This window comes from Leuresthes tenuis, unplaced genomic scaffold (assembly GCF_036924035.1).
Source record: "Leuresthes tenuis unplaced genomic scaffold, fLeuTen1.0.hap1 SCAF_20, whole genome shotgun sequence".
NCBI lineage: Eukaryota > Metazoa > Chordata > Actinopteri > Atheriniformes > Atherinopsidae > Leuresthes > Leuresthes tenuis.
Genome location: NW_027325374.1, coordinates 2,100,003 through 2,231,534, shown reverse-complemented (window position 1 = coordinate 2,231,534; position 131,532 = coordinate 2,100,003). Strand labels below are relative to the sequence as shown.

Below are 131,532 nucleotides of genomic sequence, written 5' to 3'. Positions count from 1 at the left end.
AGAGTTTGCTGCTGATAGTTTTGTGCAACATGGCAGGATATTTATCAGATTTTGACGACGTGAACGATGACTTTGAGTAAGATGGACGTTCTTACCGGAGTGAATAAACTGTGCTGCAGCGGCTGGACGACCGGAGTTCTCCTTTAAGTCAGCAGCCAACGAACAGCTTTGGGTTAGACACCGATCATGCTGAAGGTCTGGAAAACATTCTTGTTACAACGCCACCATATCCTCATATCCACCCAAAGAATATCTGTCTGCACAAACAAACGCCACCTGGTCACGAATTGCAGAGGCTCTCAAGGAGCTGGTTTTATTATTTGAAGAACTTTTTCAAAATCAGGCCATTTCTAAACAATCTTAAAGTCTAAATCAGCTACAATTACTTCAAAGTTGAGCTGCAGGAGAGCTAAACTTTCAAAGTTCACGTTAAGGCTCTGATCCTTTTGTGAGGCTTCTCATCAGAGGACCTTTCAGAAAGAACATCTGACCTCCAGTAATTTTCTCTCAGCTGTTCCAGGAAGCAGACGACAGACTATGATGATGCTTCTTTCAGTCATGTAGCTCCAAACCACTGGAAGGGTTTTCCAGAGGAGCGGAAAAAACTCCCCAACCAAACCAATTATTCAGTCTGGCTGTTATATAATCCTAATTTCATGTTTTTCCCACTTTTAGTCTAACTTAATTACTTTAACACTGTATTTGTCATTTTTAAGTAACATCACATAATAATCAATTCCTCTTTTGTTTGTACTTCACTTATTAATTTTAGTTCACCTCGATTCAAGCAGCAAACTGCTGTCTGCTGTAGGAAAATGTTGAATTACAACACTTCCAACCACACATATCTTTACTGGCTTTGTTTAACAGGTGCTCAGTAAATAAAATTAGATGTATTTATTATCTGGGTTTCTGATATAACCTGCAGAATTTGCCAATTCGCTTTAACCTTGCAAGACAGCGGCTGCTTCTGCTCTTAAACTGCATATTCGGTAGTTTTGTGATGACTTAATGGTTTCCCCGTCCACCATCTGCATCCTTTTGTCCACATGTGTTGTAACTGTATTGTACTCATTGATCCGCTCTCAGTCAGTGCAGAAGAACAACAACTGATTTTTCCAGTAAGAGAAAGGTCAACGCAGAGGCTGAAAACTTGCTGTGTCTGTTTTGAGTGAACCCACTGAGACCGATGATGTTTTCCTCAAAGCTATTTCTAAGAGAGTTCAAACTGTACTGTTTAATCTTGTGTTTTCTGTGTGTGGGGACCACAGGAAAGCTACTAAGCCATAGTAGTCCGTCATAGATGTAATAAGTGGATGGACAGCTCTTCTGTTGCTTCGTGTCACGCTTGGCGAGGCCACCTGAGCAGGATTTCTGGAAGCTGTGGGCGGAGCCTGGACTGCTCCTGCCACCACACCTGTTCCCCATCAACACACCTTAGAGCTGCAGGAGCAACCAGTCTTTGCCAGATTGTCTCACACACTTTGTGATAAATAGGCTGACTCCAGTGTTTTTATTGCAAGTTACTTCCTGATGATTATTGACTCCTGGAACCCTCTAGCCCCGTGTTTCATGCACAGGCTGGACTCTACCAGATGAAATGTCCAGTCTTTGTCAGCCCTGATTGTCGACATTGTCCCACAAAGATGGGAAAGAAAGCCTCAAGTTTCACCTTTAGAATCACAGACTTTTCATTTAATAGCTCCATCGATTCCCTTTTCAACTTCAAAAGACCACAGATTCACTTTTATTCAGTGATATTATTCATTCTAAAAGATTTCCAGAGCAAAATGAAATGATTTCATCAGCAAAAACAGCAGCATGCCTTTACAATAAGTAACATTCTAATCATCAATAATGAAACGACAGAATCCAGACGAGGCTGTTTCATAAACAATCAATTGTTCTGAGCTGCTCTCAGTGACGGGAGTTTCTGTGACATCATATGTGACATCATGTGATTATTATGTCACATTTTACATTCCAGGAAACAGATGGATCAATGATGCTGCAGGCAACAGAGTTGGGGGGGGGGGGGGGGGGGGGCTGTAACTTCTCTTCAAGCTTGTTTCAGTTCATTCAGACCCCTGAAACGCTGCTTTGCAACATGTCAGAAACTGTAATAAACATGAAGCTCCGCCCCCCTTTGTTCTTTGTGTAGCTTCTAAAACACAGATTTTACACAAAGTTAAAATAAAAAAGATGTCAGGTCATCTATATTCACAGTTGTGTTGTATGTGATTGCTGCTACTTGTGCTTGTTTTTGTTTGTTTGTTTTTTCTCTGCTTGTCTGCTTTCAGGTGCTCCTGGTGGCTCTAAGGCTGGATTCCCCTCAGAGGCCATGGATTGTTGTCTGTTTTTTACAGCTGGTTGTCTGGTTTTTGTTTCTATTTTTGTTCTGTTTCCTCTTCTTCTTTCCTCTTCTTCTTTCCTTGTCCCCCGGTCCGGTTCAGTTCTATTACATGTTAAATATTGTCAACAGAAATAAATAAATGGCCATGGCTTTACATTTATAAAACTTCCCTTGGCAAAGCAAATCTGTTTGGCATCAAAGGTATTCAGACTACAATTCTGCTGCCATAATGCTGAACAGGACAAGGGGAAATAAAATAAAATAAAATAAAATAAAATAAAATAAAATAAAATAAAATAAAATAAAATAAAATAAAATAAAATAAAATAAAATAAAATAAAATAAAATAAAATAAAATAAAAAAGATGTTTGAATTTAACTGAATAAATAAATAACGGACAAGCAGTGCAAAGATCTTCCCCATTTTCCTGTAATCTGTTTTATGGATGAAAACACAAAATGAAGCGTATCAAAGCTAAACCGCATCTCTGAACCTCTCCTCTGAGCACAGAAATATTTCCTTTTTGCCTCAGCAAAACAGGACAGTCTCAGCTTTAAAGTGTTGTTTCGTTATCAAAAGCAACAACTCCGTCTTTCTGAGGGAGCGCAAAGTTAAAAATGTGATCAGCAATCCAGAACGCACCGTATGTTTTCATAAAAAACACCTGTTCACCTGAGAGGGGCCCAGCCACAGACCTCAGCCAGGTTTAAGCATAAAAACAGGATCAGGACGAACGTTTGAAGCAAACTTTTCAAATGTTTCTTTCATAGAAAATGTAAATCTGTTAAGCTAAATTAAATTAAATGGAATTAAATTGAAAAACACTTCTTTATCCCAAAAGAACATATTCTAATTTATTTTTGTTTAATGAACAGCTCAGCCTCTAAAGGCCACTCATGAGTCTTTCAAACCTTCAGCCTGAATTCATAAACACCCTGTCAGATGAGTCAAGACTTCTCTAGAAACTCTGAACTTCAGGGTGGATCAGCTGCTGCTGCTGCACCCCATCAGAGTTTTCATCCATCTTTCTGTCTCTCTGTTTGTTTGTGCTGCTGTTGCCTCCCTTATCACCATGGAGACATAGCAGAAAGGATCTGCATTGATGATGTATAGAGCCTCAAAATAAGAGGAAGCTTGTTCACTGTGTTTTTCTTTTAAAGCATTAAAGGCTTTAATGTTACTTAAGGGAGGTCCAAGGGGATTTGAGGGGATTTTCATGCTTTATTTGGTTCCACCGATACTTTGGGAGGTTCCAGAGGTCATTGAATGGTTGTTCAGTGGAGTGGTAAGATTGCCACCTTTCATGTGGGTGACTTGGGTTCAAATCTGACACCCTTGCATGAAAGGTACTACCTCCAGTAAGGATCCTTAGGCAAGACCCCCTTACCCTACCTGTAAGTCACTTTGGATAAAAGCGTCTGCCAAAATTCTGCAGAGTTTCATGGAGTCTGGTGGGCTCCAGTGGCCCTTTAGGCAGTGCAAAGTGTTTGGTTATCACATGAACTGGGATATTATTCAGGGGTCTTTACAAAGGTTAGAGAAAAGCTTTTTTTTTTATGGTTTAACTTGTCTTTTAGGGGATTAAAGTGGCCTCGGGCGTGTTCACAGATCTGATTGGGTGAACTGAGTGCCTGAACTGGATCCTTTTAAGAGTTTAGGCAATCTCTGGACAGGCTCCTGTGGATGTGGGTGTTTCTTGTCACTCTTTAATGTCATTATTGAGAAAAATCCCAGAGAAAAACAACATTCCTACAGAGTTCTACTGGTGGCCAGACAGCATTGGGGGCCTTTTAGGAACAGAGTGCTTCCACTGATTATAGAAGGGGTTTCATGGGCCCTAACAAGGCTTAAAATCTGTTTTAAGTGTGTATACTTTATTTACAGAAAGAGTGACTGAACTGGATCATTGATTGAGTTTTAGAACATTTCTACAGGTGTTTCTGGCTACCGAAGAAGTTAAAGAGACTTTTAGCAAGTTCAGCTAATTCTTCAAGGGTTTTTTTGTGGGCCCTGTAATTTAATAAGAGGGTTATGATGGAAGCATCCCTAAACTAGGATCATTTTAGGTGTTTGCGTGATCTCTGAAGGACTTTCAGGGTGAAAGACGCCACAGCAGAAGCTTTGAACAAGATCCCCTGATGCTTGACTGGGTTTCAGCGATTCCTGAAGGGGTTTTCAGAGGCCCTTGAATTCAATCAGTGGGTCTTTGATGAAGGATTCAATTCAGAGTCAAGTGGATCTGATCTACCTTATTGAACTTTTGACAAAACTTAATTTCAGTAGGTCTTCAGGTTGTTCTGTAGATCATTGAGGAGGTTTCAGGGGTCCCTGAGGAGTCGAAGTGATCATTTTAAGAGCTCCAATAATCTGCCGCCATTAAAAGGTTTTAGATTGGCTTTAGGAAAAGTTCACATGAATATATAAATCAATTGTTGAAAAGGTCGTCATACAATAAATACTCAAAGCCACTTACATTATATCAAAGATGAATATGTGGAAACAGCCAATAAAAGGGTTTAAAAAATGCCACAAATTACAAAACAGTTAAGCTGTGCACATCTCCGGCTTGGTCCATTACTGTTGATGAGAAAGCATCGTTTACTAGCATCTGGTGCTAGCTTACAGCTAACTGCTAACTCACAGCTTTAAGTTCTATGAAGACATTATCTTGAAAAGATGATCAACAATATGAGGATCTATTTAGCAGCTGCAGACCTTGCCAACAGTGTATGTGGTGTAATATATTCACATCCTGATTTAGCTGTTATATAATGATAAATGTACTGGGTAAACAAACATAATGGAATGTTTCTTCTCCCGCTGGGACAGTTGGACGTTTCACTTCCTGATACATGATGCTGTGCCGTGACAGTTTTCTATGCTAATATTTCAGCCAAGTTATATATTTCTACTCTTTTTCAATTGATTTGAATTCATAGGAAATACTAAAAAGCATCAAGGAAGTTTCACAAAAGAAGGTCTCATCGATGTTGCCACAAAGGTTAAAAATGAAGGTTTTTCACTAATCTTGAAGACTTTAATCTAATTCTTTATATTGAGTCATGCACATGAACTGAGCCAGGGTGAACAAAACCAGAACAAATTAGACAAATGAACAAAAGTCTCTGTGGAAACGTCCTATGCCTGCCTGGCTCTCCTGGCTCCAGCTTCGACTGGACAGCCAATCATTCCCGTTTATGATGTGAAGCCTGTTGGAGGCCTTTCAAACACTCTGCTCTGCTTTTCCCAGAAACACAAAGCGTGAGAGTGTGTGACAGATCAATGTAATTCCAGTCAAGTTGAATCAGTCAACAATAATGTTGTGATTCATGCAGATGCTTGTCCAAGGAACAGAGAACCAAAAAGACAAAAGAAGGCACAACAAAGTCGAAGCTGGCATCGGTTTACATACAGCTGTCAGGCCTTTGGCTTTGTATAAATGTTTGTTTCTGAGATGACTCACATCTCCTACCATCCATCCTCACAGTCCGGTGAAGTCCTCAATCATAGCTGCTCTGTAACATTTAGTTTCCATCAACTGCATCATGTTTGTAGTTACATATTTTAGCTGTTAGTAAGTGAAAGCATCACACAAACTTTGATGGTGATTTGTGGAGACCAAAACAATGACAAACATGATGTATCACAATCAGACCGTCAAGTCCAATCAACCTTAAATGGAGCAAAATGAAGACCAGTGGTTTCAGAATATGGATTCTTGGTAGAAAACATCCTTTGATCACTTGCTTCTCTTTTGGAAAGGATCTTACCCTTGCTGCTACTTCTGCTATGCTAAGAAAAAGCTCAACATTTCAATCACCTGCTTGCAATAACCGGTAAGACAGCGAGTAAGCTGACAAAATGTGATGCCGTGCTACTGAAAGTTGTGTCTGTTATGTATTCACCTCATTTCAAACTGAACCCCATCACATTACTTTAGTGTAATGCATTTGCATCAAGGCATCATTAGCAGGCTTGTGCAGAACTTAATCTTTTTTAATCTGAATCAGGTGTGTTGAAGCGGGGAAATATCTAAAACCTGCAGGATAGCGGCCCTCAAGGACCGACTTTGGACAGTCAGGTGATCAATCAGGCAATTTACTTCAGCTTGAGACTTTTGGTTGTCCACATGTGTGCACACCATGAAAACATGCTAACAGAACCAGCTAAAGGAGAGCTGTTTAAATAGATCCCTACAAGCCCTAAACTAGGCCCTAAATGATGATCCTTCTAATAGAAACTCTTACATACAAGATTATAATTTGCGCTTATATCTCAGATGAATTGTGTCACATGCACCAACCTCTTGCTGCTACACAGTTGTCAGAGTGGGGAGGCTAAGGCTACAACAGTTAAAGGGAAGATGTGTTGTCATGACACTGTTGTTATATGAAAAAAAAAAGAAAAGAAAAAATGACAGTAGCTCTTTTTTGCCAGAGAAAAGCACTGTGTTGACACAGGCTAGCTGTTCCATCAGGTAAGCTAAGGAAAATTAAGCTAATTAGCCACTAGCTTTGGCTGCATTTACCAAATGAGAGAAAAAGTAGGCATATTTTTCAAAATGTTAAACTTCTCTTGCCCCGAGTTGTAAAAGACAAAGAATTTGTCAAACTGTCAAATAAACACATTTCAGAAAACACGAAACTCAGAAAAAGCTGTTCTTTAAAATAAGCTAAGCTAAGCTAAATCAAGCTAACGAGCTGCTGGTCTTGGCTTTGTTCACCTAATGAGTGTAAAAAGTAGGTATATTTTTCAAAGTGCTAAACTTCTCTTGCCCTGAGTTGTAAAAGGCAAGAGCATTTCAGAAAATAAATACCAAAATATTAAATTTTTGAATGCACAGAAAAGACAACATTTCATAAACACATTATCCAAAAAGTGTTTTGTCTTGCAGCAGGTGATGAGACATGCCACATTAGCAGGCATTATGTTAGTACCTTTTACGGAAAGGTGTCCCCGAAAATGTCCCCGATTTTGACACTGAATGGGGGAAAATGCGCGCAAACTCAAAGTAACACCAGTTATTACCGTCGCCATTCAACGCATCGCCAGAGACGACGTCATATGACGTACAGACGCAGCAGCGTCACCAACAACAATCTAGAGGCGGCAAAAAGGAAAGAAAAGGAGACCAGCGGCCGCGATAAATGGTATGTTGTGTATGAACTTATTTATTTTGTGTGAACTGGCAGTAGACTTGGTATGATTGTTTTTCTGAATTGAAGACCTAACATAACGTTATAAAAGTCAGTGAACGTTAACATTATGACACTGTTTTCATATCCGTCATCAGTGAAGCTATAAGGTTAACATTAGCATGGATGCGGATGAGTTGGTTTAAGCAGTTCTGCTGCTGAAATTTATGTGGAGGAGAAAAACTAACTTTGGTTAGGACTTTGAGCTTTGTAATTTTGTCTTCTTTGGTATTTTACATTCATAAAAGAAGCGAGGGGAAAGTAAAAAGCACATGTCAGTCGTTTGGGTTTCGGTCACAGGTTATGATGACGCGCGAAAGCGGCGCGAGTTCAGATGGAGGGCGTAAAAATTACAATCTATGGAGGACGCCTTTGCAGAGAGTCCCTATTGTACGGATTTAGAGCCAGTTTCGAGACAAAGATACAAGCAATTAATAAACAAATATGTTGCACGCGACCTGTATCTCAGGAAGATGAGTGACTTTTCGACAGAGCCTAAAGATTTGCCGACAAACGAGGCTGTTGACATCACAAACTATCTGGTCCTGCAGACATCCTAATACTCCAAACAGCAGATGAAAGTATATAAAAGTATGGAGGCATATATTTTTTGTCCGTGGGTGGGTCCACAACTTCGGTACCAAACGGCTCCACGATGATTATCGTTTGGTCTTCGCCAGGATGAGTGTTTGTTCTTATGTGTTAAGATGCTAGCAGCTAGTAGCTAGCTAGCAATAATGTCAACAAACATGGAACACATCATTTTTTCCCTCCTTGTCCTGTCCAGCAGTGTGGCAGCAGAATTGTAATCTGAATACCGGTCATGCCAAACACATTTGTTTTGCCAAGGAAAGCTACATGTAACACATTAGCCTGATAGTCCCTTATGTTTTCAAGGTAAACTCTGAGGATTCTGCTTCAGATCCGGGCTCTCAGCTCTCTGATTAGAGATCCAACATAGCCTCTGCACATTCCCACCGTCTTTGTTGGTTTTCCTTGAGCTTCATTCTCTGTTCTCGTTGAAGAAATTACTCTGATTTAGGCTAGTTTTTTGGTAACCGAGGTTGACCGTCGGAGCCCAGTCTACCGACTCAAAGTCACCCTGAGCGCTAGAGCAGCCTAAAAAGTCCCAATAAAGTCCAATATTAGACTGCCGGTAACTTCATAATCATTAAGAAGTAAATGAGCATTTAACGAAAAACTAATTCTAAATAAACACAGCCACAAAAACCAAGTTAGCAAGCTAACATACCTCTGAAGTGGTCGCTGCGGACGGCATTAGCATTAGTCTCTGCTCCTCCCGTAGGTTTAAAATCCACTTTTTACAGCATTGTTCTGTGGGCTTTTTACATTTCTCACCTTTGTGAATGACTATCTTCGATATTTATAATAATACTAATAATAATTTCCTTTTCTCCACATAGAACAGGCAATTTTTCAGATCCTCAGCTCACTTCCTGCCCTCCATCTGAATCTTCTGCTCACATGCAGCAATGTGACGTCACGTGAAAGAAATCTATTAAAGCTCCAGCATGCAGTCATCTAAACCAGAGCTATAGAATATATGCTATAGGACATAGCTCTGATCTAAACATTAACCAGGCTCTTGCACACTGTGCGTTTGTTTTCTACACCTCACCCTTGGCCTTCACAGACAAACCAACATCCAAACTTTATCTGGAAGAGCGTTCTCAGGGATTTTCTAAAAAGTAATTGTCGGGCCAAACTGAGCAGAGTAACTGAATCCGAGGTGTCTCGTTCCAAAAGAGCTATTACAGATGCTGCTTCGTGGTTTTGGATCGAACTGAAGTGAACATCAGCTCCATTAAGCCTTAAATAGATTTGCTCTCAGAACAATTTAAGCATCATTTGAGGAAGCTACAGCTACTCTTATACCAAAGCTTGGATTTGCTACAGAACAGGAACACATTTAATCAGGAGTGTTTGGCTTATAGTGCAGGAAATAAAACCAAGGATCGTTGTGGTGTAATACCAGTTGATGTCAGGAGGTGGCAGCAGGACACACGAACTCTACCTAATGTCCTCTTTGCTCATTTAATCGTAGTTATCAGAACAACTGCTCCTCTGCCCGGGATCTGCAGCACATAACTGTTTCATTTGATTGATGAGGGATCTGTGTTCGTGACACTGAAACAAAATGAGATTACATGTTTTAAGCCTTCTTTCTAAAATTATACGCTGCTATACCTGCTGGAAACGTCTTGTTATGGTGTGTTTCAGAGCTGAATGGAGTTATTCACTCATTCTGTAGCCCTCTTTGTTACATTAGACCTAAATAGCATCTATTTATGCACTCACCTTAAAATGCAGTTTATTTAAAGCATCATTGCTTAATCTCACAGTGCAGCTCACTGTTTACAGCTCCAGACTCCTCCTCCAGATTACAGGAAATACCCCCCCCCCCCCCCCCCCCCCCCAACATTCCCATTAGCTTCAGACTTTAAGGTCCCTGATTTGAATTAAGGACCCTAACCGTTGGTGATGAAGCTGCAGCAGCCACTGAAATGTCATCCATGCTCTGTAGCTGTAGCAAAATGTCCTGTTGAAGTGAAACAAGCATCTTGTCAGGTCTCACAGAGGCTCTTAGGTTTTTTGTACCTTCTCTTGTCACTTCCTGTTTTATTTTGAAATTAGCAGCTCCTCTGGTTTCAGATAACTTGCCTTTCCTCCCGTGTGTCTCATCGTCTTCCCTGATTCCCAAAGTGTTTCCACCTGTTCCCCTTGGTTCCTCAGGTGTATTTAGTCTGCGTCTCGTTGCCAGTGTGTTGAATTCTCTTTCGAGCGTTCTTCCTCCAAAGTGACCAAAGATCTTGTTTATTAATGATTTCCTCCTTGAGATGATTTTCTGTTGTAAGTTTTGCCATAGATTTAGTCAAGTGAAGTTTTCTTTGTCTTGTCATTTATTCAGTAGTATCTCCGGTAAAGGAGTGTCTTTGCTTTATAATTATAACTTTCATAGCAACTCCATTAGAAGGAGTCTCTTTCTGTTTATTGATTTGTTAAATTTCTATAGATCCTCCGACGGTTCGGATAAGTTTATTTGTAAGATTTATAAAACCTTTTGTTTTTTCCTCCTAGCGGGGAGAGAACTTTCTTTTGATAAGTTTTATAGTCTCACTCTTCTCCCCATAGGTATCGAGGAGAGTTAGGAATTTATAATCTATTACTTTGCTCTTCAGGTGACTATCATTATGAATAAATTCTGATTATTGATTCTACCCTGCATCTGAGTCCAGTGCTTTCACGGATCGTGACACATCTTCACTCTGAAGACCTTTGTTCTGCATCAGTGCCACAGCAGGGTTTCTTCTCGTTGTCTAGCTTCATCTGTTCTGAAATCTCTTCATATTTCCTCTTCCAACATGTATTTATTGTCACTCCGTTTGTTTTCACCATATTTGTTGATCTTCTGAAAAAAAATGGCCGTCAGCAGTTTACAGGGTGACCATTAATGCCACTAAAGTCCCTTCTTTAGAGAAGAGGGAAAAAGCACGACTAGAATAAAGAGCTCAGTAAGTGATGAAGCCTTTTAGGTGTCGGTTACAACATTTGCTTCTTCTGCTGACAGGCTGCCAGGACATTAAGGAGGCCAAGCTGACACCAGAGCACCCTCCTCTGGATCCCAAGGCAAGCTGCTTCTATCGTCCTCCTCAGCTGTCAGGTCCAGTTAAAGCACATATGTCAAACTCTGGTCCTGGAGGGCCGCTGTCCTGCAGGTTTTAGATGTTTCCCTGCTTCAACACACCTGATTCAGATTAAATGGATCTCTTAGAAAGATTGTTAAGTTCTGCAGCAGGCTGCTGATGATGCATTGATCTGATTCAGGTGTGTTGAAGCAGTGAAGCATCTAAAACCTGCAGGACAGCGGCCCTCCAGGACCGGAGTCTGACATCCCTGAGTTAAAGCCTCCATAACCTTCCTGCTTGATGACTGTAATTATCTGGATGTGGGTTTAAATCAGTCTGATTCCTGCAGTTGGTTCAGGAAGCTGCCGCTCGTCTGCGATCAGGAAAGAAAAGATCGAATCCCTCCTGAATATCACCTCCTTCCACTGGCTCCCGCTTCACCAGAGGAGTGATTTAAAGCTTTGTTCTCTTTTAAATGCCTTCATGGACAGGCTCCAACTTACTTATTTGACACCCAGCTTGAGATCTGTGGCCAGCCAACCAGCCGCTCTGTGATGTGCCCAGAACCAGAACCAGAACCAGGCTGAAAACACACCTGGAGCTTAAATAATAACTAAACCCATCTCTGGCCTCAGCCTTTTATCTGACCAGCAGATGCATTATTTTATTCTGTGACGCACCTTTATAATTGTTTTTAAATGTCCTGCTTTAATAAAGGTGACTTGACTTTAGCGTTAAACACATTTTTCTGTGGAGCTCATGTCTGTTAATGCCTTACAGACCTGATGTAACAGCACCAAGTGCATGTTAATATATCTAATGAACTGTTTCCCTGCTGTTGCAGGCAAAGACTGAGGCTGGAGGTAAAAAAGGCTCGTGTTCAGATTCTATTCACTATATTTTAATAAATAGAGCACATGGTCTAAGAATCACAAACACACGAAAAAGGATCCAAACATCGTATTTTTCTCAACTCTTTAGAAAGATAAATGCAGGCACTTTACCCAGCTTATGTGTCACAGGGAACAACATGGGTGAGGAGGGCTGTGTGCATGCACTCATGCACACGTGTTTATAAAAGTCAGTAAACAACATATATGTGTAGTTTTTCCATTACTGCAAAGAATCTTATTAAAGCAAAAAAGCAAAAAAGAAACGAGATAAAAATACCCACAAATACCCACGAACCAGGAGGCCAAAGGAGGCACGAGCAGATCTGTGAGGTGTCCTCACATCCTGTAACTAAAACATTCACATACATCAGCAGAAGATGGTGAAGGGAACAGTGAGATGAACGTAGAGGGGGGGGGGGGAGCTGTGGAACAGCTGGGTCCACAGCAGAGATGCTGCTGGGAGTCGCTCTGAACCGCTGCGAGCACTGAGGTCCGATTCCCTGCAGTTTGCACCATGAGGAGAGACTCTGGGAGTCGTCTTAGGACAGGACACCCAGCAGCAGGGAGGGTTAGCGACTCAGGGAGGGTTAACCACTCAGGGGGGGTGCTGTGGATGCAGTCTGAGCTAATCTGAAAATGCATCGACTCGGAATATTATTGCTCCAGAGAAAAGAAACTTTGCTTTTTCCTCAGGGTCCAAAGTTTCCATCAGTGGTCTTCTGTCTGAAGTCATCATTACAGCAAACAGTTTCACATTTTTAATTTAATCAGATCTGTATTCTGCACATAAATGTGTTCATTTCTTTCTCATCTATACAGACTGCCTGAGCTCCACTGTCAGGATTTGAGTAAAAACGAACTCTCCTGGAACAAAGTGATGTTTCTCTCTTTTTGAGTTGAAATCAATCTGCTGCCTGCCAGCATTCTTGTTCCTGACATTTCTTCAGCTCCTTTTCTGCTCTGAGGCCACATTAAAGTCTCCTCCTGTCTCATATGAAAGGAAACCATCAAAATATATCTCTATAGAAGCTTTAATATCATTCGCAGAGCCGTGAGGATGTTCTTCTGTCCTACAATAAGAAATCGTTAGTATTTATCCCCAATAATTCTACTCCAATACTCTTTTTCACATTAATTACTGAGTTCCCCTCCCATGATGCATCATCAGCACTAACCTGAAGCTGCCAACAGAAAGAATCCAAATCATGCTGGACTCTGCAGCCAAAACATGTTGTGATGATTTGAAACTGTTGACCGACTGCGTGAAGCTTTTTCTCCACAAATGATTCTGCTGACTGCGGCTCTTTTAAGTCACTTTGTGTTCCTAAAACCCAGAAACGAATACCTAAGAGACAACTAATCAGTTCCTTTTCCCTTTCCCTGTTCTCTGATGTTTTAGGCTTTTGTTGAAGGGTGAAAAGTTGCTGAAATGCAGAGAATCTACACCTCAGTGCTCTGCAGAAGAAACAGTAGCAGCTCTTCAGCAGAAAGTCTGTAATATACTTCGGGATTGTCTTAAAACAAACAGAGACTCTGGATTAGTCAGGCTCTCTGCAGATGTCTGACACGTCCAGCTTCAGAAAACCAGCAACATTTGGCCTGCAGACACCTGAACTTTGGTTGGTTTTGGACATGAATCACAGCATCAGCCTTCCACGGTGCGACGGTGGAGTTCCAGGCACTGCTGAAGCGTGTCAGAACCGACTCTGTAACGCTGCTTTTTCTTTGTTTGTCCGGAGTAATGCACCGTGACAAATAATCAGGAAGACAAAGTGAAGGAAGAAAGTGTTTGTGCACTCGTACACGGAAAAAACTGGTCCCAGGAAGTGAATCAGGAGGGTTATCTGGGCTGTTGGAGGTTTTCTAAGCTCGGAGGAGGCGGAGCATGTGCAGAGGTGTGGCTGCATGTTTGTGTCGATGCTGTAAAGCGTCACATCAGAGTGATCTGCACTTTAGACTTCTGAGAGGGGCGGCCGCTCAGCTCCTCGCTGCCACTGCAGTGTCTCAGCGGGGAGCCCTCCTCCATCACTTTGAGGACTGCACCGGCTCCTGCAGCGACAGGCGGGAGCGCGCTGCGGGGAGCGGCATCATCACCGTCTGAACGCCGCTCAGCCTCCACGGGAGGAGCCCAAGGAAGTTGTCCTGGTGGTGCGTGTCCAGTGTGAGGCTGAGCACCCGCTGAGGAGGACTCTGGCTGCTGTAGCTCCGAGTCGAGGGGGTAGTAGAAGATGGAGGATGGTGCTGAGGAGGGAGAGTCGGAGTCACTACGCTCCTGGAGACACAGAGAAGAAGAAGAGCGAGTAAGATGAAGGAGGCTGGAAATGATGAATGAAGCAGTGATGGATGGATGGATGGATGGATGGATGGATGGATAGAAGGAAGGAAGGAAGGAAGGATTCATGGATGATGGATGCTAGATGGATGGATAGAAGGAAGGAAGGATTCATGGATGATGGATGCTAGATTGATGGATGGATGGATGCTGGATGGATGATGGATGGATGTTGGATGGATGGATGGATAGAAGGAAGGAAGGAAGGATTCATGGATGATGGATGCTAGATGGATGGATGTTGGGTGGATGGATGCTAGATTGATGGATGGATGGATGGATGTTGGATGGATGGATAGAAGGAAGGAAGGAAGGATTCATGGATGATGGATGCTAGATTGATGGATGGATGGATGGATGGATAGAAGGAAGGAAGGAAGGATTCATGGATGATGGATGCTAGATTGATGGATGGATGGATGCTGGATAGATGGATGGATGGATGGAAGGATGATGGATGGATGGAAGGATGATGGATGGATGGATGGATGTTGGATGGATGGAAGGATGATGGATGGATGGAAGGAAAGGAAGAGAGGGTTAAAAGTAAAGAGAAAAATAAATTTCTATTCAAAAAGGAACATCTCAAATCCAAATCTTTCCTGACTTTGTTCACCAGCAAACTCACTCTGAATCCTATGAAACTGAACTAATCAGCAGCTTTACTCTGGCAGAAAGGCGTGAGACGGACAGTCAAAGAGCAGATGAGATGTTTAGCTGTCAGCTCCAGAGGAAACAAACCCCAAAACAGACTCAGTCTGTGATCAAACAGCATGCAGGAAGCACAAAGAAACAGCAGAGCTGAAGCTGTCAGTTCACCAGCTGATCTACGTTCCCTCCTTCACCGGAGGAACGGAACTGAAACAATAAGACTGGATGCAACGAGGGCGGCACCAGGAGCTCCGTCTGATTTGGATGTTTCCAGGACACACCGGGCTTTATAGGAGGAGCTTTATATATCTGCTCTGGGAAGGATCAGGAGGTGGAACACCAGAGGTTCATCCAACATGACCTCAGATGAGACCAAAGTTCAGACACTTTTATCCAGACAGGCAGATCTGCCTAAGGACCCCTACTGGAGATAGTAGTACCTTTCATCACCAGGGGATTTGAACCCAGGTCTCCCACATGGAAGGTGGCAATCATACCACTACACTATCCAGCCCGTTTTATCACAGAAATCCTTATTTTCCATTTTACAGGAAATAAAACGGAACATTTCACAACACCTGAGACAAAAAGCTGGTGTTTTCTGTACTAAATCCTTTGGTCATAAATCAGAAACCTAAGTGCTGTTGCTGTGTGGGTATTGATCTTTAACCTTTAACAGGTTAAGCCACTGGCCCGGGTACAGTGGGTCCAATTCTTCATCATCATCTAATGAATGACTGTAAAATATTTGACTGATGTTTGCTGGTGATCAAGAATCAACTTCAGTGCTGAACTCTGACGTGGGATTTGATTTGAGAGCCTTTCTGTGCTAACAAAGGCAAATGTTAAGAAGGTTAAAGCCAGTTTACGTCACATTAGTTGGGATTAAAGCCCCAAGAAGAACACGGAGGCAACATGAAACGGACTGAAGAAAAGAAAAGCAGTGACACACAAACTGAAACAGACATTTTCAGGAAGGTGCAAACAGAGCTGCAAAGTTGTGGAGCTGCTGCTCCTGTTTCTCCTCATTGCTCAAGGTCAGTCAGAGGTCAAACTGTGCCTTTTAAGCCCTCTCTTTCCCTTGATGTGTTTGTTTTTGTAGATTTAAACCCTGAAGTCTCTTTATTCACAGTGAAAGCAGCTCCTCCTGCACTCATCTCAGCTTCAGCATCCTGCCAGAGATCCAGAGAGCAGCTGCTGGGCGTTTGGCCGATCGGGTCGAGGCTTTTAAAGAGAAAGGAGCTAAAACTAAGTGTCTGATGACAGCAAAGCTCAGCATGAGAAGAAGCACATGCTTCATGAAGAATAAAGAGTGGAAATCCAGTCAAATATAGAATTATGAACCTGTAAATGAGCTCTAACCTGAGCTCCTTAAAGCACTTTAAAAAGAAAGTTTAAGTCTGTTTTTGGGGCACTTTCCTGGTTGTTATCCTGTAGCTTGGGCCTTATTCTCTGTGTTCTGCTTAAGCCATCAGGCACATGTAGGAATTTATCTCATCATTTCAGCTGGATTACTTCCTGTTTCACTTTCTCTTTGCAGCCTCTCTCTGTTCCCAGCAGGCAGCACAGCTCCTTTGTTTAACTAATTAATGTTAGTTTGATCACTTTGAGACTTTCTGCATCAGCAGAGCTCAGCAGAGATGAGTTTCTCCTGCCTTCTGCACCAGCTGCTCGTCTTTGTTCTGCTGAATCAACGAGGAGCTTCGTGTTCACGTCCACAGTGGTGGAAATAACTTTGCAGCTCTTTTGCACCAGATCATAAACTGCAGAGAAAGCAGGTCACACTGAAACGAAACGCTGTGGATTTTCATGCAGTTCAGAGCGACACGTACGAACAAGTGATGCTGCAGCTGCCAGGGAGCAGGACAGGATGAGGCAGCGGTTACTAAGGAAGCTGAGAGGCAGCGGGGCTTGGTGATTGGACGATGAGCAGCAGTGGGAGGGACGGGAAGAAGGCTCATTTGGGGAAGGTTAGTGTGTCACTGTCACACCTCACTCTCTGTAAAGCAGACACAACCACAAACAAACAGAAAGACAACATGAAAGAGGGTTAGCAGAAAGAAAGAGAAAGGGCCCAGCGTTATTCTGCTTTTGGGACGTCCAGCTGGGAGTCAGGAAGGCTGTAAACAAATCGCTCGGGCTTGGAAGAGGAAACGCAGACGCAGGAGGTCCAGAGATGAGTGGAGCTGGGAAATCAGGGTTAATCTGAACTGATCTGACAGAGCAGGGAGTTATGGCTGCAAATAGTTTACTCCTACATCACTGCAGACACCCTGAACTCACCACATGTCACCTTTTGCCTCTTCAGCTTCATTTAATCTGTTAATAAACATCCATTTTAACATTTTGCACAACACACTCCAAAAAAAAGTGAACCTTTCCCCACTTTGTTTCCTTCTGCCAACACTTAAAGCCGCTCTGACTCTGAGGAAACCAGGTGATGCAGAGTTCCAGCTGTTATTTTGTCCCATTCTGCCTGCAAACAGGTCTTAAGATGTGGTGGAATCGGGTCACGGTGGCCGAGAGGTTAAGGCGTTGGACTCGAAATCCAATGGGGTTTCCCCTCACAGGTTCGAATCCTGTTCGTGACGACGCTCTTTTAGACCTCCCACAGCAGTCTGACCCCAGATCAGAAGGCTGCGTGTTCAAATCCCGTCGGGGTCAATCCTTCGTGGCTCACGTACAGTGGGTCGTCCAATAACCGGAAGGTTGGCGGTTCGATTCCCACTCTGAATTGACAGCTGGAGGGATGGCATCTGTCTCAATGAGAGTGTGACCCGGTGCTGACCTGGACGGGTCACATGTGGAGGAGAAATTTCATGTTAACATTCGTGTGAACATGACAATAAAGTCATCTTAATGTTAAAGGTCAGGACTGCAGGCAGCCGGTCCTGACCTTTAACCTGCAGCATCCCATAAAGTCAGTGACTCTTTTCCCACTTTGTTTCCTTCTGCCAACACTTAAAGCCGCTCTGACTCTGAGGAAACCAGGTGATGCAGAGTTCCAGCTGTTATTTTGTCCCATTCCTCCTTAAACAGGTCTTAAGATGTGGTGGAATCAGGTCACGGTGGCCGAGAGGTTAAGGCGTTGGATTCGAAATCCAATGGGGTTTCCCCGCACAGGTTCGAATCCTGTTCGTGACGAAGCTCTTTTAGACCTCACGGTGCGTCTGACCCCAGATCAGAAGGTTGCGTGTTCAAATCCCGTCAATCCTTCGAGGCGGCTGTGGCTCAGTTACAGTGGGTCGTCCAATAACCAGAAGGTTGGTGGTTCGATTCCCACTCTCAATTGACAGCTGGAGGGATGGCATCTGTCTCAATGAGAGTGTGACCTGGACGGGTCACATGTGGAGGAGAAATTTCATGTGAATTTCATCTTAACATGACAATAAAGTCATCTTAATGTTAAAGGTCAGGACTGCAGGCAGCCTTCTTCTTAAGGTGTGCAGCAGGGCGGGGGGGTGGTTGTTTCTCTGCTGGGGACAGGTCAGGACTGCAGGCAGCCAGTCCAGCACCCGTACCTCTTCTTCCTCAGCCAGGCCTTTGGACTGTGGCAGAATGTGGTTTTCCATGGTCTGCTTGAACAATGCTGGGACGTCCCAGGAAAAGATGTGGCCTTGAAGGCAGCATATGTTGCTGTAAAATCTCAGTGAGCTTTTCTGCATTAATGCTGCCGTCACAGAAGTGGAAATGAGCTTTGCCCCCTGATCCAACCCCATACCATCACAGAGCCTGGCTGCAGGGACTGGCTGCTGACAGCAGGCTGGATGCTGCTTTTGCTCTTTGCTCCATTTCTTCCAGCAAAGATGTGGAATACTGATGGGTCTGACCACAGCACACGTTTCCACCGTGTGACGGTCCATCCCAGACGCCTCCGAGCCCAGAGAAGTGGACGAGGTTAACATCAGGCTTCTTTCCTGCACAGTAAAGCTTGGGAATGGAACTCTGTATTGTGGTGCTGGACAAAGGTTTCCACAGTAATCCCTTGTCCAGGTGCTTCTATCAGCTGCTGATGAATGACGGTTCTTGATGCAGCGTCTGAGGGGTCAGAGGTCACGGGGTCCAGCTTAGGCTTGCTCCCTCGTCCTTTACACTGAAACTCCTCCAGATTCCCTGAATGCTTTAATGATATTCTGCTCTGTAGAGGCAGAAATATGCAGATCCCTTCCAGTCTTTCTCTGAGGAACATTGTTTTAAACACATTTTTTCTTTTTTTAACCGTATTATTTGCCCTAAATTTCCTTTTCCCCAACATTTTTGAAATGTGTTGCAGGCCTGAAATGTAAAAATGGATGTATCTCAGCAACTAAAGTGAAGATGACGAGACAAACCATCTTTGGTTCGTTCTCTCTCCTTTATATTGGACCTTTTTTTCTGATTTAAGGTTGTAAAAACAATGCTGTGGAATAAAATACCATTTCTGAGCTAAGTTTCCACTAATTAGAAACAATCAGGATGCGAGACGCCTCTTACTGGAGGTGGAGAGTGTCCTGACCGCTGAGGTTTTGTTAGTTTTGCGGTGAAAACTCTACAAACTGCAGCTGAACTCTGCAGCATTCACTCTGCTTTTGTTCCATCAGCTGAAGCTACGGAGCACTTGGGTGGAGCCAGAAAAAAGCCGGAGTGTGTGGGGTGAATGCTGGGCTGGGGGAGGCTGCGGTGGATGGAAGGGTTGGGGGGGGTTAAAGGGACACGGGGTCACATACATGCTGCATTCACCGCTGCAGAATGGCGTATACCTCTGTATACACGGGCTGGACAGACGCCTGGCCTGACGGATCTGAAAACGATAGTTTACAGCAGTTACAGTGAGGAGAAGAGCTTCTTTCCACCTTAAAGTGACTCATCAGCTCCGGCTGCCTGTTCCACACAAACGCCGAGAAGCTCTACGTCTTTCAAAATGTCCCAAACGAAAAGCTGGAGGGTAAAACTACGGCTTTTTAAATCAAACACGGGCTGAAAATGTTTGTGGTGGAAAGAAACTCTTCAAACTTAGAGTACAGAGACAGAAAAGAAGAAATATTACAGGCTGTGTGTGTGTGTGCATGTGTGCGTGTGCATGAGAAGGAGACAGTTTACATCCAAATCACACATTAACAGCTGTTATCACAGGTGAAAATGTGATTATATGTGTGGGATCTGCTCTTCCAGGATTTAAACTTGATGCTGCAGTCACGTCTTACTGCCACAAGGGGGCGCCGGTTCCCTGGATTAGACATCAGTCCGCTTCTTTTGAGAGTCGAAGCAGCAGAAACACTCTGCGGTGGGACCTCACAGACCAGCAGGAGGCAGATCATGAATCCAAAGGGAAAGCTTCTCACAGTAAAACAGTGTGTGTGGATGTTCTCATCAGGACAGATGTGTGTTTCAGTGTTTTAATGTCAGCTGTTAAAGGCTTTCCCACAGGACAAAAGACCCCACTAACACCTGGCTTTCGTCTGCAAAGGGAAGGACTGTAATCAGACTTAAATCCTTTGTAAAACGCCTCCTCGTTAGTGTTTAAAGCAGCTAGCTCTGCTGCATCTTACCTCCCTGCAAGCTTCAGAGCAGGATTTACAACCCTTAATGGCTGAAAGATCCAATGGTTCCCTATTATAAGAACCCAGGTCTACTTTTTGCTCCAGGACGTGAATGTGAGCCCGAGCCTTTGGCTTTGAGACCTTCGGACCCGGCTTCCTGCTTGAATACAGCACACAGGCAACTTCTCTGCTTTCTGAACCTCAAAGAGCTTATTTTTAGCTTGTTTCCATGTTTAAATCGGACTTTTCTGTGCTTTCATCCCACAGATGGAGTTTATTTCATCTTTAATCTATATTCTTTGTGTTGCACTTCTGCTTAAAAAGTGCTGTAAAATAAATCTCTACATGAATCCCAAAGCTTATTCAGTGTTTTTCTTCCAACAGAACAGCCCCAGATGGTTTGAAGCTGATGCACACCTTCAGGACCGTCACTTACCGTGTTGGCTGAGCGTCCCGGACCACGCTGAGCAACTATTGCCCCCGAGATGGCCTTGATCCAGCTGTGCATGTCCTCTGGACTGTCAGCCTGACAGAGGGAGACAGAGGTGAACATGTGTGTTATGGATCCTGTAATGTGGGGACTTTAAGGAGCTAACAGAGGGCAGTTTCTAACTTTATATCAGCAGCTATCGTGTTTGCTCAGCAGTTTTCCTTCCTGGTTAGGCTAAAAAATGACAGACTGAGAGTAAATCCTCCATTTTTATCAGCTGCCCAGGTCCAGTCTGCAGGTGTTGGATTGTGACTCATCGCCTCTGACAGTGGAAGCTGAAATAAACTCAAAAGGTGAGACTCTGACTGTGTTTCCAGACTTTAGAGAGTGGCACGGCTTTAATAATCAGAAACTAAACCATTTTATTCTGATCATGTGATCAGCCGCATGCTGGATCTATCAGAACGAGGCAGCTGTGAGACTTCTGATGTTTTTAGGGGTTTTTGATGTTTCTCTTGGTGTTGAAATGGATTCTAATGGAAACGTGCTGAAAGATCCCGTTACCTCGGTTACTCGTTCAGCCGCTTTGCATTACTAAAGATAAGAAAGATCAGACCATACCTGACCCAACATGCCCCCCAGCTCCTGCTGCAGGCCATGGTTCATCTCCCACCTTCACTACTGCAACGCTCTCCTAACTGGTCTCCTAACTGGTTTCCTAACTGGTCTCCTAACTGGTTTCCTAACTGGTTTCCTAACTGGTCTCCTAACTGGTCTCCTAACTGGTTTCCTAACTGGTTTCCTAACTGGTTTCCTAACTGGTCTCCTAACTGGTCTCCTAACTGGTTTCCTAACTGGTCTCCTAACTGGTTTCCTAACTGGTTTCCTAACTGGTCTCCTAACTGGTTTCCTAACTGGTCTCCTAACTGGTTTCCTAACTGGTTTCCTAACTGGTCTCCTAACTGGTCTCCTAACTGGTTTCCTAACTGGTCTCCTAACTGGTTTCCTAACTGGTTTCCTAACTGGTTTCCTAACTGGTCTCCTAACTGGTCTCCTAACTGGTTTCCTAACTGGTTTCCTAACTGGTTTCCTAACTGGTCTCCTAACTGGTCTCCTAACTGGTTTCCTAACTGGTCTCCTAACTGGTTTCCTAACTGGTTTCCTAACTGGTCTCCTAACTGGTTTCCTAACTGGTCTCCTAACTGGTTTCCTAACTGGTTTCCTAACTGGTCTCCTAACTGGTCTCCTAACTGGTTTCCTAACTGGTTTCCTAACTGGTTTCCTAACTGGTCTCCTAACTGGTCTCCTAACTGGTTTCCTAACTGGTCTCCTAACTGGTTTCCTAACTGGTTTCCTAACTGGTCTCCTAACTGGTTTCCTAACTGGTCTCCTAACTGGTTTCCTAACTGGTTTCCTAACTGGTCTCCTAACTGGTCTCCTAACTGGTTTCCTAACTGGTCTCCTAACTGGTTTCCTAACTGGTTTCCTAACTGGTTTCCTAACTGGTCTCCTAACTGGTCTCCTAACTGGTTTCCTAACTGGTTTCCTAACTGGTTTCCTAACTGGTCTCCTAACTGGTCTCCTAACTGGTTTCCTAACTGGTCTCCTAACTGGTTTCCTAACTGGTTTCCTAACTGGTCTCCTAACTGGTTTCCTAACTGGTCTCCTAACTGGTTTCCTAACTGGTTTCCTAACTGGTCTCCTAACTGGTCTCCTAACTGGTTTCCTAACTGGTCTCCTAACTGGTTTCCTAAATGGTCTCCTAACTGGTCTCCTAACTGCTCTCCTAACTGGTTTCCTAACTGTTCTCCTAACTGGTCTCCTAACTGGTTTCCTAACTGCTCTCCTAACTGCTCTCCTAACTGGTTTCCTAACTGGTTTCCTAACTGGTTTCCTAACTGCTCTCCTAACTGGTCTCCTAACTGGTCTCCTGACTGCTCTCCTAACTGCTCTCCTAACTGGTCTCCTAACTGGTCTCCTGACTGCTCTCCTAACTGGTCTCCTAACTGGTCTCCTAACTGGTCTCCTGACTGCTCTCCTAACTGGTCTCCTAACTGGTTTCCTAACTGGTTTCCTAACTGCTCTCCTAACTGGTCTCCTAACTGGTTTCCTAACTGGTCCCCCCCTCTGTTCATTGAACTCCTCTGGCTGCCCTTAGCCGCCCGCATCAGGTTCAAGTCCCTGATGTTAGCTACAAAGAGCTTAATGGAACGGCTCCATCTACTTGAATGCTCTTGCAAAGGCTTCTGTCCCAACTGGGTCCCTCCGTTGGTCCCAGGATTGTCGTCTAGCAGCTCCTACACCACGCCTAAGACAATCCAAACTCTTTATCTTTCTGCACTTCCTTCTATGCCTGCACCCTATCTCTACTCTGTCCCCTCTGACAGAGTCGGACTCCTGGGTTCCTTCTATGTAGCTTATTGTTAGCTTTTTATAAAGATGTTATATCTTCATTTGTAAGTCTCTTTGGATAAAAGCGTCTGATAAATACAGAAACATGATGGTTCGTGTACTTCTGTTCAGTTTATCTTTATTCTCTCAGTCTGATGCTGCAGCACCTCCTGTGTGTAATGGCTGCAGTTTGAGATCAAAACAGTCCAACTCATGTGCTTCACCTGTATGTAGAAGGTTCTGGAGCTGGTGACCATCTCAAACAGGTTGTCCCTCATCATCAGCTCACTGCAGAAGAGGAAAAACAGCAGATTTTACCTCCCTGCCCTGAAGGGGCCGAGCAGCAGCTCGGGCACAGCTTCCCCTGCTGACTCACCTCTGCTTGCACTCCTGCACTTTGTGGATCTCCTTCAGCGGGATGACCCGAAGTGCCTCCCGTTCCTGAGAAAAGCAGGAGGACAGAGTTATGCTCCTGTGTGTGATGGAGCCTGTAAAACCTTTCCTTTGCTTTAACACAACAGAAATGAATCAAATTCAAACCCAAAAGTCAGCAGCATTAGTCCCAATCGAGTGAAGGATCTCACATTTAAAAGCTAATTCAACACCTCCAGCTTCTGGCTGCTTCTCTGGCTTCTTTAAGTTTGGAGAAGTTACTGCTGCTTCATTTCATCACTCAGATTACCGGCTGCTTCCCACTTTTAGCTCTATTTGCAAAGGCCTGAATGCATAGCCAGAGGGCGCCCGTGCACGTGCACGTGCACACGCTCTGGGTGTGTCTGAGCATGTGCTCAGACAGGCTTTGGTGGGGACATTTTTCAGTAATCTGTCCACAGGTGGATCATATCAGGAGGAATTCAGGACACATGCCGCTGCATGTAGAGACGAGCTCTCCTGTTTTTTTCTGCTGCTTTAACCAGAACTCTACGGGGGGGGGGGGGGGGGGGGGGGGGGGGGGGGGGCTGAACAGATTTACTGTTAACGTCTTCATTTATTTGTGATTTGAGCCATAAATGACCCGTTCTCACCAGGTCAGATTTGTAGTAGCCGACAGCGTTTTCATCCAGCATGAAGTACCTCCTCTTCCAGGTCTTCATCTGAGGAAAGGGAGGAAAGCATCACCTCTGACATGAGGAGACACGCTGTGTGTGGACAGAAACATGATGCAACTGTGTGCGTTTGAGTGTGTGAGGCCTCACCACAGCTCCCTGTTTAACGCAGTATCCGGCCTTGATAAAGGACTGGTCCTGAGCTCCTCTGGACAGGTAGTAGGGCAGCTGGTTCTGAGTCCGCTTTCCACGCTCAGACCCATTCTGCCCGTCTCCCTGCTCCTAAAACACAGTGAAGATTGCATCCATGAACACGTGAAGTGCTTCATTAGACTAAACACAGAGAAGAGAACATCTGGATTCATCAAACTGCTGTCAGACGCAGTTTTTCCTGATTCATCTCCCAGTAAAAATCCAGTTTTTCGTCTTTAATTCTGTGGATGAGGACTTCTGCTCGAATGTTCCACGTCCAACATGAGAGGAAGTAATCTGGAATACTTGCATGTGCTTTAAGGACAGATTAAAAGAGAAGAAAAAGCAGGAGCACGCTGGAGAGGACCGTGGAAGCAAAGTGTTAACTTCATGCTTCATCTAAAGATGTGAAACTACAGCTGGATTCAGTTTATTTAGAGCAGGGAGGTCAAACTCCGGTCCTGGAGGGCCGCTATCCTGCAGGTTTTAGATGTTTCCCTGCTTCAAAGCACCAGATTCAGATCAATGCATCATTAGCAGAACTTGTGCAGAACTTAACAATCTTTCCAAGAGATCCATTCAATCTGAATCAGGTGAAGCAGAGAAACATCTAAAACCTGCAGGACAGCGGCCCTCCAGGACCGGACTTTGACATATGTGGTTTAGAGGCATCATGGCGTCCAATCACAGGTCTGCTGCTTTGTGAAATCAACCCGAAAACAGCTGAGTTTGGACACTAAAGAAACTATAAAGCACTGAAATGAACCACCAAATGCTTTGGACTGAAGTAAAAGCACCTAACAAGGCTGCAGCGTGTCATTCCTTCACATGAATAACAACCTGACTTGGCTGAGCTGTGCACAGCGTGCCGTCGGGTCCTGACCCTTCAGGTTTTTAAAGCAGCAGAAAGGAACCGGGGTCATCTGTGGGCGGGGCCTAATTAGCATATCCATAGAGTCTACAGCGGAGTCGAATCGTACCCTTTTTAAAGCGCTTTTTAGAGTTTTTTAGAGGCTCAATAATGTCTGTAACTGGACTTTAAAACCTGAAATGATCCCACAAGGTTCCTTATTCATGTGTTGAGTACATGTTTGATTCCTCCTCACTATTTCAGTCAATAATCATTGAATTTTGTGTTTAATTTCTCCTGATGAAGTCTAAAAAAAACTATCCAAATGGATTCAGTGGAAGTGGAGAAACCTGGAAAATAATGTAGCCTGGAGCGCCAAAAAGCAACAAGGAGCAAGCTGCTAAGGTGTTGAACACAGCGACCTACGATAGAAGCTGGATTTTTCAGCCTTTTTAGACCTTCAGGTGATAAAAAGCAAACCAGCCGCCACTCGTCTGCGGTGCTGAGTCACATGGTGGCTGCATACCAGCAGACAGGACCGGACCTGCGGAGCTGCTGCCGTTAAACATCACATGTGAGAGAGTTACCTGCGTAGCTGTGATGATGGGGACTCCACCAATAATCTCAGTTCTGTAAGAGACCTGTTTCATGGCACCGAGGACGTCCTGCGGGGTCTCTGCGTGGGCAGTCTGTCCTTCTCCAGGCTTCGGCACCTGAAACACAACGAGAGAGAGTCGGACCTGCTCCAGAACACCTCAATCTGTCCCGCTTTCAGCTTTCAGTCAAAAGGAAGCTATGAGCTCATCTGGGCTGCTGATCAGGAACAAAGCTTATCCTGCCGGTCCATCAGAGGATAGACTTTAAGGTTCTGATGCCGGTCCATCAGAGGATAGACTTTAAAGTTCTGATGCTGGTCCATCAGAGGATAGACTTTAAAGTTCTGATGCCGGTCCATCAGAGGATAGACTTTAAGGTTCTGATGCCGGTCCATCAGAGGATAGACTTTAAAGTTCTGATGCCGGTCCATCAGAGGATAGACTTTAAAGTTCTGATGCCGGTCCATCAGAGGATAGACTTTAAAGTTCTGCTGCCGGTCCATCAGAGGATAGACTTTAAAGTTCTGATGCTGGTCCATCAGAGGATAGACTTTAAAGTTCTGATGCCGGTCCATCAGAGGATAGACTTTAAGGTTCTGATGCCGGTCCATCAGAGGATAGACTTTAAAGTTCTGATGCCGGTCCATCAGAGGATAGACTTTAAAGTTCTGCTGCCGGTCCATCAGAGGATAGACTTTAAAGTTCTGATGCCGGTCCATCAGAGGATAGACTTTAAAGTTCTGCTGCCGGTCCATCAGAGGATAGACTTTAAAGTTCTGATCCTGGTCCATCAGAGGATAGACTTTAAAGTTCTGCTGCCGGTCCATCAGAGGATAGACTTTAAAGTTCTGATGCTGGTCCATCAGAGGATAGACTTTAAAGTTCTGATGCCGGTCCATCAGAGGATAGACTTTAAAGTTCTGATGCCGGTTCATCAGAGGATAGACTTTAAAGTTCTGATGCTGGTCCATCAGAGGATAGACTTTAAAGTTCTGATGCCGGTCCATCAGAGGATAGACTTTAAAGCTCTGATGCCGGTCCATCAGAGGATAGACTTTAAAGTTCTGATGCTGGTCCATCAGAGGATAGACTTTAAAGTTCTGCTGCCGGTCCATCAGAGGATAGACTTTAAAGTTCTGATGCCGGTCCATCAGAGGATAGACTTTAAAGTTCTGATGCTGCTCCATCAGAGGATAGACTTTAAAGTTCTGATGCTGGTCCATCAGAGGATAGACTTTAAAGTTCTGATGCTGGTCCATCAGAGGATAGACTTTAAAGTTCTGATGCTGGTCTATAAAGCTCTGAATGGTCCAAAATACATCAGTGACCTCCTGACCCACTATGAACCTCCCAGACCCCTCAGTTCATCTGGATCCGGTTCTTTATCAGTTCCCAGAGTCAGAACCAGACCTGGAGAAGCTGCATTCAGCTTCTATGCTCCACATGTCTGGAACCAACTCCCAGAAAGCCTCAGATCAGCTGAAACACTCAGTATTTAAGTCCAGGTTGAAGAAACATCTATTTTCAGCTGCTTTTGAATAAGCTTGAGTTTCAAAACGCTTCCCGGGACGGCAGAGCCTGGTTCCGCTTCCCGGGACGGCTGAGCCTGGTTCTGCTTCCCGGGACAGCTGAGCCTGGTTCTGGAGGAGACGGCAGGGCGGCTCTGCATCGCCACAGATGGTATTTTCCATAAAAAAGGTGTTTTTATGTCAGACTTTGTGTTTCTGCTCATCTTCAGGGTTCTACGGTTATTCTGAGGCGGTCCTGTTCATAGATCCATAGATGTTAGATGTTTTTAAGCGGCAGCAGCACAGGTTCCTGCCACTTCTCCGCCTGCAGAGCACTGCAGCTGCAGCCTTTGCACTCGGTCCGATGGGTAATTTTCCATCTGCCTTGGCCTGAGGCTGAAGACAGAGCATCACACAACAGCAGGAGAAACAAGGTCAGCTATTGATCCCTGTGTGTGTGGACGGGTGTGAGGCTCACTGTGATCTTGGTGGCGTTGTTGAGGACACTGATCCACTCCACCAGGTCCTGCTGGTCGTTGGCCTGCAGGTAGAACTTCCTCATGCCTGCGTTTATAACTGTGGAGAGACAGCAGAGAGGCATGTAAATGTGCAGAAGCAGCAGCAGAGGGGCACAAATGCACAGAGCTCCATGGAAATCTAAAAATATCAGCTTGCTTCTTGTTTCTCAGAGTCGAGAGGATGTGTGTGTGTGTGTGTGTTAGCATCCCAACACACACGGAGGTCAGGTCATTGTCATCGTAGTTTCCTCCCATTGAGTGACAAAGAGCTACTGTTGGACAACAAGTAGCAAGGCACAAAAGAAAGGAAATAAACCCAACAGACGAGGAAAAGACGGAGGAAGGGAGGGAGGGAAAGACAAAGAAGGAAGGGAGGGAGGAAGGAAGGAAGCGAGGAAGCAGAGAGGTCTCAGGGCTCTGTGCTGGCTTCTTGCACATCAAACTGAGTGACTGTGGAGCAGAGAGCAGGTACAGACTGAAGCACACAAAGCTGTGGCATCGATACGTTCTCCTCAGCTGCAGCTAGAGAGAGTAAACCAAAGCATGCATGCACTGCAGGTGAAAAGGAAGGCAGCAGCAGGGAAATAAAGCGGAACTTACCAAAGCAGAACTCTGCCTTTGGCCTGAGTTTGGTGGCATCGCTGACCTGAAGGAGCGCAGAGGAGACACATCTGATTAAATCCTCACCAAATGGTGGGATTTCAGCTCCTATTTCTACTGTATTTACTGAAATATCACCGGATTTCTGTGACTTAGACTTGTCTTAAACCCCAGGCAGGTTCTGAGGAGTCCATTTCCCATCCAACCACTTTCTACCCCTCATCTGGAGCTGAGCTGAGCCTGCAGGAGACCTCGCTCTCCCGGGACATCACAGGGCCATTTCTATCTCTTTGAAAGACTCTCACCTCCAGGACTTCAGCGGGGCTTGATGAGGGCCAACTTTGTGCTTCTGGCTCAGTAAACAGGCCAGACCAGGTTATCCTGACATAAATCTGACTATTTCTGTCGTTCTTTTGGTTATAAGCACATTACTGTACAGCCTAAGCTAACCCTGTCCATCTGAGGATAATGCACACAAACAGAGGCACTCGATTCCTTTTTTGTTTGCTAAATGGGGAAATTACTGTACTGAAAGTCTGTTTTTTACCAGGAAAATCCATGTAAGCTTTGTGTCTACAGGAGTCTGAAATGTCTTTGACATTATCTGCATCTTTTCTCATTTTCATCACTAATCACTCGTTTAAATGTTCGCAGCGACACAAAATGCTCAATAAGAGTGAGGACTAACCTTTGAGATATAGGTGAGTTTAAGAGATCCCACCTTCTCTGCACCTCTGGGCAGATTCTGTACAGAACAACAGAAGACATCAGAATTAACCTCATTCCTGTTGTCTGCTGGAACAAGAAGCAGAGGAAGCAGAACGGCTGGTAAACTCAGAGCTGTGTGCTTCAGTAAAAGTCTTTTTCAGAAGTTTAAACGTTACATACAGGGACACCGTCTCTTCTGGAGAACATGAACGAAGAGTAGCTTCACTAACCAGAACAGCTGATGTAAGAGCAAGCAAATCGGCAAAGATTCTTCAGCCGATCAATCAAAGTATTCGATTAGTTAATCAGTCGGCAGCTTCCACTGTGATCCTGCCACGAAAGCAGCAACTGGAGCAGGAAATGTCTTCATTTCAATAATCATTTATCATTGATGTGTCTGTGGTTAAAGTGCTGATTTTGTAAGTTGATAGACGAGAAAAGACGGAAAGCAGCACTCTGAATAACGTAAGAAGAGGCCGTAGCCTCCGTGATGTCATCAGGACTAAAACCTGCTGACGACAACACAAATGACTTTAATTAAAAACTTTAAAGTTTTCGTGAAGACGTGCTTTGAAATCTTTGGAGCTCCTAGTGGCCACCGGTGGTACTGCACTGTCAGGCACCTCCCTGCTGGTTTCGCATCTTAAGCTGAGCGGCTTCGTCCATCTCCTGTTTGCAGCCTATGATGCTGCTTTCTGTATTTAAACATAATTATTTGGCCTTCAGGCCTTTGGAATGAATGAAGTGTGGTTAGAGCGGCCAGCAGGTGGCGCTACTGCACGGCTGCAGCTAACAGGGAAATGTTTGCTAACCGGGAGCTAAACAAATAAAACCAGTGGAAGCAGAAACAGCTGATGATTCCATTTTTATCAGTAAACACTGCTGCAAACAGCCGTTTCAGAGCTCTGCGACAAACCTGGAAAAATAATTTATTCTTTTTAACTCTCAGCAGAAACCAAAAGTCTGAGTTTGAGGAATCCCCGGCCGGCTGCGCTGAATCTTCGCCCTGCTATCACCACACAAAGCTTTCCTCTAATTCTGCCGTGGTTCCTGTTTCCTGTTTGATTGACACACAGCTCAGATTTGTGTAATAAGTGAAGGTGTCACATCATCATGTGTCGGGTGGAGTTCTGTCTTTTACGAACACGACTTCCTCGTTTCGCCTTCCTTTTCTGTGACGTCGGATCGTTCAGCTTCATCCTCTCAGGGTGTAAAGCTTCAGCTTTTACTAAAAAGGTTTGGTTTAAAAGGACAAAAAGGATTTGACTTCTTTATTGTCTTTTATGTGACTCATGTGTGAATCTTTCTTCCTCTTCATTGAGTCACATTAGCTTAAAACTGCTTTAAGGAAGTTACTGAGAAACAGAAATGAGAAACATGCAAAACAAAAACAGAATTTATCTTCATCAGATATAAAAGTGTGAGAATGTCGTTCCAAGCAGGAACAAAACCGTCCCTTCGACATTCTCAGAGCTGGCTTTGCTGTTTCTTGCTCATTTACACAAACTAACATGATAAAATAGGACTTTGTAAGCGATAAACTGATATAAGCTCACTGTTCCTCAGCAGCACCAGCAGGGAAAACTGCCTTATAATAAAGACTGGACAGCCAACGGAATTAATATGAATATAATATAATGCTCATTAACTGCAGGAGTCTTTAGTATTTACTCATATTTTTGGTTTTCTTTGCTATTCTGGCTTTTATTTACAGGACTTAAGGTGTAAAATATTCCCTTTTTATTGTATTTCCTTTTTTAATACTGACTAAAAAGGCATTCAGAGATGAATCGGAGTACTTGCAGGTGAGCCTCACCTGGGGGTTGTCCATGTACCACAGCAGGCTGCCCTGCTGAGTGTCCAGGATGAAGTACCGGCGGAGGAACCTGCCGCTGCTCTCATTCTCCTCGATATCCAGGAAGCCACAGATGCGATTCTGTCGGTCCACGTAAGGCATCGCAACCCCGGCCAGCCCAGCCCGTCCTGGGGCATCACAGGAACTCTGCGGGGCAGAGGAACGGGTCATACCTGTACAGGTGTCACTGCAGCTCAGTGGCATCCTGTGAGGAATCCGTTTGAGATGAACCGACTTTAAAGGTCTGCTGCGACGCTTCCTTTATCTGTAAAGTTATCTGTTATCTCTCATAGGGACATGGATAGTGGTAAGATTGCCACCTTTCATGTGGGAGATCTGGGTTCAAATCCCCTGCATGAAAGGTATTACCTCCAGTAGGGGTCCTTAGGCAAGACCCCCTTACCCTACCTGCCTACCTGTAAGTCACTTTGGATAAAAGCGTCTGATAAATGCATAAACATAACATAACACATGTTTCCAGTTAATTTGTTTGTGTACTCAAAACCATCATAAGTAAAAGTTTACCGAGTGAATCAGGATCAAGGATGTACTTTTCCACCAGAAAGTGTTTGATTTGTGAATGAATTGTTCAGCGTTTTGGGCTCTGAAAGGAGCGGGAAGGTGAGGTAAGGTATAGGAAGGAGCGGGAAGGTATAGGAAGGAGCGGGAAGGTATAGGAAGGAGCAGGAAGGTGAGGTAAGGTATAGGAAGGAGCGGGAAGGTGTAGGAAGGAGCGGGAAGGTATAGGAAGGAGCAGGAAGGTGAGGTAAGGTATAGGAAGGAGCGGGAAGGTATAGGAAGGTGAGGTAAGGTATAGGAAGGAGCGGGAAGGTATAGGAAGGAGCAGGAAGGTGAGGTAAGGTATAGGAAGGAGCGGGAAGGTATAGGAAGGAGCGGGAAGGTATAGGAAGGAGCGGGAAGGTATAGGAAGGAGCAGGAAGGTGAGGTAAGGTATAGGAAGGAGCGGGAAGGTGTAGGAAGGAGCGGGAAGGTATAGGAAGGAGCAGGAAGGTGAGGTAAGGTATAGGAAGGAGCGGGAAGGTATAGGAAGGTGAGGTAAGGTATAGGAAGGAGCGGGAAGGTATAGGAAGGAGCGGGAAGGTATAGGAAGGTGAGGTAAGGTATAGGAAGGAGCGGGAAGGTATAGGAAGGAGCGGGAAGGTGTAGGAAGGAGCGGGAAGGTATAGGAAGGAGCAGGAAGGTGAGGTAAGGTATAGGAAGGAGCGGGAAGGTATAGGAAGGTGAGGTAAGGTATAGGAAGGAGCGGGAAGGTATAGGAAGGTGAGGTAAGGTATAGGAAGGAGCGGGAAGGTATAGGAAGGAGCGGGAAGGTATAGGAAGGAGCGGGAAGGTATAGGAAGGTGAGGTAAGGTATAGGAAGGAGCGGGAAGGTATAGGAAGGAGCAGGAAGGTGAGGTAAGGTATAGGAAGGAGCGGGAAGGTGAGGTAAGGTATAGGAAGGAGCGGGAAGGTATAGGAAGGAGCAGGAAGGTGAGGTAAGGTATAGGAAGGAGCGGGAAGGTATAGGAAGGTGAGGTAAGGTATAGGAAGGTGAGGTAAGGTATAGGAAGGAGCGGGAAGGTATAGGAAGGTGACGTAAGGTATAGGAAGGAGCGGGAAGGTATAGGAAGGAGCGGGAAGGTATAGGAAGGTGACGTAAGGTATAGGAAGGAGCGGGAAGGTATAGGAAGGAGCGGGAAGGTATAGGAAGGAGCGGGAAGGTATAGGAAGGAGCGGGAAGGTATAGGAAGGTGAGGTAAGGTATAGGAAGGAGCGGGAAGGTATAGGAAGGAGCGGGAAGGTATAGGAAGGTGACGTAAGGTATAGGAAGGAGCGGGAAGGTATAGGAAGGAGCGGGAAGGTATAGGAAGGAGCGGGAAGGTATAGGAAGGAGCGGGAAGGTATAGGAAGGTGACGTAAGGTATAGGAAGGAGCGGGAAGGTATAGGAAGGAGCGGGAAGGTGAGGTAAGGTATAGGAAGGAGCGGGAAGGTGAGGTAAGGTATAGGAAGGAGCGGGAAGGTATAGGAAGGAGCAGGAAGGTGAGGTAAGGTATAGGAAGGAGCGGGAAGGTGCGTGAAGGTGAGGTAAGGTATAGGAAGGAGCGGGAAGGTGAGGTAAGGTATAGGAAGGAGCGGGAAGGTGAGGTAAGGTATAGGAAGGAGCGGGAAGGAGCTTCTCCTTCCTTTCACCATCTGAGAAGACAGATGGTTCAAAACAGGGGCAAAGAGGTCCAGTTGCTCTTATGGAAGCTCTTAGGATTACATTTTTCCAGCTTTGTGCTGTTGTGAAACTGCCATTTTCCTTTTTTAATCTCACATCAGGACATTTCAGCTTCTTGTAGCTAAACTGTAGTAGGAATGGAAACACGTGCACGGACTGGACAGATCTCAGCAGAAATAAGGAGCTAGTTCAGGCAGGCAGCTGGAGCTTCTCTGCTGCCTCCCAGGTGATCTGCCAACGCTCCCCTCCAATCTGACGCCGGAAAGTTTGTCTCAACTACCTGCTTCCCAGCCTCTTTCTTCCACCCCAGCATCCACCTGCAGGCTGCGGGGCAGAACATCTGATTGAGGAGGGATGGAATCGGAGCCGAGACGGCAAACTTCAGTGATATTCTTTGATAAAACTCTGACTGAACCCCAGCTTCTCATATCAAACAAACAGTCTCAGCTTCAGTGTTCGAGGCCTCTGCAGCTTCAGCTGTTTCCTGTATTTACGCCAAACTCAGACTCGCTGCCTTGTGCTAAGATTAAATGAAAGCTGGCAGACGTCCCTTTCTGTTACACAACAAAACACAATTACATGGAACAACATCACACTGTGAGAAGCTGCAGATGTCCTTCCAAACCTTCTGCTCCCGCTCAGATTAAATCTGTTGCTGTCTGCCAGCAGAAAACACAGCTGTGGGAGTGTTTAGCACTGGCCTCACAGACAACTTCATCAAAAGTGTTGCAGAAGAGGAAATACCAACTGCAGGAAAACACCTGAAAAGTCCCGGGTGCAAAGCCTGCCATGTGTGGTGACGAAGCGTGACACGGGAAGCAGAAAGTAAATGTTCCAAAGAGTCGGCTGAGGGCTGCCTTGTTTGGAAGCTGCTGTGCATTAAACTTTTCAGCTTTCTGACACCTTTATGGCATTATCACTGACCTGAAACCGATGTTTAACAGCCTCTGAAACCAGATCTTAATTATTCAGAGTCACAGAGTCATTTCCTCCCACTTGGTGTGAAAAGATTTCCATCAATGGTTTCCAGCGGTGGTTCAAACTCTGACAGAAGACGGGTTGGACTGGATTTCAAGCCTCAACGTTCTGTCATGAGTCAGAAATGTGTGCACATCAAAAGCCAGATCCCAGGTCAGATCTTTAGAGACTTAAAACTCTCGTCCATGTTACAGAAGTGAGAAAAAGTTCACTTCTCAGGCAACTGGGGGAAAAGATTCATACATCTGAAGGTCCTGAAACAGGAGCCCTTTTCTGATATGATGCATGTAACGGCAGCTGATGGCTCCGTCTAACTCCTGGTGATGATGCACAGGAGCAGAATCCACTTAATGCTGAGGAGAAAACCTGCATGTGAGTCCAGCTGAGCACCGCTCAGACGCCGTCTTTAAGCTGCTTTAACGGCGCTTCTGTCAGCTGAGGCTATAAAATCAGGCTTTTATTAGAGCAGAACAACGGTCTGGAAACGCTTTAAGTGAGCGACACGCTTACACTTTACTGTTTTTACTGAAGATAAAGAAGATGGAGCCTGTGCAGAGCACCTCGGAGCATCTGAGCCGAGTTGAGTGTCACAGTTTAGTCATCCAGCCATCAGTAATCTTCCATAGATCCTGCTTCTGCCACTCAGCCTGTCAGCCACACCTGATCAGTCCACTCACCTGTGCACACAGCTGCCTCTCATCACATGCAATCAGCCCAGCAGATAGTCACCAGCTCCACACTCTATCCTTTGCCAGATTGTTCTTTGTCTTTCCAGCGTTCTCCTGCCAGCTTTACCGGTACCGACCTGTCCCTGATTCCCTGCTTCTTCTGCCTCCTGGTAATTCGACCCCTGACCTTCTGTCCCTGACCAAGAACTTTGCCTCTCCTCTCCTGATTCCTGTTTGCCGGTTTCTAAACCGTTTGTCTGCCAGAGTCTCAGTAAAGCCTTGAACTTTTTACCACTGTTTTCTGACTCCTTTGTACTGCAGTTGGGTCCAAACACCCCCCGTTACATGAGTGTCTCGGATTAACCGCACCGTTCGCTTCATCCTGAAGAGATGGCGTTCAATCAGCCGCACGGTGGCCACGTGCACGCCCTCTTTCAGACGCACGTGCACCGCAGTGACAGAGAAATTCCCATCATTCACATCAGCATGCGACTGCGCTGCGGTTTCTGCAGCTGAAAATCTCACTTTTCTAAATGTTGAAACTTGTTGAGCTGTCAGTCTGAGGAAGAACCTACAGAAAGGAGAACAGGCGTCTCAGTTATTGTCCACTCAGCTGTGGAAAAACCGAACTGTTGCAGCTAAAAATGGGTTTCTGTTTCTGTATTTAGCAGAAGCTTTTATCCAAAGCGACTTACAAATGAAGATATAACAGACCCTGGATCTGACCCTGGATCTCTTGACAGTCGGCTAACTTCACACAGAGTTTGCTACTGATAGTTTTGTGCAACATGGCAGGATATTTATCAGATTTTGACAACGTGACTTTGAGTAAGTGACTTACAAATGAAGATATAACAGCTTTATAAAAAGCTAACAATAAGCTACATAGAAGGAACCCAGGAGTCCGACTCTGTCAGAGGGGACAGAGTAGAGATAGGGTGCAGGCATAGAAGGAAGAGCAGAAAGATAAAGTGCAGAGATAGAGGGGGGAGGGAAGTACAAGGTAAGTGCTGGGATAGGAGATGCTCTCTGAAGAGCTGGGTTTTCAGGAGCTTCTTGAAGATAGACAGGGACGCCCCTGTTCTGGTAGCGCTCGGTAGGTCATTCCACCATCGTGGGACGACACATGAACAGAGTTTGGATTGTCTTAGGCGTGGTGTAGGAGCTGCTAGACGACAATCCTGGGACCAACGGAGGGACCCAGTTGGGACAGAAGCCTTTGCAAGAGCATTCAAGTAGATGGAGCCGTTCCATTAAGCTCTTTGTAGCTAACATCAGGGACTTGAATCTGATGCTAAGGGAAGCCAGAGGAGCTCAAAAATGGTGGCAGAACCTCTGGTTTTCTCAGAATAAAGTTCGAAACTATCCGTTTGATTTCTCTGAGAATCAGACACGTCAGCTTTAGGCAGAGGACATGTTTGCTTTAACTGCTTGTTGTCATCCTCAGCCGTGCACGCTCTCAAATGAATGCGACATGTTCACATGATGCAGTGACGCAGTTGGCCAGCAGAGGCAGTGTGGGGCCAAATGTGGCCTGATGTTTTTACCTTAAACATCTGTGTCTAACATCAGTCATTTTCTCCTTGTTCACTGTTAAAAACTGTCGCTGATTTCTCTGAATTCACGTCTTTTCCTCAAAGCAACCAAACGTTTCCACGAGAACACGGCGGCGTGGCGTGAAGAAACAGAGCTGAGGACGACGCTTGGTGAGAGAACAGCTCTGTGACATCACTGAATAACTCACAGCTCGCTCTGCTTAGTTTAAGCCTCTGTTCTAGCTTCCGTAATTGGACAATGTGCGCACTGCTGTACCGCCCCCTGCTGCCCTGGAGGACTCGGACGCTGTCTTCACGGTGCGTTCAGGTGCTCGTTTTTTCTCTAAATGATGCCGACGGTTTAGGCCTTTCGTTTCTGCTGCTTCTTGGGTTAGGCTCAGGTCCAAAATTAAAAGACTGACATCAGAAGTTAACAGTAAATCAGTAAAATGTTCTTATTGCCTTCAGATTAATGTAAAAAGCAGGTCTCCACCTGTGCAGATGATACTTTATCATTCACCTGGATTTTCTTACTATGATGTGGTCTTTTTCTTTAACTGCACAGTCCTCAAAGTTAAGACATTTCAGGTTAAATTAACTAATATGGAGAAAACGGATTAAACATGCAAAGGTGATACTATAAGATGGAACAAAGCGAACACATTTCCAGGTATTTACACTGGAAAAAGTCTTTTCTCTGTAAAACACACCGACAGAAGAGCAGAAACAACATGGAATCAGTCACAGGCTCACTATGAACCACTATGGGCTTATTTATAGGAACTTTACCAAATCTACGCGCCACACACCCACAACAACGATGATATCACAGAATACTGAACGGAGGAAACCCTGAAACGCGTCCCTTCCCTCCACATTAATCATGCTGGAGTGTATCTGGCTGACATTACACTGTAATTACTCTTTTCTACCTTCTCCACAGACGGTTTACATCAGTCCGTGCAGCCATACGGAGGATGGCGGAGGAGCATTATTCCCTGCGGTAAATGGGTGCATTTAATCAGTCATCAGTGCAATTCCTCCCTGTGGAGATCAAACTGTTGTCACAGGCCTGACACATCGACCGATTTCCTCTCCGCCTCCATTAAGCGTCTGTTCGACACTCGTTAGTCTGCATTATTTCTGCTCAGCAGGGCGCTCGCCTGTGTACAAACACTCCGTGCCCGTGCGGCGGCTCGCGGGCTGGAAAAGCGGCGGAATGAGGGTCTACTTACACAGTTCGGCTCAGTCCGAGTCCAGTGTGGCAGCTGTCCGGCACCAGCATCAAGCGACTGGAGGAAAACCCACACCACTTCCGGTGTCGTCTTTCAGAATAAAAGGGCGGCGCTACGCGCACGTGGACTTGACAGTGAAATGCCTTCATTTAAGAGCATGTGGAGGTTTAAAAAGAAGCAAACCAGCCCGTTTCTGATGAATTTAATCCTTACAAGTTGGAGTGAGATCAGGATGATAAGATCTGTTGAAAAAAATAGATTTTTAAAGTGGAAATGTGGAGACCAATTCTATTAAGAACTATACACAATGTAATATAGTTTATTTAATCGTTTTACATTAATTTGATCATCTATTTCTGTATATAAAGTACTGTGTAAAAGCCAGACTTTCTTATAATCTTTAAAGTGTCCTGATCAACAGTTCTGCAGCTTTCTGAAGGTCATTCAGAGTTTTTCTTTGGACATTTTCTGCTTTTTCACTCATCTTCAGTCCTTGTTCCTGAGCATTTTCAGTGTTTTTTCTTTGTTCGGCCACTTAACTCTGACCTATGAAGCATTCAGGCAGAAAAAAGGCTCCTAACTCAAGGGATGAACCAGTGTTGTGTCGACACAGAACAGACAACTTAGCAAAGAAGCCGTTTTAAACTGGATCTTTAGGCACTTTGTTACCAGCAGCCTGTCACAAAGACACATCATTTGTTCCCATTTCTTTAGCTGCATCTATGAAAAACAGCAAAGAAAACACAGTTTGACAGACAGAAAATAGGATTTCTGCAGCAACAAGGTGATTCCCAAAGAGCTATTAGCTGAAAACTTGGCATATCTCAGCATGGTGTGCAGTGTGTCCTTAAAACATTTGAGGAAACTGGACAAGTGGAGGACAAAAGAAGAAGTGTCAGGCCTAAAAAACTATCTACAGCAGATGAACAGGATCTGAAAGTGATGTCCTTAAGAAAGAGGAAAAAATCCAGCTGTGACCTGACAGGACCTGAGAGATGCATCTGGACCTTCAGCTGATCCATCTACTGTTGGCCCAAGCCTCATCAGAAATGGTCTCCATGGAAGGGTGGCTGTCAAGAAGCCGTTCTTAAGGAAGGGAAACAGGGAGAAAAGGCTGAGCTGTGCCAAATGACACAAGAAGTGGACTGAAAATCAGTGGCAACAGGTCTTATGGAGGGATGAATCCTCCCCAGAGCCCGGACCTCAACATTATTGAAGCAGTGTGGGATCATCTGACAGAGAACGGAACAAAAGGCAGCCCACATCCAAAGAAGAGCTTTGGGATGTCCTTCAAGAAGCCTGGAGAACTATTCCTGAAGACTCCTTAAAGAAATGACAGAAAGCTCGTCTCAGAGGGTTCAGGCTGTGTTGGAGAATAAAGGAGCTCAGACCAGATATTCACTTTAAAGCTGCTGAGAACTGATAAAAAACTCTGTTTCTGCCTCAGATTCTGGGTTTATGTTCATGTTTTATCATGTTTCAGTAAACTCCTGATTGTTAGTATTAGTAAGCTTGACGTTACAGTTTCAGTTCATGAACAGATCTTAGTATCTACTTTTCATAATTAGCACAAGCAACAAGGAAAATTAATAAAAGGTTTAAATAGATAAGATTATAAAACAGATATATCCAGAAAAAGGCAAAAAATAACAACATCTATTTTTAAACAATGATATAATTCAATATCTACAGAAATAATGAAACTATTATATGTAAAATAAATGGAAAGACTTTTCTAACTAGTTCATGCAGATGTGCGACACGTGGTCTGTCTGTAAAGCTTTTATTTTGAAGGCAGAACATCTGTCAGAGTCCTGCTGCTGTCAACTTGATCCTGATGGAGCTTTTCAACCAGTGGCTGAGCTCAGTCTGTGCAAAGGCTGATGGGAAACGCGGTCCGACAGCCGCTCAGACGCATGTGAAGCCTTTCACCTTTTAATGTTCAGTGACTTTTGCTTTTATGCTGCTTTTACACACTCACCCCACTGATCTGAACCAAAAACACCCTGAAAGAAGGAAACAGCAGCTGGTTTTACATTTCATACAGAACAAGGGGACTTCCCACAGGCCGTATCTGGCCTCGGGTGTGTGAGGGAGTGTTTTTAAGTGTGTGTATTGTTCTGAAGACGCCCGAAGACGTTTCAGTTCACAAGTATTTCCTTGTGGGGATGATGAGGAAGAAAAATCAAAAATAAACCAGACAGAGCAGATTTTCCAGACCTGTTTTCATCCATTTTGTTTCTGTTTGTGTTCAGGTGACGGATAAATATGAAGATGCACTTCTCCCCTCTTTTATTCGCTCGCTTCCTCCTTTAAAGATGAAGGGATCAGAGGATCATTCAGGAAGAAGGTGAGGGAGGCAGAAGTTTATGCAAACATTCTGACATCTAGTGGAAAACACAAAAATCACAGGATGGGAACTTTCAGCACGTTTTATCGCTTTAGACCTAAAAGTTCCGGATGAAGAATCCTCTTGAAGTTGCCTGACAGCTGGGTTATTTAACTGTTGATTCTGCTCCTCTTTCTTCAGGTGGTTTCAGTGCAGAGCTTGAAAAGAAACCCTGGTTATCAAAGACAGGTCCAGATCATTGTGATTTTTACCTGTTTTCTGTGAGCATGTTGAGGTTCTGTTGAATGAGGAAACCCGGCTGTGTTGAACTAATCTGAGCTGATCCGGTCCAGCTCGGACCCCAGTGAGATGCCTTCAAAGTGAAACTGAAACATAATCTTTGCTCCTGCTTTAAAGTTCAGTTTGTAGGATGGAGTGACACTGAGTGGCCTTCAGTAATCTGTTTAATTTCTGCCAGTAAGTCACCTTAAATGTTACAAACTGGAACTTTAACACCCCTTTAACACCTGGGAGTCAGACGTTCCTCTTCTTCAGCCTCGTGTTGTTCCTCAAAGCAGAAAAAGGTGACTTTGTATGCAGATGATGCCACTTTCTTCTTCACATTCGGAGACTTCAGAGGCCAACGTTCCTCATCCAAAGGAGTTGATTTGTGTCATGTGGCTTCCCTCCACGAGTTGCTCCTGCTATCTGCTGAATGTCAAAGGCCTAATTGTTGTTACAGACTGCTCTGCCAGCACTGATGGCAGCTACTGGGCCGGCTCATTCTCCCAAGCTGCGGGATGCCTTGAGACTCCAGGTGCTCCTGCAAAGCTCTGCCAGGTTCTCAAAATCCCAACCCTGCTCCCCTGAGCAGCTTCTGGCTTCCTCTGGAGAAGCTCGGATCTGTTGTTTATTGTCCGGACATCAAACCCCCCTCGTGGTACAGCAGCGCTGCTCTGATGACTGGCAGGAAGGCCGACGCTGGCACAGGGGCCACAGCACGCCATGCAGGGACCCGGGCCAGGCTTAGCGCTCTGCAGTCAGTCTTGGACAGATTTTTGAGGTTGGAATAAGCGAGGCTCGCTGCCAGGATGACCTGACTGACCCTAAGAAACAGACAGACGAAGCGGGGTGCATGTCAACAAGCACTGGGACCGTTTCAGGTCCTGTAGCAGCGATCAGCTCAGCTCATGTTGGCATCAGCGACTCGTTTCTTCATCTCTCCCCAGAAGAAGGACACAGAGACTCAGATATTCACAGAAAGGAGAGCAGCTCGAAGATCAAGTACATCACGAGGAAAGCTGGCTGGCTCTGAAAGCTTTCTGCAGGGTCCAACACCGAGGAGGGTTCAACTGGGACCTGGCTCCCACCCTGCAAAGGCCTGTTGAAAAGACATGTAAAAGACAACTTTTTGACCTTATTTGAAAGGTAAAAAGCAGTGTTTTCACAGTTTTAAAAACCGCATCGAAGGAAACCTGTTATTTTTAACTGGTGTGAACCTTCATCTTATTTCATTTTAACATTTTAACTCCATTTAACTTCATATTTTACTATTTATCACCTGAAATGTTTGATTTATGTTTGTCTTTTCTGCATTCTCTGCCATGGAAGAAGAGACCTCGTATCCCAGCGGGACATTACAAAAAACTGAATAATCAGTAATTCACCACACAGAAAAGCATTTTATATAACTTCTACATGCATTTTCAGTGTCACTGCGGTGGCTAAATAAGGAAAATAGGATGTTTTTCTGATTTAACCTGACAAAATATGTCCATTTTTGATGACCACCTGTTGTTTTTAATTGAAGCTACAAGTTTTACCCTAAAATTCAAACATTTTCATCTCATTTGTTGATTCTTTAGTCTTTCAAAAACCCAGGTAGGTACTGAGGTCACACATGTAGAATAAAAGGCAAGCTTGAATAAAGATGGTGCAGAAAACATGGGAGGGAGGCTGGTCCTAAAGTGCTGCAAGGTCAACAGAGGAGGAATAAAGAAGGAATGAATCCAGGTGAGTTACACAGCAACAAGATAAAAGGAAAGTGATCAGACAGACTAACAAAGCAGAGCGAGAGAAATATCTGAGAAATATCAGAGAGATAAGAAACGTGTGAAACATCCAACTGAAACCTGGATTTATGTTGTTTGTTCATTCCTTAAAAACGACATCCTGAAAAGTCTCTGTAAAGAGTTTCTGTTCATTTTGAATCAGCAGGTGTTTCCAATGTTATTCACAATATGTCACTTTATTCTTTCATTTAAATGACTCTATTTCTTCTGTATATTTCTGATATATATTAATTATTTTAATAGAATTTAATGCTTTTATTTTCCCTCATTTTTCTCCGAGTTGTTTTTCTATTTCGAGAAGCAGAAGGTGAAATTTCAGATGTTTGCATCTGTTCTTCATTTTTGATGAATAAGAAAGTGATTGGAACAGGATCTGGGAAAAGAATAACTAATAAAACAAATAATATAAAAAACTGATCAATTTGGAAATGTTAAATAAGCTTAAATAAGGAGATACACTTTTTCTTAAGCTATAGATGTGAATATGCACAGAAAGAAATTTATTCAACAATATGAAAATAAACATACTTTTATTTCTATTCATTCCACAGCTTTACTGATTACAGATTTGTCTTTTTTTAGCTAATATTTCCATATTTACTGGTTTAGTTGATATTTTCAATTTTAATGGGAGTACTTGAACGTGGCATTTGAACATCTAAGATGAATGAAAACTGTTTTAAAGATAAAAAAAAAGTTCCACATGGGTGCTTCCAGTTAAGTTTAAACAATAAATTTGGGAAAAAATAAACTTTTTGACAGAAATGTAACAAAAGTTGTGCATTAACATAATATTTAAAAGCGTGTAGATTATGGAGCTTCACTTTATTCATGTTTTTTAACATTTTTTTTACTTACAAGTGCTACAAAATAAGTGCTTCAATATTTAACCCCAACACGTACGTTTATGCTTTTATTTTGTAGGTCAAATAACTCACTTCCGGTTTGGTCCTCCTGGCCTCGGTTAACTTGACGCAGTGGGGGAGTCCAATGGAAGCCTTCGTCGCAATCCGGAGGAGACAATCGAGTGCGAATTAGACTGAAAAACTGAGGCGATTTGATCAGATGTGCGTGTGAATCGTGTCCTTTCGCCACAGCCCGGATCCCCCGCGCTTCCTTTTCTGCTCCTCGCGCACTGATTTGCCGTTAACGGCGTCTGCTCGGCCTTGTTTATACTGAACAGCTTGAATCAGGGAAACAGGCCCGGCTGTCCTATGCGAGTTTAACGGCCGTTTCGGAACAGGAGTGTGTTTAGTGCGGATCGGATCTTTATCTCACCAAGTAAGTGTAAATACTGATCCTATTTGACGTTGGCTTGGCAGTAGAAACTTCTCTGCGCGTGTACGTTTCGGTTGTGCTGCGATAAGATGTCGGTTTGTAGTTATTGTTAGCTGTTAGCTGTTAGCTTCGTGCTAGCAGTCAGGAGCGACACTCCTGTCTCCTCTGTTGAGCTTTTTGCTAATGATAACGGCTAAACTCGAGGCAACGATAGTAGTAACTTAAACAGCAAAAATATTCCCTCATAATTAGAAGAAGACATTTTGTGGTTTGTCTCAGTTTCATTACTTTTGTTTTGTGTTGTTGCTGCATCCCACCATCGCCGAAATTAGTAACTTAGCACCATTAGCACTTTGGTAAGCTAAAGTTAGCCTTGTTTTGTCAAACCAGCTGGCAGAGAATCACTGAAGCTGTTAGCTGGTAGTTCTTCCCAGCTATATTAATGCCATTGATATAGTTTGGTTCTGAATAAATGCTGCTTGGGAGTGATTTTAATTTGAATAATGAGAATTGAAAATTACATCCGTGACAAGTTCCCATCTAAAGATGCACTTGTTCTTCTTCTTCTTGCCTTTCAGAGAACATGATCCAGATGCTACAATGACATCCAGATTTGGTAAAACCTACAGCCGCAAGGGTGGAGAGGGCACGTCCAAGTTTGACGAAGTCTTGTCCACCAAGAGAGGCACCCTCAGTACCAAATGGGGCGACACCACCTACAAGGCCAAGGTGGGCTCCAAGCGTGTTGGAGCTCCCAAGAATGACTCCGTCCTGGAGGTATACAAGAGGCCTCGGCCCTCCGGAGATGGCATGGACGACCCGTTTGGCTTCGACAGTGATGAGGAGTCTAAACCGGTGTCGTCCCGGAGTGGCAGCAAGTCCTCGCCTGCGAAGCCGGCCTCAGCAGAGCCTCCGCAGGCAGAGAGGCCGAGCCTGTCTCTGGGCGCTGGGAGCAGGTCAAGTTTCCAGGGAGGCTCTCACACCGTGGCGTCCGCTTCGGGGGCTTCGTGGCTGGCTGGTAACAGGAGCCAGCCCAAGGTGACGGAGGACGCCGCTTGGTTTGTGAACAGCAGCAGTGCAAACACAGGTAATAACCTAAAAAATAAGTGTCACTGCATGTGGATTCAGCTGAATCTGTGTTTCCTGTCTCAGATTATTTATCCGGTGCCGTTCTTTCTTTGGTTGTTCAGCAGCAGCTGAAGAACTGCATAAATCTGCTGTTTCTCACATGTTGTCCGAGTAAAATCATTTAAGTTTCAGTCGTTTAATGCCCCCCCCCCCGCTGCTGGCCGCCTGCCAGAGACCCGACCCGTTCCAGCTGATTCCTGAGAGCTCCGTGATGTTTCCACACATTGAAGGGAAGCTTTTACAGCTTTATCTGCTTCAAGGAGACGTGAAAACATCCATCACTGAATATTCCCTTTGTGTCAGCACTCCCGAACGCCACCGGATGCTGATTAGAATTTATTTTCCTGCATGAGTTGTGTTCAGCAGGAGCAGACGATGAGATGAATGTGCCCCAGAAAGCTGTGAATCTGAAGCAAAGCGAATGAACCGAGCAGCGGAGTCGCTCCAGATTTGGACTGCGTTCAGCTTTCAGCTTGTTTTTGAGCAGCTTTACGTTTACAGCAGAAAATTCTATGGATTTTTACTGATTCCAGCAGTTATGACTCAGTCCTTGCCTTGTCTTGATGATCAAGTTTCAGTTTTTTGACATAGTTGTCATATTTCACCTGTTTTTTACCTATTTTAACTGTCTCTGCCATAATTAGTCTCACTACCTTTCCTCTGCTGTGCTTTCCTGGCACTTAACTGCAGAATTACCGACTGTTTCTCTGAAGTTCTTGTGCTCGCCTCATTTTGATGATTTATTGACATCATCTGTAGATCGTCACGGCAACGCTGCCAGAGCCCAGGCTGATGTGTGATGCTGTTGTTCGGCTGTTAAATGGTCAAAAAAAAACAATTAACCTGACAGATTTGGAGTGAATTTGGAGCGAACTGCGATCTCAGCATTCAAAGTTTCATCAGACTTGGATTTATTTTGAATGTGACCGATCTGAAAACCGTACAGATTCTTCTTCTTCTTCTTCTTCTTCTTCTTCATAAGGTCTAAGCGTGAGAGTTGTGAAGCTTTCAGTCGTTCAGGGCTGGTGAAAATGACTCATTTGTTACTTTCTTTTTCCTGCATTTGAATTGTCCGTCGCTCTTAAAGGTTTTTGGCCAGCTGAACAGTTCAGGTTTGGACACAACATCGGTTTGAAAGCATCTGTAAATGTGCTCAAAGCGCTTTGACGCCACATTCTCCCACACAGCGCTTCCTCCCACATTCACACACTTTCTCACACCGGTGGGGTTCAGTGTCTCGCCCAAAGATGCTGAGCAACAGCCGCCTGTTTCCTGCTGAAACATCACCAAACTGCTTCAGAGCAGCGCTTCATGGTCCCCTCTTCTCCATCTGCTGGTGAGGAGCTGAAAGTGTGTCCGGGGGTTTTAGAGCCGGCTTATCCAGATCTATGGAGCCGGGATGAGACGCTCCACAGGGTTTACACAGAAGCTCCGAGGTGTCGCAGTGGGCTGATGATTCACTGCCACAGATGCTCTTCAGGCTTCGGAGTGATGCTGGTGTTGTTATCTGCTCTCATGTGTGAAGGTCTTCCTGTTGTCTGTTGGTTTGAAGTAGATTCAGGATGAGAAACTCAAAGAAATGATCACTGTCCTGCTGTCAGATAAACATTCAAGAGCTCCTGCTGTCTTACTCTCACTAAGCTTAGTTTTCTAAGCCATTAGATGGACCCAAAGCAGGAGCCTGGAGAACTAAATCTGTGCAGGAAAGACTAACGTTAAACCGTAAGCATCCATCTTCTCTTTGTTCGGCTACAACCTGAAACCCACATGTGTTAGATAAGAAGACGGATTGGATTTGGCCTTTAAAACCTTTGGAATATGTCAGTTAAATGAACTGTATGTGAATAATAAAGGTTACCGGGCCTTACTTTATCCAACCAGCTGCACATACCTTTAAATTTCACCATCACCAGGATGATAAACATCTAGATGTTCCTTAAAGGTTTAGAAAATGGAGGATGCAGTCTGATGGATCGGTGCCTTTGAGCAGCAGCAGGATATCTGCTTCTGTCACAGAGGTTGTGATTAAACTGGTGCAGCATCAGCTTCATGGTGCTGAACAAGCTTTGAATAAAACCACAGCTTCAGCTGAGACCAAAGACCAAGAGAACCAGGTGTAGCATGGCCAGACTTCAGGTTTTCTCAGCCGGTTGGTAAGAACCTGTTCCTGGCAGGCTGGTTCAGATCCACAGTTTTTGCCCTTTTTACGGTGCTCTGCTGTAAAGTTGGTTGGAGCTGCAGCTGCATGTGTGGGCGTGTGACCCGTTTTCAGGCTGGAAAGCTGCATTTGGACCTGTTGACATGCACCTGGTGGAGTTTGCAGAGCAGTTTCTGAATGTTGTGATTCTAACCAGATAAACAACGACGTGTTCTGCTGACATCAGCTAAACGCTCAACAACAGGATGGCAGAACTCTAACTAACCTGCATCTTCAGAAGAACTTTATTGGCATCCTTTTCCAAAACAAGAAGGAACTTTTTTCCTGATTAAAACCTTTGGCTGAGACACGACCCACTGTTCCCTGCTTTCTGGTTTTTATGCTATCAGGCTGCTGGAGGACGGCTTGAACAGATGTGGAAAGGCATCATATGGTCACACGGTTAATGGTTAAGGAAACAGTCTCCAGATCAGAGGGATGTGTGGAATACTGGTTAATATGCAGTAAACTCCAGAGGGATGTGCAGAATACTGGTTAATATGCAGTAAACTCCAGAGGGATGTGTAGAATACTGGTTAATATGCAGTAAACTCCAGAGGGATGTGTAGAATACTGGTTAATATGCAGTAAACTCCAGAGGGATGTGTAGAATACTGGTTAATATGCGGTAAACTCCAGAGGGATGTGTGGAATACTGGTTAATATGCAGTAAACTCCAGAGGGATGTGTAGAATACTGGTTAATATGCAGTAAACTCCAGAGGGATGTGTAGAATACTGGTTAATATGCAGTAAACTCCAGAGGGATGTGAGGAATACTGGTTAATATGCAGTAAACTCCAGAGGGATGTGTAGAATACTGGTTAATATGCAGTAAACTCCAGAGGGATGTGTAGAATACTGGTTAATATGCAGTAAACTCCAGAGGGATGTGTAGAATACTGGTTAATATGCAGTAAACTCCAGAGGGATGTGTAGAATACTGGTTAATATGCAGTAAACTCCAGAGGGATGTGTGGAATACTGGTTAATATGCAGTAAACTCCAGAGGGATGTGAGGAATACTGGTTAATATGCAGTAAACTCCAGAGGGATGTGTAGAATACTGGTTAATATGCAGTAAACTCCAGAGGGATGTGTAGAATACTGGTTAATATGCAGTAAACTCCAGAGGGATGTGCAGAATACTGGTTAATATGCGGTAAACTCCAGAGGGATGTGTGGAATACTGGTTAATATGCAGTAAACTCCAGAGGGATGTGTGGAATACTGGTTAATATGCAGTAAACTCCAGAGGGATGTGTGGAATACTGGTTAATATGCGGTAAACTCCAGAGGGATGTGTGGAATACTGGTTAATATGCAGTAAACTCCAGAGGGATGTGTAGAATACTGGTTAATATGCGGTAAACTCCAGAGGGATGTGTAGAATACTGGTTAATATGCGGTAAACTCCAGAGGGATGTGTAGAATACTGGTTAATATGCAGTAAACTCCAGAGGGATGTGTGGAATACTGGTTAATATGCAGTAAACTCCAGAGGGATGTGCAGAATACTGGTTAATATGCAGTAAACTCCAGAGGGATGTGCAGAATACTGGTTAATATGCAGTAAACTCCAGAGGGATGTGTAGAATACTGGTTAATATGCAGTAAACTCCAGAGGGATGTGTAGAATACTGGTTAATATGCAGTAAACTCCAGAGGGATGTGTAGAATACTGGTTAATATGCAGTAAACTCCAGAGGGATGTGTAGAATACTGGTTAATATGCAGTAAACTCCAGAGGGATGTGTAGAATACTGGTTAATATGCGGTAAACTCCAGAGGGATGTGTAGAATACTGGTTAATATGCAGTAAACTCCAGAGGGATGTGTAGAATACTGGTTAATATGCGGTAAACTCCTGCTCAGGGTTGAACTCGGTTCTTAATTATGCAACAAACTTAAAGGCTTTGAATGAAAGTTTTTATTCTCTGGAAGCTTGATGTCCTTCAGTGGTTTTTCTGTTGTTTTTGTCCAGTTTTACCTGATGTTTCTGTCTCTTTTTCACAGAAGCTGGAGCAGAATTTCTCTTTAAGATGAAAACATTCAGCCTGTATTTCAGAACTGACTCAGTCTTTCTGCTTCCCAGGAAAGTCCCGGCAGAGCCCCTCCTCCTCGGAGAACCAGCACAGCTACTCGTGGTACCAAAACGCTTCTGAGAGCGACAGGAAGCCCCTCGCACAGACCACCGCTCTGAAGACCGGCTCCAAGGCAGACTCCACCTACGACTCCTGGGACGTCATCATGGGGCTCCGCCCGCCTTCCCCCACCCTGGAACCTCGTAATCCTGCCCCAACGCTCTCTTGGACCTCAACTGGCGTGGCGGCAGGTGGCCTGGACCCGGAGCAGCGCCGGCATAAGAAGCCCCCCTCTCCTCCACGGCTGCAGAGCCCCGGCCACGACCCGATGGGGGAGTCTGACCTCGTTGAGACGTCCCAGACGTCCACCTCGTTATCACTTGAAAGGAACTCGAACTGTCGGACATACAGGAGGCCCAGCAAGCAGGGATCTGGCAAAGCCTCGGACTCCAGCGGCTTGGCCGGCTCTGTTTTTGGCACCGATCTCCCCAAATCCAAAACCGACGGCAACAATACCAAAGCGGCGGGTGATGGAGGCAGTCGCGGCAGGACGAGGGACTTCACGGTGCTGCACCCCTCCTCCGTGTCGGTGTGTAACGTCACCATCCAGGACCGGAGCGTGGAGGAGTTCAGCACCGACGCGGCGCCCGCCAGCGGCAGCAGCAGCGCCGGCTCGGGCAGCACCACACAGCTGGGAGAGGCGGGGTGGCAGCGGAAGAAGGCCGAGGCGCAAAGTACAAGGTAGGAGGAGCAGGTGGCGAGCTGCGAGACGCCTTAAAGGCGTGTGCTGTTTTCACTTCTTTAAGTATGTGAACGGGGGGAAAATCATCAGGTGAACAGCAACTGTGTCGTCATTTATGGGTTTAAAAACCCAGACAAAACACAGCAGCAGTGTGTGAGAAACTAAGTGAACCCCTGATCCAGCAGCTTCAGCAGCAGTGTGTGAAAAACTAAGTGAACCCCTGATCCAGCAGCTTCAGCAGCAGTGAGTGTGAAAACTAAGTGAACCCCTGATCCAGCAGCTTCAGCAGCAGTGAGTGTAAAACTAAGTGAACCCCTGATCCAGCAGCTTCAGCAGTGAGTGTAAAACTAAGTGAACCCCTGATCCAGCAGCTTCAGCAGCAGTGAGCTGCAGTGATGGTTTCCTGTGGGACGTTATCAGTCTCTCTCATTGTTCTGGAGGAATCTCGGCCCTCTTCTCTCCAGCGTTGTCCAGTGTGCCCAGGTCCTGTGGCTGCAGAACCAGCCCAGATCATCAGCCCTCCACCACCGTGCTTGACAGCTGGTATGAGGTGTTTGTGCTGATATGCTGTGTTTGGTTTCCTCCAAACGTGCTGCTGTGCATTAGGACCAAACATCTCCACTTTGCTCTGGTCTGTCCAAAGGACATTGTTCCAGAAGTCTTGAGCTTTGTTCAGATGCAGCTTTGCAAACCTAAGCTGTGCTGCCATGTACTTTTTAGAGAGAAGAGGCTTTCTCCTGCAGCCCTTCCAAACAAGCCATCCTTGTTCAGTCTTTTTCTAACTGTGCTGCCATGACCTTTAACCTTTAACATGCTAACTGAGGCCTGTAGAGTCTGAGATGTAGCTCTGGGCTTTTTCACCTTGGGGTGACCTTTAACCTTTAACATGCTAACTGAGGCCTGTAGAGTCTGAGATGTAGCTCTGGGCTTCTTCACCTTGGGGTGACCTTTAACCTTTAACATGCTAACTGAGGCCTGTAGAGTCTGAGATGTAGCTCTGGGCTTCTTCACCTTGGGGTGACCTTTAACCTTTAACATGCTAACTGAGGCCTGTAGAGTCTGAGATGTAGCTCTGGGCTTCTTCACCTTGGGGTGAACTTGCTGGGACGTCCACTCCTGGGAAGATTGACAGCTGTCCTGAATGTTTTCCACTTGTGAATAATCTTTCTCTCTGTAGAATGATGGACTCCAGATAGTTTGGAAATGGCCTTATAACCCTTCCCAGACTGATGGGCAGCAGCAGCTGCTTCTCTGAGATCATTGCTGGTGTCTTTCAGATTAAAACAGGGCGTACATAACCAGCTCTTTTCTGTTTGTTTTCTCTGTGCAGGTCCCGACCGACCCAGAACAAGTCGAAGAAGGAGAGTAAGCCGGATCTGTTTGGCTTCGAAGACGCAGATTCCCACAAGAGCGAAAACAGTCCTGACAGCACGGACGGCCGGTCCAGTTACAAAATCAAGTACTTCGGCTTCGACGACATGAGCGACAGCGACGGTGCTGAAGACGATGACGGCATCGCCTCTAAAGAGAGGAGGAGGGCCAAGAGGGCCGCGGTCTCCAAGGTAACCCCGGTGGTTATTGTGGAGGAGACGCCAACTGATGACATCCCGGATCCATTCGAAAGACTGCAGAACCGGGAACGGCCCGTCGTCAAGGAGAGCAAGAAGAACTCTGAGAGGCGGGAGAGCAGGATACGAGCAGGTGAACGTGCACACGGACCCATTCATTCAGGGGGAATGCATCACATGTAGCCTGGAGCAGAGTCCGACTGGACCGGCCCGCAGCTCAAAAGCTATTTTAGCTACTTTAGTTCAGGATATTTTGTCTGTTCGTGACATTTTTTTTTGTTTCAGTCCGTCTCAACCTGCCTGTTCTGGTGATTTGAGTGAGAGGAAACATCCCTCTGTGACTCGCTGAACTAAAACAGTACAACAGCTCTTTCCCTTATCTGTACAGCTCAGTTCACAGCAGCTGGCTTTAGCTGCTCCAGCCCCCTCCTCTGCTCCTCTGAGATTAGCAGCGTTGCTTTTTCAGAACTGTTGTAAACGTTGGTGAAATGTTTCCCTCGTGAAGAAGTTTGGCTCCAGACGAGTTTAGTGATGCTGCATTCGATGATTAATTAAAAATCTGCAGCTTATGAATGGGGAGGAAAGAAGATCCAATGCTGACTTCTTCATTTTAAGTCATTACCCAGAAAATTAGCTTACAAAATAAACAGGAATCATTATAACAGCTGCTTCCTCACACACACACACACACACATCTTGCAGGGATTTTCCTCCAAGCCTGAGTAAAATATTGCTAACAGCATTGCTGCTATCTCAGTGCTAATCGGCTCAATAAGGTTGTTTTAATTGTAGGACTCACTGCCTCCTGCACACTTTAGACACATGTTCCCCTTTTTAAACATTCCGGTCTGTCCAGAACACCTTTTTCCAGAACTCTGCAGCTGCTTTCAGGGCTTTTTGGCTAACTGTAACGTGTCCATCCTGTTTCTGTGGCTAACTAGCGGTTAGCATGTAGCAGCGTAGCCTCTGTGTTTCTGTTCATGAAGTCTTCTGTGGACAGACACCTGCCTCTGGAGGCTGGTTCTGATCTGTTGGACAGGCCTTTGAGGACGTTTCTTTACCACAGTGAGGTTTCTTCTGTCTTTCTTGGCCTATCTGTCCCTCTGTGATCTCAGGGCATTCTTTCTTCTTCTTGATCTTCCAGGCAGCTGATGTTGGTGATCCTGGGTTTGACCCACGTGTGATGGTTTTATTTTGGGTTTTCAGCCTCATAACAGCTGCCTTATCTTTCATTTATCACAGCTGCTCTCCTCACGGTGAACAACCACAAACTCCAAGTAGTAGAAGCAAGCCTTAAAGTCTGGAATGTGCACTTTAATCACACCTGAACTGTTCGACTGAGGGTTCTGTTCAGAATGAGAATGAGAATTTCCTTTTTCTGAGGTTCAGTGAATGCAGCATGACATGAAGTTCAGGCTGGAGACGGGTCGGATCATTCTCCTGTGAGCTGGGACTGTGATGTAACAGAACCCTGCTTATTAACAGGCCCAAACAAAGGCACAGGGTCCTGTTATGTTTTTACATTTGCACCCAAACGTGTCCTCTGAGCCACAAAGAGAGGTTTTAGCTTTATGCGTAGTCCTTAACATTTAAAAGTGACACAGAAGCAGTGAGTGTGCAGCTGGGCTGGAAGATTGAAAGGGACTCGGTAAGATTCTGTTGCTTTGGTGAATATAGGACCGAAATGATGGAATCTTACGTATGGCTTTGATTCATAGATGAGTTGATGTAAAACACTGCTCTGGCAGCTTTTGATTGAAATCCTCCCACGTGCTCTGACTCATGCCATCACTTTGTCCCACAGCCAGCTCACAGTCAGCTGCAGCTTCAGTTTTACACCGTAGGAAGGAGAACGTTTTCACCAAAAACCAGAAGCTTTCAAGAGCATCTTCATTGATTTCAGTCCACTAACATGACAAAGCTGTAGTTCTGATGTTCTTATTGACACGTGCACAAAGCTCAGATGAAACTGGAACTGTTTTAATGTCCTGAATCTTCTTTAAAGACTAAGTTGACAGAGCCAGAGAACTCCAGTTTTAGTTATTTGTTTACTGGACCTTCTTTCATCCTCACTGACCAGAACATCTTGTTTATTCCTGCAGATGTCCTGGACTTCTCCGAGGACGACATCCGAGTCGTGGCCAGTGGTCCCAGGAGGCCGCCTCAGGGGAAGCCGGCTGAGAAGAACCCGGACTCTTTCCGGAGGATCTTCAGTGCACATAAGAAGGTCAGACACAGCATGACCTTTTCCTCCACCAGGTCACATGACTCTTCGGTGCTTCTGCTTTTAAATGAATAGTGACCACTTTGGTCAGGGAGCAATAATAGAATAAAGATTACAGAGAAAATGGCCTGAAACGGAGCAGGAAACACAAATAAGATTCACTTTAAAATGCATTGTTGACAGATACTGAAGAGTGAAGAAGTTGATTCTGTTGCTCAACAGAAAGATGAACTGACTGAAGGCCACAGTGTTGGCAGTTGTAGTTCATTAAAATTGTTGGCTGTTTTCCCACCAAACCGTTCCCATTAAAACCAGACTGGACTCATTCATTCTTCAGGAGGACATTTTCTCTCCTGGAAGCACTTGTTTGCTGCTCAGTTTGGGTGATACTCGAGGTGTAAGTGAGCCAGAAACAGGTTCTAACTCGCACTTCTTCTTTTCCAGCCGTGTGAAACCGTCTTTTGAACTCTGCAGAGATGAAATAGACGAGGGAAGCCTCTCATTGTTAGGTTTTTCCATCCTTTCGGAGTCCTTTAGTGAGACAAACGCCGACTTGTTACATTTGAAGAGAGGTGTGGATGTACCTGTGGAGACGAGGCCGTCCACCTACGCCCAGCCTGACTCAGCGCTGAGTGAGTGTGTCGGTGTGTGTGGGCAGAGCCGAGGACTCTGGCTGTGGTTTCAGATCCACTCACTTCCTAAGATCTGTGAACTGTTTGTCTCTTATTTATCAGTGTGTTCATGGTCTGTTGCTCCCGGCCTGGCCTAAACTATTGATCTCAGAGCCTTTTAAAAGCAGGCACAGATCTGTTATCTCCTGTTTGCTGTATGCTTGTTGTCGCCGTTTCACACCGATCTAATGAAGACGTCTGCAGAAAGCAGCCAGGAGGACAAAGCTGGAGAATGCATGTGGGGTGAGATGGTTGCTTGTTATCTCTTCCTTGCTGCAGGTGAAGCAGCTTGAGTCGAAGTGATAATTAGATTTGCTCTGGTTCTGCTGTAGGAGTTCAGTTCATCAGGCTTCGCTGCAGTTTGCAGGTTTCTCTCTGCTTGTTGCTTTGGGGTTTTTTCAGTAGCTTGTTGGCATTTTGACTTTGGGAGAAGTGATTCTTCTTTCCCGAGTTTCCTGAAAGCAGGTCGGCACCAGCTGGAAGACGGTAGTTTAAAGCCTTTTCAGACATGATGGGACATCAGTGGCTTTTCTGTAAATGTTGCTCACGCCTGTGAAAGCTTCGTCCATTTGTTACCGTGTCTGAAAGGCCTCTTTCTGTCACAGTTTAACCGTAGTTTTATCTCAGTATATAACTCTTATATAGGGACTGGATGCCTACCTGTAAGTCCCTTTGGATAAAAGCATCTACTAAATGCATAAACATTACATAACACATGTTTCCAGTTAATTTGCTTGTGTACTCAAAACCATCATAAGTAAAAGTTTACAGAGTTAATCAGTACCAAGGATTTACTTTTCCACCAGAAAGTGTTTGGTTTGTGAATGAATTGTTCAGCGTTTTGGGCTCTGAAAGGAGCAGGAAGGTGCAGGAAGGTGCAGGAAGGAGCAGGAAGGAGCAGGAAGGTGTAGGAAGGAGCAGGAAGGAGCAGGAAGGTGCAGGAAGGTGTAGGAAGGAGCAGGAAGGAGCAGGAAGTGGCAGGAAGGAGCAGGAAGGAGCGGGAAGGTGTAGGAAGGAGCGGGAAGGTGCAGGAAGGAGCAGGAAGGTGTAGGAAGTGGCAGGAAGGTGTAGGAAGGAGCAGGAAGGAGCAGGAAGTGGCAGGAAGGAGCAGGAAGGAGCAGGAAGGAGCAGGAAGGTGCGGAAAGGAGCGGGAAGGTGCAGGAAGGAGCGGGAAGGTGCAGGAAGGTGTAGGAAGTGGCAGGAAGGAGCCGGAAGGAGCGGAAAGGAGCGGGAAGGTGTAGGAAGGAGCGGGAAGGTGTAGGAAGGAGCGGGAAGGTGTAGGAAGGAGCAGGAAGGAGCAGGAAGGTGCAGGAAGGAGCAGGAAGGAGCAGGAAGGAGCAAGAAGGTGCAGGAAGGAGCGGGAAGGTGTAGGAAGGAGCGGGAAGGTGTAGGAAGGAGCAAGAAGGTGCAGGAAGGTGCAAGAAGGTGCAGGAAGGAGCGGGAAGGTGTAGGAAGGAGCGGGAAGGTGTAGGAAGGAGCAAGAAGGTGCAGGAAGGTGCAGGAAGGAGCAGGAAGGAGCAAGAAGGTGTAGGAAGGAGCGGGAAGGTGTGGAAAGGAGCGGGAAGGTGTAGGAAGGAGCGGGAAGGTGTAGGAAGGTGCAGGAAGGAGCGGGAAGGTGTAGGAAGGAGCGCCTACCTCCAGTAGGGGTCCTTAGGCAATACCCCCTTACCCTACCTGCTAAATGCATAAACATAACATAACTCTGATGATTTGACAGTATCAGTAAAGGACAATAAAAGGCTGTGGTGCTTTAATCATGAAATAACTCTGATAGCTAACTGACATTTAAGATTCCTGTCAGTTAATTGATGCAAAGCATTCCACGGTGCAGCCAAAGCAGCAGTTTTAGTCGATAACAAGGAGCCACCAGACAAACGCCTCAGAGAGAGGCAACATAATTACATCAGTAAATACAGGCTGCAGTCACATGATTTAAAATGAGCCAACAGTTGGTCCTGCTCCTCTTTATATCCTCCCTCATATATCTCGTTTGCTCGTAATATTGACTTCAAAATGGATCCTTAAGCCAAAAGAAAGTTCAATGTTTTGTCTCCAGGCAGCGAGAGTCTGTGTTGAAATGAAGCGGCTTCTTCTTCTTCTTCTTCTTCTTCTTCTTTTCCAGCATTTATTCACAGCCAGGTGGTGAGATTCTTCCAATAAGAAAATCCTCTTTACAAACCAAACTACCTGCCGTAAAAGCATCAGTTGGGTGGAAAAACCTGTCAAAATGAGTTGTGCAATGAGTGAATATGCAGGGGAAGAAGTGATGGAAGGCGCTGGAGCGTTTGTGTTCAGCAGAAAGTTTCAGATTTCGTCTGTATATCAGAGCTTTTGAAGGAGTTTTACCATGGCTTCATCTCTAAAAGGTGTTTGATTTAAACTGGTTTGATTACAGCTGACCCTTCTCTTCATGATGGGAGGAAGCCTTTTTCTACCTCCGGCTCACTGCTCATACATCTTTGCTGGAGCTTCAGATTCGATTCGCTCGGAGAAAACTTAGCTGCTTTGAGCTCTTCAGAATAAAAATAAATGTCCTCTGCAGCCAGGCAGTAAGAGAATTAGCAGCTACTGTGGGCGATGAAGCATAATGATGTCCTTAATGTGCTTTCTCATTCTCTCGTTACATGCCCTGACTCTTAAAATAACTTTGCTCCCTCACTGCTGAATTATGTGCCCTCGTCTCTTGACCACTTTGCCTTCCTTTTTAACTCCCAGCAGAATATTCTCCATCACGTCCTCCTGCTTGTTTTAATACACCCCCCCCCCCCCCTGACACGCTCTATTCCACCCTCCCACTCCATCTTCCCCTTACATTATTGAGAGCAGGAGCTGGGCTGAGCTCATTATAAAAGCACCAGCCTGTGGAGGTATTATCAAAGCTTCGGTTACAGTGAACTGTGCCTGAGCTGCTGAGCCAAAGTGGGAACACTGGGAGACATTAGCTGTTACCATAATGACCACATGCAGGCAGAAGAAGACGGTTCTGGGGTTTGGTCCTTCATTTAGAGCGATAGCTGGGTTTGAAATGAATTGTCCAGTGAACCTTTTGGCTGCTGTCTGCTGCTTCTTGTCCAGAGCCTTTGATATGAAAACATTCTTCTAATAAGAGTTCTTGTAACCGGCTCATGAGTCGGTGAAATACTCTGGCAGTGAAGTCGAGCTCCGCTGTCACGGCACACCCAGCAATGCCAGAACAGTACGTCTTATTTTTTTTCCTTTCTGGGGCCACAGCGGAGGCGGGGGCCCTGCCTCCTCCCTCATTCTCATCTGTGCCATGCTGCTCAGCGGCAGGTGGGCATGGCGGTGGGGTAGGTGTCCGTCTGTGGCTTTCAGATGACTGCAGCAGTCTTTAATTTGGTGTGTTGATGCTCCAGCACAGCCAAGCTCATCCTCAAACTCCCCTTTTGTCTCTGCTTATTAACCCCGCGGTGAAGCGCCCCGCCCCCACCTCAGCACCACATCCCTCAGCCAACTCTGTCTCTGTCCTTTCTCTGGCCACCGCCTCCCTCTCGCCATCTTTTGTTTTCCATCACGGATGCCCCGGCAACCACCAACCACAGGTTTGGCAAAGAGTAGAGGAGACCAGCCAAGGATGGGTGGATGTCGGTGTGGGAGGGGGGTGTGTGTTTGTTTTAAGCGTGTCCTGCTGTTTGATCAGTGCTGGCGGACTCTCTCCAGCTTCATCTGCATGTTGTTATCCTGCTTCCTTCACTTTGTCCTGCTCACTCTCTCCTTCAGCGTTTGGTTTCTGTCGGCATCCATTCTGGGGCTGTTCACCCGAGTTTCTCTTGCAGAAAGAGAACTTTTCAGGGAAGAAACTCTGAGCAGCACACTTTAACGGACAGTTATCAGCATGTGCTGCAGCACACTTTAACAGACAGTTATCAGCATGTGCTGCAGCACACTTTAACAGACAGTTATCAGCATGTGCTGCAGCACACTTTAACAGACAGTTATGAGCATGTGCTGCAGCACACTTTAACAGACAGTTATCAGCATGTGCTGCAGCACACTTTAACAGACAGTTATCAGCATGTGCTGCAGCACACTTTAACAGACAGTTATCAGCATGAGCTGCAGCACACTTTAACAGACAGTTATCAGCATGTGCTGCAGCACACTTTAACAGACAGTTATCAGCATGAGCTGCAGCACACTTTAACAGACAGTTATCAGCATGTGCTGCAGCACACTTTAACAGACAGTTATCAGCATGTGCTGCAGCACACTTTAACGGACAGTTATCAGCATGTGCTGCAGCACACTTTAACAGACAGTTATCAGCATGTGCTGCAGCACACTTTAACAGACAGTTATCAGCATGTGCTGCAGCACACTTTAACAGACAGTTAACAGCATGTGCTGCAGCACACTTTAACAGACAGTTATCAGCATGAGCTGCAGCACACTTTAACAGACAGTTATCAGCATGTGCTGCAGCACACTTTAACAGACAGTTATGAACATGTGCTGCAGCACACTTTAACAGACAGTTATGAACATGTGCTGCAGCACACTTTAACAGACAGTTAACAGCATGTGCTGCAGCACACTTTAACAGACAGTTATGAACATGTGCTGCAGCACACTTTAACAGACAGTTATCAGCATGTGCTGCAGCACACTTTAACGGACAGTTATCAGCATGTGCTGCAGCACACTTTAACAGACAGTTATGAACATGTGCTGCAGCACACTTTAACAGACAGTTATGAACATGTGCTGCAGCACACTTTAACAGACAGTTATCAGCATGTGCTGCAGCACACTTTAACAGACAGTTATCAGCATGTGCTGCAGCACACTTTAACAGACAGTTAACAGCATGTGCTGCAGCACACTTTAACAGACAGTTATCAGCATGTGCTGCAGCACACTTTAACAGACAGTTATCAGCATGTGCCGCAGCACACTTTAACAGACAGTTAACAGCATGTGCTGCAGCACACTTTAACAGACAGTTATCAGCATGTGCTGCAGCACACTTTAACAGACAGTTATCAGCATGTGCTGCAGCACACTTTAACAGACAGTTAACAGCATGTGCTGCAGCACACTTTAACAGACAGTTATCAGCATGTGCTGCAGCACACTTTAACAGACAGTTATCAGCATGTGCTGCAGCACACTTTAACAGACAGTTATCAGCATGTGCTGCAGCACACTTTAACAGACAGTTATCAGCATGTGCTGCAGCACACTTTAACAGACAGTTAACAGCATGTGCTGCAGCACACTTTAACAGACAGTTATCAGCATGTGCTGCAGCACACTTTAACGGACAGTTATCAGCATGTGCTGCAGCACACTTTAACAGACAGTTATCAGCATGTGCTGCAGCACACTTTAACAGACAGTTATCAGCATGTGCTGCAGCACACTTTAACAGACAGTTATGAACATGTGCTGCAGCACACTTTAACAGACAGTTATGAACATGTGCTGCAGCACACTTTAACAGACAGTTAACAGCATGTGCTGCAGCACACTTTAACAGACAGTTATCAGCATGTGCTGCAGCACACTTTAACAGACAGTTATCAGCATGTGCCGCAGCACACTTTAACAGACAGTTAACAGCATGTGCTGCAGCACACTTTAACAGACAGTTATCAGCATGTGCTGCAGCACACTTTAACAGACAGTTAACAGCATGTGCTGCAGCACACTTTAACAGACAGTTATCAGCATGTGCTGCAGCACACTTTAACAGACAGTTATCAGCATGTGCCGCAGCACACTTTAACAGACAGTTAAAAGCATGAGCTGCAGCACACTTTAACAGACAGTTATCAGCATGTGCTGCAGCACACTTTAACAGACAGTTATCAGCATGAGCTGCAGCACACTTTAACAGACAGTTATGAACATGTGCTGCAGCACACTTTAACAGACAGTTATGAACATGTGCTGCAGCACACTTTAACAGACAGTTATGAACATGTGCTGCAGCACACTTTAACAGACAGTTATCAGCATGTGCTGCAGCACACTTTAACAGACAGTTAACAGCATGTGCTGCAGCACACTTTAACAGACAGTTATCAGCATGTGCTGCAGCACACTTTAACAGACAGTTATGAACATGTGCTGCAGCACACTTTAACAGACAGTTATGAACATGTGCTGCAGCACACTTTAACAGACAGTTAACAGCATGTGCTGCAGCACACTTTAACAGACAGTTATCAGCATGTGCTGCAGCACACTTTAACAGACAGTTAACAGCATGTGCTGCAGCACACTTTAACAGACAGTTATCAGCATGTGCTGCAGCACACTTTAACAGACAGTTATGAACATGTGCTGCAGCACACTTTAACAGACAGTTAACAGCATGTGCTGCAGCACACTTTAACAGACAGTTATCAGCATGTGCTGCAGCACACTTTAACAGACAGTTATCAGCATGTGCTGCAGCACACTTTAACAGACAGTTATCAGCATGAGCTGCAGCACACTTTAACAGACAGTTATCAGCATGAGCTGCAGCACACTTTAACAGACAGTTAACAGCATGTGCTGCAGCACACTTTAACAGACAGTTATGAACATGTGCTGCAGCACACTTTAACAGACAGTTAACAGCATGTGCTGCAGCACACTTTAACAGACAGTTATCAGCATGAGCTGCAGCACACTTTAACAGACAGTTAACAGCATGTGCTGCAGCACACTTTAACAGACAGTTAACAGCATGTGCTGCAGCACACTTTAACAGACAGTTATCAGCATGTGCTGCAGCACACTTTAACAGACAGTTATCAGCATGAGCTGCAGCACACTTTAACAGACAGTTATCAGCATGTGCTGCAGCACACTTTAACAGACAGTTATCAGCATGTGCTGCAGCACACTTTAACAGACAGTTATCAGCATGAGCTGCAGCACACTTTAACAGACAGTTATCAGCATGTGCTGCAGCACACTTTAACAGACAGTTATCAGCATGTGCTGCAGCACACTTTAACAGACAGTTATCAGCATGAGCTGCAGCACACTTTAACAGACAGTTAACAGCATGTGCTGCAGCACACTTTAACAGACAGTTAACAGCATGTGCTGCAGCACACTTTAACAGACAGTTAACAGCATGTGCTGCAGCACACTTTAACAGACAGTTAACAGCATGAGCTGCAGCACACTTTAACAGACAGTTATCAGCATGTGCTGCAGCACACTTTAACAGACAGTTATCAGCATGTGCTGCAGCACACTTTAACAGACAGTTATCAGCATGTGCTGCAGCACACTTTAACAGACAGTTATCAGCATGTGCTGCAGCACACTTTAACAGACAGTTATCAGCATGTGCTGCAGCACACTTTAACAGACAGTTATCAGCATGTGCTGCAGCACACTTTAACAGACAGTTAACAGCATGTGCTGCAGCACACTTTAACAGACAGTTAACAGCATGTGCTGCAGCACACTTTAACAGACAGTTATGAACATGTGCTGCAGCACACTTTAACAGACAGTTATCAGCATGTGCTGCAGCACACTTTAACAGACAGTTATGAACATGTGCTGCAGCACACTTTAACAGACAGTTATCAGCATGTGCTGCAGCACACTTTAACAGACAGTTATGAACATGTGCTGCAGCACACTTTAACAGACAGTTAACAGCATGTGCTGCAGCACACTTTAACAGACAGTTATCAGCATGTGCTGCAGCACACTTTAACAGACAGTTATGAACATGTGCTGCAGCACACTTTAACAGACAGTTATCAGCATGTGCTGCAGCACACTTTAACAGACAGTTATCAGCATGTGCTGCAGCACACTTTAACAGACAGTTATCAGCATGTGCTGCAGCACACTTTAACAGACAGTTATCAGCATGTGCTGCAGCACACTTTAACAGACAGTTATCAGCATGTGCCGCAGCACACTTTAACAGACAGTTATCAGCATGTGCTGCAGCACACTTTAACAGACAGTTAACAGCATGTGCTGCAGCACACTTTAACAGACAGTTATCAGCATGTGCTGCAGCACACTTTAACAGACAGTTATGAACATGTGCTGCAGCACACTTTAACAGACAGTTATCAGCATGTGCTGCAGCACACTTTAACAGACAGTTATGAACATGTGCTGCAGCACACTTTAACAGACAGTTAACAGCATGTGCTGCAGCACACTTTAACAGACAGTTATCAGCATGTGCTGCAGCACACTTTAACAGACAGTTAACAGCATGTGCTGCAGCACACTTTAACAGACAGTTAACAGCATGTGCTGCAGCACACTTTAACAGACAGTTATCAGCATGTGCTGCAGCACACTTTAACAGACAGTTAACAGCATGTGCTGCAGCACACTTTAACAGACAGTTATCAGCATGTGCTGCAGCACACTTTAACAGACAGTTATGAACATGTGCTGCAGCACACTTTAACAGACAGTTATCAGCATGTGCTGCAGCACACTTTAACAGACAGTTATCAGCATGTGCTGCAGCACACTTTAACAGACAGTTAACAGCATGTGCTGCAGCACACTTTAACAGACAGTTAACAGCATGTGCTGCAGCACACTTTAACAGACAGTTATCAGCATGTGCTGCAGCACACTTTAACAGACAGTTAACAGCATGTGCTGCAGCACACTTTAACAGACAGTTATCAGCATGTGCTGCAGCACACTTTAACAGACAGTTATCAGCATGTGCTGCAGCACACTTTAACAGACAGTTATGAACATGTGCTGCAGCACACTTTAACAGACAGTTATCAGCATGTGCTGCAGCACACTTTAACAGACAGTTATGAACATGTGCTGCAGCACACTTTAACAGACAGTTATCAGCATGTGCTGCAGCACACTTTAACAGACAGTTATCAGCATGTGCTGCAGCACACTTTAACAGACAGTTATCAGCATGTGCTGCAGCACACTTTAACAGACAGTTATCAGCATGTGCTGCAGCACACTTTAACAGACAGTTATGAACATGTGCTGCAGCACACTTTAACAGACAGTTATGAACATGTGCTGCAGCACACTTTAACAGACAGTTATCAGCATGTGCTGCAGCACACTTTAACAGACAGTTATCAGCATGTGCTGCAGCACACTTTAACAGACAGTTATGAACATGTGCTGCAGCACACTTTAACAGACAGTTATGAACATGTGCTGCAGCACACTTTAACAGACAGTTAACAGCATGTGCTGCAGCACACTTTAACAGACAGTTAACAGCATGTGCTGCAGCACACTTTAACAGACAGTTATCAGCATGTGCTGCAGCACACTTTAACAGACAGTTATCAGCATGTGCTGCAGCACACTTTAACAGACAGTTATGAACATGTGCTGCAGCACACTTTAACAGACAGTTATCAGCATGTGCTGCAGCACACTTTAACAGACAGTTATGAACATGTGCTGCAGCACACTTTAACAGACAGTTATCAGCATGTGCTGCAGCACACTTTAACAGACAGTTATCAGCATGTGCTGCAGCACACTTTAACAGACAGTTATCAGCATGTGCTGCAGCACACTTTAACAGACAGTTATCAGCATGTGCTGCAGCACACTTTAACAGACAGTTATGAACATGTGCTGCAGCACACTTTAACAGACAGTTATGAACATGTGCTGCAGCACACTTTAACAGACAGTTATCAGCATGTGCTGCAGCACACTTTAACAGACAGTTATCAGCATGTGCTGCAGCACACTTTAACAGACAGTTATGAACATGTGCTGCAGCACACTTTAACAGACAGTTATGAACATGTGCTGCAGCACACTTTAACAGACAGTTATCAGCATGTGCTGCAGCACACTTTAACAGACAGTTATGAACATGTGCTGCAGCACACTTTAACAGACAGTTATCAGCATGTGCTGCAGCACACTTTAACAGACAGTTATGAACATGTGCTGCAGCACACTTTAACAGACAGTTATCAGCATGTGCTGCAGCACACTTTAACAGACAGTTATCAGCATGTGCTGCAGCACACTTTAACAGACAGTTATGAACATGTGCTGCAGCACACTTTAACAGACAGTTAACAGCATGTGCTGCAGCACACTTTAACAGACAGTTATCAGCATGTGCTGCAGCACACTTTAACAGACAGTTATCAGCATGTGCTGCAGCACACTTTAACAGACAGTTAACAGCATGTGCTGCAGCACACTTTAACAGACAGTTATCAGCATGTGCTGCAGCACACTTTAACAGACAGTTATCAGCATGTGCTGCAGCACACTTTAACAGACAGTTATGAACATGTGCTGCAGCACACTTTAACAGACAGTTATCAGCATGTGCTGCAGCACACTTTAACAGACAGTTATGAACATGTGCTGCAGCACACTTTAACAGACAGTTAACAGCATGTGCTGCAGCACACTTTAACAGACAGTTATCAGCATGTGCTGCAGCACACTTTAACAGACAGTTATCAGCATGTGCTGCAGCACACTTTAACAGACAGTTATCAGCATGTGCTGCAGCACACTTTAACAGACAGTTATCAGCATGAGCTGCAGCACACTTTAACAGACAGTTATCAGCATGTGCTGCAGCACACTTTAACAGACAGTTATCAGCATGTGCTGCAGCACACTTTAACAGACAGTTATCAGCATGTGCTGCAGCACACTTTAACAGACAGTTATCAGCATGTGCTGCAGCACACTTTAACAGACAGTTATGAACATGTGCTGCAGCACACTTTAACAGACAGTTAACAGCATGTGCTGCAGCACACTTTAACAGACAGTTATCAGCATGTGCTGCAGCACACTTTAACAGACAGTTATCAGCATGTGCTGCAGCACACTTTAACAGACAGTTATCAGCATGTGCTGCAGCACACTTTAACAGACAGTTATCAGCATGTGCTGCAGCACACTTTAACAGACAGTTAACAGCATGTGCTGCAGCACACTTTAACAGACAGTTATCAGTATGTGCCGCAGCACACTTTAACAGACAGTTATCAGTATGTGCCGCAGCACACTTTAACAGACAGTTATCAGCATGTGCTGCAGCACACTTTAACAGACAGTTATCAGCATGTGCTGCAGCACACTTTAACAGACAGTTATCAGCATGTTTCTTGACATTGAGCTGAAAACTTCATGCACCCACAGGCAACAAACGATCTTGATAAAACTGTGTGAAGATGCTTGATGTCAGCAGCTGGAGGGTGATACATGCTCATGTTTTCTGTGTGTTCTGTTGCAGTCTCCCACCAAAGCAGTTTACAATGCCAGACACTGGACTGTGGAGAGTGAAGAGGAGCCACCTCCGCCTTTCTTCTCACGATCACACACAGCCCCTGTAAGAACACACCCTCACACACACTTTCATGGTGCTCGTGCAGCAGTCTCACACCAGCTTTCATCCATCTTACCAGGCATTAGTCACTGCTGGAGGCTCCAGCACCGAGTCCTCCGACTCTCAGAAGGACGACGGCGTGTTCAAGGCTCCTCCTCCTCCTCCCAAAGTCACAAAGTGTGTCACCATCCCCACGGATCCCTACCAGGACACGGTCACTGCACTCAAGTGTCACAAAGAACACAAAGAGGTAATCCCAGCTTTTCTGCCACTTCTTAAAGACGTCTCCTTCTCAAAGCTGCGGTGGCGCCGGTGAACCGCAGCGTGATTGGTCGAAGGATGCACTGACGAGTTTTAATCAGCTGCTGAGACGTAAACAGTTTGGTGTAGCTTACTGTGGGCTGACTTATATCAGTCATTTGTTTTCTGTCCAATTTCTGCACAAAAGTCTCTCAGTAAAAACCTTGTAAGTGGTCCTGCGGCACCACGCCATCATGTTCACCCCCCCCCCCCTCGTGTTTTCAGCTGTATACAGTCGTCCAGCATGTGAAGCACTTCAACGACGTGGTGGAGTTTGGGGAAAACCAGGAGTTTACTGATGACTTTGAGTATCTCGCCACCGGTCTGAAGGCGGGACAGCCTCTTAATACACGATGCCTTAGGTAAGGAAGAGCGTGCATTCCTGTGGTTCCCTTCAGCCCGCTGTGGGAAACCATGATGTGGTTTTGCTGTGTCTCTGCAGTGTGATCAGCCTGGCCACCCGCTGTGCGATGCCCAGCTTCAGGATGCACCTCAGGGCCAGAGGGAAGGTGGCTCAGATCTTCAAAACTCTGAACGACGCCCCCCAACACCCGGTAACAGTAAAGCCCAGCAAACGCTGTCCACTCCAGGATCACACTTCTGTGTACTTACTTTAGTTTTGTGGTTCTTACTGAGGCCAAACTTAAGGCGGTCCTGGTTATTATCGGTTGTTTTTAAGGCGGAACCCTGCTGCACAGATTTTAGTCTGATTCATAGATGTTAAATTCAGGAAATGTATTGAAGAATTAACAGTTTAGAACCTGGTTATTAGACATTAAGGCGGGGGAAGTTCAGAGCAGGAGCAGAGCTGCAGGATTCAGCTTCTTCTGGTCTAAGTTTGGTCACACTGAGACACAGAAGTGACTCTGAGCTGTTCTGTCAATGCAAATGGTTTGGATCACCTGGTTTGGTCTCATCTCTGCAGAACCTGGCTCTGTGCACAGCGTCCCTGATGTACATCCTGAGCAGAGACCGGCTGAACATGGATCTGGATCGGTCCTGTCTGGACCTGATGATCCGCCTGCTTGAAATGGACCAGGATCAAGGAGGCGGGGCTGGGACCGACTCCAGCACCCAGTTCAGTGCCAGAGAGATCGCTAAGATAAAGGAGAAGATCAGGAAGCTGTGTGACACGGTGCACAACAAGCACCTGGACCTGCAGAACATAACGGTACAGAAAGACTCTGGTCTTAGTGTCGGCTTCTCCCAGCCGGAGAGGAGGAACCGGCTCTGTGAGATTCATGTTTTCTTTTCCGTCTCCCGCTGCAGACGGGTCACTTAGCCATGGAGACGCTGCTGTCTCTGACGTCCAAGCGAGCGGGAGACTGGTTCAAAGAGGAGCTGCGGCTGCTGGGAGGACTGGACCACATCGTAGATAAAGGTTGGACAGAAAATGTGTTGCAAGTGTCAAAAAGAAGGCGTGGTGCCGTGTTTCCGGGTCTTCATCTCTGTGCACGCTTCTGTTTTCTGCAGTCAAAGAGTGTGTCGACAACTTAAACCAGGAGGACGAGAAGGAGAAGCTGGGCTCGTCGCTGTGGGGAGCTGAGAGGTGTCTACGGGTGCTGGAGAGTGTAAGTGCACGTGATGGGGGGGTTTGGGACATCTCCACATGGGAATCCAGCAGTCTGAGCAGCTGTAAGATACAGAAACATCGGTGTAGGAACAGCGAGTCGCTCTGCAGCTGAATCTGCTGTTTGAGTCTCACACAGAGGCTTTTTCCTGATGAATATCTGCAGAGGAATGCTTTTGTAGTCTGAAACACAGACTGATTACTGTAAAACCTGTTCCTGTTTACATACAAAGATTTGATGGATCAAAATCACCACTGAGCGTTCTCTGCATCATCAAACCGACCAGACTTCATCAGATGAGCTCAGTTTGTTCGTATCCAACTCTGTAGAAGTCTGTAGACGACTGAAAAGCATTTTGGAGCCTGAAGGAAAGAAACTTGACTTGGACATTTACATTAAGCCTTTCTGTTGGCTCTTTATTCCACACGAAGAGGATTTAAAGCATCCAGCGTTACATCTGATGCAGTCAGATGCCTAACCGGGGGCTCGCACCAAAAGCGGCGTGAGCGGCCAGCTGCCGTTCATTTTCAATGTCAGCTGGCGTCGATGAGCGGCTGGAGTTATGAGCTTCATGAGCTTCAAGAGTTGAGAAAGGCTCAACTTTATGCAAATGAGCAGTGACGCTACGCGACGACAGCCAATTAGGGCCGATCTGGATTCCGAAGGCGGAAAAAAAGGTGGAAAAAAGCGGAATAAAGGCAGAAACACAAAGAAGGCCCAGAGTACGATCCATGGTGAAAGAGGGAACCGATGTATGGATGGATTATTATATATATCTGCTAGTTGCTATACATATAAGCCCCGCCCCTTTGGCCGCTTCCGGCTTTTCTGGCCGCTTCCGGCGGCAGAAGAAGTACAAGCGGCGGGTTGTGAGCCCCCGGTAAATAGGCCACACCAACCACCAGCACTGCAAAAACAACTGCGCGGTCATTTAGTTGAGTTTTTTTAGCATGCTGAGGGTAGAAAACAGCTTGTGGAAAAGCATGAACTAACCTTGCTGTTGCTGCACTGCACAAAATGAATTAATCTGGCCTAAAATACATAATCATGAATAGTTTCGATCTGCTCTTGCTGCGATATTCATAATCTTTTTAATTTACTCGTCTTTTGTAGCTTTTTCTTCTGCAGTGGTTTTGCTTTTCATCCTGCTGGAAAATATGATGCAAACTCCACCGGTTTCACACGAAACTGGACACTGATTCAGTTACTGTGGCACAGCTTAGCAAAACCTCCACAGTTAAGGTTAGTTAAACCAGATCCCTGAAGGAAACCGTGGATGTTGACCCTGCTGTGCAGAACAGACGCCTGGAAGCCCAACTTAACCAAGGACATCAGTATCAGACTCTATATATCTCTGTAGATTTCACTTTTAAATCGACAATGAACACAAAAAAATGTGTGGATTCCAAAAGAAATGACATCAGGCATCAGTTTGTGAGGTTTATTCTCATTGTTAAAGGAAACATTGAGTGTTTTTTGACTCCTGTGTGGACTGTGTGATGATCACCGGATCAATAACAAGTTTCAGAGCTAACCACCAACCACAAAGACTGCAAACTTCCTGCAGATTTACACCCACGACATCTTCATCTTTAAAACTTTCTAACCTCTGAAACCCTCAGCAGGAGAGACCAATAAAGCTCACTCTGAAGCTCACTTCTGATTCTGAGTAGAAATGTAGAAATGAACTCCAGAATGAAGCAGAATTAGCTCGATGTGTGTTGTGTCTGCATGCAGGTGACGGTCCATAACCCGGAGAACCAGAGCTACCTGATCGCCTACAAAGACTCTTCCCTGATCATCTCTTCTGCAAAGTGAGTAAAGCATGAGCTCAATATGAAGCTGAAAATATCAACGGCAGCTTTTTTAAAATCATTCAGGTTTTCTTTAAATGTAAAGATTTGACCAAAGCAGCTGAAAGGTTTTATAATCTGCTGTTTTTAAGCAATTAATGTTCATCTTTCAGAAAGGAACAGCAGTAACTCCTTAGCTAAGCTGTTAGCGTTAGCTGCTGCTAACAAAGTAATGTGGGAACAATAATGTTCATCTTTCAGAAAGGAACAGCAGTAACTCCTTAGAAGTTGCTGTACGTCATCTTCTTTAGCTAAGCTGTTAGCGTTAGCTGCTGCTAAAGGAAGAAATAAATCAGGAAATAAACCATGAGGAGTTATTTCTCAGATGCTTCCATTTCCCTGCTCTGAAGTTCAGGCTCTGAGAGTTGGAACTGATCCTCTTTGTGGCTCAGTTCCTTCAGTCCAGCGTTGAACTGGACCAAGTTGTTAAAACAGTGGGATGAAAAGTGTTTGCTGCACATTCACAGTCTTTAGCTAACTCTGCTGGAACATTAGCCTCAGATATAGTTTATCCACTGGGCTCTTATATCCTCTGAGGCTGCTGCTGGATGGAAGATGCATGCTCCTCAGTGCAGCTGACAGCAGAACATTTCCACCAGAAGCTGGCTTCATCCCTCCAGCAGGGTGGATGTGAGTGGGCGGGGCTTAGCAGAGGAGGCGGGGCCAACTTAAGGAGTGACATCATTTAGAAATGAAAATCAGAACGGCTCGTTAAAGGAGGAACTTTAAACAAAGGGGAACTAATTAAATACCAGGGCTGTGTTTTTGTGGAGTTTTACACTTTCTGGTGACTTCAGACGCCCTGATATCTGCTCCCAGGGAACAGGAAGAAGGAGTTTTTACTGAATGTCTCCTTTAAATCTGGACGTATTGATTTCTTCCATCAGAAACTAAACTGAGCAGCTTTGCTGAACAGAGTGTCTGTACAGCATTGTGTGTGTGCGTATTCAGTATTCTTCATGGTTATAATCCTCATTATTATCAAGGTTTTGTCGTTCCATTTCCTGGTTGTGACCTCCTGTCAGTCACACGGTGACCTTTGAACTGTGACCTCTCTGGCTGGCAGAGAGCAGACGGTCTCGCTCTGTCACTGTTCTTTTTGTCTTTACATGTTTGCCCTCGAGTCTCTCAGGTGTTTGTGTTCTGCTACAGTCACTTTGGGTTGAAGCAGCCTTTTCCAGGAATTCTCTAAATGAACTGATGTTAGTTTTTTTTTTTTTTTTGGTTTATTTGGGACCCCTTTCTTTGCCAAAGATCAAAACCAATTATTGGTACTCTATCCCGTCTTATTTGAATAAAACAGAGATTTCAGGTGTTGGAAACGTAGTTTTGGAAGGTATCATGAATAATATAAGAATACATGCAAGAATAAACAAGTGAAAATTCAATTTCAAGCAAGAAACTGAAAATTACACAGAAGCAGAATATTGAACCCGATGTGTCAAACACAGAAAGGTTAGAAACAGTCTTCAGCCGTTACCTCCAGGAGGGAGACTGTTCCTCAGCCTTAGACCCAGGACATGTAAAAAATAAGTGTCCTATAAACTAAAAGGGTACAAGAACCGATCCTTGGGGGACCCCACAGGTAAAAAGGAAGCTGTATCTTCAGTCTAATGCTAAACCAAAGTTTTATAAGTAGTTTTATAACTGATCAATAACTCAGACATAAGCTAAAAGTGCAGATTTCACAGGGATGTGTCCATCAGAGAGTTGATGATCAGAAAAACAGAAGCATCAAATGTTTAACTCGGAGGATTTTCCTCAGATATCAGTCCCTTAAAAGCTTGAAAGTGTGAGATAAAAGTCTAAATGTTCTCTGAGGAAAGGTGACCGGATCTTCGCCCTCTTCGGGCGGGGGGGTCGAGGAAGATGAGGGTGAATGAATCAACAAAGAGCTGCTGTTTCAGCGGGTGACGCAGGCAGCCTTCAGCTGTCCGCTCTGTTAACTCGATTAACCCCCAGAAGTGCAGGGTGAGCTGGAGAGTGACCGAGCTGTGCCACCTAAACTCTGCAGGCAGCTTCATAATCCCACATGCAGCGTCTTTTCTGTCATTTCCTCCACTTCTGCCTCCTGAGTTGGGCTTTTTGTTTTCTCCTTGTTGCCACACACGCTGCCTGTGTTTCAGCTGCCTGCCGGCCTAATTTAATAAGCTGTTACACACACAGAACCTCCCTTTGCTGGCTGAGGATGGTCCTCTGTGTCTGGGCGCTTTACAACCTCTTAAATCCAGCTTGTGAATGTGCTGCGGGGTTAGAGGCGGCCGTGGGGGGGGGGATGTTTGTCCTGCAGCACAGAACAGTCACCTGAAGGAGGATGATGTTGTGACTGAGTCCTCCTGCTCTCAGATCCAGTCGTGGGGATGTTTGTGGTTTAAAATGAGAGCCAGTAATGATTATATCTGGTATATAACCCTGGAATTATGCCGTTAACTCCTCTTCTGTCACGGTTAAAGCTCCCGGCAGCTGCTGTGTGACGAGACGCATGGACGGCATCGTGAAGTCAGACCGCTGCTAATGAAACTTACGGCGGTAGATTGTGGTGCTTTCTGCATCCTGATGCTTCCGCTCTGTGTTCATTCACCACTGACAGTGGATGTAATTCGATTATTTACATGAGGGCTGCTGACCTGCTTCACCCTCTGCTGCTGCAGCCGGCAAATCTTTGTCTGAATGCTGCTCTGTTTTCCCATCGAGTTGAAAAGAAAAGAGGCATCTGGATGGGAATCCAGAGGGAATTGATAATGACAGAGTGGCTGTAAATTGAAGTGAAGGCCAGGTGATGCTTTCTTTTTTCAAAGAGACGAGCAGGTAAATGATGTGACAGACCAGGATGGTTTTCAACCCTAAGAAACGGTCTTTCCTTGAAGTTAAAAGCTGAATTCCTAAAGTGTGGAAACCTCTGGTGTGTCAGGGCGCTGAGTCGGTGCGAGGAGATGATCCAGCGCTACAACAGGGAGGTGAACTCCGATGGAGCCGTGGTGGGGAAAGCCGTGGAGGACTGCATGAGGGCCATCATCGGAGTCCTGCTCAACCTGACGCACGACAACGGTGAGTGCAGGAAAACCGTCCAGCACCACCACAGTGACGGTGCATGTGGTCCTAATGTGTGTGTGTGTGTGTGCAGAGTGGGGCAGCACAAAGACCGGGGAGCAGGAGGATCTGTTGGTGACGGCTCTGAACTGTGTCCTCAGAGTCCCTCAGTATCTTCCTCAGGAGCAGAGGTTCGACATCAGAGTGCTGGTGCGTATCACACACGCTTCACCTCATAATGAGAAGAGGCTGGAGTTGGTGCTGAAACAGCAGCAACATCTGTCCACGACAGCGTCCTCACGCCAAAGCTGGTGGAATGAGCTACCGAAAGACCCTGTCTATCCTCAGGAAGCTCCTGAAAACCCAGCTCTTCAGAGAGCATCTCCTATCCCAGCACTTACCTTGTACTTCCCTCCCCCCTCTATCTCTGCACTTTATCTTTCTGCACTTCCTTCTCTGCCTGCACCCTATCTCTACTCTGTCCCCTCTGACAGAGTCGGACTCCTGGGTTCCTTCTATGGAGCTTATTGTTAGCTTTTATAAAGCTGTTATATCTTCATTTGTAAGTCACTTTGGATAAAAGCGTCTGACAAATACAGAAACAGAAACTCTATGCTTGACCGAATAGTTCATAACACATTGTTCTGCAGTTATTTCAGTTTTACTCTGACTTTAAGGTCAATATTGAGAATCCTGGCACACAAAAGAAAATCCTCGGTGCAAGTAGGACCCGAAAATTAGCCAAAATTCTACAAGAAAAGGTCACATTTTGTCTAAAAATGGATTTGTCAACCAACATTTCACAATGATGTGGTTGATGATGCGCCTTTGTGACAACATCTGCACTTAAATTAACCAAATAACTGCTAAAAGGTGAATAATAAAGTCTTTCTGCACTTCCTTCTATGCCTGCACCCTATCTCTACTCTGTCCCCTCTGACAGAGTCGGACTCCTGGGTTCCTTCTATGTAGCTTATTGTTAGCTTTTTATAGCTGTTATATCTTCATTTGTAAGTCTCTTTGGATAAAAGCGTCTGATAAATACAGAAACAGAAACATAAGAGCCTGAACTCTCTGTGAGGACATTTTTAATGATGCACCAAATGAATCATGACCTCCTTAGTTTTAATTGAAGTGATTCAGAAAATCAGGAGCAACACCGAGCCCTATTTACGAGTGACGAAAAAAAGTTTTCCTTAACCTAACCAAGTACTTCTGGGTTCTATAACTATGTAGATCCATAATGTTTAAACCCAACCAAGTGTTGAATTGACTAAATGGCAAATGAATGAAACCATAGGTGTCCTGAGGTGGTTTTGACCTGTGACTTTACTCCACTAGATGGACTCCTGGGTTCCTTCTATGTAGCTTATTGTTAGCTTATTGTTAGCTTTTATAAAGCTGTTATATCTTCATTTGTAAGTCGCTTTGGATAAAAGTATCTGATAAATACAGAAACAGGAAACTGAATGGAATCAGGATCCAGCTGAGCGCCAGAACCTGTTGTTGCTTTTCAGAACCTTTGAAATGATCCTCCAGGCTTTCTGGGTATGCCTCAGCAGACCAGTATGCATCCTGAGCCGAAGCAGGAAGTCGAGGTGTGGAAGCATCCATGTTCCTCTGCTCCTTGGCTTCTTTGTCTGCTGTATTTATTCCTCTGGAGGGGGACGGGTCCATGTGGTCGGTGGGCTCAGTTTGCACAGCTTTAGATAATTTGGCTGCAGATGAACCCGGTGGATTATATTTACTTCTCACTGTGAAATGCCCCTAAAGCAACACTAGAAATGTGTGTGAACCGTAGAACTATGTGCTTCTGATCTTTTTTATGCCCCCGGGGGGGCCGGGGGACTGAGGTTTCCAGCCCTGCGCTTCACCTTTTTAACTTTACGCTCCTCTTACCTTTCTGATGGTTTTTGATGGCTCACACACAGATTTGTTTTGGGACAGTGGCGCCACATCCCTGCAGGGGGCGCCAAAGAGCAATAAAATTCTCCGGTGTTACTTTACCGAACCGAACCATCTCATTGGTGGAAACAACAATAACGTGACGATCCTGCTGGGATATTAAGAGCCGTAAAAAGTCAACACTTGCTGTGATTTCCAGCTGTATTCTGAGCACAATAAATGACATCATGAAGCGTTAAAATGACTCATCGGTGACAGAAGCTGAGTGAATAACTGTCTGTGGTGTTCAGGGTCTCGGCCTGTTGATCAACCTGGTGGAGTACAGCGCCAGGAACAGATACTGCCTGATGGAGATGGAGATGGAGGGGGGTCAGGGTCCCTGCAACTCCACTGTCCTCCTCACCCCGCAGCACCAGGACATCACCAGCTCCGGCCCTCTGAGCGCCATCGCCGCCCTGGTGCAGGTACAGTTTCCTCTGAGCCCCGGGGCTCCCACTCATGCTGTCATTACACTCATCTGGTCGTGGCCTCTTCTTCTCTGTGTTAAAACCTTTCAGGATTCATTCTGAGTTTAACCCAGATCCCAAAAAAAGGCACATTTCAGATCATTTTGCAGGCCTGGCTGATGTAAAACTCTCTGTTTCACACGCTGTGTGATGCTGATTAAACCTAAATACTGTCTTCATCCGATATCAAGCCACATTTTAGGGGTAAATGGAATATGAGTCGATGTTTCACAACATCTGACTCAGCTCTGGTGCGTGCAGCGGGGGGGTTTGAGTAGATTTCCAGCCGACGGTGTTCGGTTTGGATGCTTTTGTTCTTTGCTGCTGCGCCGGCTTCCCCATCGAAGCCGAATTTGAACCGAATCGTCCCATCTGATCAGATTTAAATGATCCAGAGGGACTTCCAGTGGGGTGAGCAGCAGAAGAAGAGCGAACTGGATGGGATTTAGAAATGAAAAGTCACCTGAAGCTGTGAGGAATGAAAAGTGTTTCTGCTCCTGAGGACTTTGGGAAGAATTCTGCAGGAACAGAATATTTTCCTGTAAAGAAATGCAAGAAAACGACTGAAAATATATCTGAAATGACACAGTTTCTGTTGAGCTTTATCAGCGCCTTCCTGTGAAAAGTAAAGGAATGAAACTCTTCCTCAGCTGTTCCTGCAGAGGGAGCGAGCCGCCGTCCTGGCTGAAGCGCAGACCGATGACCTCATCAAGGAGGCGCCGAAGCCGGCGCTGGACCAGAGTGGCGAGTGGCAGGAGACGGGCGGGGAGATCCAGTGGGTCGCCAACGACAACGACTCCAGCAAACAGGATGACGAGAAGAAGAAGAAGCAGGAAGAGGAGGAGGAGGAGCTGGACCTAAACAAAGGTACCACCAATGCTCTTCTTTTCTTCCAATCATTGATCCGTTTCTGAAGTTGAGAAATAAAACTGCTGTGCTGCGTTTGTTCCTGTCAGCTCTGCAGCATGCAGGGAAGCACATGGAGGACAGCATCGTGGCCTCCTACACAGCACTGCTGCTGGGCTGCCTCTGTCAGGGGAGCCCGGTGAGTCCAATTCAGTGTATTTCAATGCATTTAGTCCTTTACTCCCTGAACTGAAGCTGCTGGATGTTGCATCCAAGTCCAGACAGAATCTTTTCAGGCTCATTTACTGCATCTGAACCACACATCAGCACATTTAAGGCCTGTGATGTCACGGTTTCATCCAGCTGTCTCTGTCTCCACCAGTTGAATGTGACTACTGTGAGAGAAAACCTGCCCAAAGGAGATTTCTCCATCATGACAGAAATGCTGAAAAAGTTCCTCAACTTCATGAACCTCACGGTGAGTCGCCGCAGCTTTTATTATCCGGCCGTTTTAAACGCTGCGTCCAGGGTTTGGATGATTAGTGAGGAGTAGGCGCCACACGATGCTCTTTCCTGTGAAATCTTCCTCGACTTTTAGCAAACACTTTAGTCCAAAGTTATGTCCAAAGCTGCAGAGAAAGCCTGGAGGATGGAGTGCATGTGGAACAGGTGGAGAAGCCTAAAGTCGGTGAGTCAGAGGAGCTGTTCCCTGCACTGAGACTTAGGCCCCTCCCCCCCCTGCATGAAGCAAAGTTAGACGCTTCTCTGACAGTTTTATGGTGCAAGCTTTCAGCCGAGCTCAGCAGAATCCGACCCTCAGGAAGGCGGTGGTTCTGTTCTCAGCAGATTTTAGGGCTCGGTCCAGGTGGTCCAGGTGTGAGGGAAACCGTTGAGTTAATTCATCTAAAGCAGGAAAATAAGGGCGTGTAATCGGCTGGGATAAGGTTCTGAATGCATGAGCTCGTTTCTGTGAGTGACTGATGGATGATGTGTTCGCTGTCTGCAGTGCGACGTCGGAACCACGGGGCAGAAATCCATTTCCCGGATCATCGACTACCTGGAGCACTGCTAGAGGAAATCCAGCCTTCCTCATCGATGTTACCACCTTCATCATCATCATCAGCTCTTTGCTGGAGAACAGCGGTTCAGTCCAACACACTCACCCCCCTGCTGCAGTTAAAGGAACCCCCTCATTTCAGTGGTTCAGTCCAACACACTCATCCCCCTGCTGCAGTTAAAGGAACCCCCTCATTTCAGTGGTTCAGTCCAACACGCTCACCCCCCTGCTGCAGTTAAAGGAACCCCCTCATTTCAGTGGTTCAGTCCAACACACTCACCCCCCTGCTGCAGTTAAAGGAACCCCCTCATTTCAGTGGTTCAGTCCAACACACTCATCCCCCTGCTGCAGTTAAAGGAACCCCCTCATTTCAGTGGTTCAGTCCAACACGCTCACCCCCCTGCTGCAGTTAAAGGAACCCCCTCATTTCAGTGGTTCAGTCCAACACACTCACCCCCCTGCTGCAGTTAAAGGAACCCCCTCATTTCAGTGGTTCAGTCCAACACACTCACCCCCCTGCTGCAGTTAAAGGAACCCCCTCATTTCAGTGGTTCAGTCCAACACACTCGCCCCCCTGCTGCAGTTAAAGGAACCCCCTCATTTCAGTGGTTCAGTCCAACACACTCGCCCCCCTGCTGCAGTTAAAGGAACCCCCTCATTTCAGTGGTTCAGTCCAACACACTCACCCCCCTGCTGCAGTTAAAGGAACCCCCTCATTTCAGTGGTTCAGTCCAACACACTCACCCCCCTGCTGCAGTTAAAGGAACCCCCTCATTTCAGTGGTTCAGTCCAACACACTCACCCCCCTGCTGCAGTTAAAGGAACCCCCTCATTTCAGTGGTTCAGTCCAACACGCTCACCCCCCTGCTGCAGTTAAAGGAACCCCCTCATTTCAGCGGTTCAGTCCAACACGCTCACCCCCCTGCTGCAGTTAAAGGAACCCCCTCATTTCAGCGGTTCAGTCCAACACACTCGCCCCCCTGCTGCATTTAAAGGAACCCCCTCATTTCAGTGGTTCAGTCCAACACACTCACCCCCCTGCTGCAGTTAAAGGAACCCCCTCATTTCAGTGGTTCAGTCCAACACACTCACCCCCCTGCTGCAGTTAAAGGAACCCCCTCATTTCAGTGGTTCAGTCCAACACGCTCACCCCCCTGCTGCAGTTAAAGGAACCCCCTCATTTCAGTGGTTCAGTCCAACACACTCACCCCCCTGCTGCAGTTAAAGAAACCCCCTCATTTCAGTGGTTCAGTCCAACACACTCACCCCCTGCTGCAGTTAAAGGAACCCCCTCATTTCAGTGGTTCAGTCCAACACACTCGCCCCCCTGCTGCAGTTAAAGAAACCCCCTCATTTCAGTGGTTCAGTCCAACACACTCACCCCCCTGCTGCAGTTAAAGGAACCCCCTCATTTCAGTGGTTCAGTCCAACACACTCACCCCCCTGCTGCAGTTAAAGGAACCCCCTCATTTCAGTGGTTCAGTCCAACACGCTCACCCCCCTGCTGCAGTTAAAGGAACCCCCTCATTTCAGTGGTTCAGTCCAACACGCTCACCCCCCTGCTGCAGTTAAAGGAACCCCCTCATTTCAGTGGTTCAGTCCAACACGCTCACCCCCCTGCTGCAGTTAAAGGAACCCCCTCATTTCAGTGGTTCAGTCCAACACACTCACCCCCCTGCTGCAGTTAAAGGAACCCCCTCATTTCAGTGGTTCAGTCCAACACACTCACCCCCCTGCTGCAGTTAAAGGAACCCCCTCATTTCAGTGGTTCAGTCCAACACGCTCATCCCCCTGCTGCAGTTAATGGAACCCCCTCATTTCAGTGGTTCAGTCCAACACACTCACCCCCCTGCTGCAGTTAAAGGAACCCCCTCATTTCAGTGGTTCAGTCCAACACACTCACCCCCCTGCTGCAGTTAAAGGAACCCCCTCATTTCAGTGGTTCAGTCCAACACGCTCACCCCCCTGCTGCAGTTAAAGGAACCCCCTCATTTCAGTGGTTCAGTCCAACACCCTCACCCCCCTGCTGCAGTTAAAGGAACCCCCTCATTTCAGTGGTTCAGTCCAACACACTCACCCCCCTGCTGCAGTTAAAGGAACCCCCTCATTTCAGTGGTTCAGTCCAACACACTCACCCCCCTGCTGCAGTTAAAGGAACCCCCTCATTTCAGTGGTTCAGTCCAACACACTCACCCCCCTGCTGCAGTTAAAGGAACCCCCTCATTTCAGTGGTTCAGTCCAACACACTCACCCCCCTGCTGCAGTTAAAGGAACCCCCTCATTTCAGTGGTTCAGTCCAACACACTCACCCCCCTGCTGCAGTTAAAGGAACCCCCTCATTTCAGTGGTTCAGTCCAACACACTCGCCCCCCTGCTGCAGTTAAAGGAACCCCCTCATTTCAGTGGTTCAGTCCAACACACTCACCCCCCTGCTGCAGTTAAAGGAACCCCCTCATTTCAGTGGTTCAGTCCAACACACTCACCCCCCTGCTGCAGTTAAAGGAACCCCCTCATTTCAGTGGTTCAGTCCAACACACTCACCCCCCTGCTGCAGTTAAAGGAACCCCCTCATTTCAGTGGTTCAGTCCAACACACTCACCCCCCTGCTGCAGTTTAAGGAACCCCCTCATTTCAGTGGTTCAGTCCAACACACTCACCCCCCTGCTGCAGTTAAAGGAACCCCCTCATTTCAGTGGTTCAGTCCAACACACTCACCCCCCTGCTGCAGTTAAAGGAACCCCCTCATTTCAGTGGTTCAGTCCAACACGCTCACCCCCCTGCTGCAGTTAAAGGAACCCCCTCATTTCAGTGGTTCAGTCCAACACCCTCACCCCCCTGCTGCAGTTAAAGGAACCCCCTCATTTCAGTGGTTCAGTCCAACACACTCACCCCCCTGCTGCAGTTAAAGGAACCCCCTCATTTCAGTGGTTCAGTCCAACACACTCGCCCCCCTGCTGCAGTTAAAGGAACCCCCTCATTTCAGTGGTTCAGTCCAACACACTCACCCCCCTGCTGCAGTTAAAGGAACCCCCTCATTTCAGTGGTTCAGTCCAACACACTCACCCCCCTGCTGCAGTTAAAGGAACCCCCTCATTTCAGTGGTTCAGTCCAACACACTCACCCCCCTGCTGCAGTTAAAGGAACCCCCTCATTTCAGTGGTTCAGTCCAACACACTCACCCCCCTGCTGCAGTTAAAGGAACCCCCTCATTTCAGTGGTTCAGTCCAACACACTCACCCCCCTGCTGCAGTTAAAGGAACCCCCTCATTTCAGTGGTTCAGTCCAACACACTCACCCCCCTGCTGCAGTTTAAGGAACCCCCTCATTTCAGTGGTTCAGTCCAACACACTCACCCCCCTGCTGCAGTTAAAGGAACCCCCTCATTTCAGTGGTTCAGTCCAACACACTCACCCCCCTGCTGCAGTTAAAGGAACCCCCTCATTTCAGTGGTTCAGTCCAACACACTCACCCCCCTGCTGCAGTTAAAGGAACCCCCTCATTTCAGTGGTTCAGTCCAACACACTCACCCCCCTGCTGCAGTTAAAGGAACCCCCTCATTTCAGTGGTTCAGTCCAACACCCTCACCCCCCTGCTGCAGTTAAAGGAACCCCCTCATTTCAGTGGTTCAGTCCAACACACTCACCCCCCTGCTGCAGTTAAAGGAACCCCCTCATTTCAGTGGTTCAGTCCAACACGCTCACCCCCCTGCTGCAGTTAAAGGAACCCCCTCATTTCAGTGGTTCAGTCCAACACGCTCACCCCCCTGCTGCAGTTAAAGGAACCCCCTCATTTCAGTGGTTCAGTCCAACACACTCACCCCCCTGCTGCAGTTTAAGGAACCCCCTCATTTCAGTGGTTCAGTCCAACACACTCACCCCCCTGCTGCAGTTTAAGGAACCCCCTCATTTCAGTGGTTCAGTCCAACACACTCACACCCCTGCTGCAGTTAAAGGAACCCCCTCATTTCAGTGGTTCAGTCCAACACACTCACCCCCCTGCTGCAGTTAAAGGAACCCCCTCATTTCAGTGGTTCAGTCCAACACACTCACCCCCCTGCTGCAGTTTAAGGAACCCCCTCATTTCACATCAGTTCGGTTCTGATCCAATGTTGTTTGACTTTAACTGAAGTTACAATCCAAGTCAGTATTGAGTTTTTCTGTCTGTTGTTTCCTAAAGTTGCTCAGGACGGTGTGTTGTCTCGTTTCTCGCCTCCTCTGATGGAAACGCCTCGGTATCGATCCTCGGTTCGGTTACTTCCAGCCGATCATCAAAAAGAAATCCCCGACCCAGAATAATCGCCTCTTTGCTTTGAAAGCAGCAGCCGGACTCTTTCTGTCATGCTGGGTTCTTCCTTTCCTGCTTTTGCTGCTTTCGCTTCACGGTTCTGTTGAAAGGAAGCTCAGAAACTTAAAGTATTGATCTTTTCTGGGCCACAGACCGGTCCTGACCAGCTGAAAATGTCTGTTTTTTTTATTCATCTGTAACAAGAAAATCGGTTGTTATGGAAACCAGCTCAGCCGGGTCTCACAGAACCACCTCAGAGGTGCGTTGTACACTTTAAGCTCAACTCTTACAGCAGAATCATTAAAGCTTCGTGTCCCGATGGGACCAGAACCCGTCCTCATCCAGCCGGAGCGGCACCAGGACTTCAGTCTGAGAGGTGACCTCAGATCAGGTCGATATCCCTTCCTCCCGGGAACTCTTTGTCTCCGGGAACTCTTCTGATGTTTTAAACTCTTCGCTCCGGCTGTTTGGACCCAACCGGACCTCCACATCACAGGCGGCAGCTTCTTCTGGGTCATCGTTTCCAAAAGCCCCAGCGGGTGAAAGTAGGAGCTGGAAAACGGTGATGGATATCAGCCGTAGAGCGCCGTCCTTTGATGTTTCATCTCTGGAACGCGATCTGATGCTGATCATCTTCCACTTTCACTCTTTTATACCCAGGCAGACGTCCGTCAGAACCTCACGGTTATATTAGTCATTTCATGCAGCCGAGGGCCAAAAGACGAATGAATTGAGCTCAAAATCTGGCATTTCCCAGCATGCAGTTGGGTAGCCTCACACCCTGCAGCTGCTTCTCATCCGTTTCTGAAGCCGTTGCAGCTCTGACTCGTTGGAACGGCCCCTTTTTAAGAAAGTCGGGCCATTTTTTAGCCGAAAATGTGGAAACTGGACTGTTTCTGGAGTTTAAAGATTCACCGTCTGAGCCAAGAAGTGAATACAGAGGATGGTGTGTTTCACTTAAAAGCATCATTTTTATTTATTTCCACTGTTTGTGTGACAGAAAACACCTTCATCTGAGCAAAACTGTGTTTTTAAAGTTTTAATTTAACTCTTCGGAGAATGTTAACTTCTTTCTGAGCAGAACGGACGTTTCTTCCTGTCGTGAATTTCTGTTTTTCAGTTTTTTTTTTTAAATGTTTTTTTTTTACCGGGTCGGTCCCGGCGGTTCTGTAAAAATGTTCTGATCCGTTTGAACGTTTCGTTTGTCTGTTCCTCTGTAGCCATCAACACACACACACAGTTTAACCCTCACACTCTTTTACAAAAGTTTACAAGAGCTTTATTCACACAAGAATGGAATGGAAGAGCTTTTTGTACATAGTTGTGTAAATAGATGGATTTCCTCCTGCAGGAGGACAGTAATGTGGGATAATGGGGGGGGGTTGGGCTTGTCTGTGGGGTGGGGTTGAATTTAATTTTAGACGGTAGACTCTACTTTTCTGAATCTGACTCTATTTTTCCTTTTCTAAACGTCTGTGTTGGGGGTTTTCTCCTTTTTTTCCTTGTTATTTTTGGACAGACAGACGGACGGAGAGCTTCTTAACAAGCCAACTGCAAGAAAACTTGATCTTTGTACCAATTTGCAGACTTGTCTTTGGTTACCTGTATATAATTTTAAAATAATAAAAATTGATACTTTCAGTAATCCCTGTTTGGGCTTTTCTTTCTGGTTCTCTTTGTTGGTCAATCTGAAGAATAATCGGTCTGGAAAAGGTTATTTTCTCCTAAAGACGCTTCCAGCTCCTGTTTGATGTTACAAAATAAGTTCAGTCTGTAAGAATGAACATTAATCTGCGTGTTTAATTTATAAAGGGATCCAGTTGTGGACACAAAACTCAAATATCTGACACTTTGTGGCAGGAAATGAGAAAAATAACTGCGCTATTGTAGATTAATGTATTCTTAACAAGTAATTACAGTAATTTAAGGAAACGGGAACATATATTTGAAAGTTTGAGTCTTTAAATGTCACTTGGTTGCGCGCGTTCTCTCCCTCATGTCCTCAGTCTCTGCTCCTCTGCGCGCTCCGGACATCTGTTGCGCTCCGGGTCTCCAGCGGGCCCTGGCGCACCGGCTCCTGACGTCCGCTCGGCGTTGTTCGCTTGCGAGCCTCCGCACGCGCCTTCTTGGAGCAGTTCACTGAGGGTAGCAATGTAAATCTGCGCCATTTGCAGTGTTTCAGATTTGGAAAGCTTCTTGTCGCTCTCCAGGTTGGGGATGACGCTCCGGAGCCGGTCGAAGGCGACGTTGAGTCCCAGCATCCTCCTCCTCTCGCGGGCATTGGCGGCCAGGCGCCGCCGTCTCTGCGCGCGCTCCAGAGCGCACTTGTCCGGCTGGAGGTAGTGCAACGCGCCGCCAGCGGGCCCAAGTCGGAGCTCCACGATGGCGCACGGAGGGTCCAGGTAGTCGCAGCCATCTCTGCCGCGCTCTGCCGCTTGTACTTCCTGCGCTCTGCTCCGCTGCAACAGAGCGTGGATGTCCGCGTGGATGTCCGCGTGGAGAGCCTCCGGGGCCGCGGGGCCAACTCTTCCCTCCGGTGCCACCGAGATGAAAGGCGCAAACAGACTTTTACGCGGCGGCATCGCTCCTCTTCCTCCACAGTTCACCCAAAGTAACGCCAGTTCAAACTTCCCCAACTTTCAGGGGTGAATTTATGCAAAGGAGAGTCACAGGGACGCGCATCGCGTGCTCCGGGGGCGTGGAGAAGGTCGTGTGCTGCCTAATGAACAGAGCCAAAGTCGCTGCAGGAGGTCCATTAACCAAGTTCATCAAAACAGGATTAGAAGCGTCTCAGTGCGCCTCTGTGGGCCGATACACGGAGGCGGCCAAGCAGAAGAGCAGCCCGGCCGGAGAGGAGGAGGCGAGGACGCAGGAGAGGACGGAAGGAAGCACCGGAGCAGCCGCGGTCCATTCATACAAGTGCATTTCTATGTTGGTCAGGGGTCAAAAAACAGCCGTTTACGTCACATAACAGGTGACGCGTTCAGGTTCGGGAATAAATCATTTAATTTTCTTTGTTCTTCAACAGTTTTCTAACTTCAGCCGCTTTAATGTCCAAAAACTAGAAATGTTGAGATAACATTAGGTGGCTTTCATATTTTATATATTAATATATATATATAAAAAAATATATAAATTCTTATTTTTTATTTGTAGCGTTTTACTTTTGCTTCAAAAGGATGAATCGTTTCCTTTTTCTAATCCTAAATCTGATATTAATTACATGATAATTTAAAGACAAAGTCACGTCATTTTTTTTTATTTCTTTGTGAATCCGTTGCTTTCAGGATGTCTGAAGATGAGTAACTCATAACTTTGGTCATCAAAAACCTATTTCAGGGTATAATTGTTGTTTTTTCTGTAAAAGTCCCGGAGTTTAAGTCTAAAGAGTTGTTAACTGAGCTTAAAACTTTAATACTTTGCCGCTGCTGGAGGCAACAGGAACGCAAATCAGCGCTGGTTCCCACCGAGGAGCGCAGATCTCTGAAGGCACAACGGGTGGAACCCTGCAGAAGATGGGCTGCAGCCGCAATAGACCCCACCGGGAGCCGCTCCTGGCAGCTAACAGAACCAGAACCGGACAACCTGGAAAAACCTGCTCTGACGAGTCTCCATTTCATTAATCGAATTAATGACGGAACGGAAAAGTTAAATTTCCGCTGGTTCCAGCCACTAGTACCGGGTTAATTTGTTTTAATTTTCCAATTTAAAGCAAGTTAACTGAAAATTTAACGCAAAAATGAGCTTTTCAGGCCAGATTAACGTGCGCTCCTTCTATAAATATGTCAAACAGAGATAGATGCATCCATCCCTATGAGCTTCTGATGGCTGCTTCCAGCAGGATAATGCACCGCGTCACAGAGCTCATATCAGCTCAAACAATGAGTTCCCTGGACTCTGATGGACCCCAGTCACCAGATCTCAGTCCAGCAGAGCAGCTTTGGGATGTGGCGGAACAGCAGATTCACATCTTAGACGTGCAGCGACACATCTGCAGCAGCCGCGTGACGCTGTCGCGTTAAAATGGAGCAAAACCTCTGAGGAACGTTTCCAACAGCTGGTTGAAAGCGTGAATTAAGGCCGCTCTGAAAGAAAAAGAAGCTCCAACCTTTAATTAGCAGAGTGTAGCTGATAAAGTGGCCGGAGAGTGCGTGTTTCTGACATTTTAAAGGGAAGTGGACAGACTGCAAACCGCGTTCCTGATTCTTTATTGTAGACAAACAGCATTTAGAAGTGAATCAAAGCTTCAGCTTTGCAGAGCTGCAGGTTTTAGGACGTTCATGTTGGGAAATAAAACGCTCAATAATAAAATGGACAGAGCAAATGTTAGTCTCCTCAGCTGGTTTTGGTGCTTTTTCCTGCATTCCTCGCACTTTTATTGCTCTCTTTAGTATAATCCTGCTTTGTTGGAGTTGGACTCTTCTCCTCTGACCTGGTTAGGATTGAAAAAAGACTCGTTGATGAAGTCACAAGCCTGTTGTTACAATCCTAAACCTCCACAGAAAGTTGCGCCATTAAAGCTCATCAGATTGCACGTGTGCGTCTTGTTTTTAAGGTTAATTAAAAGTGTTTCGGCTCCCTGCGGTGAAAGCCTGATGATGACTGACAATAAGTGGCAGCCTGGCATCTTCTGGACGGACTCTAATGGGATTTATCAGCGTGTCCCGGGCGCCGTGTGCCAGCTCTCTGCCGGGTTGGACCGAGCCTTTGCAGACACCGCAGCGTGGGGCCGAGCCGGCACAAAGATGGCTGCGGGACACACAGGGAGCATAATGGTCTCCTTATGGCCATGCGGACCCTCGCTGTCTGAGGCCGCCGGTTCGCCTCTTTTTATTCTGGAGATCTGGAGCACGTGGGGAGGTTTGGCTTCACGGCTCAGATGACAGTTGTTGGCCCGCTCCGCTGTATTAAACCCAATGAAATGGCTCATTGCAGCCAGAGTGGACACAGGCCGGAGATCAAACCCTCACAGATGACACCCACACAAACCCTCAAACCTCCAGGGACCTTTAAACGTTTAGCTGCTCAGCTCTGAAGCTGGAAGCTCGTTTTCCAGAAGTATTTCCTAATGTTTGACCCCTTTTACACAGACTGATGACACGTTTAGTTCCCTTTGTTCAGCCCTCTGTCAGCAACAACAGGCTTTTGATGCCTTCCAGCAAACTTAAACAGAACTCAGGCTGTTTTAAAAGATAAAGTGGAAGCTCCTGAATCTTATTGTGAATCAGATCTAGAAGAACCCAAACTGATGATTTCTCTCTCCTTCAGACTTCAGAGCCAGAAAATGGTGAAAAAGTGAGTTTTTTTCTTCAGAATCACATCTCGTCTCCCCTTTAAGGCCCAGATCCTGGATGCTGTCTGCCGTAGAGCTGCTGAGGTTCATCACAAACCTGAAAAGCACTCTTACATCACTCTGTGGGCTCCAGTTGGGTGGCCTGCTTGTCCTGTACATGCAAAACGTCGCTATGTTCCCATTTATTAAGCTGTTCTTGGTCTGATCCCAACTTGGCTTCAGATCTGCATCTTTCATAAAAGTACAGGAAGTTTTTCTCTCTGTTCAAAAGGATAATTACTTTTATCTGGGTTGGGAAAAGGCCGAATTTAAGCTAGTTTTAAACCTGCTGGAGGCAGAAAAAGTGCTTTTTACGAAGGGACTATTTTCTGCAGCGTAATAATTTTAGCATTTGTTGCTGTTATGGATATTTTAATAGTTCTTGGACTCATTGGACAGTTGATGGCTCGGTTCTGTGTCTGATAAACCTTTTTTTAACATAAAAGCTTCCAAACAGGCCAGTGTTGAGCTGATTGGCATCAAGTGTTTTTTGCTTTGATGTAACACTCACAGGGACCAGTTAGGAGAGGTTGGGCTTCAGTTGTTAACACGCTGCGGTTTGTTAAACCCAATGAAACGGCTCGTTGGAGCCAGCGGACGGACACGGGCTGCAGATCAAACTCCTCTCCTGCAGGAAACACGAACACTGCTGCTTGGACACATTTAAACCAGTTCCTTCACACGTTTTGCTGCTAATAAAGTTGGATTTGTTCAGAAATAAGTGCTGATTGGTAGAAGAAATCCACACCTCTGCAGAGGAGAGCAGTGATATTAACTAAGACTTTAACCGCTGTGCTGGAGCCTCCTTTTGATTTGATGTCAGCTGAGCAGAATCCTCTCAGTTAACCTCAGATCACCTGGAAGGATCCTCCAACAGGAAGCTCCCACATGTGTCAGCAGGGTTCAGATCAGGTGCTGAAGACCTCCTTCACTCTTCTTCTGGGTTATTCTTTACAGAAAGGAACCGATCATCTGCTTCTGAGGTGAGTCTTCTTCTTCTGAGGTTTCTCCTTCACAGGTTTGGATCACCTGATTAATGATGGACTCTTATTTATCTTCTTCTATTACAGGTGATGAATAGGTGAGAATGAATAGGTGTGTTTACTCGGTGCCAGACGAGGGAAAGAAGCTTTTGATGAGGAGCAGCAGAATAAACTTTGAAGCAGGTAAAGTCGGAGACATTCATTCTTTTCCTTGTTTTATTTTCCCAGCCGAAACATCAAAGTAAGGCCTTGTTGTCCACATCAGACAGGTGAGCCGTCTCTGCAGCACCTCTGATTAATTTTTAATGGCATCCATTTCAGGGCCTTGCATCATGAAATCTTTAAAATTTAAAGGGTTTCTTTTGTTGTTTTTCTGAATGAGATCCACCTGCCGCCCATCAGCCTGAAAATCTATCAGTCAGTAACAGAAATGCAATCTGAGAAGAGTCTGAATGAGGGCAAGTGGACTTCTTCTTGGAGCTGTTTCACCTCTTATCTGAGAGAAAGTGAACTGAAATGAACTGAAATGAACTGAAATGAACTGAAGAAGCAGTGAAACGTCTTCCAGATCCAGGAAGTCGTCCCGTTTTTCAGGCTCTTATGATTAAAACGACTGATTAGATTTTTTTAGGATCCAGAGTTTCTCTGAACCCGAAACACGTAAAAATCTAACCTTACACTTACTTATCAGCCAATCAGAGCCCTCCATTGTCCTTTAATGTCGCTGAATGAACCCCACGAACACAGAAGAAGAGCTGCAGGCGCCCAGCGACGGCTGGCTGTCGGCGGCACAAAGGAGCAACAGATCAATAACCAAACAGCAACACAACAGCTCCAATCTGAGTCATTTCACACCAGTGATCCCCCTCCTCCCTCATTGTGTTTCTCTTCACAAACGCACACATTTGTTTCACAGCACATCCTGCTCGCTCCCTGCAGGCCCAATTACTAATTATTGATCAGGCCAGCTGTGTGGGTTTAATTAAGCGTTTTATCCCACTCCTGGAAGCTCGGGCTGTGTGTTTAAGGTGTGTTTAACTACTTATTATTAATCGTTTCTCAGCTCTATTCTTTTTAAGCTGTTTTCTTCTTTTGTCCTTAATTTCCTTCCATGTGGGTCTGAAGGAGACACAACTGATCTATAACTAAAGGTTTCTGTATAACTCACCAACTACACTCGGGTTTGACGTGGAGTTACATGACTTTTTAAACATTTTGCAGCAGCATCGTCCCCCTTATTGACATATTTAAGACTTTTATTAATTAATTCAAGTCTAATTTATTAATGGAGAACATTTATAAACAGCTGCCCGCTGACCAAAGCTCGTCCAGCTTCCGCTTATCTGAGGTCGGGTCCTGGAGGCAACAGGCCCAGGAGGGAAACCCAGCATCCCTCTCCAGCTCCTCCTGGGGGTCCTGAGGTGTTCCCAGACCAGATGGGATGTATAATCCCTCCAGTGAGTTCTGGTTCTGACCCGGTTCCTCCTCCCAGGAGGCATCCTAAAAGAGAAACCACCTCAGCTGACTCCTTTCTATGTGGAGAATCAGCGGCTCTACTCCGAGCTCCCTCCATGGTGGAGCTCCTCCTCCGGATGGTGGAGCTCCTCACCCCGGATGGTGGAGCTCCTCCCTTTGGATTGTGAAGCTCCTCCCTCTGGATTGTGGAGCTCCTCCCCCTGTATGATGGAGCTCCTCCCCCTGGATGGTAGAGCTCCTCCCACCGGATGGTGGAGCTCCTCCCTTTGGATGATGGAGCTCCTCCCTTTGGATGGTGGAGCTCCTCCCTTTGGATGATGGAGCTCCTCCCCCTGTATGATGGAGCTCCTCCCACCGGATGGTGGAGCTCCTCCCTTTGGATTGTGGAGCTCCTCCCTCTGGATGATGGAGCTCCTCCCTTTGGATGGTGGAGCTCCTCCCTTTGGATGATGGAGCTCCTCCCCCTGTATGATGGAGCTCCTCCCACCGGATGGTGGAGCTCCTCCCTTTGGATTGTGAAGCGCCTCCCTCTGGATTGTGGAGCTCCTCCCACCGGATGATGAAGCTCCTCCCCCTGTATGATGGAGCTCCTCCCTTTGGATGGTGGAGCTCCTCCCTTTGGATGGTGGAGCTCCTCCCTTTGGATGGTAGAGCTCCTCCCACCGGATGGTGGAGCTCCTCCCTTTGGATGGTGGAGCTCCTCCCCCTGGATGGTGGAGCTCCTCCCCCTTTCTCTCAGGCTGAGCCCCGCCCCCCTCTGAAGGAAACTCATTTCAGCCGCTTGTCTCCTCGACCTCCTTCTTTGGGTCAGACCCCAGATCTGTGAGCTCAGGTGAGGGTTGGAACAAAGATGGAGCAGAGCTGCTCATCCCTGACCCGGAGGGATCCCTCCACCTAAATGCTGCCGCCCTCGGTGTGTAACTGTGAGTGTTGCCATGACGCAGATGAAGGCGGTGCTCTGCGGTTGAAGGCTCAGGTGAAGTGGATTCTTGTTTAATCACAGAAACAATCCGGCATGTTTTCAGTTCCCGTCATATCTCATTTGTGCGTCTTTCCTCGTCCCTGCAGCTCTGAACTCTGCGTCTCCACAGCTTTCATCAGCCGTCTGCGGCTCTGACAGAAGATCCGGGCGGATGTGTTTTTCTCACCGTGAAAACGTGACCCTCTGACCTTTAACCCCGCCAACCGACGATTAATTACAGGTGCAGGAGGCAGCAGGCAGAGGATGTGTCAGGAACGTCGGGTCGGATTATAAATACTGTCAGGGAGGAGAGAGGAGCTGAGGAGCTAAATTACAATCAGAGCTCACTCTTTCACTTCTGTTCATGTGTTTCTGCTTTGTTGGAGGCTGAGGATCCTTTTTACTGCTGGAAGATTTTACCCATTTCCACTTTGCATAAATCTGGTGGAAAAATGTTGTGTTTGTCTAACTTTGGCTGTTTTTGGCTGTTGGTTTAGTTCATGTTTGATCTTTGTCTTCTTCGATGTTCTCAGTTAGTTCTGCTCCCCTTGTACACCTGGACCTGCCTCCATTACTCATGAACTCCATCGGTGTATCTCCTCCTGGTTCCCCTGTGATACCCTGGCTCTTCTTCAGTCCTTCTGCCTGCCTCTCCTGCTTTGTTCCTGCTTTGTTTCTGCTTTGTTTCTGCTTTGTTTCTGCTTTGTTTCTGCTTTGTTCCTGCTTTGTTTCTGCTTTGTTCCTGCTTTGTTCCTGCCTCTCCTGCTTTGTTCCTGCTTTGTTCCTGCTTTGTTCCTGCTTTGTTTCTGCTTTGTTCCTGCTTTGTTCCTGCCTCTCCTGCTTTGTTCCTGCTTTGTTCCTGCTTTGTTCCTGCTTTGTTTCTGCTTTGTTTCTGCTTTGTTCCTGCTTTGTTCCTGCTTTGTTCCTGCTTTGTTCCTGCTTTGTTTCTGCTTTGTTCCTGCTTTGTTCCTGCCTCTCCTGCTTTGTTCCTGCTTTGTTCCTGCATTGTTTCTGCTTTGTTCCTGCTTTGTTTCTGCTTTGTTTCTGCTTTGTTCCTGCTTTGTTCCTGCTTTGTTTCTGCTTTGTTCCTGCTTTGTTCCTGCTTTGTTTCTGCTTTGTTCCTGCTTTGTTCCTGCCTCTCCTGCTTTGTTCCTGCTTTGTTCCTGCATTGTTTCTGCTTTGTTCCTGCTTTGTTCCTGCTTTGTTTCTGCTTTGTTCCTGCTTTGTTTCTGCTTTGTTCCTGCTTTGTTTCTGCTTTGTTTCTGCTTTGTTCCTGCTTTGTTCCTGCTTTGTTCCTGCTTTGTTCCTGCTTTGTTCCTGCTTTGTTCCTGCTTTGTTTCTGCTTTGTTCCTGCTTTGTTCCTGCTTTGTTCCTGCTTTGTTTCTGCTTTGTTCCTGCTTTGTTTCTGCTTTGTTTCTGCTTTGTTCCTGCTTTGTTCCTGCTTTGTTCCTGCTTTGTTCCTGCTTTGTTCCTGCTTTGTTTCTGCTTTGTTCCTGCTTTGTTCCTGCTTTGTTCCTGCTTTGTTCCTGCTTTGTTCCTGCCTCTCCTGCTTTGTTCCTGCTTTGTTCCTGCATTGTTTCTGCTTTGTTCCTGCTTTGTTCCTGCTTTGTTTCTGCTTTGTTCCTGCTTTGTTTCTGCTTTGTTCCTGCTTTGTTTCTGCTTTGTTTCTGCTTTGTTCCTGCTTTGTTCCTGCTTTGTTCCTGCTTTGTTCCTGCTTTGTTCCTGCTTTGTTCCTGCTTTGTTCCTGCTTTGTTCCTGCTTTGTTCCTGCTTTGTTTCTGCTTTGTTCCTGCTTTGTTTCTGCTTTGTTTCTGCTTTGTTCCTGCTTTGTTCCTGCTTTGTTCCTGCTTTGTTCCTGCTTTGTTCCTGCTTTGTTTCTGCTTTGTTCCTGCTTTGTTCCTGCTTTGTTCCTGCTTTGTTCCTGCTTTGTTCCTGCTTTGTTCCTGCTTTGTTTCTGCTTTGTTCCTGCTTTGTTTCTGCTTTGTTTCTGCTTTGTTCCTGCTTTGTTCCTGCTTTGTTCCTGCTTTGTTCCTGCTTTGTTTCTGCTTTGTTCCTGCTTTGTTCCTGCTTTGTTTCTGCTTTGTTCCTTCCTTCTATGCCTGCACCCTATCTCTACTCTGTCCCCTCTGACAGAGTCGGACTCCTGGGTTCCTTCTATGTAGCTTATTGTTAGCTTTTTATAAAGCTGTTATATCTTCATTTGTAAGTCTCTTTGGATAAAAGCGTCTGATAAATACAGAAACAGAAACATACAGAAACATAATCTCGCTGAATGAACCCCACGAACACAGAAGAAGAGCTGCAGGCGTCCAACGACGGCTGGCTGTCGGCCGTCTGGAAGAAGGGGTAAAAGTCAGTGAATTACCCTCCTGCACCTCACATTCTCAGCTAATCTTGGCTCAGGGGTTAAATGCACCTGGAAGAAACAGAAGTGAGGACAGGAGGCAGCAGGATGGAGCTTTGATGCTCTGGTCTGTGGAGTCTCTTGGACTTCCATGATGTGACTCACCATCCTACGTTGTAAACTAAACCAAATAGTAAACATAAATGTTGTCAGAAACACTTAAAGCTAATCTGACAAATGAAATGCAGCAGCAGGCTGTAGGAAAACGGTGGACAGATGATGCAGCGGCGTCACATCTGGAGTGGGAGGAGCCAGAAGGAGAAGAGTCCAGGAGATATGTGTGGCTTGTTGTTTTTCCTTTTATTTAACCTCATGTTTTGCTTTTCCACTCCCAAAACACTCAGATTGTGTTCTGAATTTCTCTTAAACTGGCACCAAAGTCTCTTCTCCACCTCTTCAGCTCTTCTGAGCAATGATTCGGCATCGTTCAGTAGATCCACGGCAGCTTTCCTCTTCAGTGAGACGCAGTGAGACTGCAGACAGGATGCTGCGTTCAGGGTTTTTTTTTTAGTTTAGGTTCAAGTTGTTTTTCCTTCTGTGATGAAGATGTTTCTGCTTTTATCACAAAAGATTTTTTAACTGAAAGTTTTCTCTCATCCTGACAGTAACGTCAGGCCCATCGTCTTCTCTCTCCCGGATCCACCTGGTTGCTTAGCAACAGAGGCTGAACAGGCTGGTGTTTGCAGACAGGTTCTGCAGTGTATCCACGGTTCGTCTGATTAAACTGATTAAAAATCCTTTCAAACACGGAAACTTTGGTTGATGACAAGCAGGAATCTTTTAAGTGTTAATTTTTCCTCATTGTTACTTAATCTCAGGAAAAATGAACATTTTTCGTCTCCAAAGTGGATCCCAGAACTGATCTCAGATCGTCTCATCCAGCATTTATAGACGACGTCGCTGTGATACGGTTGGAAGTGAAGGTGTCAAAGCTTTGTGAAGACACACATGCACTCAAACAGTCTTTGTTGTGATTCACCATGAGGACAAAGCATTCCTCTCTCTAACCCCAACCATCCCAGCCTGACCCTGACCCTGACCCCAAACATTTCCATAATCTAATTCTAGCCATGGTCATAAATCTAAGTTTGACCCCTTTTAAATCCCTTTAAATATATGGAGTGCACCATTTGGACCCCACAAAACCACACAAGTGTGTTTTGGTCCTTGTTTTTTTTACTTTATGGACATAAAACACACAGAGAGAGCAGCCTCCGGTGTGGATTGGGTGCAGATCCGTTTCTGGTCAACAGAGGGCACTGTTTCCTCACAGGTGATGCGTTTCCCTCTTCCTCTGTGAGGACATCAGTGACACAGGTATCTGCCAAATTTCGTGCTGTGACTGACATGATACACCTGCTACACGTTCTGAGCTGTGCTGCATCTGATGGTTTGTAGGAAAGCATTTAAAGTGGGTGACGGCAACAGATAAAGTCGCAGTTATAACTGAGGATCAAAATCAAGCTTGTTGTTGCTTAAAAAAAAGATCAAACGGTGTAATATCGCACAGCTTAATCATCACAAACATGATAGATGGGTCAGGATAATAAAGGAAAAAGCACGATGATAAAAGTGAGTGGGCAGAGGAGACTTTAAAGATGATATCGGCATCGCGAGTCTGAGATTCTCTGGAAGGTCACTCCATCAAAGCCAGACAGCACTTTAAAAGTAATGATTAAAATCTTAAAATCAATGCTGCAGCCAACTGGCAGCTCACGTACAGACTTTAAGAGGTTTAATGTAGTCAGGAGTCGGGCTGGTCGTCCTGTTCGGAGTCTGAATGATTTACAGTGTCTCACAGTTCAGTTGAGTGATTGTTACACAGGATTAGTTTGCCTCAAATCTTCTTTTAGCAGCTTTAAACGCTCTCATTTGCTCAGTTGACACTCACATTTGGACTCGCCCAGTCTGCCTATAACAGACCGAGCTTCTTGCTGTGCACATGCAGGTATTCTGTCTTTAAAAAGTCCTTTAAATGGGCGAATTAAAGCCGTTTATCAACCAACAGCAGTCCACTTTGTGTGTGAGACCTCTCAGATTCCTCAGCAGGAATCTGACGGTTCTTCAGCTTTGTGTCTGTATTCGTCACCTGCTGCCAGACTCCAGCTGCGAGTGAGACGCCGACTGCATGACAACTGCTCGTGCACAGGTGACTGATCGGAGGAAAAGTTTCCCTTTAGGGAAGAAGATGCCACAGCTTGTCATTGCACTGCCTGCAGCAGTGTTGTTCTACGGTTAATGGAGTGTATTTGTAGGAGTATAGAGCTTTAAACTGTTTTTAATAAAGGACCAGGAGATGTCAGATATGCATCTGATAGGTCGTGTTCTTTGACATGTGTCACATCTCTTATTACAGCTCCTGTGTACAGAGTCTAAACCAAACTGTGAGGTCGGAAAACGAGTTTTGGTTGGAAAAAGAAGCCGATAGATCTGAGGGAGATTTGCCCCAAGATGCTGAAAGCTCTGGACATTGTGGGGGGGGTGGTTCTAAGAGCTGCGTCTGAGCTCTTGGTGCAAAGTTGGACTGCTTTAGGGTGCGTGTTGGACTGTTTTCTGGACTGCTTTCTGCAGATGATGTGGTTCTGCTGGCTTCTTCCAGCCATGACCTTCAGTATGAAGCAGCCGGGATGAAGGTCAGCTCTTCCAGATGTGAGTAACCTGTAATACTGGATAAAATAAGGAGATGTGTGAGTGTGAATGTGGCTTGTAGTGTCAAATATAAAAAATATATAGTCCATTTACCATTGAATTGCTTTTTTAGTTGAACGCTGAACTGGAACACTTTGCTCACTCCCTGGTTTGGTTTAGCCAATAACTGCACTTGGTTAGGATTAGAAATCGAACTATTTGGTCACGGTTAGAAAACGTTTAGCTCTTCAGACGCCCCACAGCACGATGTCCCTGTTCCCCACATTTAAACAGTTGGGGCAGCCATTTTTTTTCCAGTGCTGTCCCCTTAAAGGGGAACTCCGGTGTTTTTAAACCTTATTTCTGGCATGAAATACGTTCATCTGCTCACTGAGAACAGTTTGGTGAAAGTCGGCGTCCTTCAGAAGATATTTAGATAACTGGAGATCCATATAACGGAGAGAACGGGGCTTAGAGGATGCAGCCTCTAAATAAGGCATTATCTGTCTTTATTTCACCAATACTTTAAGAAGAATGAATGAATGAACGTGTGCTATAGCTCTGTTAGCTCATAGCTGCTGTTATGTGGCTACTTGCAGCTATAGGAGAGCTAACGGAGGGATTTCTACACAGGCACTCTACTGGGACCACTTCATCCACACGCCCCCCTGCAGCACAGTTTATTCACTCCGTGCTCTGTGACAGTCGGCTAACTTCACACAGAGTTTGCTGCTGATAGTTTTGTGCAACATGGCAGGATATTTATCAGATTTTGAGTAAGATGGACGTTCTTACCGGAGTGAATAAACTGAGCTGCAGGGGGGCGTGTGGATGAAGTGGTCCCAGTAGAGTGCCTGTGTAGAAATCCCTCCGTTAGCTCTCCTATAGCTGCAAGTAGCCACATAACAGAGCTATGAGCTAACAGAGCTATGAGCTAACAGAGCTATGAGCTAACAGAGCTATAGCACACGTTCATTCATTCATTCTTCTTAAAGTATTGGTGAAATAAAGACAGATAATGCCTTATTTAGAGGCTGCATCCTCTAAGCCCCGTTCACTCCGTTATATGGATCTCCAGTTATCTAAATATCTTCTGAAGGACGCCGACTTTCACCAAACTGTTCTCAGTGAGTAGATGAATGTATTTCATGCCAGAAATAAGGTTTAAAAACGCCGGAGTTCCCCTTTAACTTTTATCCAGAGAACTAGTTTGGTAACTAAAGGGTTAAACAGTACTCAGCCGGCCACTGCACCAAATCAAATGTTCCATAAAATCCATCAATCAGGTGAGGCTCTACTGTCACAGGAGAGTAAAACGTCAGCATCGGTGCTTACCTCATCCTTACTGCTGTGTTTCCACCATAAAAAACAGCAGAGCACCTCCCAGAAGCCCAGCTCAGCTCCATCCATCGTCTTCTCCTCTCCAACTCACCTTCAATTAGACCCAGAGATGCTTAAACTCCTGCACCTCAGGCAGAGACTCATCCCCGACCCGGAGGGAGCGCTCCAGTCGAATTTCACTCCTGCTGCTCGTCTTTTGCGGGGCGCCATCATGGGTCGTGTTCAGGGGAGATTTCCCAGACACTCAACAGTTGGAGATGACATATTTATACCTTCTGCAGTTCATATAATCTGCTTAAATCTCAACAATCTCAACTTTTGATTGAACTTTAAGCAGAAAATTTGCAGTTTTTGCTTAAAAAATTTTCTGTTCTATGGATTTATTCTATTAGATTACTGATAATTATTACTTTAGTACAAGCAGTTTCTGTGACTTTTTGCAATTTTCTGTTCTATGGATTTATTCTATTAGATTACTGATAATTATTACTGTAGTACAAGCAGTTTCTGTGACTTTTTGCAATTTTCTGTTCTATGGATTTATTCTATTAGATTACTGATAATTATTACTGTAGTACAAGCCGTTTCTGTGACTTTTTCACTTAAGATTACGCTTTTCAGCTCATTTGAACCCACGAATCCCAGCTAAACGGATGACTTCCTCCCTGGATGCTGCGGGTTCGAGGTGACCTCTCAGTTTAGAGTTTTTAGCTGATGGATATCGTATTATCTGATTCCAGAGTGGACCTTTATAGGCAGCTGCATCACCCCGTAACACTCGGTTAAATTTTCAACATCTAAGATGTAAATGATGGAGGTAGAGCAGCAGGAGAGACTGCAGGGGTTCTTTAGTTTATGAATAATGGAGGCTTTGGAGAACACTTTGACAAGATGTCAAAACATGTCATTTTAAATTCTGCAAAAGTTTGGCTTCAGCTGCGTTGGAGACACCAGCTCTGCCTCCTTCATCTTCACCCTGACAGACACACAGCCAGCCGAGGGCCGAGGAGCAGCTGTCAATCAGGACGCCTTCACGCTGTGAAGTCATTCAAAACAATGAGGCTGCAGCCACGAGGTTCAGTCTAACACAGCAGAACCCAGGGATTGTTCTCATTTCTGAAGATTCAGCTCTTTACGATAAAAGGGCTGCTGATGGATGTCAGATTCCTCAAATTGAATTATATACACAGACATGTGTCTCACAGTCGAACTGAAGTGCAATAAACCTGGCAGTTGAAATGAATTCATTTATAAGTTCATCTGGAATTCAGTAAAGAAGCAAAGCTGCACTCTGGACTTCTGCTTTCCCTTTGGTAGGACTAAAAATGCATTCTCACCCAATTTAATGAACAAATTAAAGCTGCAAAAGAACCCTGGAGATGACACATTTATTCTGTATCTGCAGGTTTGAGTATTATTGGATGAGCAAATGAAGACTCCAAGGTTGAAGTTTACTCTCCTCTCTTCAGGTGAATTCACGGTCTTCTCACAGCAGTTCGTGTTGGAGCTGACTCTCACATCGCTCTGTATCCTCTGCATATGAGACGTTTCCCAGCTCAGGTGAACCGGCAAAGATGGTGCTGAGGTCAAGGGAAGAATTCAGATCAGAACAATCAGCAGATGTGTACCGTATGAACAAGAAGTTCAGGTTCGATTAAAGAATTTTCTCACAGGAATGTGTGAAAACCTTTAAAGTGTCCTGATCAACAGTTGTGCAGCTTTCTGAAACCTTTAAAGTGTCCTGATCAACAGTTCTGCAGCTTTCTGAAACCTTTAAAGTGTCCTGATCAACAGTTCTGCAGCTTTCTGAAACCTTTAAAGTGTCCTGATCAACAGTTCTGCAGCTTTCTGAAACCTTTAAAGTGTCCTGATCAATAGTTCTGCAGCTTTCTGAAGCTTTAAAGTGTCCTGATCAACAGTTCTGCAGCTTTCTGAAACCTTTAAAGTGTCCTGATCAACAGTTCTGCAGCTTTCTGAAACCTTTAAAGTGTCCTGATCAACAGTTCTTCAGCTTTCTGAAACCTTTAAAGTGTCCTGATCAATAGTTCTGCAGCTTTCTGAAACCTTTAAAGTGTCCTGATCAACAGTTCTGCAGCTTTCTGTAACCTTTAAAGTGTCCTGATCAACAGTTCTGCAGCTTTCTTTAACCTTTAAAGTGTCCTGATCAACAGTTCTGCAGCTTTCTGAAACCTTTAAAGTGTCCTGATCAACAGTTCTGCAGCTTTCTGTAACCTTTAAAGTGTCCTGATCAATAGTTCTGCAGCTTTCTGAAACCTTTAAAGTGTCCTGATCAGCAGTTCTGCAGCTTTCTGAAACCTTTAAAGTGTCCTGATCAACAGTTCTGCAGCTTTCTGAAACCTTTAAAGTGTCCTGATCAATAGTTCTGCAGCTTTCTGAAACCTTTAAAGTGTCCTGATCAATAGTTCTGCAGCTTTCTGAAACCTTTAAAGTGTCCTGATCAACAGTTCTGCAGCTTTCTGAAACCTTTAAAGTGTCCTGATCAACAGTTCTGCAGCTTTCTGAAACCTTTAAAGTGTCCTGATCAACAGTTCTGCAGCTTTCTGAAACCTTTAAAGTGTCCTGATCAATAGTTCTGCAGCTTTCTGAAACCTTTAAAGTGTCCTGATCAACAGTTCTGCAGCTTTCTGAAACCTTTAAAGTGTCCTGATCAATAGTTCTGCAGCTTTCTGAAACCTTTAAAGTGTCCTGATCAACAGTTCTGCAGCTTTCTGAAACCTTTAAAGTGTCCTGATCAACAGTTCTGCAGCTTTCTGAAACCTTTAAAGTGTCCTGATCAACAGTTCTGCAGCTTTCTGAAGCCTTTAAAGTGTCCTGATCAACAGTTCTGCAGCTTTCTGAAACCTTTAAAGTGTCCTGATCAACAGTTCTGCAGCTTTCTGAAACCTTTAAAGTGTCCTGATCAACAGTTCTGCAGCTTTCTGGAACCTTTAAAGTGTCCTGATCAATAGTTCTGCAGCTTTCTGAAACCTTTAAAGTGTCCTGATCAACAGTTCTGCAGCTTTCTGAAGCCTTTAAAGTGTCCTGATCAATAGTTCTGCAGCTTTCTGAAACCTTTAAAGTGTCCTGATCAACAGTTCTGCAGCTTTCTGAAACCTTTAAAGTGTCCTGATCAACAGTTCTGCAGCTTTCTGGAACCTTTAAAGTGTCCTGATCAATAGTTCTGCAGCTTTCTGAAACCTTTAAAGTGTCCTGATCAACAGTTCTGCAGCTTTCTGAAACCTTTAAAGTGTCCTGATCAACAGTTCTGCAGCTTTCTGAAACCTTTAAAGTGTCCTGATCAACAGTTCTGCAGCTTTCTGAAACCTTTAAAGTGTCCTGATCAATAGTTCTGCAGCTTTCTGAAACCTTTAAAGTGTCCTGATCAACAGTTCTCCAGCTTTCTGAAACCTTTAAAGTGTCCTGATCAATAGTTCTGCAGCTTTCTTTAACCTTTAAAGTGTCCTGATCAACAGTTCTGCAGCTTTCTGAAACCTTTAAAGTGTCCTGATCAACAGTTCTGCAGCTTTCTGAAGCCTTTAAAGTGTCCTGATCAACAGTTCTGCAGCTTTCTTTAACCTTTAAAGTGTCCTGATCAACAGTTCTGCAGCTTTCTGAAGCCTTTAAAGTGTCCTGATCAACAGTTCTGCAGCTTTCTGAAACCTTTAAAGTGTCCTGATCAACAGTTCTGCAGCTTTCTGAAACCTTTAAAGTGTCCTGATCAATAGTTCTGCAGTTTTCTGAAACCTTTAAAGTGTCCTGATCAACAGTTCTGCAGCTTTCTGAAACCTTTAAAGTGTCCTGATCAACAGTTCTGCAGCTTTCTGAAACCTTTAAAGTGTCCTGATCAATAGTTCTGCAGCTTTCTGAAACCTTTAAAGTGTCCTGATCAACAGTTCTGCAGCTTTCTGAAACCTTTAAAGTGTCCTGATCAATAGTTCTGCAGCTTTCTGAAACCTTTAAAGTGTCCTGATCAACAGTTCTGCAGCTTTCTGAAGCCTTTAAAGTGTCCTGATCAACAGTTCTGCAGCTTTCTGTAACCTTTAAAGTGTCCTGATCAGCAGTTCTGCAGCTTTCTTTAACCTTTAAAGTGTCCTGATCAACAGTTCTGCAGCTTTCTGAAATCTTTAAAGTGTCCTGATCAACAGTTCTGCAGCTTTCTTTAACCTTTAAAGTGTCCTGATCAACAGTTCTGCAGCTTTCTGTAACCTTTAAAGTGTCCTGATCAACAGTTCTGCAGCTTTCTGTAACCTTTAAAGTGTCCTGATCAACAGTTCTGCAGCTTTCTGAAACCTTTAAAGTGTCCTGATCAACAGTTCTGCAGCTTTCTGTAACCTTTAAAGTGTCCTGATCAACAGTTCTGCAGCTTTCTTTAACCTTTAAAGTGTCCTGATCAACAGTTCTGCAGCTTTCTGAAACCTTTAAAGTGTCCTGATCAACAGTTCTGCAGCTTTCTGTAACCTTTAAAGTGTCCTGATCAACAGTTCTGCAGCTTTCTTTAACCTTTAAAGTGTCCTGATCAACAGTTCTGCAGCTTTCTGTAACCTTTAAAGTGTCCTGATCAACAGTTCTGCAGCTTTCTGAAACCTTTAAAGTGTCCTGATCAACAGTTCTGCAGCTTTCTGTAACCTTTAAAGTGTCCTGATCAACAGTTCTGCAGCTTTCTGAAACCTTTAAAGTGTCCTGATCAATAGTTCTGCAGCTTTCTGAAACCTTTAAAGTGTCCTGATCAACAGTTCTGCAGCTTTCTGAAACCTTTAAAGTGTCCTGATCAATAGTTCTGCAGCTTTCTGAAACCTTTAAAGTGTCCTGATCAACAGTTCTGCAGCTTTCTGAAACCTTTAAAGTGTCCTGATCAACAGTTCTGCAGCTTTCTGGAACCTTTAAAGTGTCCTGATCAATAGTTCTGCAGCTTTCTGAAACCTTTAAAGTGTCCTGATCAACAGTTCTGCAGCTTTCTGAAACCTTTAAAGTGTCCTGATCAACAGTTCTGCAGCTTTCTGAAACCTTTAAAGTGTCCTGATCAACAGTTCTGCAGCTTTCTGAAACCTTTAAAGTGTCCTGATCAACAGTTCTGCAGCTTTCTGAAACCTTTAAAGTGTCCTGATCAACAGTTCTGCAGCTTTCTGAAGCTCTTTCACAGTTTTTCTTTGGACATTTTCTGCTTTTTCACTCATCTTCAGTCCTTGTTCCTGAGCATTTTCAGTGTTTTTTCTTTGTTCAGTCACTTAACTCTGAGCTATGAAGCATTCAGGCAGAAAAAAGGCTCCTAACTCAAGGGATGAACCAGTGTTGTGTCGACACAGAACAGACAACTTAGCAAAGAAGCCATTTTAAACTGGATCTTTAGGCACTTTGTTACAAAGACACATCATTTGTTCCCATTTCTTTAGCTGCATCTATGAAAAACAGCAAAGAAAACACAGTTTGACAGACAGAAAATAGGATTTCTGCAGCAACAAGGTGATTCCCAAAGAGCTATGAGCTGAAAACTTGGCATATCTCAGCATGGTGTGCAGTGAGGATTTCCAACACACCTGAAATGAAACCGTGATATTTAACTAACCCCTGAACAGTGTGTGCTGCTGGCACCAAGTCTTCTTTTACCCTGGTAAAAATATTGGGTTCGTTCAGCTGAAAGAAAACTTTTTCTTTTATCTAAACTGTTGCTTGTTTTTAATAATTTTAATAATTTTATTTCTTTCTTTTTATATTCTTTAATGAATTTGTAATGCTTCTTTCTCTCCCCGCTGCGATGCTTTTATTTCATGTGAAGCACTTTGAATGGTTTTGTACATGAAATTTGACTTGACTTGAAAAACAGGACACAAAACCCTCAGTTGACCAACAGATCTATGTTTGAAACATGCTTAAATTCAGGCTGTTTCATCATATTTTGAAAGCTCTGCAGGATCCATGTTTCTTGACATCCGGACTTTTTGCTGACTGTGTCATTGAGCTGATGAAAAGTTTGAACACTCCTGAAAAATTAGCTCAGCCTGTCCTTTCCATCAGCCCATATCATCAGAGATGGAAGGAGAACAGAGTCCACCTGAACACCTCCTCTGGTCCTTTCCATCAGCCCATATCATCAGAGATGGAAGGAGAACAGAGTCCACCTGAACACCTCCTCTGGTCCTTTACATCAGCCCATATCATCAGAGATGGAAGGAGAACAGAGTCCACCTGAACACCTCCTCTGGTCCTTTACATCAGCCCATATCATCAGAGATGGAAGGAGAACAGAGTCCACCTGAACACCTCCTCTGGTCCTTTACATCAGCCCATATCATCAGAGATGGAAGGAGAACAGAGTCCACCTGAACACCTCCTCTGGTCCTTTACATCAGCCCATATCATCAGAGATGGAAGGAGAACAGAGTCCACCTGAACACCTCCTCTGGTCCTTTACATCAGCCCATATCATCAGAGATGGAAGGAGAACAGAGTCCTCCTGAACATCTCCTCTGGTCCTTTACGTCAGCCCATATCATCAGAGATGGAAGGAGAACAGAGTCCACCTGAACACCTCCTGCAGAGGTGATGCTGCCATCTCCTCTGGTCCTTTACATCAGCCCATATCATCACTGATGGTGGAAACCTGCTGGTTTCATCTTTCTCTGTTTCATTGGACCAAACTAAAGCTCCAGCATCGTCTCCTTGGTGATTCTTCTCTGAGTCTCACTTCCATCCACAGTCCATGGCTGCTGGTCTTCAGCCACTCTGAGCTGCTTTTCTTCTCTTTCGGTGTTTCTCCCTCATATTTCCTGTCAGTCAGCGGCTGCAACAGCTCCTTAAACTCAACAAGAACTCTTTTAACTGCTGATTTATTTGCTTATTTAGACTTATTATTTATTCCAGAGCTTCAAACTACAAGGTGATTCAAAATCAAGCTCGGCTCCTGAGGCAAAGAACAAAGGACACCTGGATCTCCAGGCCTTTGAGCCTGAGGTTCCTATAGACTGAGCTCTGATGTTGTTCCTGGGATCTGTTGGAGCCACTCTCCCAGGTCTGGAGTCATGGCCCCAAGCTTTCTCTTCTACTTCCTCTTTCAGCCCTCGGTATGATTTGAGCTTCTAATGTTCCTTATTCTTGATGTTGCTGTCGGTGGGGATCGCTACATCTATCTCTGCTTCTTCTTCTTCTGTTGTTTGGTCAGCCAAAGGGGGATTGTGCTGGCGAGACATTCATTCTGTTGATCCTGACTGGGGGCCATCTTCCTGATGTATTCCTCTATCTTGGTTGTCTCTTCCTGGATATTGACTGCGACACTCTCTTGCCCCCAGCCTCTGATATCAGTGGCGTCCGCCTCCCTCTCTGGTTATCTTAGAACTGGCAGGTCGTTGGCTGGCTCTGACTTTGTTCTTCCCCGCCTTACTCTCTGTAGGTACTCAATCGTGACCGATTTCCTTGCAGCCTCTTCATGCTTTTACCTGTGAGACCCCTGGTTTAAAGCTCCAGGATAAGATTGTGAAAGAAGCAGGAATTGTTTGGTCAAACTGCCTCTGAGGAGTGCAAACTGTCTGCAGACGAAGTCTGAAACCTTCAAAAAGAGCTTTTGTTCCGTCCCATCTGCACGTGTTGTGAGGTGCGATCAACTGCTTGTTGTGTGTCAGCAGTTCCAGAAAGGTCAAAGGTCATCAGACACGTAAAGTCCTTCCTTCTGCACGCTCAGAGCTGCTGTAATGTGTGTATTCATGTGAGTGTGTCGCCTCGTAAAGCCCAGTCTGCGTCTGCTGTCATTCTGAGGCGTGTTGAAATGTGCAAGGAGTCCTTGGAGGTTTTAGTTTTCCTCTGTGTCCCTCAGCATGAAGCCTCAGGAGGGAGATGAGAGGAGGCTTCATCAATAATTTAAAGTGCATCGCTGAAATCTGTTACATGTGGGTGGGGGAAGAAGATTCCTGCCTGCGCTTGGTTTAGTGGAGCAAGAGCGACGGACCGATAACAGGAGAATGAGCCTGAGCAGTTTCAGCACCACATAGAAGAAAGTTTGAGAGTGGATGAAGTTCAATAAAGTGAAAAAAGTGAATTATGCTCTCTGGGTGAGGCTGGATCTGGCTGAAAAACATCCCACTGCAGCCATTCTACACCGTATACATTCAGGTTATTCTAAACTCTATGATCACAGCACCAATATGCTGGAATAATAGAAAAATTCAAACATGAGCCGAAGGTTCACAAACAAAAGAAAACGCGCACCCAGGAAGAAACCTCTGGCAGAACCAGACCCAGGAAGAAACCTCTGGCAGAACCAGGAAGAAACCTCTGGCAGAACCAGGAAGAAACCTCTGGCAGAACCAGAACCAGGAAGAAACCTCTGGCAGAACCAGGAAGAAACCTCTGGCAGAACCAGAACCAGGAAGAAACCTCTGGCAGAACCAGGAAGAAACCTCTGGCAGAACCAGAACCAGGAAGAAACCTCTGGCAGAACCAGGAAGAAACCTCTGGCAGAACCAGGAAGAAACCTCTGGCAGAACCAGAACCAGGAAGAAACCTCTGGCAGAACCAGACTCAGGAAGAAACCTCTGGCAGAACCAAAACAGGAAGAAACCTCTGGCAGAACCAGACTCAGGAAGAAACCTCTGGCAGAACCAAAACAGGAAGAAACCTCTGGCAGAACCAAAACAGGAAGAAACCTCTGGCAGAACCAGGAAGAAACCTCTGGCAGAACCAGGAAGAAACCTCTGGCAGAACCAGAACCAGGAAGAAACCTCTGGCAGAACCAGAACCAGGAAGAAACCTCTGGCAGAACCAGACTCAGGAAGAAACCTCTGGCAGAACCAAAACAGGAAGAAACCTATATGATATTCCACCAATATGCTGGAATAATAGAAAAATTCAAACATGAGCCGAAGGTTCACAAACAAAAGAAAACTTGCATCCTTAAAGGACTGCTGTCATTATCCTGCTCAGTACGTATAGTTCCAGGTTTCCTTTGTTCTTTGCCTCATCACTGACATTATTTGAGGTTTTCTCGGCTCTGAGTTTGGGTTCAGTGTTGCTCATCTTTGTGTTCGTGGTCAACCTCCCACACAGGCCTCGGCTCCTCTGACAGTTACTGAGGAACATGCCTGACAGTCGGTGCTTCATTCATAATGACTCCCAGCTGCTCGAACAGTAGATAATATTTCATACATGTATCCTGTTACCCTTTTTGCTCACATGGAGGTTATTATTTCACATCATATTTGTTTTTTTTCACTGTAAATCATGCATGTGTGTGTTCGATAAACCTCTCTGGATCCTCAGTCAGCCGAGTTTTGTCGGAGAAGATGAACGGAACCGGAGCAGTGCAGCGACTCCCCCGATGTGTCCATCGTACAAAACCATCCTGTTAAAGATATCAACACAAAGACAGCTCTGAATCTGTCAGTCATCCCTCCCCCTCAGAGTTGAAGAATGAGACACCAGCAGCCAGATAAGCTCCCTGCGCTGCGGTATTTTTGGGAAAGAGCTTCAGCAGCCAGAAAGCAGCCGAAAAGCAGCCAGAAAGCAGCCAGAAAGCAGCCAGAAAGCAGCCGAAAAGCAGCCAGAAAGCAGCCAGCTCTGCCTCCCATTCTGCTTTTAGGGGCCTGATAACTGAAGGCTCTGCCTCCCAATCTGCTTTTAGGGGCCTGATAACTGAAGGCTCTGCCTCCCATTCTGCTTTTAGGGGCCTGATAACTGAAGGCTCTGCCTCCCATTCTGCTTTTAGGGGCCTGATAACTGAAGGCTCTGCCTCCCATTCTGCTTTTAGGGGCCTGATAACTGAAGGCTCTGCCTCCCATTCTGCTTTTAAAGGCCTGATAACTGAAGGCTCTGCCTCCCATTCTGCTTTTAGGGGCCTGATAACTGAAGGCTCTGCCTCCCATTCTGCTTTTAGGGGCCTGATAACTGAAGGCTCTGCCTCCCATTCTGCTTTTAGGGGCCTGATAACTGAAGGCTCTGCCTCCCATTCTCCTTTTAGGGGCCTGATAACTGAAGGCTCTGCCTCCCATTCTGCTTTTAGGGGCCTGATAACTGAAGGCTCTGCCTCCCATTCTGCTTTTAGGGGCCTGATAACTGAAGGCTCTGCCTCCCATTCTGCTTTTAGGGACCTGATAACTGAAGGCTCTGCCTCCCATTCTGCTTTAAGGGGCCTGATAACTGAAGGCTCTGCCTCCCATTCTGCTTTTAGGGGCCTGATAACTGAAGGCTCTGCCTCCCATTCTGCTTTTAGGGGCCTGATAACTGAAGGCTCTGCCTCCCATTCTGCTTTTAGGGGCCTGATAACTGAAGGCTCTGCCTCCCATTCTGCTTTTAGGGGCCTGATAACTGAAGGCTCTGCCTCCCATTCTGCTTTTAGAAACTCTGGGAACCACAAGGAAACCTGCAGCCTGAGAGCAAAGTGCTCTGTTGGGGAAATATCCAACTGTGAGATCTTTAAGATGTGATGGAGCTCGGTCATTAAGAGCTTTATATGTGAGGAGAAGAAGCTTAGATTATATTCTGAATCTAACAGGGAGCCAATGAGGAGAAGCTAAAACTGGAGAAACATGATCTCTGCTGTTAGATCTCATCAGAACTCTGGCTGCAGCGTTTTGGATCAGCTGGAGGTTCAACCAATCAGTATTCGATCAACGCCTGGCATCATTGCTTCTTCTTTGAGGGTGAGAGCTGCAGAATAAAGGAATAAATAAGGTATAAAACAGCTCTTTCTTTGAAATATCCTGTCCTGTTCAACAGGACTGCTGTGTTCAACAAATCAACAGGACATAAAAACCAGACTCAGGCTTTAGTTCAGTTTAATTTCCTGTAGTTAATGTGTGTTTTCTGTTGAGTTTCGCTTCATCTTCCGCTTCTACGCCTGGATTCGGTTTACTGTGGGGTGGTGGATCGTGTAAATATCCACAGCTTTTAACCACGAGATCTGAGCTTTACGCCAGAATACGACGGCTGGTCTTTCACTTCTGCACGAAGTTCACTCTCAGACTTTATTAAAACCGTTTCAGTGGATTACAAATCAAAAGTACGACATTTTAAATGCTCTTTGAGCACATTTGAACAGCTTTTTTACCTCCACCCACTTACTCCACCCCCTGGGATTAAAAAAAAGACACCTTTCAGTCTAAATTAGTTTAATTAATGATAAGAATGCTTTGATAAGATAACACTGAGTGGATTGGCTCCTGCACAGAATAAAAACCAGATTTAATAAGAGACTTAAAAGCTTGAATAATCAGATGAAACAATCTGAATAAAAACACTTTAAAGTACAGTTTTATGTTAATATTTCCTTATTCTTTTGATTATTATCAGCGTGGCAGTTGGATTATCCGTTAAACTACTGAGCAGGAGGTGTCAGTATTGAGTTTTCCTTAATTTACGGCTTTCTGCAGCTGTTTTACAGCAGAAACTGACGCTGTTGTTGAGTCACAGACGGAAAAAGAAGTTGGTAAAATAAGATAAAGAGTGTTTCCAGTCTTTCAGCACGAGTCCATCACGCACTCAAGAGAATATTCTGTTATTTTCTGACCCACACATGGAGCCACATGGTCGTACCCAGAAGCACTTTTTCTGTTTCACACGCACGCCACTGGCTATAATGATCCCGAAGACGATACGGAGGCAAGAACACCACACGCACACGCAAACACACACACGCACAGTCCTCCTGTGGGACTGGTGTACAGATAAATTAATCATTGAAAGGCAAATTTGCTTTAGGCATGCCCTGCTGCCTTGAAATGAATTTTTTACAAGCATCTCTGTCTTCATCTTTGCTGCTCGGGCTGCCACAGCACCTCGATAAATACATTTATTCTTTAGCTCCCCTGCTTCGCAGCGCGCACAAACACGCTCTCAGCCTCATCTGCTGCTGATATGATGTGAAACTGGTGCAGGTTGGGCGAATCGAACAGATGAGAGCGCCGGTTTGGCACCACCGGACACCACCCGACACCTGCGGGTGCAGCAGGTGGGTGCAGGGTGAGCATTTCAACAGTAAGAGTTCCCACAAGTGTAGAAATATGTGTGTTTGCTGTTTAATGGAGAAGAAAAGGGCAAACAAGTGCGGGGGTGTGCTTGGTATTCTGGATCTGTCTCGTCCATTCTCTACTATTGATGAGGCAGCGGTGTTCTGCTCAGCCAGACAGTCGGAGACGCTCACTGACTGCTGAACAACACGAGCTGCTGCGGGCGGAACATCTTCCTCTGGCTCATGTCTGACTTCACCTTCTGAAATATTACCTTCTCAAACTTTTCCTGACAGAGAAATAAATAAATAAAAACCACACCAGCCCCCGCACGACGGTCCAATGAGCCGATGGGAGATTTCAACGTTGAGTCTGAATTAAACTAAATGCAGTTTGATGTTCATGCAGAGACTCGATTATCTGATCCCAACATAAACCTCAGTTTCCACAGTTTCCGGTACAGCCTTCTTCAGCAGATGGCGGAAACCTGCCCGCTCAGAACCGACTCTTCCGGGCTAAAAAACCCTCTCAGCTGAGCGAGTTTCGCAGCTCGGGTTTGTGTTTTTTCTCTCAGTTTTTCCTCGGTTTGAATCAGGATTTATTCTGTTTGTATTAGTCTGTTCTCGGTTCTTTTGTTTTACATTCATCTGATGTGGTCCTGCTCTCAGGTCAGGTTCCAGTTACTCTGCCTTAGTTTCCCATCCTCACCAGTAGTTGTCCCCAGTTCCCTTGGAGCGCTTTTCCACACACCTGTCTCCAGTTAACTGGCCTCAGCTCGTGTCTTTCTCACCTTTGCTTTTCTGTTTGGTCCAGTTTGTTGTCTGTTTTCTTCTGGTCAGTTTGGTCTTTCATGGTTTTTCCAGCCTTTTATTGGTTTAAATAAAGTCTCCAGCTTCTACTTTCCACCAATCCATAACCCTTCCCATGAGGACTGCTGCACTGAGGCGAGGTATGAACATGATTTACGCAAACCTAAAACAGAAATATTAGAAAAGGCAAAATAAAACAAGAACATCAGTGTCGGTAGTTTAATTTTCACGATTACAAACCATCTGACTGCAGCCTGAATGCTGATTATTCCCGTTAAAATATTCCTCCTCGTGTTGTGCAGGTGCTTGAAGCCCGACGTGAGTCCCGCTAATCGACCTCCACGGTGCTGGGATTCCGCAAAGATGCTTAGTTTCGACTGAGAATCACCACAAAGTCGAGCAGAAAGTAAGTCGCTTGTAAAGATCTGACAGCATGAAACAATCCCAGTGAGTTTCAGTTGATCAAATCTTTACAAAGCAGACACTGTAACATGGTTTTATCCCCACTAACTATGTTTATATCTGCAGTTCTGTGCAAAAGCGTTCACTCATCATTTCTTTACATATTTCTCAGATAATATTGACTTTTGAGGCTTGTGCAAACATCTAAATAACTGAGGGATGGATCAAGGCTGCGATGCGCTGAATGCTTCTGTAAAAAGAGACTGACACGTGCAACATGTGAATAAAACTGTTGCTGACAGGCCGCTGGGAAATCTGACCTACAAATCCCGTCAAATTTAAGATGAAGACTAACAAGCAACTTGTGTGTTGTGGAGGATTAGAGAGCCAGAGAGAGCCGAGGCTGCACGTGTCTTCCGATCAATAATTGACTGTGAGGATTTGTCTCTTTTGTTTATGCGTTTGTAACGTCGGGTTCTGAAGACGGATCATGCAAAGAACAAACAAGCCATCGATTAATGCAGAAAACCCGAGGTTTAACCGGAATCTGTGCTGCTTTACAGGCTGAGATTCTGCTGCTCGAAGTCTGAAGACAGGTTCATCATTAACGGCAAGCGAGAGGTAAGAAAATCAAATAAGCAGTGATGAAACATTCAGATACTTGATCACAAGTTCGAGACCTGCATCCAAATGTGCTCCTGATTCCCGACTGAGGGTTTGATAAAGGCTTCATGCAGTGTTCCAGCAGAAAACAACCCTGAACTGTCTTATATTCTCTCTGGGGTCCTGCAGCAATAAAAAAACTCCACACGAGAGCTCAATCTCACGATGATTTAGCAGCATATCTGCAGGGTGGTCCAAAAGGGAGAGGGTTCGGCGGTTTAACTTCGCCTTAGAGAGTAAATAAATGATGTCTGCGCTGCTGAAGACGTTCAATCAACATGCAGCAGCATGTTGTGAAATAATTTATTAAGAAAAGAATCCTTCATGGATTCTCTCAGTTGCGATATTCTCTTTAAACTCGTGTTACTGTGACCTCTCAGCGCTGCTTCTCCGGAGATGCTGAAACTCCCCCGATGCGCAAACACATCGACCTGCAGGGGATTCAACACCAGCCGCGGAGTTCTGTGTATTCTTTCACCACCTGACGCAGAATTACATTTTTAACCTGCAAAGTAAAAGCATTTCGCTGTTTTTCACAATCCGAATTGGCTCTACGGACCACATGTGTGCACAGAAAAAGGAATCTGACTCCAGTTCGCATTCAAAATGTATGGGAAATGTTTCTAAACTTTAGACCTGACCAAGAATGAAGTGCTGAAATGTACAGATAATGATATGTTGACATGATGAATAATAAATGTGGTTAATGAGACGTTTTATGTGGTTTTATAACAGAAGAGTGGATGATATTTCTATAATTACAGTGAGAATGTGAGAATAAATAGTCCTGAGTTCCTGTTTAACTGGAGGTTGCAACCACTGCCGTCAAATTCACCGGCAAGATAACTTTATTATTGTTCCTTTGTGATAAAATAAGTTTTCATCTTTTTTTCCCCTCGCCTGCACTTCTGAAGACTCCATTTTGTGTTTGTGGCTCCTGGATAACCGGCCGGTTCCCTGCTAACTTCTAATAAAAAGTGAATGCTGTTGTCAGGCTCGATCAGTTGGAGCAGCAGGGAGAGGAGTTGGAGGGAAGTGAGGGTTTGGATCAGATGGTCAGGATAGATAAAAGTAGTTCTTATCGATTCACTTCTGACACTAAATCAGGTCAACAGTCAAAGTCGTAGGGAACTCCCAGTGAATTAAACCTGTTTAGTAGCTGGAGCCGGAGTCGGACTCGGTTCATCGGCCGGAGTCCGAATCGGTTCATCGGCCGGAGTCCGACTCGGTTCAACGGCCGGAGTCGGACTCGGTTCATCGGCCGGAGTCGGACTCGGTTCAACAGCCGGAGTCGGACTCGGTTCATCGGCCGGAGTCGGACTCGGTTCAACAGCCGGAGTCGGACTCGGTTCAACAGCCGGAGTCGGACTCGGTTCATCGGCCGGAGTCGGACTCGGTTCAACAGCCGGAGTCGGACTCGGTTCATCGGCCGGAGTCCGACTCGGTTCAACGGCCGGAGTCGGACTCGGTTCATCGGCATGATTTCGACTCGGTTCATCGGCATGATTCCGACTCGGTTCATCGGCATGATTCCGGACTCGGTTCATCGGCCGGATTCCGACTCGGTTCAACGGCCGGAGTCGGACTCGGTTCAACGGCCGGAGTCGGACTCGGTTCAACGGCCGGAGTCGGACTCGGTTCATCGGCCGGAGTCGGACTCGGTTCATCGGCCGGAGTCGGACTCGGTTCATCGGCCGGAGTCGGACTCGGTTCAACGGCCGGAGTCGGACTCGGTTCATCGGCCGGAGTCGGACTCGGTTCATCGGCCGGAGTCGGACTCGGTTCAACGGCCGGAGTCGGACTCGGTTCAACGGCCGGAGTCGGACTCGGTTCATCGGCCGGAGTCGGACTCGGTTCATCGGCCGGAGTCGGACTCGGTTCATCGGCCGGAGTCGGACTCGGTTCATCGGCCGGAGTCGGACTCGGTTCATCGGCATGATTCCGGACTCGGTTCATCGGCATGATTCCGGACTCAGTTCGTCGGCTGGATTCCTACTCGGTTCGTCGGCTGGATTCCGACTCGGTTCATCGGCATGATTCCGACTCGGTTCATCGGCATGATTCTGGACTCGGTTCATCGGCCGGAGTCGGACTCGGTTCATCGGCCGGATTCCGACTCGGTTCATCGGCCGGATTCCGACTCGGTTCATCGGCATGATTCCGGACTCGGTTCATCGGCCGGAGTCGGACTCGGTTCATCGGCCGGATTCCGACTCGGTTCATCGGCATGATTCCGGACTCGGTTCATCGGCCGGAGTCGGACTCGGTTCATCGGCCGGAGTCGGACTCGGTTCATCGGCCGGAGTCGGACTCGGTTCATCGGCCGGAGTCGGACTCGGTTCATCGGCATGATTCCGACTTGGTTCATCGGCCGGAGTCTTCAACAGCTGGAGTCGGACTCAGTTCGTCGGCTGGATTCCTACTCGGTTCATCGGCTGGAGTCTTCAACAGCCGGAGTCGGACTCGGTTCATCGGCTGGAGTCGGACTCGGTTCTGAACTTCGGATCCTGGTCATCTGTAAATAAAAACTTTAACATCTCTAAAACTCGGTGGAACCACATGGGAGTGGGTTTAATGTCTTTAAACTGCAACACGTGGTCCAGAAGAGCTGAAGATCGAACCACCAACTCTTCCTCTTGAGCCACGACAGAGTTAACCAGATTTAAGCTTCAACCTCTTTCACTTTATTAATTAGCTTATTTCTCTTTAAATTTTCCTTGAATTAGCTTATTTCATGAAGCTTATTTTCCCTCATGACATCCTAAATATATTTAGGTTTAATCTTTTCTATTACAGTGTGGAAAAGATCATAAATCACCAACTTTTACAAATAATCACCATAATTAAGAAGGGATTTCTTCTCTAATTGCTAAAACATTCGAGGAAGACTTCCTCAGGAGGAGAACAAAGTCTCTGTTTGGACTTTAATGACTGTTTTGTCTTAAAACTGATTAGAAACTCTTCTTCTGTGGTGAGACAGCCGTCTGTTTGTGGCTGCTTTAATGAGCACAGCCGGTTTGTCTGCGTGAACAATCAATGCTCTGCTGATCAATAAGCCTCTTTGTTGAAGCCCTGCAGAGCTGCACTGTGTTACTTTCTGGACAACTTCAGGTTAAATACTTGGATGAATAATTAAGGATTTAAATGCACTTTAAGGTGGAATGAATCCAAAGAAGTTTGTTTACATGTAAGAGATATTCTCGGGGTCATAGTTCAGTTTATATGTAAAGAAGTGACCATGTGAGCTGAATCCATATTTTTCAAAGATGTTTTTTCTCTTGTTAGTGGAAATATGACAGAGTTGCAGGTTATTTTGGTTATTCTCAACATTTCTACTGGTGGAAATGTTTTCTGCTGACCTTTATCAGAGCAAATGAAGAGTCTTAGTCACCGATTGGTGGCATTTGTGCCGGGGGGCTCCAGATGGGACAGGGTAGCACGATCCTCTGTTGCTCTGTTTCCACGGTGAGTCCAAATCACTGGGGATGCTGGCCTTGATGTGTGAGAGAACAGGCTGTCAAAGCAACTGGTGTTCAGGCAACTGAGCGAACGAAACGGAGGCATTTGACCGCTTTCTAGTGGTGGTTTTAAGGCTCGTAGGGACAGATTTGAAGGTGTCGGTACATGACTTCAGTGGTACCCTGTCTGGTCCCATGACTTTGGAGGCATCAGTTTCCCTCGGGGGGGGGGGGTTCTCACCTGGTGGGGTGCAGGCTCCTCCCTGGGTGGTGATGCCACAGATGCCCTCTGTGCTGATTATCAAAGCGTGCAAACAACTGGCTCAAAGAACTGCTGTTTTCCAAGTGTCCCTTGATGTGCTGCTGGAGTCTCTGCTTGGATTCTTTTCAGCTGTAAGCCTTTCCCCCGATCTGCAGGCAGCAGCTTGTTATTAATGGTGAACTCCGGTGTTTTTAAACCTTATTTCTGGCATGAAATACGTTCATCTACTCACCGAGAACAGTTTGGTGAAAGTTTGTTCCACCTTTGCCTGAAATGTCAGGCTGATAATAAAAGCTGGAGATGAGGGTTTGTGCCAGGTGTAGAAGGCACCAGGTAGCCTGAAAGGTCACAGGTTAGCACCCTTCCAGCCAGAGATTATGGGGTGATTTAAACTTCCAGATGTCTGACAGCCAGGCTGTGGAACAAAGCTTCTACATGGTCAGGCTGCATGTCGTCAGTCTGTGAGTTATCTGCTCTACACGTGGAAAAATGTTGGCTTTGAACAGGTTTTTGACCATTATTTCAGGGCCTGGCAGATGCACTTTGACTTGTAACTTCATTGTGAAGGTGTGAGGTTAAAGCTCCGGTAATTTTTAACCTTATTTCTGGCATGAAATACGTTCATCTACTCACTGAGAACAGTTTGGTGAAAGTCGGCGTCCTTCAGAAGATATTTAGATAACTGGAGATCCATATAACGGAGTGAACGGGGCTTAGAGGATGCAGCCTCTAAATAAGGCATTATCTGTCTTTATTTCACCAATACTTTAAGAAGAATGAATGAATGACCGTGTGCTATAGCTCTGTTAGCTCATAGCTGCTGTTAGCTCATAGCTGCTGTTAGCTCATAGCTCTGTTAGCTCATAGCTCTGTTAGCTCATAGCTGCTGTTAGCTCATAGCTGCTGTTAGCTCATAGCTGCTGTTATGTGGCTACTTGCAGCTATAGGAGAGCTAACGGAGGGATTTCTACACAGGCACTCTACTGGGACCACTTCATCCACACGCCCCCCTGCAGCACAGTTTATTCACTCCGTGCTCTGTGACAGTCGGCTAACTTCACACAGAGTTTGCTGCTGATAGTTTTGTGCAACATGGCAGGATATTTATCAGATTTTGACAACGTGAACGACGACTTTGAGTAAGATGGACGTTCTTACCGGAGTGAATAAACTGTGCTGCAGGGGGGCGTGTGGATGAAGTGGTCCCAGTAGAGTGCCTGTGTAGAAATCCCTCCGTTAGCTCTCCTATAGCTGCAAGTAGCCACATAACAGCAGCTATGAGCTAACAGCAGCTATGAGCTAACAGCAGCTATGAGCTAACAGCAGCTATGAGCTAACAGAGCTATAGCACACGTTCATTCATTCATTCTTCTTAAAGTATTGGTGAAATAAAGACAGATGATGTAAAACTTGGCAGCTGGCGAGTGTGCTGCCTGCGATCTTCTCTGCCCATGTTGCACATGTTCGGTTCAGTACACTTGGTAATGAATTCTATTGAGCTGCTGTCTGCTCCTCATCGACTGCAGTCTCCAGCCGGTGATTCGGAACCAAGTCTCACCTGAGGCTTTGAGATTCACTGAACTTTAAAAGAAAGTCTTTCCAGCAACTCATTTGCCATTGAGGAGGAGGGCAACACTTCCAGAGATTTTGTCAGAACAAAAACAAAGTGTTGCTCAGAAGAAGGAGACCCTGTTTGTGTCGGGGATGCAGATGCTCTGCCTCTTTAGTTGCTTCTGAATAATATGTCACAGACGGTTTTTGGCATGCTGCTGGCATCCAGCTCCCAAAGATGAGGCTGATTTGACAGGAAAATCGCCTGTCATTTAAACAAAAAGTGCACGTCAGTCTCATTTTGTAAAAAGCTGAACCAGGAGTGCCCAGATGTGACTTTTTGGACTCGTTTCCATGCAGCAAACGGAGCAAAGCATCCGTGTCTGTTACCCTGGACCAGTTCCTTTTGAGCACATTCACCCCTTTTGTCAGTTACCAGAGGATCCAGGACGCAGATGCAGGGTCGTGTGGTTTCAAGAGGGTTTTTATTTAAATAAAACACAAGACAGAACACGGCACTGCAGGGCAATCTCCCGCCAGCGCAAAAGAAACTGGCTAAAACTCCTAAACGCTCTCCTCCGTAACTAAGGTGGAGAAGGAGCGCGGCTATGAAGGTTAATAAAATCTCTCCGAACTGGGAGGAAAACAGAAAAGCTATGAAAACTAAACAAAGCAAAGACTCGCTCTCGAAATGAAGCGGAATAAATCAAAGGTGCACTCTTAATAAAACAGAGGCTCTAAGAAACTTTAACTTGAACTAAAAGCTCTCCTTTTAACGGAGGCGACTAGGAATGGTTACAACAGAAATCGCTCCTGAAAACGGAAGAAAAACAAAGCTATGAAAACTTACAGTTCAATAAATAAACTAAGACTATGGAACAAGATAGTGGATAGTGTAGTGGTATGATTGTCACCTTCCATGTGGGTGACCTGGGTTCAAATCTCCTGCATGAAAGGTATTACCTCCAGTAGGGGTCCATAGGCAAGACCCCCTTACCCTACCTGCCTACCTGTAAGTCGCTGTGGATAAAAGCGTCTGCTAAATGCAGAAACATAAACAAGAATAAATTACAAAGCAAGATGCACTGCAGGAGAGTCGCTCGCTGCAGGCTCGAGGAATCTGTGGGTTCAAGACAAGGCAAGTGGCTGGTAATGAAGCTCAAAGTGAGACACAAACTGGCACAAGACAAGGGAAACTGACTATTTAAACATGAGGGACCAAGAACAGGTGGAAACACTTTGGGAATCAGGGAAGAGAATCAGACGCTTTACACGGGAGGAAGGAAAAGATATCTGAACCGAGAGGAGAAGGTCAGTGATTTTTCAAAATAAAACAGGAAATGACGAGACATGGAGCGGAAAATAAACCGTGACACCTTTGGCTTTTTTTACAGTTTGGTTTATGAACAACCTGTTTATATAATCTCTTATTCATTACTGCTGCTGCTGTTTTCCGTGCTGTGGACCACAGATTCCCACGTCTGGTCCTTGAGGGCCGCTGTCCTGCAGGTTTTAGGTGTTTCTCTGCTTCAGCACACCTTTTCCCACCTATTTTACTGCCCACATGCCTTTTTTAATGTTTGGAGTTCAGCTGCACTGTGTCTCCATTGTTGCCAGACTCTACTTGTTTGGTCTGACTTTGATTTTTTATTGTTTATTGCCTTTTTTTGGGAGGTTTTAACAGTTTCTGTCTCTGTTTCACACAGATGGATGAGGAGAGTAGCCGAGTGTCCACAGAAATGACCTAAATAAGCTAATTAAATGCTCTTCTTCACTGATTCACACTGTTGGGAAACCAGAGGCTCCAAAACACTAAATCTGTTATTTCTGAGAGTTGAAGGAATGATTTCTTTCTTGCTCGCTTCTTCTCTGGCATGCTGGGAGGTTGGCTGAGGAGCATGTGGTGAGTCTGACAGAGATTGAGAGCTTTCTCAGTCATTTTCTCTGACTGCTTTCGTTGTGTGACATGTTTGTATTTGTGGCTGCTGTTACGGGTTGCTGAGGCCTGTGAGATGCCCTCCCTGCCTCTGAGGCTCGCTACGCTAGCAGTGTGGAAGCATCAGATGTGGGGTCAGGCTCTGTGGGGGATGAGACCGGTTTTATGTTCACCGAAAGAAGATTTTTCACTGCTCCTTCACTGTTTTTTATCAAATCTTTTGAGTGTATATCTGACAGGACAGAAAAAACTGCCAGATACAAGCAAAGCTCTTCCATTAATAATAAAGCTTAAGTGTTATCAGAAAAATGTATCTATGGAGAAGGTAATCGATGCAGAGAAAAGTCTCCTGTGGCTGTGAGACGACTCTCGCTATGAATTCTACATTCTGCATCATCAGATTAACTTCTACATTCGTGTTCTCATAAAAAATTCATTAAATGAGTGCTTTCCATGTTTATGTGGCGCTCCTAATGAAACATTCCCCAGACTTGAGTTATCCAACCAACTCTCCGAACCTGAGGTACCTGTGGTACACCTCTGCAATGCAGAGGAGCCCCGTGCAACACCTCAGCCTCCTTAATGTAAGTTAATGGGGTGCATCGTGTCAAAAGTTACTTGTAACTGTGGACATTTTTCCTTTTTACACTTGTTTAATGATGCATGCGTTCAGTAAATCTAAAAGAAACACTTTTTGAGCAGCAACACTCATGCTGTGATATCAGAGGGCAGCTGTCTCTTTCCTTTCCTAAACATTCATGTTTAAATTCAACATTCAAGACACTGTTAGATGGCGTCCAATACCCTGTTCAACTGGGTATCCTCCTATACAGGAGAGCATGAAGAACTTTCCTCCATCAAAGCAAACTGCTGATCAATGCTCTGATTAACTGATCCTCAGTCAGTGTGAGTTCTGTCAGTTTAACACGATACCAAGGAGGAAAGACATCAGCAATGATCTCAGAGAAGCAGCTGCTGCTGCCCATCAGTCTGGGAAGGGTTATAAGGCCATTTCCAGACTATCTGGAGTCCATCATTCTACAGAGAAAAAGATTATTCACAAGTGGAAAACATTCAGGACAGCTGTCAATCTTCCCAGGAGTGGACGTCCCAGCAAGTTCACCCCAAGGTGAAGAAGCCCAGAGCTACATCTCAGACTCTACAGGCCTCAGTTAGCATGTTAAAGGTTAAAGGTCACCCCAAGGTGAAAAAGCCCAGAGCTACATCTCAGACTCTACAGGCCTCAGTTAGCATGTTAAAGGTTAAAGGTCACCCCAAGGTGAAAAAGCCCAGAGCTACATCTCAGACTCTACAGGCCTCAGTTAGCATGTTAAAGGTTAAAGGTCACCCCAAGGTGAAAAAGCCCAGAGCTACATCTCAGACTCTCCAGGCCTCAGTTAGCATGCTAAAGGTTAAAGGTCACCCCAAGGTGAAAAAGCCCAGAGCTACATCTCAGACTCTACAGGCCTCAGTTAGCATGTTAAAGGTTAAAGGTCACCCCAAGGTGAAAAAGCCCAGAGCTACATCTCAGACTCTACAGGCCTCAGTTAGCATGTTAAAGGTTAAAGGTCACCCCAAGGTGAAAAAGCCCAGAGCTACATCTCAGACTCTACAGGCCTCAGTTAGCATGTTAAAGGTTAAAGGTCACCCCAAGGTGAAGAAGGCCAGAGCTACATCTCAGACTCTACAGGCCTCAGTTAGCATGTTAAAGGTTAAAGGTCATACATCTCAGACTCTACAGGCCTCAGTTAGCATGTTAAAGGTCAAAGGTCACCCCAAGGTGAAGAAGCCCAGAGCTACATCTCAGACTCTACAGGCCTCAGTTAGCATGTTAAAGGTTAAAGGTCACCCCAAGGTGAAAAAGCCCAGAGCTACATCTCAGACTCTACAGGCCTCAGTTAGCATGTTAAAGGTTAAAGGTCACCCCAAGGTGAAGAAGGCCAGAGCTACATCTCAGACTCTACAGGCCTCAGTTAGCATGTTAAAGGTTAAAGGTCATACATCTCAGACTCTACAGGCCTCAGTTAGCATGTTAAAGGTCAAAGGTCACCCCAAGGTGAAGAAGCCCAGAGCTACATCTCAGACTCTACAGGCCTCAGTTAGCATGTTAAAGGTCAAAGGTCACCCCAAGGTGAAAAAGCCCAGAGCTACATCTCAGACTCTACAGGCCTCAGTTAGCATGTTAAAGGTCAAAGGTCATGGCAGCAGAGTTAGAAAAAGACTGAACAAGGATGGCTTGTTTGGAAGGGCTGCAGGAGAAAGCCTCTTCTCTCTAAAAAGAACATGGCAGCACAGCTTAGGTTTGCAAAGCTGCATCTGAACAAAGCTCAAGACTTCTGGAACAATGTCCTTTGGACAGACCAGAGCAAAGTGGAGATGTTTGGTCCTAATGCACAGCAGCACGTTTGGAGGAAACCAAACACAGCATATCAGCACAAACACCTCATACCAGCTGTCAAGCACGGTGGTGGAGGGCTGATGATCTGGGTTGGTTCTGCAGCCACAGGACCTGGGCACCTTGCAGTCATTGAGTCCACCATGAACTCCTCTGGATACCAAAGTATTCTAGAGTCAGATGTGAGGCCATCTGTCCCACAGCTAAAGCTGGGCTGAAACTGGCTCATCAACAGGACAAAGATCCCAAACACAGCAGCAGATCTACAGCAGAATGTGGGAAAAAGAAAAGAATCAAGGTGTTGCAATGGTCCAGTCAGAGTCCAGACCTCAGCCTGACTGAAATGCTGTGGTGGGACCTTAAGAGAGCTGTGCAGAAACCAATGCTGCAAACCTCAATGAGCTGAAGCAGCGCTGGAGAGAAGAGGGCCGAGATTCCTCCAGAACCAGGAGAGAGACTGAGAACGTCCCACAGGAAACCATCACTGCAGCTCACTGCTGCTGAAGCTGCTGGATCAGGGGTTCACTTAGTTTTATACTCACTGCTGCTGAAGCTGCTGGATCAGGGGTTCACTTAGTTTATCACTCACTGCTGCTGAAGCTGCTGGATCAGGGGTTCACTTAGTTTTACTCACTGCTGCTGAAGCTGCTGGATCAGGGGTTCACTTAGTTTTACTCACTGCTGCTGAAGCTGCTGGATCAGGGGTTCACTTAGTTTTTAACACAGGAAACCATCACTGCAGCTCACTGCTGCTGAAGCTGCTGGATCAGGGGTTCACTTAGTTTTACTCACTGCTGCTGAAGCTGCTGGATCAGGGGTTCACTTAGTTTTTAACACAGGAAACCATCACTGCAGCTCACTGCTGCTGAAGCTGCTGGATCAGGGGTTCACTTAGTTTCTCACTCACTGCTGCTGAAGCTGCTGGATCAGGGGTTCACTTAGTTTTACACTCACTGCTGCTGAAGCTGCTGCTGAAGCTGCTGCATCAGGGGTTCACTTACTTTTTAACACAGGAAACCCTTACTCCAACTGCTTCCTGGCCTTCCTGGAGTCTCTGGGGGGAGTTCTGACAGGTGCGCTGCCTGGGAACTCCTGTCTTTCTGACCAGGACACCTTAGGTTGCAGAAAAATGATTGATTTTCTAATTGAATCCTTCGATCTTTGACCATTTGTTCCACCACACTGAGAAGTTGGATGCAAACAGCATTCAGGACATCCAGGGCATGAGGAAATCTCTCTATTAGATGTTGAGGCAGAAGTTAACCTCCATCTGACTGAAGAGAACAAAGACATTCATTCCACTGAGACTTCATTCTTGAAACAATCCTTCAACGTCTGAAGATGCAGTGACTTGTGTAGAATTGCCGAAGCTATTGAGCGAAAATGGAGAAAATATCATTCCACTGACGGTCCGACTGATGCTGCTGGAGAATTTGCATCCTGAAGCTTCTGAGCTGGTGAATAAGAGCAGCGTTGGACTCCTGAGGAAAGTTCAAGATGCTTTTGAAAACTTCAGCCAGATGGAAACGAGATGCAGTGATTCTCTGAGTTGGGAGAGAACTTTCCTCAGATTCAAGAAGAATTATTCAATTTGAAAAAGTCTTTACAAATCTAAACTCCAACAGAATGTGAAGAAGAAACTTCTCTCTATATGTAAAAGTAAAGAAAATCAGAGCTTACAGCAAACTGAGCGAGTGGCTGGACTGAAAAATCAGAGTCAAATCGCGTGGAAATGATCAAAGGGGCACAAATATCCCAAATTAGTCAGCCGGACTGAGAGGTTCTTGATCAATGATGCTCCCTGCCTGGTTTTCACATCTTTGGAGAATGTTGACCTTGTTGCAATGAAAAATAAGAACCGATGGAGACGTAATCCATGTAAAACTGACACCAAAATAAGAGGAAATGCCAGAACTTCTCCATGAACTTAGCAACAACAACAAGGAAATGAGTGCAAACCAGATAAAAGCTGCAAATAATTCAATCTTTCAACTTTATTTTTTCTTAATTATGACTTTATTTATCTATTTTTTTTTTGTAACTGATCAGTTTTTAAATATTTTGTTGAAAAAACAGCTTTTTTCCCAGGAAAGTTACAGTTATGCGTATTTTTCTACATGATTAAACTGATTTGCAAATCTACTTAAAGCATAAACTAATCCAAACGGATGAATTATTGCATTTTGCTGTTACCATAAATTAAAGTTAACTTTTCCATGAACTTACCAACAACAAGGAAATGAGTGCAAACCAGATAAAAGCTGCAAATAATTCAATCTTTCAACGTTTATTTTTTCTTAATGACTTTATTTATCTATTTTATTTTGTAACTGATCAGTTTTTAAATATTTTGTTGAAAAAACAGCTTTTTTCCCAGGAAAGTTACAGTTATGCGTATTTTTCTACATGTTAAAACTGATTTGCAAATATACTTAAAGCGTAAAGCATAAACTAATCCAAACAGATGAATTATTGCAGTCGTAATTTTTGCTGTTACCATAAATTAAAGTTAACTTTTCCATGAACTTACCAACAACAAGGAAATTAGTGCAAACCAGATAAAAGCTGCAAATAATTCAATCTTTCAACGTTTATTCTTTCTTAATTATGACCTGTTTTGGGTTTTTTTTTACTGATCAGTTAAATATTTTGTTGAAAAAACAGCTTTTTTCCCAGGAAAGACACAAAATAAAGTTAGTTTCTACATGGTTAAACTGATTTGCAAATCTACTTAAAGCGGAAACTAATCCAAACGGATGAATTATTGCATTTTGCTGTTACCATAAATTAAAGTTAAAGAGTTAAAAATCACGACATGGCAACAAAAGTCAGAGAAATGATGGAAGTTTCTGTGATTTTCTTCATGCTGAAGACACCGAACTCTTGGTACCTCCCTTTCTTTTCTTCGTGGTTCTACAGATAAAGACTTTAAATATAAAGCTTGGTCTGAAGCAGATGGACTGAAGCGTCTTTTTAAGGCTTTGAAAGAAAAGTCTTCCTGAATGAGGCTGAGCTCTATGACTACAGAGCACAACTGGCCTCTGATTCTCCCTTTTTCTGCTCAAAGTTATCCTGATGCACAAGTAGATGATATTTATTTCATCTCATGAAAGATGAATGCTTTAAAAAGGCTCCTCAGTTACACCGAGCAGTCTTCATGGATCCCTCCCAGCGCTGTGGTGTGGCGAGTCGATCCGAGACGGTTGATGAATCTGATTCGTCTCCGGCTCCCTGCAGCTCAGCCCAATCTGCACAACATCACTCTTTTGTTTGCCGATGCATTCAGCAGCCGAAGGATCCTTTGAACATCTCTTCAGTACACAGAAGCACTTTCTCTCACTCCACTTCAATCCAATATTTTCATTTAAATCTAATGTGACGGCTCACATGTTCAGTGGAAGCATCAATATGTCTTCATGGGTGAGTCTCAGTCGCTGTAATCTTCTCTATAAGGTTAAAGCAACTTTTTAAGGTTCACAGACACACCTGCATCATTTCACTTATATCTTATAACTCGGTTGGAGGTGAGAAAAAGATAAATATGTTATTTCTGCAAAGCTTTTTCTCACAACCATCAAAGGTGGCGTGATCTTAGGCGTAATGAGGAGTCATTACACGCGATTAATTCATTCATCTGTTGCTATTTCTTTCTGTTTTGTCACGTTTTATCGCAGCTTTCTCAGCTCGCAGTGGGAAGTGTTGGCAACAGGACATCTTTGGTTGTTAAAGACGTTTCGCTTCTCATCGAAGAGGCTGCAGCAGTTTTAATCATAAAACTTTATTCATATAGAACCTTTAACAAAGAAACAAAGTGCTTCGACAGACTAGGAAACTGTGAGACAACCACAAGTTACAGATGAGACTAGAAACAAAATGAGGGAATAAAAGTATTATGGGAGTAAAAAGTTTAGAATATTAAAAGCCTTCAAAATGAATAAATAAGGGACAAAAAAGCCTTATTTCCTCGGGAGAATCTTCCCAAAGTCGAGGGCACTGATAGAAAATCCTGATCCACCTCTAGTTTTTGGTCTTGGCCTGATTTCTTATATAAAATATAAGCTACAGAAAGGCCCAGAACCACAGATACAAGTGATCAGTAAAATCTTAAAATCAGTTGTAAAGTGTTCAGGGTAAGCAGCGACTTTCCTTCTGCTTGCTGCTGCTGATGTTGCTGCTGTTTGTTGTGCATCCCTCTGACGATCCTCTGCTTTTATCCTCTGCACAGATGCAGCAGTTGGTTTCCTGTTTTTGGGGCTTATCTCTCCTCTCTCCCCCTCTTTGGGAACACCGGCACCTGTGGGCTTTGCTGCTGCCTGTGGGAGAGGGTTTTAGAAAAGTCTCAAACGAAGAGAAAGATCCACAAAGCCAACAGGAGGTGGAGGGGAAATTTAACTTAATATATTAGAAAGCTATAATAAAAAGCGAGGCTTGGCTGGAAACTATGAAATGAAATAGAGGAAATAAAACCAAAGAACAGACGAACCTGGAAACACAAACAGGAATGAATGAACTGGACAGGGTGGAAAACGGAGAGGAACGACTGAAGGAAACCAAAGGGAACGTATACTGAGGAAGTGGCTGCAGCTGTGAGTAATTATCAGGAAAACAGGTGTGAAAATGGAGCTGAGAACCAGGAGGGAACTAAGAATAATGATCGAAATAAGGACAGAAAAACATGGAACAAAAGCAGACTGAGAACATGGAATCAAATGAGCCAAGAAAACACTCGAAAAACTCAAACAGCAAGTAATAAACTTAGAAGATTACATTTCACAAATGCAGAACTTCTACAATAACGACTCAGAAAATGTTGGAATGCCTTAAAAAAAAGTCACATGTAGAGATTCTTACATTCTTAGAAAGTCACTGAAGCGTTTTAAAACAATGTTCCTCAGAGAAAGACTGGAAGGGATCTGCATATTTCTGCCTCCACAGAGCAGAAAATCATGAAAGCATTCAGGGAATCTGGAGGAGTTTCAGTGTAAAGGACGAGGGAGCAAGCCTAAGCTGGACCCCGTGACCTCTGACCCCTCAGACGCTGCATCAAGAACCGTCATTCATCAGCAGCTGATAGAAGCACCTGGACAAGGGATTACTGTGGAAACCTTTGTCAAGCACCACAATACAGAGTTCCATTCACAAGCTTTACTGTGCAGGAAAGAAGCCTGATGTTAACCTCGTCCACTTCTCTGGGCTCGGAGGCGTCTGGGATGGACCGTCACACGGTGGAAACGTGTGCTGTGGTCAGACCCATCAGTATTCCACATCTTTGTTGGAAGAAATGGAGCAAAGAGCAAAAGCAGCATCCAGCCTGCTGTCAGCAACCAGTCCCTGCAGCCAGGCTCTGTGATGGTATGGGGTTGGATCAGGGGGAAAAGCTCATTTCCACTTCTGTGACGGCAGCATTAATGCAGAAAAGCTCACTGAGATTTTACAGCAACATATGCTGCCTTCAAGGCCACATCTTTTCCTGGGACGTCCCAGCATTGTTCAAGCAGACCATGGAAAACCACATTCTGCCACAGTCCAAAGGCCTGGCTGAGGAAGAAGAGGTACGGGTGCTGGACTGGCTGCCTGCAGTCCTGACCTGTCCCCAGCAGAGAAACAACCACCCCCCCGCACTGCTGCACACCTTAAGACCTGTTTAATGAGGAATGGGACAAAATAACAGCTGGAACTCTGCATCACCTGGTTTCCTCAGAGTCAGAACGGCTTTAAGTGTTGGCAGAAGGAAACAAAGTGTTTGGTCATTATTTGGTATAATTTGGTCATTATTTGGTATAATTTGGTCATTATTTGGTATATTTGGTCATTATTTGGTGTAATTCGGTCATTATTTGGTATATTTTGATCATTATTTGGTGTAATTCGGACATTATTTGGTATATTTTGATCATTATTTGGTGTAATTCGGTCATTGTTTAGTGTAATTCGGTCATTATTTGGTATATTTTGATCATTATTTGGTGTAATTCGGACATTATTTGGTATAATTTGGTTTAGTCTGTTTATGGGGTTGACAGAATGAGAAAAGGCTGAAAATCAACACATACAACCACCCCCCCGCACTGCTGCACACCTTAAGACCTGTTTAAGGAAGAATGGGACAGAATAACAGCTGGAACTCTGCATCACCTGGTTTCCTCAGAGTCAGAACGGCTTTAAGTGTTGGCAGAAGGAAACAAAGTGGGAAAAGATTCTCTGACTTTATTTGAGAATTGCTGCAAGTCTAAAATGTAGAAATTAGATAGAAATGAACAAATAAAATGAAGTTGATGAGTTAAAACAGAAGTTAAACCCTCTCAGTATGTTCAGCAGCTTTCCTAAAAGTCTGCATCTGCTGGAAATATGTTCCAGTCACACTATTTCCTCCTGACTTTGTCCTCCCTTCTGTGTGAAAGCCTCGCAGTTGCAGCCTCCTGCCAGCAGGTGGTGTGATGTTCCACCAATTGGAGAAGCTGCTCTTCCAGGCTCTTCCCTCCAGTTCAGAACAGGTGTTGGATGTGAGGGTGTGTCGGGGCTTTCTCAGCCTTTTGCTGGGTCTGTCCAGGTTTTAGAGCTTTGTTGGGACCAAAACGCAGTCCCGGATCTTAATAAGGCCTCAAATGTCTTCAAGCCCAAATATTAGGGGGGAATCAGTTCTTAAATATTGTAATTTGGAGTAGAAAAGCTCTCAAATCTGATGTGGAAAGAATATGAAAATGAATAATTACTCAAAACAAAGAAAGATGGAAGAAAAACTACATCAACTGAGCAGGAAACGATCCCAATTAACCACAAAATCACAGTTCTTTCCTCAAATTTCAAATCACTGAAACATTCAGGGTTATAAATGGTTATAAATGGATGTGATTCCTCCTTTTTTCCCTGTTTGTTTCCAATAAGAATGAATATGCAATGAAAAAGAAATGCAGAAATACACAGAATGACGCCGTCTCATTCAAAATCTTCTATATTAAAGATTATTTAGTTCTAAAGATTCAAGAATGTTGACTCTTCTTATGTTAAGAACCATGTTATAACGTATCTTAAACACGGTCAACTGTCAACTGAGCTGTTAAATCAAACATTTAGTTGGATTTAGGTGTAAAAATGAGAAAAAACCTTCATCAACCATAAAGAAAACTTCATCATCACCAACTTTCCACCTTTACAGGGGTCAGAATAAAGAAGGAATATGGATTATTATCATCTGTGTTGTGGCAGAACACAGCTGAGTGAACAACAATGTTTATATATCTTTAATGAAATGTAAAAGCTTCATGATGATGATGATTATCAGTGAGGAAGAGGAGGAGAATGACGACAGCGGTGATCATCACTGAATGAACGTGGCGTTTCTGTTGTTCTGCTGGTCTTTATTCTGTCTGTTATGATGCTAAAAACAAACTTGGGATGTTGGTGATTATTCTGACTGTAGCAGGAACTGATCCTGATGTGGATAAACACATCTGGCCTTCACATCAGCGCAGCCTCACGGCGTCTAAATGACGGAGCTCAGCGCACAAATCGGAGTTAATTTACATTTTAACGCTCATATGGAGCTTCTGGACCTGAAAAACACGTATTCTGAACAAAATAATGCATTCTTAGACATCTCATAACGCCCAGACGTCCCCTAGGCCGCAAACTTTATGAGTCAAAACTTATAAGTAGCAAGAAAAGTGGATAATTCGACTTTTAAGTGCAAAAGGTGACCATCTGAAAACGGTATCTGCTGAGTGGGGGTTGGTTTTGGTTTGAAATGAGGTTCGTTGGAAGGAAATGATCAAAATCTTTTTATTTTCTTGCAAATTCAGTCAATCACACAACAAAACTGGCCAATTTGTCCTCGGATAAGGAGCTGAATCCGTCAGCTGGCTGCTCCTGCGGAAGTTCGTCTCAACATTTCAGTCGAACTAGACTTAACCAAACAATTAAAAGACATTTCTGTGTCACGTTCATTCGCAAGAAATATCCTTTAATTGTAAGGTCAAATGTAGCAGTCTTGGATTTGCATCTTTCTCCGGCAGCGCGAGAGCAGTCCGTCACGGGTCGGTGCACAGCTGAACATCACCTGGAATGACATCACGGGACATGTCAGTGATGTCACATGCACGCGCAGCACCAGTCAGAGGCAACAGAGGACACACATACAGGACCACATGAAATGCCTTCAGGGGGTGAAAAACCTGAGAGTGGAAGCGCCGCTGCCGCTGAACCCTGACACCTCATCTCCATCAGAACCTGCCCAGAACCTTCCGCGGAGCTCGGAGGTCATCCTCCCTCTTTACTCTCACCTATTGTTCCTCTAAACCCCCGTTTGTATTCGCGCATCGCGCCCTTTCTGTTCTTGGACAGTCCTGCGTGTTTGGGGAGATTTTACGCACAAGCCGATGCCAAAATCCTCTCTGCTGTCTTGTAAAGATGTGTGAAGTCATTCCCTTTGAGCGTAGCAGCAGAACTGAACACGCCACACGTGTCGGATCTTCATTCGGAGCGCACAAAAAGGAAGCGGAACCCTCGCGGATCATACAAACCACCTCCTGCCTGCGCGCAGCGAATAATCCACAACCTCTCCAGTCCGTCGGCAGCTTGGTGCTGATGTTCCATTCAAGCAACATTCATTCGGCTGCAAAACTCTCGACATGTAGACAACACAACAAGCATTCCGTGTTAACATTAAGATGACAGCAACGTGGTTCTTTTGGTCCTTTCAGCATCAGAGAATAAAAGCGGCATTTCGCTTGTTTTACGCACGGACATCAAAGTCTCAACTATACGGGCAGAGTAACGCGATGTAGCTGCAACACACCGACAGCCCGTGCAACGCCGTAGCGCAGCAATGCAGTGGTGATGGGCTCTATGGGTGATAAAAATACCAACGTAAAGGCAGAACCCGTTTAGCGTCTTCAGAGAGAGAAAAAAGTCGGACCGGAGCAAGTTTATCACCGGTACCGACACCCTCCGCCGATCTGACTCTGAATCATGCCCCAAAAACCTACCGAGTGTCGGTCCGGTACGTGACAACCTCTGCTCTCCGCAGCTCGTTTCGTCCGCGCGCCGGCTGCCATCCATCCATCCATCCCTCCCTCCACTCCACCATCTCTCCATCTCCATCCCTCGCCTGTCTTTTCTCCGGTCCGGCTTCCAGCGCTGTAGATAGAGGCTCTGCAGTCACGTGGGTCGGAGGAGAGGAGAAAGAAGGATAGAGAGAGGGAGGGAGTGCGCGCGAGAGAGAGAGCGCGTCCCTCCTCCTGCTCCTCCGCAGTTTGCAGTGTGATATCGCAGACTCGGAGGTAGAGAGTCAGAGCTGCTCGTCCGGCGGATCTCCACCTCTGAAACAAACCCCCGGTGTCTTCTCTTATCCTCCCCTATCACTTACCCGGGGTTGTTTCTCTCCGGAGCCCTGGAAGCTTCTATTTCTTTCTCTTTTCCACCCTTCATCTTCCTCTCGACTCCGGCCAATAGTTTCGTCCGTGGGATTTAGTTTTTTTTACATCACTATTCGGCGGTGATTCCATTCAACACTTTGCTGCCGCTTCTGCCGCCGCCGCTTTTACGCACTGACGCTTATTCTGGATTAGCTCATCCGTGGAGAAAAACACAAGAATCTGCGAGGTGGATCCGTGGATGCGCCTTTTTGGCTCAGACTGGAGATGGAATTGCTGATATTGTTATTTTATTCCCTGTGGATATTGCAATGCAACACAGTGAGCGCCGACTCCATCATTCACATTGGTAAGACACCAAGAAGGGCTTCCTTTCTCCTTTTCTTAAATTTCTATTTCTTTTTTCCTGCCGCGCAGGGCTTTGGCTGAAAGGGCTGGTATAGCTGCACGAAATGTGGGCTGAAAAGCAGGAGGCTCATAGATTCTCTTGAAATGTGAGCAGATTGGTGGTATTTGACGTACATGCGCTGATTTCCATACATCTCCTCACTGGTTGGAAAGAACTCAGCCTCACATCTGATTATAATTCCCATCCGTGTCAGAGTGTGTATAGGCAGGAAGGAGGCTGTTGCATCCACACTCAGACGCACGCAGAGCTCCCTGCAAAGTGTTGCGCTATCCATCCCTCCATCCCTCCACCCATCCACCTCTGCTTTCCGGGAAGAGGGGACGCACGTCGGTGCATTTTCTCATTTTCCGAGACTAGCGCGAGAAACCGGCCCGACGTGGGTGTTTGGAGGGTTTCACTTCGTCCCTCCATCCCTCCTCCATCCTACACTACCTCGCCTCCCCTCCTCTAAAGCCTGAACTTTGAATTGGACGTGAGTGAAATGTTAATCAACTCCAGCAGGGGAAGAGTTGACGGAGGGGACAAACGCCGACTGTTCGGGCTGTGAAACAACGCGGGGAACCAAAATCCAACTGACGAGCTGACGAGGCCGGCGCCGCGCTCTCTGCGTCTATTCGCGGTTTCATTCCCTGAGATTGTACTCTGCTCACTTTTTCTGGTAAAAATAGAGTTTGGGGGGGATAAGGCGACGTCTGAGGCGGAAAATCAATTGACTGACAACACAGCCGCATGCGCTATTCACACAAACTCCCCCAATTTGCACTATTTCCATTCAGAGGCTTATCTTGGCCCGCAGATGATTAGAAACCAGAGATCCAGATTTCAGATCCCAGAGCGTCAAAGCGGCCGGTGGCAGCACTGCGGTGGGCAGAAGAGAGGAATGGGAGGAGGGTTGAAGGAGGAGGGGAGTCGGAGCCGTTCACTTAACAGAATACACTTCTTACTTCAAGTGTTTTTCGCTTTTAAAACGTCTTGATTATGTTTGGTCAAGCGAAAAAACTGCTGAATGCTCACGGAAGCAGTTCATAAGGAGGAGGGCTGTTTTCTCTCACTGGATTTGTCTTTATTAGTACACAGAAATGCTATTTAGCAGGATTGAATACATCTTTCTGCTGTTGGTCACTGCAGAATATGCATCCAAGCAGTCTCACAGTGTGGATGGAGGGATGAACTGATGGGCAGATGGATGGATTTCTGTGTTCCTCAGGGGGAAAATCTGCATTCATTCGGCACATGGCAAAAACTCAGAAGAGAGATGTCGGATTATTGAGAACACAGAACAGTAAATTCAGCAAATAAGCGGGGGTGAAAGCAGACATGAACAGAAAGCTGGTGTGATTGAAGCTGCTCGGTGATTTATGAGAGGCAAGAAAGGGAAAGAAACTATTTTCTGACCACAGGTTTGTGTTCTTTAGAGGCTTGATTTCATCCTGCTACAAGCAGCAATCTGCAGCAAATGAATGTTTCAGGCACAGATAAAGCAGCTGAGTCTCAAGAGTGAGGATTTCAGGAGTTATCTCAACCTGTGGCGGAGCTCGTGGTCCAACTGGATCACAAACAGAGATAAATGTGCAGCATGTGAGGGCGAAAAGCCCTGATCAGGTGATGCATCCCTGCAGGTTCCCACAGTGCAAACCGCAGCTTGGATGCTGGAAGATGAGTGAAGTCATTCCAGCTCACACAGCCACAGTGGATTTATATCCCAGGGCCAAAATATCAGGCTCATCTGGTCCTCTACAAGTTTTAAAACAGCGTAAATCCACTGTGGCGTTGTTTGGTGAACGGAAAACAGTGTGAAAAACTAAGTGAACCCTTACTGTTTCCACAGGAATGAAGAGGCTAAGTATGCTCTGATTAACTGATCCTCAGTCAGTGTGAGCAGCTCTATAAAAGCAGATGTTCTGTCAGTTTAACACGATGCCAAGGAGGAAAGACACCAGCAATGATCTCAGAGAAGCAGCTGCTGCTGCCCATCAGTCTGGGAAGGGTTATAAGGCCATTTCCAGACTATCTGGAGTCCATCATTCTACAGAGAGAAAGATTATTCACAAGTGGAAAACATTCAGGACAGCTGTCAATCTTCCCAGGAGTGGACGTCCCAGCAAGTTCACCCCAAGGTGAAGAAGCCCAGAGCTACATCTCAGACTCTACAGGCCTCAGTTAGCAGGTTAAAGGTCAAAGTTCATACATCTCAGACTCTACAGGCCTCAGTTAGCATGCTAAAGGTTAAAGGTCACCCCAAGGTGAAGAAGCCAAGAGCTACATCTCAGACTCTACAGGCCTCAGTTAGCATGCTAAAGGTTAAAGGTCATACATCTCAGACTCTACAGGCCTCAGT

At 45.4% G+C, this 131,532-nt stretch overlaps 4 protein-coding genes and 2 non-coding genes across 13 annotated transcripts in view; 4 read left to right on the top strand and 2 right to left on the bottom strand.

The window, feature by feature from the left end:
- Positions 1-12,075: 12,075 nt before the first annotated feature.
- plekha1b (pleckstrin homology domain containing, family A (phosphoinositide binding specific) member 1b) lies at positions 12,076-38,029 on the bottom strand. 6 transcript variants are annotated; one of them, XM_072373300.1, is made up of 13 exons: positions 37,924-38,029; positions 31,247-31,432; positions 29,411-29,467; positions 28,723-28,768; positions 28,083-28,180; positions 26,088-26,213; positions 24,609-24,740; positions 24,438-24,506; positions 23,789-23,853; positions 23,637-23,700; positions 21,028-21,117; positions 19,779-19,852; positions 14,026-14,361 (listed from the first exon to the last, which is right to left on the bottom strand). In XM_072373300.1, exons 2-13 carry the CDS (start codon positions 31,385-31,387, stop codon positions 14,115-14,117), a joined length of 1,209 nt encoding a protein of 402 aa, XP_072229401.1. In that variant the 5' UTR covers positions 31,388-31,432; positions 37,924-38,029; the 3' UTR covers positions 14,026-14,114. The 6 variants fall into 6 exon arrangements, 5 of the variants coding, with proteins under 5 accessions (XP_072229399.1, XP_072229400.1, XP_072229403.1 ...); XM_072373301.1 differs by having other exon boundaries at positions 19,812-19,852; XR_011909188.1 differs by lacking the exon at positions 19,779-19,852 and adding an exon at positions 16,905-17,071 and having other exon boundaries at positions 14,272-14,361.
- Positions 17,582-17,663, top strand: trnas-cga (transfer RNA serine (anticodon CGA)). The gene has a single exon. It is a non-coding gene; the product is annotated as a tRNA-Ser (tRNA).
- Positions 18,135-18,216, top strand: trnas-cga (transfer RNA serine (anticodon CGA)). Its single transcript has one exon. It is a non-coding gene; the product is annotated as a tRNA-Ser (tRNA).
- A 5,240-nt stretch (positions 38,030-43,269) lies between the features above and the next one.
- Positions 43,270-77,576, top strand: waplb (WAPL cohesin release factor b). The gene is made up of 20 exons (XM_072373291.1): positions 43,270-43,605; positions 44,181-44,689; positions 49,022-49,751; positions 51,083-51,453; positions 53,423-53,547; positions 65,440-65,535; positions 65,612-65,782; positions 66,058-66,194; positions 66,275-66,386; positions 66,758-67,003; positions 67,102-67,213; positions 67,306-67,403; positions 69,141-69,217; positions 72,168-72,304; positions 72,381-72,496; positions 74,482-74,655; positions 75,348-75,564; positions 75,654-75,742; positions 75,926-76,021; positions 76,550-77,576. The coding sequence occupies exons 2-20, from the start codon at positions 44,203-44,205 to the stop codon at positions 76,613-76,615; spliced, it is 3,657 nt and encodes a 1,218-aa protein (XP_072229392.1). The 5' UTR covers positions 43,270-43,605; positions 44,181-44,202; the 3' UTR covers positions 76,616-77,576.
- A 4,164-nt stretch (positions 77,577-81,740) lies between these two features.
- Positions 81,741-83,490, bottom strand: atoh1c (atonal bHLH transcription factor 1c). The gene has a single exon (XM_072373303.1). The coding sequence runs from the start codon at positions 83,464-83,466 to the stop codon at positions 82,879-82,881; it is 588 nt and encodes a 195-aa protein (XP_072229404.1). The 5' UTR covers positions 83,467-83,490; the 3' UTR covers positions 81,741-82,878.
- Positions 83,491-128,683: 45,193 nt separating this feature from the next.
- The window catches only part of grid1b (glutamate receptor, ionotropic, delta 1b), a 595,515-nt gene continuing 592,666 nt past the window's right edge, over positions 128,684-131,532 (top strand). For all 3 annotated transcript variants that reach the window (XM_072373293.1, XM_072373292.1, XM_072373294.1), the window contains exon 1: positions 128,684-129,134. In XM_072373293.1, the coding sequence (XP_072229394.1) occupies positions 129,053-129,134 (82 nt within the window). In that variant the 5' untranslated portion in view covers positions 128,684-129,052. The remainder of the gene's footprint in view (positions 129,135-131,532) is intronic.

Bases quoted from the DNA above. Each gene is read 5' to 3' on its own strand.
- atoh1c (XM_072373303.1), bottom strand. From the start codon at position 83,466: ATGCCGCCGCGTAAAAGTCTGTTTGCGCCTTTCATCTCGGTGGCACCG.
- plekha1b (XM_072373298.1), bottom strand. From the start codon at position 31,387: ATGCCTTACGTGGACCGACAGAATCGCATCTGTGGCTTCCTGGATATC. The intron at 29,468-31,246 runs GTGAGGCTCACC...TGTTCTGTACAG, and splicing joins GGTACATGGACAACCCCCAG to AATCTGCCCAGAGGTGCAGA. The intron at 28,181-28,722 runs GTAAGTTCCGCT...GTCTCTCCACAG, and splicing joins AAAGGCAGAGTTCTGCTTTG to TTATAAACGCAGGCATGAGG.
- waplb (XM_072373291.1), top strand. From the start codon at position 44,203: ATGACATCCAGATTTGGTAAAACCTACAGCCGCAAGGGTGGAGAGGGC. The intron at 49,752-51,082 runs GTAGGAGGAGCA...TTCTCTGTGCAG, and splicing joins GCCGAGGCGCAAAGTACAAG to GTCCCGACCGACCCAGAACA. The intron at 67,004-67,101 runs GTACAGAAAGAC...CTCCCGCTGCAG, and splicing joins TGGACCTGCAGAACATAACG to ACGGGTCACTTAGCCATGGA.